Raw genomic sequence first — 109,134 nt, forward strand, 5'->3', positions numbered from 1 at the left:
TTATCAATATAAGTATAACTAATATCAATTACATACTACATAAATATCATTCAAAAATAACAAGCTCAAACTGATTTGACTACAATTCAAAGTTTATTATTTAAATTCTAATGAATAAAAAGCTCTATTAATGCAAACTTGTCTTCCTAACAACCAATAACTATTAAACAAGTTTGATTATCTAAATCAGTATGAACGTATGATAAGTTCTGAGCCATTCTCAAGAAATGCTTCACAAGCATGCCAAGCAAGGCTTACTGCGGAAAGTGAAGAATGAAGTGCTTTCATATTGTTTTTTTATGGGCAAAAAATACTTTCATGTTATCATTGCCCAGGTCAAAAAGTAACAAAAAAAAAAGCCCTTTCTTGAATAAAAAAATATTAATAAAATACGATTAACACTAGTAATAAGATTAAAACTAAAATAATAAAAGAAACATTATGTAATCATTAGGATAAAATATGTAACATGGAATAACAAAATAAAATTCATGGTTGATTATCATTAAATCTTATTAAGTATTTTGATTCTTCTTATCAGTATCAATGTAGGAGGTTTGTACCTGGTCTAGTACAATTTATTTCATAGGATGCGCTAAATGTCCCTCGGTAATTTAAATTTGTGACATAAGACCAAATATGCACTTACATATGCAGTCCACAAGGATGTGGTGCACAGTCACATTATATGCATAGTGGTCATTTTCTGCCAACATCAAGGTATCTGTGAGTAGCTCTGGTATGTCCTAATTGCAATCGGCACAGGACCACTTCCTCTCGGCAAATTTTTCTGCATGAAGAGACCCATGGTAACCCGTGGCTAAAGGCTTTCCTATTGTAGCATTTACTGAGGCAATAAACTGTTTTATAATCAGCATGCCAACCAAAATGCAGGTGGTATTCAGCCCTACAAGTAACACCTTCATTCTGCCACCAGAGGTAGCAACAGTATAATGAACATCATTATTATCAAGAGAACATTATGACGATATGTATCTTTGTAACTTAGCTGCTTCAACATGCCATAAGAAACAGTGGGGCAGGTAGTGTAAAAGAAGAAATTAATGTTTTTTTCTATTACTTTTCACTAAAATAATTTTACAAAATCAGGAAAAATTATATAAATTAAAAATATATCAAGTATATTTTAATAAAAAACTTGAAATGTACAAGCGTAACATATTTATTTATTTAATTGACAGTAAACTGAGCAATATATTCTTCTTCAAGAGGGTGAAGATGTCCAACAACAACTAATGAATGAAGTGGAGGTCCTAAATCCAAAGTACTCAGTTTTTGCAATGAAGCTGCAACAATCTGTTGAGTACTACTACCAACTCTACAAACACCAGCACATTTACTATCTCCACTCAAACCTATAAAAAAAAATTACAGAAATTAGGTATGATTAGTTTACTTGTTGCATAAGTTTCATTTTTTTAATACATTCATTAAAATTTAATATCACATTATTACAAAATAAATTTGTTTTTTTCCCTTTTTTATTCGCTATGTTGTCTGAAGAAGTTACTATTAACATCCATCCACTGTAGCCAATGATCTTTACACAATCAGATTTGAATGAAATTAATCAATCTAAGGATCTTTATATTCATATATAAAGTTATTGATGTTCCATATTTAGATAATGAATTAAATGAAGATTTATAACATAATTGCATTGTGACTGAAACAAAAAAAAAATAAAATCTAGTTGAAATAACAAAAAGTTACTTTTTCTGCAATGACTTTTTTAAAAAAGTTTTGTTAAATGGCGCTCTTTTTTTGCTTACTTGCTCCAAGTACTTAGAACCAACATGAAAACACATCTAATATAAATAAGATGAATAATTGTAATGATTGTATGGTACTGCTGTTAACATTCATTACACGTATTTTACGTGTAATGAATGTTAACATGCAACTTAGGTAATACAATTTTCAACCAACATGTCATCTAGCTGGTGTAGCTGAATGGATTAAGGCGACAAACAGCCGCATCCCATAGTCAACTGATTCAAACGCCAGCCAGTTGTTTTTTTTTCATTCTTTATTGTACACAAAATGCAGAAAAGTAATAATTTCTTATAAACATCCATACCGTTAATAATTTTAGTTGTTTCATCTTTATTATCACCTTTAACCTCATTAAAAGCAGAGATGCAGATTCTCACGTCGGCTTTATTATTGTAAAATTCAATTAATTGTTTTTATTCTTTCCTTTATTACATACAATACCATACTTTAAACACTTTCCCAGCATCTTGACATAACTTTGTAGTGTTAAAAAACCTGTATTTGTATTGATAATTAGCTTAAAATCGGTGAAAATAACATATGAATAGTTATCTTTTATTTGTTCGTAACATGCATCGATTAATATGCTACTGCGCATGCATAGAAAAACTGTAATTTACATTAAGTAAAGATTAAAGATCAATGCTATTGTAGTATCTATCTAAACCATAATATAAAAAAAAACAACTAATTATGAATGATTGACAGCTGCTGTAGGGAATCCCCTGACGTCATAGACAGTCTATAGTATGTTATAATAAAATACATTTATAACAAACTAAGAATTGTGATGTAGAAGCTGTTTTATCGATAAATTTACTGTATTTTGTGGCTTTATATGAAATTATTTTAGTTTTGCAAATCTGAAGGAACATATACAATAAAGAATCAGATGTTTGTACCCCGTTTTCATTAAAAGTAATAATGACCGACTGACGCAGAATCTCATCATAGTTTTTCTTAAATTTACAAGATGAAGGAGTAGATTTATTGAAAAATTCATAATGAAAAGTGGATTTGAGGTGAATTGACATAAGAAAATTTTTTTTCAGTTTGGCCTTTCAAAATCGGATGAGAATTGGCCTAGGACGCACTGTTTTTGAGATAAGCCCTTTCTTTATATTTATTATATAAATTTACTTTATATTCAGTCTTAGAACAATTTTCATCTTCTGATTTTAAAGCTTTATTGATTATTTTTCTCAAATAAGTTGCTGTCTAATGAATCATAAGCAACTAATTCAATTTCTTCAGATGAGATGCGTCTTAACATTTCAGTATTTAATGTTTCACATATGTAATGGGTTGGTAGAAGACATAACGTATCTATTGGTAGTTTATTGATGTAATTGGACAATTCAAGCAAATTGTTATAGTAATCAGTATTTGTAAAAAGAAATTTTCTAGAATTTAGTTGTTTTAGATTGTCATTGTTCAAATAACCGATTCTAATTCAAGATAGCATTTTTGAATATTCTAAATCGTTTTTTTGTCGCATATTGATAGTCAATTTATTGTAATGGAAAAGATTTTTCCATAAATCAAAGGCACAAAATGATCCTAAGTATCTATTGGTTTCATCTGAAGTAATTTTGATGTAAGTTGGATGATCACGCACTGGTTGAAGTTGCAAAAAATCTCAAAATAATAAAAGTATTGTTGTTTTGTATTAATATTGTTAAGAATGAAAGCTATTATAATTCAAATTATCTATGAAACTAATACCATGTACCTGATGGTCTAGTTGAAAAGATTTTACCAAATGCACTGAAAAAAATTTAACTAAAGTTAAAAAGCAAGACTCAACTCAAGCAGAACAGCAAGAATATACTCAATCTGAAATCATGCGATTGGTTGATTGGATGATGTATCAAGTATAGTCAATAATTAGTCATCTGTTAATAATATTCTTATTTGTATGAAAAGACAACTTCAAAATTCTCATCATCTTCTCACTCAATCTTCATGAATAAAAATCTTTTTTTTTTAATTTTTTTGTAAAAATGTCTTTTCATGTAAGAATACATATTCCAAATATGAACTAAATCGGACCATAAATACAATTTTTCGAAATATCACTACCCTAGCCCCTTAAAGTAGTTCTAATTGTAGAATAAAAATTTATTTCTGTATGAATAAATATTTATTTCTGTTTTATTTATTACTTTTTTAATAAAACTAGTATATCTCTTTTAAATTTTATTATTTCAAGTACGCATTATCAAGTTCTTGTTTGCTACCTAGTACTATCAAGTACTGCTATCTAGCAACACAATTCATAAACAGGTTAGGAGAAAATATCAGGGTTAGACGAACAAAAATTTCACATTTTTAAATTAAAAACAATTATTTCTGCGATGATATGTAGCTTTATTTCATCAAAATTATTATTTTTTTATATTTTAAACAATTTAAAAAATTTTTAAATGTAGATTTGCAAGTTGATCAGAGTAAATAAATAAGTCTTTGGTGTTTCTGGCATCATTCTACCGAACGACTTGATCTGTGCAATCTATTACAGGCATAACTTATTTCTTACCATAAAAATTATTAATAATGTATTAAAGTCAAATTTACTTTAGAATTTTTGAAAAAAACTACAAAATTTCTAACATTTCCATGGCAGTGATTAGAATAAAATCCATACTGCTCTGCATAGAGCAGAACTTCCTCTTAATAATAACTTTTGAATCATTTTAAAATATGCTATATGTAAAAAGTTATAATGTTTATCATGAAACTCATACTTTCCGGCCCATTCCTGTTATGGGAGGAGGGGTTTGAATACGTTATAATTTCTAAAAGATTTGCTTGATATATAAGTAACATTACTTTTGTGTGAAAATGTTAACTTTATAATCTCAAAAGGAATAAAGGTTTTTTTTTTGAAAGGTAGACTCCCTCCTTAAACTTAAATCCATCTCACAAGTTACACATTGCATTTAAAATGTAAAAATTATAATTTTTTGATAGTCCTACTCTTTAGTAGTCTTGAAAAAATAAAAATTAGCCAAAAATGTTGAATTATGACTGTACCTTTATATTTTGTAGACAACTTTAAAAGGTTTTTATTTTTCTTAATTATTACAACCACTTGGGAGACAATTTTGTAAAATATTAATTTTACCAGAATGCTTTCTCTGAATGTGGGAGGGAGGCCCCAAAAAAATATTTATCATACCTTCAAATTTTTAATGTTTAAAATGTTTATTAAACAATAAGTTACTAAAATGTTAAAATGTTTATCCCACTACTACTGAGGAGAACCCAAATTAAAAAAAAAATTAAATTTGGATTTTAATTTACTTAAAATCAATTTTAGTGAATATTATTTTAAAAAAAGCCTGCTGATGTATGAGCTCCCAAATTTTCAAAAAGTCAAAAACATATTTTTTTGAAATTGTAGCTTTATTTTTTGGCTTCAAAAATTAAAAGATTTATATATAATCAAACAAGTAATTTTATATATAATTTTTTGTTTAATCAATAACATTAAAAGTTATTACAAAACATGTGTTTTTTTTTTTTTAAATATTTTAATGAAAAAATAACTGAAGCAGGCTAACTGAACATTTTTGGTTTTTTGCTCAATATTTTGTAAGAATTCATACATTGTATTTTTTCTTTCTCTAGGCTATTGAAATTTTAAACTGTTACTTTCACTGCAGACTCTACGAAGAAGAGATATTGGATCTATTCAGGAAAATAACCACAGCCGCTACTATTCATCAGAAAAATGCATAATCATAGGTTAAAAAAAATTACCATTTACTATAGTAGAATCAGATTCAATTCTCTTTTTTGATATTTCTAAAAGTTGGATTGCTGCTTCTTGAACACTCATAAAACGAGGAGGTTCATAGTCTTTTTTCTTTTTCATTAGACTTTCCAGACTTGGTTCTTTAACTTTTATATCTAAAAAAAAAATATAATTTTAGAATAATGTAAACTAAAAAAAAAAAATCACAATCTCACTGATCTGTTTAAGTAGCTGTCCACCAACCACATCCAGTATTCCAGATTCTAGCAGTTTCTAGAGGAAAAAGTAAGGATGTCCAACTCGCTGAACGAAGTCTCGTAACTAGGATACCAGAAGATCAATAATAATCAATCATTTGAAGTTAACATAGTTAAACAAGCATAACAATTAATTTGGGCTACTAGAATCTGTACATACCTAGAATATTACACAGCTGTTCTGGGCCAAGTACTACAATTAATAACTAATAACTTCACCAAATTCAGGTTCATGACAGAACAATTCCTTTACTAAACCTAAACTGAAGAACAAGAAAATTGTAATTTTGTCATGCATCAATCTTATCATACTCCATATACTATAAAAAGAATCTTAAAATATGATTGGATATAAACAGAAGTTATTTTTTTTAATAAGTTGCAACACACTGTGGAAGAATGAATATAATGCAAATTCATGACGTACAAAGAAAAATACAACACATAATTTGATTTTTTTTAAGTTATGATAATACAAACAAATTGTATGAGACTCGGCTGGTAAATTTTGCACACTAGCATGCTACATGGAGACAAAAGGTACTATCGAGTGGGCACACACAGTTATAACAGTGCACGTTGATTGAATTTTTAACAGCAGAAAATTTGAATCCTACGAATATTTTTCGTTGTTTAAAAGTACTGTTGACAGGAGTACTGTGAATAGGTGGGCATTGAAATTTCGCAAATGTGAAGCTGATAAAGTGACAATTGAGGATGCACCTCACAGCGGACAACCAGTTTCTGTGACTGATGAGAAAAATCGAAAGGAGGTGGACTATTTGTTTCTAAGTGAGCGGCAAATGTAACAAATTCATATTTAGTTAAAGCTGAACATGAGTCTGCATTTAACCAAGATGGGTCACATTTAATTTTCTGTACAATTATTAATTTTTTGTTAAATGTATTTTGTCTGAGCAAAATTTATTCTTCTCTAAGAAAGGGTGGCGATTATTAAATATTTCAAGTGAAGAGATAGCATGAGTGCTAAGATTTCAATGAATAAAATTGCTATTTAATTAAAATAAGTCATAACAAAACAAATCCCACACAATTTTTTATAAGTTAGATTGATGTTTAGGGTCTATATAGCAAATTGTTTTTTTAATTATCTTGCCAAAAAGTGACAGTGAATGTTGCTGTAGTCTTTTATATTTGATAATCTATCCTTGGTATAATATTACAAGAGTTCTTACAACAGTTTATTTATATAAAGTTTTAAATTAATAATTTTATTCTACTTCTTACAATCTGAAGTGTCCAGTGTTCTTCTATATCTGTGGTTCTTAATTATTAACCAGAAGAATATCTTCAATCAAAATAAAAAAAATAAAAAATTATACTAATTGTTTTTAAAGTTTGAAAATTTTATTTGCATTAATTTTTGTCCGTCTGAAATCTTTAACCAAAAATCATCTAAATGAGTGAAACAAAAAACTGTAGCTACAAGATGAAGAATTTAACTAAATTTTTTGAAACATTTTAATCAAAATTGCTAACAATACATTTTAAAATGTATCCTTACCTAATAAAGTATGATAAACATTAAAGTAGTTATGCTATTGTGAGAAAGGAAGTGGAACTTCCTTTGTTCATTAAAATAAAAGAAAATATCTTAAAAAAGATAATAGTCAAAATATTTTCAAATGCATCGTAAAGTTAAAAAAATAAAATTTACTAAAAGGACAGGTAAATTATCTGTTTGCTTCAATTTTGTACAAAATGCAAAAACATGAAAAAAACATACCAAAATATTCATCAACCTACTAAAATTACAATTAAAGTTTCTATAAATCACTGACTTTTTAGGCGTGGTTTACCTGATAAGTAAAATGCTAAAAGAGTAAAATTCAGTCAGTTATCAGAGTGAAATTTTAAAAATTTCACTCATGGGAATCACAATTCTCACACAAGATTTCATCAATACAAAAAAAAAATACATCACGAAAATGACACATCTTCTTTATTTAAACACTAATGTCACTCAATAATGGCCTTATCAAGGATAAATTTATAAGTACAATCATCCTTAATTTCAATTTAAAAAAAATGTGGTAAAAATCAATCACATTGGTCCAGCAGTTCTTAAATCTTAAGGTTATATACAAAACTTATATACAGACATTCTGGTTTATGTATTACGATATTTATAAAAAAACTAATGTTTAAGATATGACTTAGCAACTTTTCTCCAAAATAACAAATTAACAAAAGTTAGATTGAGCCTCCACAAGGTGCATCTAGCTATATCTGGGAAAAATAGGATAGATTTATCCAGTGAACTGAATCCAAACAAACTTAACAGCTTCATTTATCATCAAATCACACCTCACTTAGATCACATCTAGAGTTGTAACTGGCAATCTAGTCCCAGCACAGGTGACCCTGTTGACAGTCAATCATAAAAGATCTTTTAAGGAATACTTTTCCAGCTGAACCAAGCAACACCAGAGTTCAGAGAAGGCAGCATTCGGATACGGTGGGCTGCCACTTAGAAGATAACATGCGATCGGAAGCATTGAAATGCCCTAATGCTACATATATGAACAAGAAAAATACAATGTCCAAAATCAAACCAAAGCAAATCGCCTACATTTCCACATCCAATGTTAACTCACTCATGCAGAACGGTAAACTAAATATAATAACTGGCCTAATGGACCAACAGAAAATTCTCATCATGGGTCTGCAGGAAATAAGAAACACTGACAAGGATGCCATGGAATCTCAAGTATATAGGTTCCACAAAGATATACATGGGAAGAATGATGAAAAATGTTCTACAGTTTGGAACAGGCTTTTTAGTCAGCCAATAATAAACTCCTTACAAAACTTCAAGTCATAAACCTCAAGAATCTCAACACCCACCCTAAAAGCATCTAATAAAAATCTACACTACAATAAATGCTCATGCACCCATTAATAAGAAAAATAACTCTCCAAAAGTCCGTAAAGAAACAGAAAGGTTCTGGGATCTACTCGACATGACTATAAATACCACCTTCAAAAACCATGTTAAACAATTAATTGGAGGCTTCAATAATCAACTGGGCAGAGAAAGAAGATACCACCACATCATTGGAAAATGGCCAGCCCAAAAGAAAACAAACAAAAATGGACAGACTCAATCTCTGCAGAAACCACAACTAATCTTGAAATCCACATACTTCAAGAGGAAACCTCAAAATTCAAATCTGGAAACCCCTCGACTACACTAAAGGAGAATGGCAAGTAGACCAAATCTTCATGGACAAACGCCAACACAAGGAGATCTACAACATAAAAGTCCTCTGAGGAGTAGACACAGGCTGAGATCACTATGAAGCCAGATTAAAATTAAATTTACTCCCCAAAGACAGCAACAAAACCAAGTCTCTAAAACTATGAAAAATGGACCCTACCAACAAATCAAGAATGAAAATTATCAAAACACAACCAAAAAAATAACAATCGTGTATAAACCTGAAGATACAGTAAACAACCTTAAACAAATCACAAAAGAATTAGTGCCAGTAAAATCCTGTAAAAAAATCAATGGTGGAACAACAAATGTGATGAAATAGTGGAGAAAAGACATCAAGCATGGCTATTTGACCAATTCCAAAAATCAGAAACAACCTTCTGAAAAAAAAGAATCACTTGAACCCAAGTAAGTAAAAACACAATACCATAAAGACACACTGAAGTCAATAGAAGAATTCAATAAAACAAAGTCGAGATACTACTACAAAACCATAAAAAAAAAATCAGCTCCAAAAATACCAACCCCCAAACATATTAATAAAGAATGAAAATGATAAGGTGGCCCATAACAATAAAAACAATGTGGAAATCCTAGCTAAATATTTCAACAAAATCCTAAATTGTGAAGAGCTGACAGAACTCCTAAACAACACCACCAGGAAACATCAACCCACCCACCGTCATCAACGATAATTCCCATTAGGGGACTTTCATAGGCCTCAAACGGACATCTTCACATCCATCCTAACATGATTCCCTCAAACTAACCGAAACGGCGAACCCGGCGCCTAGTACAGATTTGACAACACCATTAGTCACTATGAATGCCTCAGAAAACGAACGAGTTTAAAGTTAAATCAGTGTGATACATTCATACCGTCCAAATTATGTTTTATGCAACATAGAAATTCAGATACCCAAATAAGTCGACCAGTTTAAGTCACCCAACAAGGGTAACGCAACCTCATTCTGGTCCGCGCAAAAGCCGGGGACAAACCTTGCATCATCACCCGGTCCCATCATGGTGTCTTGGATATCCAAAAAAGTGTTATAACGAACGTCAAGGCACCTGTACAGTTGATTGACCTCGCGACTAAAGGATATGTCGATATAATGAGGGATGAATTGAAGGAAGAGTTGGCGGAAGAGTACGTAATGCATAGCGATCTAAATAGTGTATCCTTAGCCAAAGTTTTACCATCAGATGTCAATGCAGTCAGTTTCAAAATAAGCGAATATGAGGTGTCGGTGATCCTGTCGAAAAGACGGACGTCGTTATTCTGAACTATTTACGAACAAACCTTTTCGATGAAAAGAAAATAGTCGACGCTAGAGAATCTGTTATCACTAACGCTGGTATACCTAAGAATAACACCGATCTCGCAACAAACTCCTATGTGGATAATATGGAATTACATATACAAAAATTGCTTACTACGACTAAGGGATATATCGATGACACACTATTTAGGTTTTACAAATTTCTATTAAACATTAACGACAACGCTAACAGAAACGTAAATCAACAAACGCTTATGAATGTATTAACCGCTGACAAACATCACCAAAGTGATTCTGCAATCACAGATCTAAGTAGTAAAGATACAAAGGATGTGACAAAAAATATGGTGCATCCTCCAATCACTGATAAGACATTGAAGAATGAGGATGTGAATAAAAATATGATACGTCCTCCGGTCTCGGATACAAAAACAGATAGGATGACAACGAAAGAGGATGATGTGAATAAGAATATGGTACGATTGCCGAACACGGATCCAGTGTAAGATGGTGGAATGTTGTAAACAAGTTCATTGTCTGTCCGACATGGCAAGAGTGAGGAGGTCAAAACGTTCTTCTTCTTCTGTTCGAAAGGGTAAGCTGAGAAGATCTAAACGAATAGCCAGTCTTAAACGAGGCGGTGGACTGTTAACAACTCTAACAGCAGGGGCTGCAGGAGCGTTGGGATCTTATATTGACGATAAAGCATTAAAAGGTGTCAAAAAGGTGGTGAGTACGGTTGTAAACAAAGGGATCGATTTATTACCGATAGAGTTACATATTCCGGGATATCAGTATTGCGGACCGGGAACGAATTTAAAAAAACGATTAAAAAGAGGCGATCCCGGTGTAAACAAGTTGGACGCCGCTTGTAAAGAACACGATATCGCATACGCAACGTACAGCGATATCGAAAGAAGAGCGGCAGCACATCGTAAATTAGCTGATAGCGCTTGGGAAAGAGTTAAAGCTAAGGATTCGAGTATCGCGGAAAAGGCTACGGCATTCGCGGTTACAAACGCGATGAAGTTAAAAGCAAAATTCGGTGGTGGAAGAGTAAGAAGACAGACAAAAAGGAATAATATAAATCGTCTTGTTGAAATGATGAAACGAAAAGCGGGCACTGCAGGGCGGGGATTATACCTTAAGCCCTACCCTTTGACTGGATCGGGGATGGGTGGTAAAAAAAATCGTCGCCGTCGTCGCCTCCAATAAAGGGAATACCAGTGCGACCGCTATCGAATATAGAACTCACGTTGTACGCGAGAAAACTATAGAAGAAAGAAAACGATATTTAGTTACGTTTATTGAATGCAGTGGTTGCCGCTGCAGCCGAGTGGTCTAAGGCGTCAGTCAGTAAGTCGTGTCCCGCCGTGTCTAGGTTCGATCCCTAGCCGACCTGGTTTTTTTTCACTTTAAATATTATTTATTTATTTAATTCAAACCGACCGGTACACAACAGCTGATCAACAGCAGTACCAACCTTTGAATTAATTATTATAAATAATATTCAAAGCGAACACACATTACCAAAGTTGGCTACCCTGCAGAATTTCAAACATGCAGCTCAGGGAAAAGGTTAATTCCCACAGGAAAAAACCAACATGGCGGACGGGACACTAGCGCTCCCCGCGGAAGGGGAGGGCAAAACTGACGCCGCTCTCCTATTTATACAGTACTTATAGATCGCCCGGCTAGGTCGTGCAACCTGCATTGTTTGCCCTTGACCCGGTGTCTGGCATTAAAGCCTTTCACCAAAGCACAAAGAGCACACTTTGCAGGCCTGGTTTTACTAGGACAATTAACTGCTCTGTGACCTGGTCTCTTTTCACGAGCAGAGGTTTGCGTTATATGAAGTCTTTTTCAGTGCTATTTTTGAGCCGGTGGTCGTTTGTGTACCTTCCCCAGTTTCACTACCTTAATGTCTACGAACTGTTACAATGGTTTTGCGCCCTTATTGTTAAGATGATTCATAACCTTTTCACGGAGATTTAGAGTATTTTGGAGCATGATTTGTTCGAGCACCTGCATCATCGCGGCGAAAAGAGTGGCAACAACTCCTGGTCGCAAGTCCCTATTACAAGCAAGGGGGAATGAATTTACCCTTAGTCCTGCTCACGCTTTAAGAACGGGGGCTGTAATCTGAAAAATCAAAACAAACTGTCTTGGTTTTGCTGACTGTTATTAATGAATATAAATCACAAATATTAGAATTTCAAAACATTGCAAATAAAATTGGCCTCAAAATATCATTTGAAAAAAACAGAAATTATGCCCAAAAATCCAATACGATTAGTAAATGTAAACAGTAATTAAATGAAAATAGTAACCCTATTTAAATACCTAGGAAAAATAATAACAAACAACCAAAATAAAAAACCTTGATCCAAATAAGAGGTTAATTTTTGAGCTTTAGCTCAAAAATTAACCTTGTGCACTTACAATAAAAAATGCTCATCAATAAATGCAAAAATAAGATTACAACACAGAAGCCACTTATGCAACACAAACATTCTTCCACTTGAATGAACAATCAAAAACTCCTAATAATTGAAAGAAGTGGCAGAACATGCATCAGTAAAAAGTACCAGAAAGACGGGTAGTGGAGGATTGTGCCCACCAAAGTCATGTACATAGGGCTAGAACCCATCACTGATACGATGGTTAAGAGGAAACTGGGATTCTTTGAAAATATCACGAGGATGCAAGATTCACGACTTCTGAAAGAGCTAATACAGTATAACCTCGACTCAAAAAACACCAAGACAGGATGCAGATGGATCAGAGAAATAGGAGAGGATTTACAGGAGATTAGCCTCACATCAGAAAACATCACAGATAAGATAAAATTAAACAAGAAAATCAAGAACAAAAATACTCGCTTCACACTCATAAGAAAAAACTCACAACACAAACATTTTCAACACTAGAAAGAGCACAAAGTTTGGAACATATGAAAAAGTACTTGGAGGAACACAAGGCCCAAACAGTCCCATCAAAGAGACTTGGATAACGGACTGAGTAAAGTGATCCTATGTGGTCATAAAAGATAATAATATTAATAATAATTAGTTATTACTAACTACTCTTTTCTCCTTTACATGCATTTATTTTTTTGTGTAAAACAATCACCCCAATACATAAACTAATAAAGCGACGATAAGGAATAACCAGTTCAATAAGTAAAAGCAGATAAATATCACTATGGGAGCAGAGAATTAGGTTTACATGAAGAAAGATATCTTAGTACAAAATATCTTATTTAAAAAAAATTTATACATTTAAAAAAAATTTAAATATAATACTAGACTCAGTTTGGTATAACATATAAATAAATTACCAACATCATCAGATAAGAGAAGAAATACACAACTTAGTTTTTTTATTACTGTTTTTCGTTTTTTCTAAATCATTTCTGCATGTAAAGTTTCTTCTTAATTTATATTATTTAAATCACAATCTTTTAATTTTCTAGTAGGTTATGGATTAAATACAAAAGTAGAACTGGACTTCAATTCAGATACAAATTTTTCAAAATGTTCTTGGTGAAAAAGTAAAACTGCACTTGGTGTAGAGTAAGTAGAACTGCATACCATCTATTGTAGTTTGACAAATGTATCCATTAAAAGTTTCATATTGTTCTTAATATAAGATTCATTTACAGAGTATAACATCTAAACAAGTAATAAACCTATATTAAAACTAATTAAGTTAAACAAATACAGATTATTGTTCCCTTCTCCTAAAATTCACATACTAATAAAAAAACAATTATACTCTAAATTGTAAGTGATAACCTACTCTAAAAACAAAATCAAATTCTGAAAGAAAATCACTAGCTAAATAATAAACAGAAAAATGAAGGATTTAACATTTAAAACTTATTTATTTAATGGTTAACTTACCTAACAAACAAAGTGTATGAAGTCCTCTATTTAAATTGCCCAAAATTTTATCATAAAAGCTATCCGGCTGCCACGTGTCAGTCCAGTAAGGAATGGATACAGTTTCACCAAAATTATATAACTGGAATTTAAATAAAGATATGGAGAAGTCAATTATATAATAAAAAAATTAGAGTCAATACATACACTAAGAACAGTAATATAAGATGAAATAAAATATATTTATTTCTCAATTACATTCAAAAAATATATAATAAAATATAAATACATGAGATTAGTACATCAAAAATGCAAAGCCTGGGTATGGGTAAATATATATTTTTTTAAATTTCGTAATAAAAAAACTTAAAAAGATTGCAAGCAACATACAATAAAAAACTATTATCTAGATATATACTCAAATTTATTCATTTGCATCAAACTATGCTTACATTAGTCTACATAACTTAATATAGACATTTTATGTACATTCAAGTGAAAACCATTAATAATAAACCAACTTGCCATAGTTTTAACCAAATAAATTTATACTTCTTCCTAGTTATTGTTAAAAGTTAAGGCTGCTGTGTCACTTACAACAAAATGAAAACCTCTTCAAGTACAATTTTTGGTACATTAATAATCTTTGTCAAAACAGCACACCAAGAACTGACTGAACCAATCATTCCCCATATCCTAACAACTATTTTGAATTTTTACAGATATAATATTTATCTCCTTCATAATACAATGTGTACAGAAAGAATATAAGGGTTTAAAGTTATTTAACATTTCTGAACTTGACTTACAGTAACGAATCACAAATATAATGAAAGAGTTACTCTTATAGTTTTTACTTACATGTATTCAATGTGAGCACCTTTTGTCACACATCCAACCGATATGCGAGTTCATTCCATACTTTACCCAGCATGTGGAGTAATGGAATCTTCAACCATACTATGCCTATTTACAAAATGTAACTAATACTCAATGATATTAGGTTTCAATTTGCAAATATACACAGGCATTGTTGAAAATTTAATAAATTTTTATTTATTAAAATCATAAAATCATTAAAATCTAAAAAAACAATATACTACTTACTTGCAATCCAGTACAGCCCACAGCATTCATGATAGATGCATTATGTATAATTTCACAAGGAATACCGGCTTCTCGAGCACGCAGTGAAAGATCAGTATGAGTGGTTGCACTGAATGGATCTCCAACAACAAGAAATGCAACATCATCTTTATCAGCATTCTGAAGGATTTCATGGGCACTTTGTTCAACAAGTTCTCTATCCGCTAAAATTAACTCACAACCATAATATCTCTCCTGAAATTCATGCCAATAGTATCAAAATATTATAACTTACACTTTAAAATAATCCTAATATATTCTGCACATATTCAGCAAGACAAGAAACTATATAAAAAGAAAATTTCTGAATACAATGAAACCTACTCTGTGGAAATTTTGGTACAGAATTTCTTCCTCATCTGTACAATTTTCGTAGAATATAAATTGGCCTGCAATTGAACTAAAACTAAACCTCACAGAAGGGTGGTTATAGCATACAATTATGGATTCAGCTCCAATACGTTTCACGTTAAGATAAATTAATCAAAAGGATTATGGGCATAAAATAGAAGCAGATAATAAAAGTCGAAAATGTGAACAGCGGCCCAATAATCAACCAATTTAATAGTTAAGACAAGGTTAGTGAGTAGGTTAGCAAAATTTTTACTTTTTAACAATTTATTTTTTTTCTAGTCATAAAATCAATTTTTGATTAATATGTTTTTTTAGACAAGACAATTTGCTATCTCCATTCTCCACTCATAACTTGACAAACCTGCCTAAATCATTTTCCAAATGAAAAATAAATCAATATACCATTTCCTAAAACTTTAAACTTCCAGCAGGACAGGTTAATTTTGAAAGTCTAATCCAAACTTTCCACAAAGTTATACAAATTTACTTATTTTAAATTTAAATGACAAAGTAACCTAATTTTTAATTGAAAGGAAAGTCTGGATTTACTGTCATTTTGGGTAACACCTAATATTTATATGCTGACAACTAATTCTTTACATCTTGAATGTAATATATTTTGAATTAGAAGGTAATCAATCATTAGCTATGATTTTTACTATATAATTTATTAATTATTACGTGAATTATAATAAATGACTCTCATTTGAAATTATGAAGTTATTCATCATATAGAAAAGTAATGTGGTAAGCATGAAAGATTTGTACAAAACTGGGTACTTACGTATTAACGCCACCGCAGCTACAGCTTTATTTAAATACAAAGTAATCAATCGGATTTCGATGGAAAATGGGCTGATATAGAGTTTAACATAGATTCAAAACAGTCTCTTTATTAATTTTAATAAATGGTTATTTATTTTATAAATATAATTTAACCAAACTTAACCTATGCTCGCTAACCTTGACTAATTAACAGGAATGTTTTGATTATTTAAATAATAAATAATTGCTGAATTCATTAAATAAATACTCAAAAAATTATGGTGTTAATTAGTCAAGGTTTATGACATAACAATGTGTTGTTATGGTCATGTTAATCATCAATAAACAAGAAAAAACAGTTACCCTACAGAAGTTTTTAAATTTTAACATTTTTTTTGTTTTAATAATGATGAAATTTTATCCTTTTTCTTAATGATTGAGAGGGGAAAAGTCAATTATGACACAAACGGTAGTATTCAAATAACTAACTGTATATTTCTCTATTCTAATGAAAATGACTAAGATACAGCATCAAAAAAGGCGCCAGTAAAATGCCTTTCATCCAAGCTAGATCCCTTAAGTTACACACAGAACCCTCACCAAATGTTTTGTATTTCAGTACTGTAAAAATGGATTTTATTTTTAGACTAAATGATTGGCTATTATATACAATTACTGATTCAGTCTAAAAATTGACCAATTTAATATTTAAGGTTAATTAGACAAGGTTAGTGAACAAAGTAAGCATTAGGTTATGTTTGCTGGTATTGTACGAAGTTCAGAAACTCATATAAAAGATTTCATTATAGTAATTTAATAGTGGTAATTTAATTTTATAGTAATTTAATTTCTTCATAATCGACACCTGAAATCGGCTGACCAAATTTCAATGAAGTATACTTAATAATGAATAGTAAATGTTAGATACAGATTACATGAAAATGGAAAAATTAAAACACAAAGAGTATTGATATAAATTCAAAGCATTACTCCTCTCCACTACAGGAATATGTACTCTTCTGATTTTTCATTTTAAAATCTTTGTAAGTCAAAAATTACAATAGTGATACTTTTTATATATTTCCAATCAATCTTGGTGAAAACAACATATGCCAAGATTATTATTGACTTTTGATATGAATCACCTTTCTAAATAATTACAAAAAGTATATCCTCATATGCTATACCTCAATATATATAAACAATAATAAAATTATAAAATCAAGTCCACTAAATGCAGTACAATAAAATGTAAAAGACACTTAACAATTGCAGCATTTTCAAAGTCAATTATTTGTTAGCAGTTAAAATTATTTTCTACACAAAAAATATCTTAATACAGTGCTTTCATTTACTACTAAAACCTCTATCTCACAGCACGGTACAACACTGAGTCTCAATGATATGCCATGGTATTGGATACAGGTTTTAATATTGAGTGACAAAGCAACTATATGCAGATATTTTTTATGTGTAATATATAATTTTAACTGCTTAAGATAAAGTATTGACTTTGAAAACGCTACAATTGGTGTTTCTTACTTTTTAATGTATTTTATTTGGTTTTGATTTTACAATTGTTTAAATTATAATTTAATGTGGCGGCAGTGAAACAAATAAATATATATTTTTTATTTATTTTATTAGATCAACCAAAGTACAAAATAAATAAAGTAGGATAACTTACCTTATTTCACTATATATACAGGCACGCTTTCATGATTTACTTGCATCATTAGCTGCATTATATATTCATATAAAATTACTTGACAAACTTTGTAAAATATAACATATGAATTTATTTATTTTATTTAAAACCTTTAATCTTTTAATTTTAAACTTTTAGTCAGTTAAATTAAAAATTAAACAAAATTTAAAAATATGAAAAATTAATTAAAATTATCATTAAACATTAAATTGCAAATTATAAGAATGATATTGTTAAGCATATTATGGTAGATACCGAAATAAATGTAATAAATCAAATCCTAATGATAAAGAAGTTTTATGTTTTAAGTTTAATTGTAAACCTTTTATTAATTATAATAAAAAAATAATTTACAATCTTAAAAATTAAATTAAATATAATAATATCATTTTGAAATCAGATAAAACTAATATGTCGGTCATCATGTATTCCGATAAATATAAAAATTTGATGGAACAATATATAATGGAGAATGATTTCAAGGGAATAAAGGACCCTACTAAAAAATTTCTAAGAATCAATAAAAGTTTAATAATAAAATAACGTAACATTTTCAATTATAAAAATAATTCAACATACCACACTAGGATGTACCCTTATAAACCAATTGCACCTATATTAATTGGATTACCAAAAATACACAAACTGAGTATATACCTATGCAACCTTTAATTTACTTCAAAACTGCTCCTTCTTAACTGTCTCTAAAATAATTGATAAAATACTTAGAAACAAAATAAATTTAGGTAACGAATATAATATAAAAATGAATACGAATTAGTAAATAAATTAAAAGACTTAAAAATTGGTGATAAAACTGGGATGGTTAGCTATAATATTTACCTGTGGTCACACAAAATTAGTACTTACATGGTAAATAAAGCAATTAATTATACAAAGTATAATGAAAATAAAAGTAAATTAAACAAAGAAATAGGTATTGTAAAACAAATTGCCTTATATAATGGTTATGACAGTTCTTTAGTAGATAATATATATAATAAACAATGTCAAAAATGAAAAAAAATACACATTTAATAACATTAAAAAGCACACAAAAAGCTGACAATGTATATTTAAAATACGTATATACTGATAAAATAGTTAAACATATTAAAAAGGTTTATGATGATAAACCTTAAAGGTTAATGATGATAATAAATTTAAACCTGCGTACCAGTCAAATAACCACATAAAAAGTAATTAACATAATGATTCATCTGATTTATGTAATTAGAGTGGTATTTATAAAATTTAATGTAATGATTGCGATCATATTTATATAGGAAAGACCATTAGATCATTTAAGGCTAGATTCTTGGAACAGTTTAGAAATCATAAAAAAGGTAAATTAAGTTTTTCTAATGTACCTGATCATCTGATTAAGAATAAACATACATACAAATCTGATATTAGGAAAATTTTTAAATATTAGATATTAAAAAATATAATATGAATACAAATAGTAAGGGATTAGACATTTTAGAAAGATACTATATATATAAATAAACATAAAAATAAATTTAATATGATCAACCTTCAGACAAAATATGAGGATGACTGTATTTTGAAAGCTGCAGTAGATGGTGGTACCATATACTGCATTACTTTTATAATGATGTATAATTTAATATATTTCAATCAGTACAGTAAAATAAGTTCAGTTAAATGGGTAACATGCATAACTGCTTTACTTAAAATTATTTTTATTTGATTTTGATTTTAATTTTATTTTATGCCTTGACGTCATATTTTTACATAAAAAAAAAGGTTTTGCAATTTAATTTTTAATGTTAATTTCAATTATTCTTTCATGTTTTTAAATTTAACTTAATAAAAGTTTAAAATAGAAAGATTAAGAGTTTCAAATTTTAAATAAAATAAATAAATGCATTAATACATTTTACAGTTTGTAATGTAATTTGAGATGAATGTATAATGCAGCTGATTAAGCTAGTAAATCGTGAAAACAATCCTGCATATATAGTATAATAAGTTAAGCCATCCTACTTTTATTCTGTACTTTGGGTGATCTAATAAAATAGATATATTTGCATATAGTAGAGAGAAATATGAAATCATTTCTTAAAAGAAACGATTTAAAAAAAAAAAAAAAAATATATATGTATATATATATATCGGCATTTGAAGCTTTGAGTTCAAGGAATAAGTCTTTGAAGAAGAAAGGGTTATACAGTTGGAAAGACGATCTTGAAAGAGATCAATGCAATCAAATATCGATAAAGAGCAATATCAAAGTCAAGAAAGAAAGACAAAAACGTTAGTAAGGAAAGCTAAACAGGAATCTTGTGATGGGTATATTGCCAGCACAGAACATGATCTTCATGGTACTTATAATTTTATGAAGCATTTCAATACAGATGTATGAGATTCGGCAGGAATTCACACTATTGATGTTGAGAAATGGTTGGAATATTGTCAGCAATATTGGTCAACAGACATAGAGGTTCATCCAATTGATGATCCATGGATACTCATACCTGTCATAGACAATATAGGCCTTAAGGAATTGCAAACGGCTCTTGCTTGTAGTCATAAGAAAGCGCCAGGGATGGACAACTTGAACATGAAATTTTTTAAATATGCACCACAGGAATTACATGTCTGGTTACAAAGTTTCTTTAGCTTATACTGGAAACAGAGAAGGAAGCAATGGAGGGACACCCACCGGCTTGGTCTAGTGGTGAACGCGTCTGCCCAAATCAGCTGATTTGGTAGTCGAGAGTTCCAGTGTTCTAGTCTTAGTAAAGTCAGTTATTTTACACAGATTTGAATACTAGATCGTGGATACCGGTGGTGTTCTTTGGTGGTTGGGTTTCAATTAACCACACATCTCAGGAGTGGTCGAACTGATACTGTGCACATCTGCAGTATTTATATAATCCTTATTAATTGTGAAAAGGCCTTCGACAAAGTATTGAGAGGTAAATTATGGAATACAATGGTGGAAAGAGCCATTATATTCATTCTATTTATTATAACAAATTATTGAAAACTTTATACTGGGATGCAAGAGTAGCAGTTAGATTGTAAAATGGAAAGGTTGAACATGGCCATAAGACAAGGATGTGGAATTTCACCTATATTGTTTGATATTTATTTAGATGAAACCATCAGAGAATGTAAAAATAAGTTAAGAATTTTAAAATTTGACAATGATATTTATCAGAATAACTTTGTAATGACACTTTTGTTTGCTGATGATCAAGTTATTATATCCAACAGAGAAGATTATCTACAGCGTGCTTTGTTTGAATTCAATGACAGTCAAAGAATATAATTTTAATATCTCGCTGGGTAAAATGGTTTCCATGGCCTTTTCTGTATTAAATTTGCTGCAATGTAAATTAGTAATGGAGGATAAAATCATTGACCAAGTGAATGAATTTAAATTTCTGGGTTGCAGTATATCACCTTTTGTAGAAACAGATGAAAAAAAATAAGATAGAAAAGTTTAATAAAATGTGTGGTATTATTAGAACATTGTATGGCAGAGTGAGAAATGATAAAACTTTATAAAATCACAGCTGTTCCAGCAGGTCAGTACGGTAGTGAAACATGGGTTTTGACATCAGATAAAAGCACATTTCAGGCTGCTGAAATGCGTTTTCTTAGATCTGTATATGAATTACCCAAAGGGATAGAAAGCAAAATGGTGAAGTGCGACAAGCAAGAGCTGAATATTTTCAACTCGAATGATAAAATTATTGAATATAGAAATGATTGGAAACAACATGTGGATGAAATGGATAATTGTTGTTTTCCCAAGAAGATAATTCAATGCAGACCAGTGGGATATAGGAATATTGGAAGACCCAAGAAGAGATGAGAAAAAAATTGACAAAGTTTGCAACAGATCAAACGGCCTATGACTTAAAGTGGATGATGATGATATGTGCCTTAATATATAAAAATATATCTTCAATATCCAATATACATACACACACACACATCAATATATATAACTTTTGTATATCCTCAATGTAGTAAAATAACAAATTAAGCTACATATTATAAAGAGTTAAAATAATGCTATATTACAACTGTACACGACGCAATTTTTTTTCTAATCATCTAGTGACTCAGAAGTGGAATTTAAATCTGTACATTTCTCAATGAAATCTTGTCTTACATTCGAACACCGATGTTCGGTAGACTTCAACAAACATTTGTTCAATTTTTTGCCATTATAATACAAACAAGTAGGGTTAACTAGTACATTACTATGTATATGTCAATACAATGTAAAGTTAAATATAATTAAATAATTCAGTTACAAAACGGATAATATTTCCTGAAAGGAATTTAACTACTCCCATCCTCAAAAACATTAAAGAATTACTCACTTCCTTACCAGAGCTTCTTTGCCCACTGTTAGTATCGAGGTGTATGCTTCTAAATAAACCCGTTTTGATTTCCTAACGGTTTCTAAACCTTTCACAGTAATATCTTTTACATCCCCCAATCCTAAACCAATAATATAAAACATTATTGTAAAACAAAAATATAGTTCTAAATTGTTAAAAACTCAACTTAATCTCAAACTAGTTAACATTTGTCTCTCATCACAAACTTAAAAGGAAGCTCCTTATGAGGAAAACGAGCGATTCAATTTTTTCCCGTTAGAGGGCACAATGCCTCTAAAAGTTTTACAAACATCTATATTTTTTAATAGTATTTAATAACTTTCTGTAACAACTGAAATAAAAATTGTACGTCGAATAAAATTTAGTGATCTCACTAATCTCATATTCTTCTTTTAAATTTCTAATCTTAGGATATCAAGGAATACTATGTTTTCATGTACAAAAGTAGTGTACTGCAAAGCAAATAAAATCTTGTTACTTTTTAGCACGTAAAATAGATTTAACAGTCACATTTCCTTTCCAGAAGAAAAAAATTCTCAGAACCAACGAATTTAAGTGTAAAAACAATAAACCATATTTCGTTGTAATCTATGTTATCTTAAACCGGTTAATACGATCGAATTAAAGAAAAATTAAATACCACTTCTCCACAACCTAAATGCAAAGAAAACGTTTACCTTAGCGTTTTTTACTATAGAAATATTCAATTCTCTTAGTCAATATAACAAGAGGAACGAATAACATTTCCTCTCTTTCAAACGGCTATTTCGTATCGGTAGCATATTTATTAGAGCTATTCATATTTTAAATAAAAACGTTTAAAAGTGTATTGTGTACACTTAAAAAAAAAACAACTTAAAAAAATTGACACAAAAAATAATAGTAATTGTTCAATTCATTTTAAACTTATCTAAGTCAATAGTTGGTAAGTTTTTGGTAGTTTTCAAATTGGCATTGACTTATAAAAGTCAAAATCATATTTCATTAAAAATGAAAATTAAGTATTATTTATATGTATGTAAATACACTTTTGCAGATAATCGAATTTAAATTAAAAAATAGTTTAATTGATATCTTTCTTTATTCTACATTATGCGTGATATTGATCTATTAACAAAGTAATGACGTAATATATTGTTAATATTTATTGTTGGCAAAGTTTTGTGACAATTTTATGAAAACATCAAATGTTTACATCATCACAGATTAATTTATTACGGTCTAAAATTTTTAGACGTTTTCTCTGCGAATCATCTGAACTTAAGTCATAGAGGCTGTGGTTGTTTATTAACGGTTTTAAAAACTTTCAAACTTCGTAACGTTCCAGCTTACGTACGTGTCCGTGATTTTCTTATTAAACAAACCAAATAGTTTTACATCTCTGTATAAGCGTGTATCTCGTAACTGAAAATGTATTTTTGGTAAGTATATTGAAAAGTTGGCCCTTCGTAATTAAACGTTTGTTTGTATATCATAACCTCTTTTCCAAACATGGTAGAACTTGATGGCGGTAATGATACTGATGAGTTAATTTCTTTCTTTGTGGTGTTTTGTTTAAAAAAATGTGTAATGTTTAAAATCGTTGAATTTAATTTTATAAAATAAGTGAAAAAAGTTTTTGATTTCTGCTGCAGTTAATTCGGTTGTGGATTATTACCTGTTAGTATATGCCCTTTTGTGTTTGGCTACTTTTCTTTAATTTAGTAAATTGAATTTCTGTTGTGTAAATGTTGACGTGCTTCAAATTAGTTTCGTCATATGGTTTCTTTATATGGTGTGGAGCCACACATAACTACTGAAGTATGGTTATAGTTTTGATGGAACTAAATTCCTTATTAGATATGTGTATTATAGTCATCGTTGCCTGTAGCTGTTAATCTTTATTGGATATTAAAACATTAACATGTGGTGACAAGCAGTGAACTTTGTGTGTCGTTTATTAATAATATGTGAATGATGACCCCTGTAAAAAGAACCAAACAAGCTGAACAAAACTATTCATGAAACTTAACACTAAAAGGCAATTTTATTTCTATATCCAGATGATATTAAATGTGTTGGGTTATTTTATTTTTATTTATATATAAATAAAATGTAATTCAATCTTAGCAACGATTTGTCCGCATTCTCTTTTCTAGCACTTTTATTCTTCAATTTGAGATCATTAAAGTTAAATTAGAGTGTAAATTTATAAAATTTAAATAAAAAAAAAAAATTATAAATTTTTATTCTATTTTAATTTGAATGATCTCAAATTGAAGAATAACTTTTCCTGAGAATGATCGAATGACCAAAAGTGGTAGGAAAGAGAATGCGGATGAATTGTTGTTTAGGTTGAATTTAATTTTATTTATTTATAAATATTATATAACATGCCATGCTTAAAAAAATTATTTTATTTTTGTTACACAGTTAAAACTTTTTGCCTACATCCATTGAAGGTTAATTTCTTTGGACAGAGACAAGTACCACCATTAATAACACTGGGGAACAAAGAAGAATTTTTTTTTGTCTTGGGAAGAAAAATATGTGGTTCTGATAGTATTTTTTCTCCTGAATTCAAATATGATATCAGTTTTTCCCCATCATGCAAGATTTAGATAGATTGGCATATATAATTTCAAACATTTTAATACTTTCTGCAATCTTGACTACACAATCTCCAAACATTTGACACATAGAAAGTAAGAAACGATGATTTTCTGCTATATTTCGCCTGTGGAGCATCCCTCTTGATGGTCCAACAATAATCGGCCAGCATATTAGGATTCCATTTGCCTTGATACCTCTTTTCCATAGCTCAAATCTCCTAATGAAAGTATTCCATGTGCTCACCAAGATTTTCTGGGAAGAAATCTAGGTGCGAGAGCAGGAAGGACATTTTAAGGACATATTACAATCCAAATTTTTATAAGATCGTTGACAGTATCACTGTAATTTTCCACCTTTTGATTTCCCAAACAAATTGAGTAATATTTTTGAATGCTTGCCAAGCTGCTTTCTCCAGTGGATTCAATAGTTCCTCAAACTTCATTAAAAAATCAAACTGCATTAGTGATTGTACTTGTGGATCCACAAATATTCCCTCTTTAATTTTTACATCACTAATTTTAGGAAACTTCTGTTTTAAGTACATGAAACCAGGAATATTGTCCATGGCCTTTGCAAAATTCTTCATTAATCGTAGTTTGATGTGTAACGAAGATGGATACACATTTTTAGGATTACACAATGGGTCATGTCTCACAGTTTTCTGTTCAGGAATGAGTGATTCGCATTTAGGCTATTCTTTTCTAATGAAATGATTTCTCTGCCTCTACTATCCCATTCACACAAAAAAACAACAATACTTTGTGTAACCAAGCTGCAGATCAAAAATAAATGCAATTACCTGTAAATCACCACATATAGTCCATTCATACACTGCATATTGAAGCTTTTCCAATATAAATTTGTAGTTTTAATATTAGCAGAGTTTTAATACATACTACTTTGTTTTTTCATACTAGCAGAGTGAGCTACACGTACTGATGGGAATTTATTGCCATTATGCAGAAGCACAGCTTTTAAACTGACTTTAGAGGAATCAATGAACAAGCACCATTCTGTTTGGTTATGTTCATTAGAATGTGTTTCCATAAGAGAAGAAATGTCATTACAAAACACTAACCCATTTTCTTCAGAAAAGTGGTCTTTAAATTCAAAATGACGATTATGATAAGTACATATCTTTGTATTCTTTTGAAGAAGATTCCATCCTTTTAACCAAGAAGCAATCATTTCAGATTGTTTTTTTAGATAACTTTAACTCTTGTTTAAGATCATTAAGATTTTCTCGAGTCAGTAAATGAGGCTCAGATGAACTGCTTTGTTCAAAAGTTCTGTTTTTTTTCTTCCTTACCTCAATCAGACTTTGAGCTCTCTTCATCTAATGTTACTGTTTTGGAGACTTTGGTATGGGCAGTTCTTCACAGTGTGGAACTGGTCTCATTGCAGAGTGCAAGTTAGTGTACATCACTGGATGTTTTGATTTTGATATTATCCCTTTAATATTTGTAAGCAGAAATAACAGTCAGAAGAGTGATCTTTGGGCTCCCTCCAAATCACAGGGATAGCAAATGTCAAGTGCCATTTTTCTATGTAGTGAGAAGCCTAGAACACGATAAACAACAGATATGTGGGATCCAGGCCCTTATTTGGTCCCTGACTTTATTCCCAAAATAAATTTCTTATCATTTTTACTAATGGAGTAAGGTTTCACCTTTGGGACTAGAGCGTCACTTCACCACATACCTAACAAAAATTGTTAGGATGATTTAAACAAACTAGGCATTTTGTAACTGACTAATTAAAAGAAATAAAGTTGTAAATATGTAATACACAATAATTCAGACATACAAAGCATTCACAATGATGTGTTTACTGGTTCACTACTACACCTCACAACTGGTATCATTCTGATGAATGTGTGTGCTACACTAAATCATGTTTATACATGTCTGAATTTTTTTTTTTTTTTTTAACCTCTGGGACCACCGTTAGGTACTACTTCAGAGGATGAGATGAATGAGAATTTTTGTAGCATATGAAAATGCCATGCCTGACCAGGATTCGAACCTGAGACCTCTGGATGAGGTGAGGGACTGAGACGCTACCGCTCTCGCCACAGAGGTCAGCACATGCCTGAACCTGCACAACAGTAGCAGTGCTACCCTTTGAGTTAGCTCATTTGGTTCCATCATATTTACAATGCTCTAGGAGCTTTTAGTTGACAGTGGACAAATGGATGAAAAAAATGTTTTAAAAAATTGAAATAACAAAAAAAAACTGTGGGTAATGGAGAAATTCTGAATTTATATTTGAAAACAGGATAAAAAAATTGCATTAAGTACACCTATTGGTACTCGTGAGACAAAAATCATGTTGGCCAGTATAATTGTACAATTATAGTGTATGTAATATCGAAAGGTGGGTCTGTGGAGATGGCTTCCCTCCACTGCTCTGAACATCGCTCAGCAACTTCTTACTCCAGCAACCAGAGTAGTGTATTTCAAAAGTCACGTTAGTTAATTTGCAGTGACTTGCACCATATCTAATTATCATGTCTCTATTATAGTAATGAAATGTTTGGTAATTTGTTATTACAAATAAAATTATTATCTTGTTCAAGATGTATATGAAGTAGAGTTTATTTATTATAGGCTGTAATGTTATGATTTTCTTTGACGGTGCGTAGTTATTTACGAAAATTATTTCTAAATAATTTTTGGTATGTATGTACCAATCTTTGAAGCTTTGTAGGCCTACAAAACTATAAAATAAAAACATTAAATTGTACCAAAAAAGGTGTAAAAGTAATATAATTATAATCATTATTAATTAAAACGTTAATTCGTACTACAGTTTTAAATGTAAAAATTTAAAATGATTTCAAACAAAATAACTTATATGGTAGCTCAAATAAATCAATAGAGTAGAATAAAGGTTTCAGATGACAAGTAGGGAAAAGAGAAGCAATTTTAGGCCTCAGATTAATAATAGAAGGAAGATTAAAGACAAGCAAACCAACATACTTGGCATTTATAGACTTAGAAAAGACATTCGATAACGTAGACTAGCATTTTAAAAAAATTAGGGATCAAATACACAGATAGAAGAATTGCTAATATTTACAAGAACCAAACAGCAACAGTAATAACTGAAGAACATAAGAAAGGGAGTCCGACAAGGATGTTCCCTATCCCTGTTTCTTTTTAATATTTACATGGAACTAGCAGTTAATGACGTTAAAGAACCATTTAGATTCGGAGTAACAGTACAAGGTGAAAAGATAAAGATGCTACGATTTGCTGATGATATAGTAATTTTAACTGAGAGTAAAAGGATTTAGAAGAAACAATGAATGGCATGGATGAAGTCCTACGCAAGAACTATCGCATGAAAATAAACAAGAACAAAAGTAATGAAATGTAATAGAAATAACAAAGATGGACCACTGAATGTGAAAATAGGAGTAGAAAAGATTATGGAGGTAGAAGAATTTTGTTATTTGGGAAGTAGAATTACCAAAGATGGACAAAGCAGGAGAAATATAAAATGCTGAATAGCACAGGCGAAACAAGCCTTCAGTCAGAAATATAATTTGTTTACATCAAAAATTAATTTAAATGTCAGGAAAAGATTTTTGGAAGTATATATTTGGAGTGTCGCTTTATATGGAAGTGAAACTTGGACAATTGGAGTATCTGAGAAGAAAAGATTAGAAGCTTTTGAAATGCGGTGCTATAGGAGAATGTTAAAAATCAGATGGGTGGATAAAGTGACAAATGAACAGGTGTTGCGGCAAATAGATTAAGAAAGAAGCATTTGGAAAATATAGCTAAACGAAAAGACAGACTTATAGGCCACATATTAAGGGCATCGTGGAATAGTCGCTTTAATATTGGAAGGACAGGTAGAAGGAAAAAATTGTGTAGGCAGGCCACGTTTGGAATATGTAAAACAAATTGTTAGGGATATAGGATGTAGGGGGTATACTGAAATGAAACTACTAGCGCTAGATAGGGAATCTTGGAGAGCTGTATCAAACCAGTCAAATGACTGAAGACAAAAAAAAAGTAGAATAAATAAATAACAGATGAAATAAATGAATATAATATAATAGAATAAACAATTATAAAAAATAAAAATCATAAATACAAGTCTGTATCATTTTGAGGTCTTACTTTTGTCACAACCAGTAGCACGTGTTCTGCATGCCGGGTCATAGGAAGGGCGTATAGGAGGCAAGTAGAGGCAGTTTGTAAGGCGGACCCCCCTTTAAATTTTACATACACTATAGTTTTTTTGTGATGGCTTAAACCTGTAAATTCCTGATAATATTACTGCTTAATTGAATTTTTTTGGTTACATAAAAAATTAAATAAAAATCAACCTTACCAAAATATTTATATTAATCCTCCAAGTATTTTGTCATTCGACCATCATTAGGAGAGAATTTTTCTAATTTAAAACATTAAATTAAAATATGTAAAATAAAATTATAGTGTATTAAAGTCATAGCAATTGATCGTCAATGTATATAATTAATTATGTCTGTTACGTAAGAATGTCTCAGTTGTTATAAATAGTAATGGTTGGAGGGAGATGATCAGGCTAGGTAACTTGATAATTATTAATTAGTTGTTTAAATAGAATATCATCCTCAAATTTGGTTTGTTCATTGATTAATTTATTGTTATAATAATATATATGAAATTTTTCAAGAATGCTGATTTTATAAAAATCAATGGAAAAATCTAATATTTTAATAAAATGATCAGGGTTGTAATGATGTTTATTTTGTTATATGTGTTTAGCATAATTGCATTTATCAAAACACCCTGTCATTATAACATTAATATGTTCTTTAACTCTGTTGTAAAAAGAACAGAGTCATACCAATATATTCTAGATGGCAGTCTTCACATTTTAAACTACAGATTCCATGTCTATAATTATTATTATTATTATGCTTTTACGGCCAACATGGGACCACTTAAGTCAATTTTAGTTGGATCTTTTCTGAGAAAAGCGTGTTATTTTACTCTTTCAAGCTGCCCAGTATTTCTTCATCCGTTCAGATCTTGCTTTCTTTTCTTCATCCGTAAACACCCTCTTCGTTGTATTTTGTCGTTTGTCTGTCTTTTGTTTAAATCTAATGCTTTTATCTTTTAGCTTTGTAATTTTTCCAGTTTTATTCTGTAGGTCAGTCAGGGAAATTCCCAATTCTTTCATATCTTCTCTAATTTCTTTGATCCATCCTACTTCTAGCTTTTGGAACCAGAGCTTTTCAATGATATTTCTTGACAGTCTTGTTTCCGGTGTCCTTATGAGATGACCGAAGAAAGAGATTCTTTTTTTCCGCATAGTATCAGTAACAGGCTCTATTTCTCGATACACCACCTCATTTGGCACAATCCACCATTGGCCTTCTTTTTGGTGTTTTTTATTGATACACGTTCTGACAATTCTCCTCTCTATTTTCAGAATTTTTTCAATTCGGTTTTTCTGAGTGATTTTGAAAAGGGTCTCGCTTCCGTAGGTGACTTCTGGCTGTACTACAGTTTTATAATGTTTAAGTTTTGTTTTAGCAGAAAGGCATTTTTTGTTATATGTTGACCAAGTTAATTTTTGGGATTTAATCATTTTATTTGTCCTGTTTTGCCATGTCACTTTTTCATTTAAATTATAAGTTATTATTTCCCCTAGATATTTAAATTGTTTTACTATTTTAATTTTCTGATTGTTTACCGTAATGTGCTCTATTACCAGAGGATCTATGGCCATTAGTTCAGTTTTTTCGAAAGAGATATGAAGCCCTATCTTTTGTGCTAGGTTTTGAAGGCTCATGATTTGTGTTTTGGCTTCTTGAATATTATTTGCTAAAAGAGCGAGGTCATCTGCAAATCCTAGGCAATTTAGTGTGATGGAGTTTTTCTTAGTACCCATTTTTATATTTTTGGGATTTATTTCATACCATTTTCTCATGACAAATTCGAGGGCGCAGTTAAAAAGGAGTGGTGAGAGGCCGTCTCCTTGCCTCAATCCAGTTTTTATGTAGAAGGGTTGAGAGAGTTCACCTCTGAATTTCACTCTGGACTGGGTATTGGTTAAAGTTAATTTTATCATGTTTACGAGTTTAGGGTGAAGGCCCAGGTTTCTCAGAATATTCAGCATGGATGGTCGGTGTATACAATCATAGGCCCTTTTAAAGTCGACGAAGGTGATTATTAGTTGTTTTTTCCGTCTTTTATATAAGTCCATCATAAGTTTTAGGGATATTATTTGTTCCGGGCAACCTCTCCATGGCCTAAATCCCCCTTGGTATTCCCCAAGTTCCAGTTCAAGTTGGTCTTTGCATCGGTTGTATATGATTCTCGATAGGATTTTGTATGTGCAATCCAGGAGAGATATGCCTCTGTAGTTTTCCGGATTAGTTTTATCCCCTTTTTTATGTAATGGATGGATGAGGGCTGTGGTCCAGTGTTCTGGAAGTTTTTCTTCGTTCCATATTTTCACGAGGCATAGATGTAGGGAAGTTTTGACTGAATAAACTGATGAGTGTTTCCAGAGTTCTGCGAAAAGCTGGTCTTCTCCGCTTGCTTTGTAGTTTTTTATTTCATTTAAGGCTGCGAGAACTTCTTGAATTGTTGGCGGGTTGATATTTACCGGTGAAGTTTTAACTGGAGTTTCAGTGTCAATCTCAAAAAGCTCTGGGGGGTCGTCACAGTTGAGGAGTCTATTGAAGGTTTCTGCCAAAATTTCAGCATTTTCTTTATTGGTGTGGGCCATATTTCCTTTTTTTCCTCTCAGCATAAGGGTGGGTGGTTCATATCTTTGAAGAGCCTGACCAAAAATTTTATAATAGTCTCGGAAATTAGTTTTCTTGGAACTTTCTTCTATTTGCTGAATCAAGTTTTTTTGGGCTTGTCGTTTGGTTCCTCTTATAATTTTCTGAGTTATTTTCCTTTGTTTGGTGAATTCATGGTTAGATTCTTCAGTTTTCTGGGTTTGGTGGTTGATCCAAGCCCGGTGTCGGTCTTTGACTGCTTTGTCACATTCTTCATTCCACCATTGGTGTTTTTTTCTTGGGTTTATAGGGGCTAGTTCTTCAGCTATTTCTTTCAGTTGGGATGTCAGTTCTTTTAAATTATTAGTTAATTTGATTTTTTTTTTTGTTTCTTCAAAGATGGCATTGTTTATTAATTTATGTGGATCATAAGCTCTTTTGTTTTTAGGTTGGGATTTTTTCTTTTTATGCGGGGTGAATTTTATTTTAACTTTAATTAAGTAATGGTCCGATCCAGTATCTGTTCCTCTCAAGACTTTTACATTATAAATCTCCTTGTGATAATTCCGGTCCATGCAAACATGATCCAGTTGCCATTCTCCTTTTTTCCAATCTGGGTGTTTCCAAGTCTTCAATTTGTTTGGTTTTCTCATAAAATAGGTGGATTTTGAGATCATATTATGGTTTCTGCAAAATTCGACAAGTCTTTGGCCGTTCTTGTTAGTTTTCTTTTGGGCAGGCCATTTTCCGATAATATCACGATATCTTCGTTCTTTACCAAGTTGGGCATTAAAGTCCCCTATTAAAATCTTTGTGTGGGTCTTATTTATGTTGTTTGCAGTTTGGTCAAGAAGTTCCCAGAATTTGTCCATCTCTTCTCTATCTTTTTTAAGATTGTTCCATGTCTATAATATTTATATATTTTTAGTTGATTATTTTAGTAGGATCATTGTTTATAAATTTTATTGTTAGTAGTGTATGTTGTTAGATTATAGGTTTTATATATTTTATCAAAGTATCCATAAAATGGGTTAAATTCTATTTTTACATAAGATTTTTCAGAATCATTATGTAATAGTTGTATGTTGTCATATATATATATATATTTTACTTTTAATTTTAAACTATATTTGTTAATCAGTTCTTTATTGTAACCATTTAATATTGCTATATTCTTTATAATGTTTAATTCATAGTTTAGTTTTAAATTGTAATGTTTGAGATATTTAGTGGCTCTATAAATCAAAGTATTAAAAGCTGCCATTTTTTGATTCCATTGATGAGGTGAATTAGTATGTGTTATAGTGTTATGCAGAGTTGGTTTTCTATATATGTCAATTTCTAGATTATTATTATTAAAATTTTTTTCAATATTCAGGTCTAAATAATTAATACTATTATTATTGGTTTCATGATTTATCGTGAAATCCTTTTATATAAAAGATACGTTGATGACATTATAGTTATTTTTAACCAAAATATTGATGATGACACTTGTAATTTTTAATAAAATGAATACATTAAATCCTAAAAATTATATTCTTGTCATCAATATTTTGGTTAAAAATAACTATAATGTCATCAACGTATCTTTTTTATAAAATGATTTGATGATTGTTGAGAGTGCTCGGCAATAGTGAGTTTTCAAACTTATTCATATAAACATCTGCCATAACAGCCGATAGGGGTGAACCCATAGTAAGTCCTTTTTGTTGTTGGTAATATTTATTGTTAAATTTAAAATAGTTGTATTTGAAGCATAATTTAAGCAATTTGATTATTTCATCTATCCATTTATTATGTAAATTTAATTCAGGTAAGTGGTTATATAATTATAATATTTATAGGTTTGTTTGTATTAATATTGTTAACATATCCTTTATATCCAAGGCTATGAGTCTAGTTGAATTTTTATTCCAATTTTATTAATAATTTCTATTAATTAATTCATAACCATTTTTTAAATTGTATTTGTTATTTAATTTGATGTTTTCCTTCAATGTGGGTGAATTAATAAAATTTATAAGTAGGTGTATTGGAAAACCACCTTTATAAATCTTGGGTAAGGCTTTAAATATGGTGGCAAGAGTATTGGTAAAATTAAATTTTTTTTATTATAAGCATCCTTGAATACATATTTAAATTTATTAATTTTGGAAGGTATCTCTTTTTTAGTTTTCGAAGTAGAATCCTTTATTTCTTAAAAATTATTACTTATATATTGATTTGCTTTTTCCATACATACATACATACATACACACACACACACACACACATGTATATATATATATATATACACACACACACACACACATTATTATAAATAATAACAGGAGTAATTATTTTATCAGATTTTATTATGAAAACATTGTTATTTTTTAGTTTAATTTTTATACTTTAATAAATATTCAAATTATTATTGTATTTGTGTTCTTTCCTGAATATTTATTATTTTTAATATTATCTATAATGTACACAAATTGGTTTCTAAGTTTATTTTTATCATCCATATTGTTGATTTTGAAAATATTATTTTATTAGTTTGTTTGATGATTTTATTTTTGTTTATAATTAGTTGATTAAATTTTTATGCAATTTTTATAATGTGAAGTTCCTCTTCATTAAATTTAATCTTTGTTGTATTAACAACGTTACCTCCGAAAGTATGTATTTGATTACTGTGTAATTGTTTATTGTTAGTTCATATCTGTTTATAAAATTACAAAATTTCTTTTTCATTTTTGTGTATTGTTCATTATGTTATTAATATTTATTTTGTAATTTTAATTTTAAACTGAAAAATTGCATTTTTTGCTTTTAATTTACATTTTAATTAATTTTCAGACCAAAATAGCAGAGTTAGAAATGGATACTAATAATCCTGATATAATTAAGGCATTTATTGCAACTGTGAAAGAATATAACACTCAAAGATCAGAAGGAGTGTCTCAGAAGTTACAGAGATGTTTGCAGGTAAATTATGTTATGTTATTTATAATTATAATGGATAATATGATTTATGCCACCTATTCTCTCTTTTTCTGTTTAGCCTCTGGAACCATTGTAAGGTATTATTAAGAGAATGATTGAGGACGATATGTATGAATGTAAATGAAGTGTAATGTTGTATAGTCTTAGGTCGATCATCCCTAAGAATGATCTATGGTCTATGCCACCTAGGAAGAATTACCATTTTTTGTGGTGATAACAAACCATCAGCAACCAATTTGATATTACCATTTGTTATACTATTTAATGTAAAAAAAAAAAAAAACAAGATATAAACATACCAAATTTGTGTCTTTGTAAAATGTTTTAATTTTATGGAGAAATCTTGTTACTTTGTGATGTTCCTAATCCTACTAAGAAATAAATTACATCTTACTTGCGCAGAATATAATTATTTTATTAAAAAGTAATATTCTTATCACTCATTGATTTTATTTAAAGGTTTGAAATAATCAGATTATTCATATTGTAATATTAAACATGTTAAAAAATGACATTTTTAAAAGTAACTTCTCTTTAATTTTTGTGATAATTTTTTTTTTTTAATTTAACTTGATTTTACCAACTTATAATATTAACATTTCTTGATTTTAGACAGTTATAAAACTACCTCTGGAAGAACATAAAACTAACATTATGAAACAGATGTGCTGAGCACTGTGCCATAATTTCTGGTAGAAGTGGCTACAGTTTGTAATAAAAATATTACTTGACAACATGTGTTTCTTAATACTAGCTGCAGTCTTTTCATAGCAATACCTGCACAGTTTGGGTTATGTTCAACTGGAGATGTATAAGATTAACTCTCTTAGATATCTGCTCTTTAGATATCTCTGCAGAAAAATGTTAAGTGGATATGTCTAGTGAGTAGGGAACCCTGAAATTTTGATCTTCTGCTTAGGAAGCCTCATAGCACTGTTTCAGTGGCGATTGTCACATTGCCTCATTTGATGGAACAAACATTACCATTTTCTAATAAGTGAACAAACAGTATCATTCCTTCTTCTTTGACAAGGACACTGTTTTTTAATTTTACATGGTTTTTGGAATAACAGAATCTTCATATGGCAACAATCTGCAGGTTCAGATGTTTGTGTAAAGATTCTCAGCAAACCATGTATGGATCATTTCATCAAAGGTGGTTCCATGATTATTTTTGATTTCTGTAATATTTGTACGAGGTCTTTTCAGAAAATAACCAAACTTTATTTTTTTAATTTTTATTATTAATTTTACAGATTATTGGTCCTTGTGCCTTTCAAAGTACTCCCCTCCCCTATTAACACACTTTTCCCAGCGGTGTTTCCACTTTGTGAAGCAGTCCTGGATAGCTTCATTTGAAATGGTCTTTAAGGTCCGTGATGAGTTTGTTTTAATGTCATCAGTAGACGGAAAATTGCATCCATTCACTGGTTTTAATTTCAGAAATACTGAAGGATTCGAGTATGGATCAAAGGATTCAGAAGTAATAACAAAAGGAATTTCCCCCTTATAATTCACCTTTTACAGTTAGAAAATTTTCTTCTACTCACAAAAATTTTATAAGTCACAACTCTTAGATGTAAACAACTGACATCATTGACCTGGCTCAACAAGACAAATAACTTAGATAAATTCTTACCAAACTACCACATTATGTTGTCCTCTTATACACTGTTCCTTATGGATGAATCAATTTTAGAAAAATCACAATAACTAATCAATCCATCAACCAAAATTCTTAAAATTTACACACTTGTCCAGTAACAGTCCGCCAACAATTCCGTAATACACAAACCAGTAAAAACAACCAAAATTAACCAAGAACGCAGAGCAGTACTCAATGCGTGTTTACCACAGTATATCCACAAACTCGACTCAGTACGTAAACCTGGTAAAGACAAAGCCAAAGCAAACCCCTCAAGCTACCGCCCTATCTCCTTGACAAGTGTTTTATGCAAAGAAATGGAGAGAATGGTGAAATGCAGGCTTACATGGTACTTAGAGGACATGACTTTTTATCTCCAGAGCAGTGTGGTTTCTGACAAGAATGATCTTCCATTGATCATTTAATATCATTGGAAACTGCCATTCAAAACAATTTCCGTACTCCACCAGTGCCTTGTCCGCTATCTTCTTTGATATCAAAAAGACGTATGACACAGCCAGGTGACATGGTATTCTAAACACCCTCAAAGAATGGGGAGTCAAGGGCAATATGTTTGCTTTTATTTGGGGTTTCTTAAATCTCCGAACATTTCATGTTCGTGTGGAAGATTCTTTCTCAGGTAGTGTCATCTTGGAGAATGGAGTCCCAAGGTAGTTTATTAAGTGCCACCTTATTTTCTCTAGCCAGCAACAGTATTACTAAATGTGTGCAGCCACCTGTCACATGTTTATTTGTTGATGATTTTGCTATATACATTGGATCCCATTGAACACCCACAGCAGAGAGACTACTACACAACACTATGTCTTGCCTTGAAGCTTGAATCCAGGTTTACTGGCTTCACCTTTTCACCTGAAAAAACAAAATGTATAGTCATTTCTCGGCTGCAGGACCCTTCCATTCCACAAGTTTTTCTGAATGGAGAATTTATTGCTATCTCTCCTGAAGTAAAATTTTTAAGTTTATTTTTTGATAGTTGCCTTACTTGGATCAAACACATCAAAGAATTAAGAACAAAATGTTCCAAACTTTTAGATATGATGCGAATACTTAGCAACACCAATTGGGGAGCCGATCGGTCATGTTTGATACATTCTTATTATAATTTAGTTCGTTCCCGTTAGGATTATGGTTTGTCACCTACTCTTCAGCTCGTCATACCATGCTTAAAATACTGGATGCTGTACATCATGTTTTTCTTTGTTTTTCCATAGGTGCATTTAGATCAAGCCTCTCACAAGCTTACTTGTTGACTGTGGTGAGCCATCACTTTGGAATAGATGGGACCGGCTTTTAGCATCTTATTTTGTTATCTCAGGACAGCCATATCAACCGGCTTTTAACTCAGTCCTTAGAAATCCTAATTTATGAAGGTGTGGGGACCATCCATGTTGTGCTGCACCTATAGGTGTTTGTACCTGACATCTACTGCACCTTATAAATGTCGACACACCTATTTTTTTCAACATATCCTCCACGGGGAATCAACCATTTAACTTTTATGTTTGACCTTACAGTATACAAAAAAGGATCAACACTACCTACTCTTCCAGGAAATGTTTCACTATATTCTCTCCAAGATAAATCCAGACGCATTAGTATACACTGATAGATTGAAACAGAATAATACCGTTGCTTGTACATTTGTTGTCAATGATAGAACTTATATGTTTGGTCTACCTGGTATTACGAGTGTGTTTACTGCTGAACTATATGGTATAAATAAGTTTGTGAATATCATTAACCCTAAGTACCGAAATATCCTTATTTGTAGCGACTTGTGTAGTGCACTCCAAGCTTTAGATGATTTTTACTTTACACATCCTTTGGTCGTTGAATTCCGTAATGCAGTCGCTGAGTTGAACCATCACAACATACGAGTGAGTTTCTGTTGGATTCCTAGCCACATGGGAATTCCAGGTAATGAACATGGAGATTCTGCTACTAAAGATATATAATCAACCTCCTTTCACCACTCATGTTGCTGCTTCTGACTTTATTAATTGTATAAAACAGTCTCTTCGAGCAAAGTGGCAAATTGACTGGATGGCTGCCATTGATAATAAACTCTGACAAATTAAAGATTCCGTATTGCCATGGGACTCCTCATGTAGAAAAACTCGTCATGAGGAAGTGGTCCTTTGCTGATTGTGGTTAGGACATACCAATGTCACACACGAGTACCTTATGTCAGCAGGACCCACACCACTATGTGAACGATGCAACTGCCGCTTGACTGTGCGCTATATACTTGTGGATTGAATATTGCGGCATTACCCTGTAAATTTAAATTACAGAGAAACATTCGTCAAATTTTGGGCAATAATAAGGAACGTTTAGACCGGGTTTTGCTATTTTTACGAAGTGTTAATAGTTTACACAAAATTTATTATTGTAATATATCTTTTTGTTGAAGAATTTTTTTTTTTTTTTGGTAATTAAGAAGGGACCTTTTTCACCCCTCTCAGACTATATTGATGTTTTATTTAAATTTTTTACTTACATTTTATTTATTTTTTTCATTATGTCTTAAATTTTATCTTGTTAAGTTTCCCATTGTGATATTGTACATTTTTTAATAATTTTAGTTTTATTTCACTTTTAATATTTTAGTTTTTAACCTAGTTTTAGTTTTATGTTAATTATAGTTTTTTTGTACACCCCCCCCCCCCCCCTCTTGGGCTTTGTTAAAGTCTATTTATTATTAGTAAAATTTTAGTTTTTAGCTGTATATTAATTGTAAGATTTTTTTGTTTTAAATTTAAAACTAGTTTTAGTTTTTTAAACTAGTTTTAGTTTCTTTTATTGTGTTATAAAACACATTTTATACCGGGTGATGATAATGCGAAAGCCGTAAACCCAGCTTTTGTCTTCCATTTGAACCTTTGCATGAATGTTTTATTGTCATTGGCTTGTGCAAGAAATTTCTGACAAACGTCCACTGATGTTCTTTCTGCTGTTTGGTCATCAAATGAGAAACAAACTATGCAGGTTTAATTTTTCATTCAAAATGTCATGGCATGATCCAATTGAGATGTTAACATCTTCTGCAAGTTCTCTGACAGTCAGTCTGCAATTTGATTGCACCAGATCGTTGATTTTCTGAATGTGTGTGTCATCAGTTAAAGTCAAATGCCTTCCTGGTTGGGAGTCATCTTCAGTTGACTGACGACCACTTTTAAATTGTGAAAACCATTTATAAAATTGTGTACGACCCAAATCATTATCTCTGTAAGCTTGTTTAAAAGGTTTCTGTGAAATTTTTTCCCAGTTTCACGCAAGATTTTATATTCTATTGTTGCTCCTAAAAATCGCTACTGACACTTAAACATGTTGCACTCATATAACAATATTACAAAAACTAAATGAGATATCAATAGTCCAAGAACATGTGGTCACAGAGGAGGTTATGCAGGACACAATGCTGCCAACCGCACTTCTCTAAATATCTCCGTTGGCGCATAATTAAAAATGTTCACTTTTTTCTGAACAGACCTTGTATACTCATTGTCTCTTATTTCAAGAGTTCAAAACCAACTTTTTTTTATTTTTTAAAGAATTGTATGTTTGCACTAGGTTAAATTTTACAATGTCCTGCTCACCAATTTTTGCATTTTTTGGCTTTTGCGGTTTTTCCATACCTCAGAAATTAATTGACTTAGAGACTTGACACAAATGTTCTACACAAAGATCAATGTGTAGATCAATTTTCTATCTTGTTTATTTATGTCCTGAAATCAGCTTTAATTTATAGCATTTAGAATTGGGCACAATTTCAATTTTTGTATTGGTATTTCACTGTGAAAGGAAGCAACATCAATTCTGATGTCTGTTCGGAATATGAGTTCTGTAGAATAATGGTCTTGGTATCTTCAGTGCCATTACCAACATTTTTGCCATGAGATGACACAATAAAATTACATTTTGTTTCAACTCCAGAGTCATTTAAATGATGATCAATACTGAGCATTATTATTACTCTGAAAGTTTATACAATGAGATTTCATAGCTGATGTAATAATAGATTGTGCTGATCACATCAAAGAGTATCTTATACATTTTTTGTATGTAATGTTAAATATTTATCAAGATTATTTGGGATTTACATTTTCATCGCCGTGTAACAGTATTGCTTACATTATCTTATCAGTTAACTTTGGCCTAAATTATTTTTTAACAATGCAGGAACTTTTATCAAATTAATTTTACCCTATTGCTAAACAAAAATATAATTCATGGAATTTTAATTGTTTGTTAAGTACAAGATTTAGCTCCTAAAAGAAGAAATGGTACTCCTGTTTTATAATTTTTCAGGCAGATTGTAATTATAGTATTATACTTATCAGCTGAATATCAGTGTTGTAATTTTTACTGCTTATTCCACTCCTATGGGCTTCAAACCAAATAATTTCTGAATTTTTATTATCTTCTCCATTTGAGATGTAAGGCATAAAAAATTATACATTTTGAAAAATCCTGCACTTCCGATCTTTTATAAAAAATAAATGAAGAGGACATCAGACTTAATTCATAAATAGGCTTTCTAAAACTATGTTAAGTATAAGTATTAGAGCTGATGTTTCTTCCCTTCACAGTGAAATAATTGTACAAAAATTGAAGTTTTTGCATTTAATGCTCCGATTTATAGCTGATTTTATGGAATACAAGATTGGTAAATGATGTACGCAACATAATATGTAGAAAATGGATGACATGTATCGACTGCTGTACGAATGTGCACTTCTCAAGCTGTACTCACAACACATTCGTACAGCAGTCGATACATGTCCTCCATTTTCTGCATATTAAATTAAAAATTACTGCATATTATGTTGCGTACATCATTTTCCAATCTTGTATTCCATAAAATCAGCTATAAATCAGAGCATTAAATGCAAAAACTTCAATGTGGGTACAGCTTGAGAAGTAAATATCCATATACATCCTAGAACTATCATAATGGTTTTTAAGGTGGCAAATATAATGCAAATTTTTCCAAATACCAACAAAGGGTTGCTTACTCCATTGGTCTCAATCGATCTGTTGTCAAATTCAGTCAGTGGGATTAGCGGTAGAATATAACACCATAGGGAGTGAAATAGAGGAGCAAATTTCATTGCTGCTGGGATTACCATTTGTTGCCATGGAAGATGCCCTTGATGTCTTTGATGATATTGTTGAAATAATGTCAGAGGATCTGGTCGGTCTGGTGGAATATGTCGAGGGGGTATGTGTAAGAGGAAGACGAGTTCAAGGCCGATGAAGCGCTGAAAATGCAAGATTCCCTGTCAAAATCTGGAATGTGTATGACCTTGTGATAAGTGGCCAGAGAAGAACAAACAGTGCCGTCAAGGGATGGCATAATAAATCTCAGAAGCTGATGATAGTTCACCAACCCTCCCTATGGAGACTCATAGATATAATGATAGATGAAGAGCAACAAAATCTGCAAGATATCACCCAGCTGCTAGGAGGCCACAGACCCACCTGTGAACTAAACATATTTAGCAACCAAATGCACATTGCTAAAGTTGTGCACGATATCAACAATATAAGGACGAACAACATAATGACAACTTACCTGAGGACCGTTGCATATAGACTAAAGGTGAACGCTGCAGAATTGATTGATGAATGAAATCTGTACAACTAATTAATAGATAATGTCATAATTATTTCTAGGATACGTACACAATAAATAAATTTAAAAAATTATATTTCTCCTTTTTTTTATTTATCTCTGTAAATGGACTAGACAAATATGCAATGAACTTTATTTAAAGGTCTTCTACTGGACAATATGGTAAATGGGTAAATGCACATTACCTGGAGTGGACATAAGTATGATGAACGAAATTGGAATATGGACTAAATAGTTAATGGACATTGGACTTCAGATGGACCTTACAGTATGGACCAAACATCCTGGGAGTTGTTTAATTGTTCCATATAATAAGGAAAAAATATAAAAATTTGTTACAAAAATCTTACTGGCCCAATTTCATTGTTTAATAAATGAAATCGGGCCGATAAGAGTTTTGTAAAAAGATTTCTATTTTTTTCTTATTATATGGAACGCTTAAACATAGTTTGTTATCTATTATTGTATATCTATTGTCTATTACATATATTTGTAATTTTTTTTAACAAAGTTCTAAATTAATAATAGATTTTAATAATATAAGTGTAGTGTCGTACCTTTTTTTGATATCAGTATCATTTTGTTAAAAACAGTTTTATTTGTATTACAGAATGATTGTTTTTTGAACGGAAGAAATGATATCTGCTAGACTCTTACTGTACAGTTTACAATTTCATTGTAGTTCTTTTAGATATGCATTTAGCAATATCATTTTAATTTCCATACAACTCATAAATTATTTTAGTTGTATCTATAAACAGAACATCTATACTTTTGTTAATATTTTGTATCTACTTTGTAATGAACTATGTCTTAACAACAGATTGAAAATTTTAATCTATGGATTAATTTATTTATGTTTTTTTTTAATATCTTGTTTACAGATTTTAAGTACAACATCAGATAGAAATATATTTGATCCTAATAATGCAGACGGGGCAGAATTTTATGTTAGTTTGTATGATCTTATGTCTACATTGGATTCAAGAACAGGACTCATGTGGTGTGCTGTAAGTGTTCTTGAAGAGGCATGTAAAAATCCATCTGCTCAACCAGCACTTGTACATAAATATAAATTTGCTCCTATACTTACACAACTTCTAAGCGGTCATTTAATTCATGATAAACAGTTAAAAGTACTAAGATTGTTGCAGGTAAAAAGAAGACTAACCATATTTTTTTTCTAATAAGCAATTGTTAAAGTATTTATGCAAGTTATGTTGTTTATTTTTTTTAACTTGTACCAGTAAATTTTTATGCAAATATTCAGTTTTATATATCATAATCTCAGCATATTTTAGAACCTGAAATGTAATTCTAAAGTCAGGGATCAACTTAAAAACACTGGGGACATAGATTAAAGTATTCTAATTTTTCTGGATTATGTATTATAAAATTAGTGTAAATACTATAATAAATGTATATTTTTGTAAATAAATGAAAAGGTGAATAATATAGCAATTTATTTTACTTAATTGTGATTAATAAATACTAAAAAATAAATTTGTTCAAAATTACCATACTGTTGTGCTATCCCTTGTTCATTTTAGTGTACTTAAATATTACAAAATTTATATGCATTTTATTTATTTGTTTTTGCAGTTGCAGAATTGAATCACAAACAGTTTATATTCTGTCTTGATTGAAAGTAATCTGTGAATCCACAGATGGAGGAGTATTATACTTGTGGATAATAACTCCATAAGTCTATCTTATGGAGTATTACACAAGATTACATCGAGTATTACTCCATGTAATCTGTACACATGGAGGATACATAATAATAATAATGTACTCTGGTTAACAAAGTACTAGAAACAATAAATCTTACTATAACATGTATAAAGGTGTTACATGATAAAGGTGTTTTGTTCTATACATTTGGCAATACTAGTTCCCTGATTCTGGTCAATATGCATTACCTGATCACAGCATATCTTGAGCGGGAGGTTATTGCATTTTAATTTAATAAATTTTCAAAAATTTTATTGCATTATTATTTTTGATTTTCATTATGTTTGGTATATGATAACTACCCCAACTTGTAGTGGCCAAAAAATATTTTTTTATATTTAAAAAAAATATTTTCTTGAGTAATAGGCTATTTTCTAACTCGCCAATAGGTAAAAACAGCCATTTTCATCACTTTTTCCAAGAGCTGTAGCATTCTTATTTTACATCATACAGAGGTTAGAAAGTGCTTTTTGGAAAGAGTAAAGATGGAACCAAATCTTATAATGTTTACTGGAATTACATTTACAAATTGTTGTTGTTTTCTCAAATTTTGGGCCCAAAATAAATAATGAAAGGCTTAATTAAACAGGTCTGTTTGTTACCTTTTAAATCTTAGGTATTAGTTCTACTTAAAAAAGAAAAACTGAACTGTTACTGAGTGTATCATTAAAAGAAAAATAAAAATAAAAAATGGCTGGCAGATTGTAAAAGTTTGAAAGTGTCTCATTTTTGGGGCCCAAAATCCTCATGTGGGACAGTTGGCAAAAATCTTAAATTTTTACACCAGTAAGTGCTTTTTATGTACTTTAAAACCATGTAAAATTATTTTTTTACTCAAAGGGGTTGACAAGTAATGAAGCCATCAAAGCCGCTAAAAACACTGTTCCTTCTAACCATGAACAATATATCCAAAACATTCACAGCATATATTTTTGCAAATAATTATTTAGGCCTACTATACATAATATTTTGATATGTCTATTATGAGATAGCTTATATTCTAGATAGTTTGTTACTTAAAGTATGACTATGACTCATACACACACACTCAAGTTTAAACACGAAAGTGAATGCATGGACATGAATGTTTGCCTAATCCGAATGTAAACATTGTAGAAGGCTCAGTTACTGTTTTGATTTTAATGTGATATGTTGTATTGTTGCTAGTGTTAATACTGTGGTCAGGTATGTACACTTGTTTATAAAGTAATTTTATTAGCCGTTAACTTCTCTTTTATGTGATAACTTTTTTTTAAATTTTATTAATTAGAGAAATTCTTATTTTACCTGTAGAGAAACTGGGATAAGACGAAGTGACGTCCAGTTGGTAGTTTCATAATTTATAATAACTGTATTGTTATTGTAAGAACCCTTGCATTATAAAAAACAAATTATGAAGTGTTCAATTGGCATTCACACTGAAACAGTATGTCACAAATTGACTTACAATAAATCTTCAGTGTTACACAATATGTTAAGAGTTTACTGAACAGCAAATAACATTGATATCTTTAAGAAGTGGACGTACCGAAACAAAAAATATCTGTACTTTTTATAAAATTGAATATTTAGATAAATATTTTCATATTAATGGGAAGAGTTGTTCTGACCCATTTAGCTGTCACACTAAACTGCTTAAGAAATATCTTTGAGACTTTCATCAAGCAATCCAAGTTTAAAATTAATTCCAGGCAGAGCACTGTACAAAATACAAAAACCACAAGGTGATCAAACCGGAATGTCAAGATATATTTGAGGCTCAATGTGTTATAGTCGAGTCAGTGCATAAAGCTTGTTCAGCAACTGGCATTTCCACCTGTTAAGGTTAAAAAATTATCGAGCATCGCAAAGAAACCAATTTTAAAAACTAAAGTTGTGAAAGTAGCCTAATCAGTTGCCAGTAACGATTCCTTTGATTTAAATATTTCTACAGAAGAAACCAGTTTAGTACCACAAAATTATATTGATTTAGGTAGGGAATATGAAGAATTAATTATTAAATTAAAGGATAAAATGAAAACAGTTACATTAATCCAGGAAAAAATTAATATTTTAAGTTTATTAACAAGCAGTTGGATCATACTACACAGCGTTCTTCTGCTTCCAAAAGCAAATTATAAATAAAGTAAAAACACTAACCACAAGTTAAACAATTTTTTTTATTTTTCTGATGACTCCTCTGATGGTTTTTAACGGTTTTGATAGCTTCATTACTCGTCAACCCCTTTGAAGTACACGTTTTAAAGTACATAAAAAGTACATATTGCTGTAAAAATTTCAGAATTTTGCCACCTGTCCCACATGTGGTTTTTGGGCCCCAAAAACGAGACATTTTCAAAATCTAACAATTTGGCAACCACTTTTTTTAATGAAGGATTCTTGGTAACACTCCAATTTTTCTTTTAAAAGTACTACTAGTACCTAAGAGTTAAAAGGTAAAAAACAGACCTGTTAGATTAAGCCCTTTATTATTTATTTTGGGCCCAAAATTTGAAAAAACAACAATTTTTAAATGTAATTTCAGTAAATGTTATAAGATTTGGTTATGTAACAAAATAAATTGTGAGTAAACTAAGATGAAATTCCATCTTTACTCTTTCCAAAAAGCTCTTTTTGACCTCTGTATGATGTAAAATAAGAATGCTACATACAGCTCATGGAAAAAGTGATGAAACTGCCTGTTTTTACCTATCGGCGAGTTAGAAAATAGTCTATTTCTCAAGAAAAAAAATTTTTTTAAATATAAAAATATATTTTTTGGCCTTGACAAGGTTGGTAGTTATTATTTACCAAATATCATCAAAATCAAAAATAGTGATGCACTGATCATTTTTTGAATTAAAATGGAATACCCCCGGGGAATTTTTAAGATGTTTTCATTATTCGTATTTTTTTCAAAACTTGAACAACTTCTTAATCCATAATGAAGTTCACAAGCACTTACCATTAAAAATATTCCTAGAAAAAATTAAAAAGAAAATATGATGAGGGATGTTCAATAATTAATGAGACATTGATGTAGAAAAAAATCATATATATTCAATGACAGTGAACTTTACATTTCTTTTGAATTTAATCTTTAGCAACATTTAGACACTTGTCCTACCATTCTGTGAGCTTTCTGATTCCCACAAAGTAGAAGTCCTTTACCTTGCTGTTTGAACTATTTGTGTACCACTTTTTTGACTGCTTCATTATCATCAAACTTCTTGCCATGTAAAAAGTATTTCAGCGGCCCAAACAAATGAAAATAGACAGGGTGAGGTCTGGGCTGTAAGGAGGATGTTGCAACACCTCCCAACTCAACTTCTCGAGTGTTTCTCTTGTTCTCTAAACAATGTGTAGGTGCGCGTTTTTATGAAAGAGAATCCCACCTTTTGAGTGAGCATTCTGATGTTTTCACCTTATTGTGGGTCTCACTTTTCATGGTACTCATTGTTCATGGTACATTTTTCTTCTAAATATTCACAAAAAATTGGGCTTTGTGAGTCCCAGAAGACTGTCAACATCACTTTACCGGCTGACACATAAGTTTTGAATTTTTTTTTTGTGGGCAAATCCAGATTTTTTTCACTCAAGACTTTGCCATTTGGATTTGGGTTTGAAGTTGTGTATCCATGTTTCTTACATAGAAAGTCATTCCTTCTGTTTCAAACTGTTTGTTGAGCCCAGAACAAATGCGAATCCTGATGTCTTTATGGGCTTGAGTCAATTATCTTGGAACCCATCTCGAACATGTTTTGCGATAATTCAGTATGTCATGAATGATTGAATGTATGGTTCCAATATTAATACTACACAAACTAGCAATTTGGGAACCTTTGACTTGCCTGTCTTCACAAATAAGATATTTTATGTGGTTTTGCAGCACAGGTAGTTAAAACTTCAACTGGTCTTCCTGAGCGATGGAAATCAGTCACATTTGTTCTGCTCAAATTAAACTGTTACCTACATGTTACTTATACCCACTTATACATGTTACTTCAGTTTAAACACCTTTTCACCATACTGTTTCAACATTCTTGAGTAAATTTCCGCTGGTTTCACGCCTGTTAGCAAAAATCTTATCACTGAACATTGCTCTTCCAATGTACACATTTCAAGCGGAGCTGACATTCTATAATCAACAAAAAAGGTTATGTTTAGATTAATTATGATCGAACAGCTGAGTAAATGTGTTCCCAAGGTTGCCAGCTTGACCTTCAAAAAGTTTAATTGTCATTGAATGAACTGTTTTTTCTCTACATCAGTTTGTCTCATTAATTATTGAATGTCTCTCATATTAAATAAAATTAAAAACATTGTTTTAGGAAATAGCCAAACAATGGGTACACTCGCAGGAGTGTAAACTGTAACTCTGAAGTTATGAGTCACGTCTGTGTTGTTACTATTTTAAAAATATACTGAAAAGAATTCTATTTAATTGTAATTCATTAATCTGTTGATTTGCATTAAATGTTATTGTTCAGTTAATAACTGAACAATAATCTGTGGGTTTTTATAGTTTTTAAAAAGGTAGAATTGAATTTATATACTGTTGTGAAGCAACAAAATTACATAATTCATTATCTCTTACAGGAATTTACATATGGTGTTAAAATATTGTGGCAAGATAGCCATTTACCATTACTAATATCAGTACTGACGAAATGGATTAAGGATAATGATAAGAGCAGTGAATTAGTTTCATTATCGCTTGGCGTCTTAATAAATGTTTGTTATAAAAATTTACCTGCTGTTTATGTATTACGAAGAGTTATTGATATTAAAGAATTTATCAGATCAATTTTAAATCATGCTAAAGATATACTCGATATTAGAGTTCAGGTATGTATCCCTTCTTAACCTTACTTCTGAATGGTAATAAATTTTTAATAGAAAGGGATTTTTAGTATAGTTCTTTCTATCAATTCATAAGAATGATCATGGTGTAAAGACTTCTCATCTCTTTTTGATGTCTTCGAGTATGTTAATTGATAGTTCAGCTGATATTAGCTTCTACAGGATGTTAGTTTTAAATGTTACTAACATGTAACATGCACATTACAGATTTTTTTTATAGTGTACAGACTTTTATTACAGTAGTATGTGTATTATTGGCTACTTTGTAATCAAAATTAAAAACATTTTGCCATTTTTGCAAGTTTTTTTTTTTTAGTCAACTGATTGTGTTTTATATGTGTACTTGTATTTTCATTTTGAATTTCTCATAATTTCAGAAGCTTACTGAAAAACTAGTGATATTTTAACCCATATTTTCTATGCTGTGATGCACTGGTTGTAAAATGATTTCTTAGGTTTATATATGCTTATGATTTTTGACCTGCAGATTTGTTTATTTATCGACTTATGAAATATGAAAATGCAACTTCAACCGGAAAGGGGGTCCAAATTAACACAAACCGATTTAGTTTAATATTTTTACGAATCTAAATAAAAACTAAACAGAACAGAAATTATGATACAATATAAATAAATTTTTACAATTTGTTTCAGTATACAATGAATATAACAAGTTTATTTTTGGTAATCAATAAAACATTTTGCGTGAAGCCCAACTTCACTCTTATTACACAAAAATACCCCATTGTACTTTTACATTGTCGGCAACAGATTCTTCTGTTATTTACATTTTTATTCAGGATCATGCTTGTCAACTGAAAGTCATTGAGTTGTTGCAGTTAAAAACAGTGTTGATCATCCAAGTCTCTGCATTTGTGGAATAGTAATTTCTTCCATGTTATTTGCCTTTAATGATAATAATATATGATAACTACAAGTCATTGAAATTTGAGTTGCATGACTTGTTCTTTGTGGATGTACTGATAAAGCATTCACGAATTTTCTTACTAAAGCAACATCAAGAAAGTTTGAATTCAAAGGCCACCACTATTTTTTCCTTTCATTATTAGTTGCATATAGTTGGTTGTAGATAGTTGCTGACACCATTGCCCAGTGAATCAACCCCACCCATATAGCGATTGTATTGATTGATGAGATGTGGGTGTTAGATTTGATTCTTTTTTTTTTACCTTAGAATACTTTTTGATATTCAGAGGTTCAATGGACTGAAAATTTGTAATTAGGGTAACAGGAGAGTTGTTCCATTATGTAATAAAAATTGAATTGGTGGTATCAAATTGATAATCATACATCCCACGAGGTTCCTTACACAAAGAACGAGAATCTTCCAATGCGCAATCAATTTTGAACAACTGAAGGATCTAAACAGAGGTTAGAATACACTTCTGCTTCTTTGTTTGAAAAAGAGAAAATTTGAAAATGTATCCTTGTGAAGAACATTAACACCACACCTTGTAGCTAAAGTGTACAGGTATTCCTTTCATAAACATTTTACAAGAATGGTGACCAAAGTATGGTATCATGTGTTCGTCTACTGAAAGGTGGTGAACAAAAATACCATATTTGCCAAAGGTTTTATTCAGAAGATCAGTGTAAGACTGCAATATGTTTATGTGATGAATAAACATGTCAAATCTGAATTCATTACTGCTGAAGTTGCAAAAACAAACCATTAATTTTTTCTGTCTTGATACAAACAATAAATAATTGATGATGTATTTTTGAGTACCTAATAATCAGTTAAAATAATATTTTACATCAGAGTTTATTCTTATATAAATTATTGATAGATCATCTCAAAAGAAGCATAAAATGATTAAATTTAGTGAATAATAACAAAATACTTATTACCAATGAAAATGTTTTTTCTATTACTTAATAATATGAAAGATTGTTATTAAAACAGGCTACATAAACAAAGGAAAGAAATATTATTTCATGTAATGATGCAAAACAAATTACATTGCATTATTGCAACTTCAGCTGTATACATATGAGTTAATGATAATGACTGTCACAATGGATCAGTAAGTAGCATGACACTGCTAAACTGAAGTTCCTGGGTTCAATTTGTGGCAAAGGTAGAACAAAGCAAGGTATTTATAGCAAGGTAGAACTTCTTTCAAGTTCTCTTACCTCAGTAATCTATGTTCTGGTCTGTTAAAAACTTTTAATTCTCATGTTAAACTTTAGTTTGAGTTTAATTTTCAGAAATATATTTGTAATAAATCAGCTCTAATTTCAAGATGCAGTATATTAGTTAGTGCTTCTGGCATAAAAAATACATTTATTTAAAAAAAAAAATCACTGGATTTGCCTTAATTTGTCTGAACTCTTATATTCTTCCACTTACACCTCAAATCCACTAATCAATCCACTTAATAAATTAAAGATTTTTCATTTGCCTGTGATAGGAACCTTATCCTTAATGATAAAATGATTCCATACACTATTTACTGTGAATTTTTTGCCATTATTTTGTCTGAATGGTGCTTAGAAAATGATAAAACTGCTGTACATGTAAATCTTAAATATAACTACTCGCTATTTCAACTGATTTCGTAGAGTATTTCTGCCATTTCAGTTTATTCTATTTATTCACCTTTAGAATATTATCTGTAATTGTTCTAGATGTAATCTTTAAATACTATTTTTGACAGTAGCTTGTTAGATTATTGATCATAAGCTCCAGCATGTGAAGTTCTGTTGCGAGGAAAACAACTTCATCCATATACATAAGTATTGATTTATTATACATTTTTCTTAGCAACAGGGAAAAATATAGATTTTGGACTTTTTTAATAATTTATTTCTTGAGATTAAACATATATATATTAACTTTTGTTAATGTATTTAAATCCATTCTTAATGAAAGAAAAACTATTCAATTTTTTTATAATAAAAAATTGTAATTTTACTTTTTGTATTAATGATAAAAATTAATATTTTTAATCAGTCTGTCTATTCCACATTGTCCTTTAAGAGGAGGATCATGTACATGCTTATGAAAATCCTGGATTTACAGCTACTTAGTAAAATTTGTAGAGATCATCCTTTTAAAAAGGGCTGTGGGCTATATAATCGGATCATAAAATGGGCACAGCCCTTTTTAACCAGATTGTAGATGTAAATATCTTATTTTCATTGTGTTAGAAGTTTTTAATGTGAAAGGAATGATAATGGAGAAAACAGTTTTTATTATATTCCTCACAAGAAAGAGATGGAGAAGGTTCTCGAGCAGCAATTCATATATTCAGAGATATAATGTTATAGGTATTGCATGAAATAATTTCCATAAAATTCTTTGAATTTATAATTGTGATTATGCAAATTTGTGAATGAAACATTTTTACTTAAATTTTATTTGTATGTAGAACATTTGTCACAATAGTTTTACTGATGTTTAATAATTTAACAAAATATTGTCATTTTGTAATTGTTTTAACATAATTCATTTATATTTATAACTTTTAGGCTTATAAAATGTTAATTATATTAGAAGAGATCACAGGTGAAGTGTCAGATAGTGAAATACTTGCCTGTGTGACATGGACATTTAAAAGGATACGTGAAGCTTTTGAATGTGGAAGTGTAAATACAATGAGACATCTTGTTGATTTTTTCAAGGATATTAAAGAGAGTAGTAATTTTAAGACTGTTCTGCTGAAGTACCCTAGGTAAAAAAAATTATTGTTACTGTTTTATTGTGATTTATTTATGTAAGATTTGATTGAGTTTGTTCTTAACAACTTGTGAATACAACTGTGTGGTGATTATTCTTGAAAAATACTTAATCACATTTTTCCATCGTATTTTTATTTTACATATTCGAACAGTTAACTGTTATTTGTTGTAGGCATACTCTGAAGGCGAGTCAAAATTATTTACACTTTTGCCTTAACACACCTTAAAGGTAGTGTACTGCGCATGAGTGCTTAAAGTTGGTGCAACTGCAGTCATATGTGCAAAACTTGATCTTGATTGTGTCACTTGCCATCTGGCTATTACAGTGTAAACATGTTCACTTAGCTAGCAGTTTGCATTGAGGAGGAACAACGAACAGGATCCGATTTCTCTGGTTGAAGGGTGTGAACAAGGGGATAAAATTCATTGCAGACTTTTATTACAATATGAGGACAGTGCTTTGTCACGTAAAAGTGTTTTTTATGGATCGAAAAGTTTAAAAGTGCGGATGAGTATGATGCATGAAGAGGGAGCAGGACATCCTTCAACCTTCCCCATGGACAAGTTTCAGCAAGCTCTACAGATTGTTCTGGCAAGCAGGTGAGTTAACATCGATTAGGTAGAATCTTTGAACATCAGACGTGGTTCTGCCTGTCAAATCATCCACAACGAGCTCGGCTTCCATAAAGTCATTACTGTTGCTCCATGTTATTACCCTCCATGGCTCTCTTTAATTACTGCTTTATCTTTGTCAGTACAATAAAAAGAACACAAATCTGGTTATCTTGCAAAACAGATTTTATTGTATTTTAAATAGCATCAATCCTGATATTACAGTTTATACGGACTGCTCTAGATATGTTAATTCTGTTGGTTGTGGTTTTGTGGTTGACAACAGAACATACATATTTGGCCTTTGCAGAATCACCAGTATTTTCATTGCAGAACTGTATGTCATTAATAAGGCCTTACATTTGTTTAGCTCAAAATTTTAACTTGTTCATGTTTGCTCAGATTCCATGAGTGTCCATGAGCAATTAGTGATGTATACTCCAGACATCCTTTTCTTTGTGAGATTAAGTGTTTAATTTGTAGATTCAGTTTACAACAGTGAGCTTCTGCTGGATCCCCAGCCGTGCAGGAATTTCAGGCAATGTGTGTACAGATAGTGTGGCAAAAGAGGCTTGTTTTCAGCCTCCTTTTACCAGTTGCGTTGCTTCTAATGATCTTGTCTGTTGCCTGAAGAGGGTGGTTCATGATAAGTGGGAAAGTGAGTGGGATGCTACTACTAACAATAAACTTCACCCAATTAAGAACAGTGTTTCACCGTGGAGCTCCTATGCAGAACTAACCATCAGGAGGAGGTTTATCTGTTTGTGAATGGGGCTTCACTCATGAACTCAAACAGATGCACCAGTTTGTGCTTGCTGTGACTGCCAACTAACAGTGCACCACATCCTTGTGGATTGTATCTTATGTGGTATTGTGTCACAAATTTAAACTAGGAGCTAACATAGTGTAACAAGACCAGTATAGCAGGCCTGACATTACTCAGGCCTGCTGGATTGGTAGGAATCCATTGATTCCTACCAATTATCATGAAAGTAATATAAAGTATAATAATTGGAGGAATCCAGAAAGGGAAAAGAAGAATCCTTTTTGTAAAGAATAGGTCCGTTTTACAATTGTCTTTTGTTATACTGCATGATGTCACACAATGAACATCTGTTGTATGGTGAGAAGAGACCAGGTTTGAAATTCATGGGAACAAAAGCCTCGGTCGACTGTTCTCATACTACGAGTTGGGTCTGGTCCGCAGGTTAAGAGGCTAGCAGTGTAAATAGCCCAGTAAGACCAACTTAAGAGGAGTTCTATTAGAACCAGTCTGTGAGGCGTTATGACGTCAGTCCTGCAAGGGCAGTTCTGGGAGGAGGCTGCGAGTTGTGTGGGCTCGGAGTTCTGCGAACCAGTCCAACGACACATTACGACGACGATCCAGTAAGGAGAGTCAGATGTGAGTCTGTGAGATGAGAGTGCGAGACATCAGTCCAGCGAGGAGAGTCCTGAATCCAGTGATACGAGTAAGATGACGCCACAAGTAATGCCAGTAAACAAGAAATACTACTGGTGAGTTACAGTAAAACTATATGTGTATATGTGAAAGAAATAATCCAACAGACTTCATTCATAAACTGTTAGGGTAGATGGCAAAGGTATTTGCAAGTGAACACTATACAATTGTTTGTTAATGCAGGACTAGTTGTTAGAAAGGGTTAAGACTAGCAGTCTCTTTTGTTAATGGGTCTGAATTCTAGTTTTCTATTTATCTACCTGGAATAAATTCCGAACAATTATTTATCTTTAACTCTGTCTTGTGTTTAATCTGTATTTATTATTTACTAATGATTTTAATTGTTATTCTTTGTTGATTATGCTCTGTTTTTATGTCATGCTAACTGTTTTGATTATGCTATGTTTTATGTCATATACTAATTGTTTGTTTTGTTGTTATTAACACGTAATATTATCGTTTACTACTATTATCCTAATTATTATTGTAGTTGTAATTACTATATTAATATTTGTGTTGATGTGTAATATTTTGATTGTTATTCTTTGTTGAGTACGCTCTGTTTTTATGTAATATTTACTGTTTTATGTAATATGTCATGTACTAATATATCAATTATTTGATTTGTTATTATTGACATGTAATATTATTATTGTTTACTACTATTATCCTGATTATTATTGTGGTTACTGTATTAATACTTGTGTTCATTAATTGTCACTTATTATTATTATCATCATTATTGTTATTATTATTAATTTGTCGGGTTGTAATTATGAACATTTTAAATCAATAAATTGTAATTATATAAACATTCTAAATTTTCAACCTCTCAGTATCCTGATCAAGCCGTGAAACATGTGATATGAACTATTCTAGCGGATAATGAAATGAAGTTATCGTAGGTTTTACGATTCCTTAGGGCCATCTGTTTATATTCCAATATTTGAATTACTGTATTTCAGCTATTTTTGCCATTTACGGTAACGCAAATGGTAATTTTATTATCTTAATCAGAGATATATAGCATGATATATTTTCATGTTTTTATTTTAATCTTAGCATACACTATAGATTTTCTCATTTTAATATGTATTTCAATTGTTTTTAAAGATGTTTTTGTTTTTATTTAATTTTTAATTGTGAATTATTATTTAATTTTTTAAAACACATATATTGTGTTCAGGTGATGGTAACTCAAAGCTTTTTTCGCCTAGAAAAAACCAACAAAAAAAAAATCCAATAATAAGTTGAATTTTGAGGTACTGGAACACCTACCCTACAGCCCAAATCTTACTCCCTCTGACTTTCATCTGTTTGGGCTGCTCAAGGATGCTTTGTAAGGTCATTGATTTTCCATAGACTTAGATGTACGTAAGCGGTGCAAAAGTGGTTTTGCGATCAACCAAAAACCTTCTGCTTGGAGGGAATATGCAAGCTTCTGGACCGCTAGATCAAGTGCCTTGACAAGGGTGGATTATATAGAAAAATTATGTATATGCTAAACCCCTACCTTTGTGTAAATAAGTTGTAAATGAAAAGTGTGGATAATTTTTGACTCGCCCTCATGTAACATAATTTATATATATATATACACTGATGACATTCTAATACCTTTGTTTTTCTTGTGAGTAATTGTACCCATTACTTTTTTTATTACTGTGTAACTTAATTTATTTAATTCAATGTTTATCTATAAGGATATGTTTTTTGCAAGCTATATGTTTAGTTCTACCTTAGTTATGGTTTATATTTTTATTATTGTATATGTGTAGAAGAGTTTTTATTATTTATCATCAATGAAGAACTGATTAAGGCTCTTGATAGAAGAATGGCAACATATCTGCATTTCATCCAATAAGCTTTGGGTTTAAGTCTCAGTCAGAATTTGCATTTCTCATAACGAAAAGTGACTAATTGAACGTCAGCCTTAAGTTACTTAGTAACATAAGAGAATAAATTTAATACTCTTTGTTATTATGGCTTTTAAATTTAAATTTTACATAAAATTATTACACTGCTTTTAATTGAGGTAGCTGTAGAGACATGCAGTTAGGTGTGTGTAGTGATAGTTGTCAACAGTTAATGGTTTATTTATAAATGTTTGTTTATAAATGTCCATACGTTTCATTTGTTATACATAAAAATGTCAGTTGAGGAGACAGATTATTGTTGAGTGCAGTTTTTTTTTTATTAACACTAAAAAACAAGACATAAAACAAAAGTTACTTAAGTAACACAATATTTTATTAATTTGTGCACAATCGGTGATGCTGATAGTTAAAGGAAAAATCTGGAAACACTGGTGTTTTGATTTCTTATTCAGTCAGAGATGTGGGTTCTCTTGAGCTTAGGTTTAAATAATTTTAATTCATTACATTAATTCATTAAATTACATTTAATTCATTATTTTAGGAAAATAACTATATCAGTAATTACTATTTGTTGCAGTTATTCAGTCGATACAGAAAATTTACTGAGATTGCTTGAAAGTAAACTAGAATATGTAATTGAAATAAGTGAATGTACAGCTTTATTATTAGAATTTGTTCGATGCATTGTATTATTAGATGTACCTGATAAGAATAAATTATTTGAACCGATAGTAAAATTATCACTTACATTACATGGAATAAACCCTCTACTTAATCAAAACGCTTTACAACTTATTTGTACTGTTATGATTGAAAGTAGAAGAAGTGGAAATCAGAACCATTTATCAGTTATTAATCTCCTTGAGAAAGATTTATCAGTAAGTACTAAATTTTAATAGTTTTACAGAAACCTAGTGGATTGAGATATTCAAGATAATCTCTTTTTATCAAAATTGTAAAATGTGGAATGTATTTAAGAAAAGTAATTTCTCAATATTTGCACTTATTTTCTTTCTTAAAATAATTACTATTCCTATGTGAATAAATATTTCTATAAAAAATTAACAGTGAGGAGAGTTGGTTGTTTCTGCAAAATTCTAAATATTGGATGAATTGTTTACTGTTATTTTAACAATGATAATTATTAAGATTATTGTAACTGTCTAAGATTGTACTGTAAATACATTTGTTGCTAGTTTAAGAATTCATCACTTAAAAGTTTTATTAAAAAGTATGAATAAATACTATTACAATGTTAAATCACTTTTCTTTTTATTGTATACAAGAAATATTGTCGTTACTTCAGCAGTACCCAAAAGTATTGAGATTATCACACATCCTAATGAATGGAGTACCATGTGAAAGATTCTTATATTTAAGCTTGCTCCAACCAACATAAATAAATTAATTAATTTTCTACTGAGACTAGTTTTTTTCAAGTATTCTAGCAATGTTTTTTATAATATTTAATTTAATATAAAATTACTTACCAACATAGAACTGAACTGTTGATGCCATATAAACCACTGAAATTATTTAGAACCATAAAATAATCTTTAAAAAGGAAACCTACACTTCAAAAAATCTGTACCGTAACTAAAAAAAAAATATTTCCATAAATTTTTAAATTTCAACTTTTAAAAAGTACTGTAAATCAAAAACCGCCATCAACTGCTATTTCTTAATGTCAGGCACACCCAAAAAGTCAAACTTGAAGAAATAATAACTTTTTTTTCAGCGTGATTTTTATTTAAATAAGGGTTGTCTGAAGAAAAGCCATTTGCAAGAAACATGTTTTTTAAGTTAAGGATGCAAAATAATGATGTAAAGAAATTGCTGCTGGTTGTTATTTTTTACCTGTTCTATTCTAATTTTATTGAGCTTTTGTATGGATGTACTTTAAAATCAGAATGACTTTGATCATAATGTATAACATTAAGCTATATATCACTACAATCTAATGCTATCCAGTAAAGATAAATAAAATATCTTAAGTCATTTATATAAATAATATATTTTTTATTTAAAAAATTTTCTACTTAAACTATTTGGAAAACACAATTTACAAAAGGATTACTGGAACTTCCTCTAAAAACTACAAAAAAGAATCATCAAAATTGGTTCGTTTTTTAAAGAGTAAGACTTGACATTTAAACTAAGAAACTGCCTTTTTTTAATTTGATTATATTATTAAAAAACCTTTCAAGTGTCCATAAAATCTTAGAACAGTGCAAAATCCATAGAATTAGTAGGACATAGTTGACCAAAGTTTCAGTATAGTAATAGCTTCTCAGATTTTAATACAAAGTAATGTGATTTTATTCAAGTTGTTTTGAGATGAAACATCAGCTCATTCACTATTTCTTAACTCTATTCAATAGATTATTTTAGTTTACATTAATGAGAACTTTAAATTATTAGAAGTTATACTTAAAAAAAAGAACTATTTTCTTTTCACTAAAAAAAAATTAAGTGAAATTTCTAAGATCATCATAAATTTCTTATCAATTTTTATCTCGTTTTTTTTTTTACAGTTCCTGTATTTTGTAACTTTGTCCAGTTAGTCTGTAATTAATGGGGACTTTGCATTCAACAACTTTAAAAAAGTTCCATGAAAAAACTAACACATTTAAAACAAGATTTGAATCAATAAGGGAATACCTTAAAATGGAATTTACTTTAAAAATGCTTTTAAAAGCAGCCTAGCAGAAAAAAATTCTATGATTGGATTGGATAATCCTTTACTTTCATAAATCAATAACAGTATGTCAATCTGACTGTCAAGAATGTTTGCGCTATTAATTTATTAATATTATTTGTGTACTGCGTGGATTTAATGAACATTTCTTTTCCATTTCAGATGTTGTTATCCTCTTTTAACTTCAATGATTCTACAGAGCTAGAAAATAAAAGTTCAATAACTGCTCTTCTTAGTTTATTACTAGAATTAAGTCAAGAACCATCTTTCTGCAAGAGGATTTTATCAACTTTGCAACCATCAGTTAGTTAATAACTTTTTATTTGATTTGCTTATTTGCATGCTTTTCACATTTAATAGAAATTAAGTATGAATTTTTTCATTAACCTTAAAAATTAAGTTGGTACTTTTGTAGATTAATCTCATTTTATTATTAAAATAAGATATTTAATTTAAGTATCATTTTAAATAATGAAATCATAATTTTATTTTAAATATTAAATTTTTGTGTTATATCTAAAACATTTTAGATATATTTCTTAATAAAAAGTTCAGCAATCTGATAAACTTTTTTCAACAGTTTTTTTTTATAAACCTTTTTTAATAACATTCTTGAATTAGGCATGAAAGAAATTGATTTTTATAATTAATGATAGATGAATTTTCAGTTGTTTTGAGATTAATCTGTAATATTCATCTTTGAGTTCCTAAATAATTGTGTAATTAATCCTGATTTGTTCTTTTTTTATATATAAAAAAATAAAATAAAATTCAAAATATTCTAATTAACTTTGCATATGAGGTCTGTTCAGAAAATAACTGAACATTTTTAATTATGCACCAACGGAGAAATTTAGTGACTTACGGTTAGCAGCATTGCATTCTGCATAACCTCCTCTGTAACCATATGTTCTTGGACTGTTGATATCTCATTTAATTTTCATGTTATTGTTATTTGAGTGCAATGTGTTAGTAGCGATTTTTGTAATATGTAGTTTTTTGGGAGCAACAATAAAATGTAAAATTTTGCATGAACCTGGAGAAAACTTTCACAGAAACGTTTCAACTTTTGAAACAAGGTTACGGAAAAGATGGTCTGGGTTCTATGTAATGTTACAAATGGTTTTCATTAAAAGTGGTCGTCAGTCCATTGAAGATGACTTTTGACCAGGAAGGGCTTCGCCTTCAACTGATGACTACCAGATACAGAAAATCAGTGATCTGTTGCATGTAAATTGCCAATTATCTGTCAGAGAACTTGCAGAAGAGGTTAGCATCTTGATTGGATCATACCATGACATTTTGACTGAAAAATTGAACATGCATAAAGTTGCAGCAAATTTTGTTCCTCGTTTGATGACTGCAGAAAGAAAAACAAGTGAATATTTGTCGGCAACTTCTTGAACAAGTCAATGACGATGAAATATTCATGCAAAGGATTATAATAGGAGATGAAAGTTGGGTTTACGGCTATGACATTGAGACAAAAGTTCAACACCATTTTGAGACTATTGATGACATTAAAGCAAATTCGTCACGTACCTTAAAGGCTATTTCAAATGAAACTATCCAGGACTGTTTCATGAAGTGGAAACACTACTGGGAAAGTGTTTGAATAGGAGAGGAGAGTACTTTGAAGGGAACAAGGACCAGTAATCTGTAAAATTAATAATACTTAACTGATCACCAGTCAATGAAATGATCAGAATGCTGATCATCTTGTTCAACTGATCCTGGGTTTGAAACCTAGAAATGTTGTTGAATTTTTTATCACTTCATCATCATAATATAAAGTATTTTTCTTTAATTAAGCCCTGTATAATTTGATATGTAGAGAATAGATAGAAAAACAATAACTGTAGTATCTAAATCAGGCTTAGCATTTTTTACATTTCAAAGTTTACCAAACATAAAGAAATTGTGATTTGGGCATTGACCTATTATTTTTGGAATAAATGAAATATAATATTCGTCACAAAAGGAAAAGTTTGTCTCAAAGAGTTTTATCTAATGACTTCTTGATAGAAAAAATTAAGTGTCGTGACATTTTTGTTCCTTTCTGATTTATTATTAAGCATTGGGATTTATTTTATAAAATTCAGTAGAAATGATATATAATTAATTATCAATAAAAAGTATCATGCTTTTTCTTACTTTTGTGTTAGTTGAATTACAATATTCCAAACTTTAGAGATTATTCAGGTAGACCAGGAAAATGAGAAATTTCCAAACACATAGTGGCAGAGCCATGTAAAAGTGGCAGGATTTCATGACTGTGCTATTGAGGTAGAGACAACTTTGTAATTTAGTTACAATGGATCAGTGGACTGATTCACAACATGTGCTTGTTGTGAAGGCATATTACAGAAAACAGTAATAGTTGAGCTTGCAGGGAATTTTGATGTTACTACAATTTAGGATGTCATGATCATGTTCCATTGTGTCATGGGGTAAAAACATGAGTTGATAATTTTGAGGAGATAGGTTTATCTTTAAAGAATAATCTGTTAGGAGCTCCACAAACTCAGTGAATCCCAGAGAATAAAGTTGTTCAGGCTTCATTTACAGGAAGCTATCAACATTCTGCTTGTAAATACACATCAGCTTTGTGCCTCAGCCAAACAACTTTTCAACAAATATTCCACCAGGAGTTACAATTCCATCTGCATAAAGTGCAAATTGTGGAGTAGTTATAACCAGCAGATCATTTGATGCAGTGGCAGTTCTGTGGAAAAAATAAACAACTACTCTGGTTTCATTGAAAACTTGTGGATGCCTGACATGGAACTTTTCCGTGTCAATGGAAATGCAGTTAAAGAAAATTGGTATGTGAACCATTAATGACATGTAGTGTGGTTTTAATTTTCAAAAATAAAACTTATAAAAACGTTTTTTAACATTGGTGACAGTTACTTTAAAATTCCCTGTTTCCCTGGTAAACCTTATTCTTAAGAAAGTTACAATAAGTATAAGAACAGTTTTTTATCTGTTTTAATTTGTCTAATGGTTGGTTTCAATAGAATAGTTATTTTTTTAAATTGCTATTTTAGTGCTTAGTAAGGCTAGGTAATTTGTTTTCTTTGAACTATATTTTAATAGTTATGGTATGTATATTTTATCATAGTTTCAATAACAAAGGAGATTTTCCATTAAAACTAGCCATAGTAATGACATCTAATGTGTTAAAAAAGAACAGTTACTTCAATAGAGATCTGTACAGACAATTGCAAAATTGATATTTTGTTTTACACCTATGTGAAGCAATTTTACTTAACACATGATCAAGATTGATATCAATTTTCTTTACTTCACTACCGTTTTTCCTATCATTTGTTTATTGAGATTATAAGAATAAGTACACACTGTGACAGTTTTGCCAAAAAAACAGTTCAGTGAAAAAAGTTGCTGACTTTACTGAGAACCAAAATAGCATTAATTTGTAAAGAGTATCTTTATTAAAACTCGAATCAGAAGAACCTAAATGACATAAAATTTTGTTCTTTAACATACTTAAACACCACTTCTTTACACAATCTGTTAACAAAGTTATGAAACATTAAAGTTGCACTACCAGAGAAACGGGTGAAGAATAGCTTTTTTACATAATTTTAGGTTTTTCATAAATAAATCTCAATTTATAACACTATTGGAGAAAAGAACAAGGTTTAATGTGGTATAAAACTTTTTCAATCTGGTGACTTGTAAGATATAACACTGGTTTCTAAGAATGATAAGAGTTTTTTATTGCTGATAAATCATTTTTTTTTTATTGAAAATCAGCTGATAAACATCTGAATTGAATTAGTTGTATGTGTGTATTCTGGCTTGGCTCAATTAGCTTCAGGTTGGGCTTTTTGTACAGCTATTATAGGATCTTTAATTAAAAGATTCTTATAGGAACCATAATCAAAGCCTACAGACCTAAGGCTGAAACAGAGCATGGGAACATCCATCAAAACTCAGCAATATAAAGAAAAACAGTATCTCTGTAGGTTTCCCCGATTCTTGAGCAGACCCACTGGAAGTATAGTCAAAACCCATAAAATATCTTAGGAATGGTGGGAATAAGAATAAAACAAATGATCGGATAGTAAAAAAAAGGTCAATCCATCCACTATCGACTGCAAAATGTGATCTTACAGCTATACCCCCATAGGTTGTGGGCATTTATTCCACTCGCCGTTCCTTGGAAGATTAGGATATCTTTATTGAGGGACTGCTCATTAATTTCGCTTAAATATGTGCTACAACAAATTGTTTTTCTTCTAGATGCTAAAGTTATCTAAGCTTTGCTCCCCAAATTAAAACCCTCACCCATCTCCCCATATTTGTATTGTGTGTGGTAGTAGCCAATTGAGCTACATTATAGGAATAAAATTTTTAAAGCAAGTAAATTTTATAGTTAAATTTAAGTTTTATTAAAGTTTTGTTATAGTTATTTAAGTCTTTTATTAATAAATAGTTTTATACTTCTCACTTAATGAACAAAACCTTGAAATTGCTACTTGATGCAGCTTGTTATTAAATTAAATCAGTTAAAAAATAGTAAACATGTAATTAAATGTTTTTTTTGCATTATTAAAAAGTTTTTTTTTTATTGAACTTTTATTATTTTAGATGATGAAAAATTATTTTTTGCAAATGCTTTCACCTAATTCACCAGAAAATGACAATCTGTTTGATGAATCAAGCTCAGCACTTCATCTTCACGTAAGTTTTATTTATATTATTGTAATAAAATAACACTGATAGACAAAAAAAAATTGTTTAATGTTTCTCTAAGTATGATACCATTTCTTGAATTGCTTTTTTGCGTACATTACATATCTGTAAATACAATTTTTCTATCACCCTTAGTTTTTAATAAATTACGCTTAAAAAAAATTAAGGGAAAATATAGTTAAAATATGTAAAATTTATAATTTTGCATGGTCATACCTGTGTTAGAATGATTTTGCTGATGCTTTTTTTTATAAATAGCCTCAGGTACATCCCAAATTAATGTCCAACAGTAATCAGTTGGTATGTTAGTATTCCATTTCCTATTATAGCAGCTTTCCATCACTGAAATGTCTTGGTGGAAACGTTCACTGTGTTCGTTACTTACTTCTCTGAGGTTGTCCGGAAAAAATCCAGATATGAGTGGAAGAAATGTATTTTCAAAGACTTATTATATTCCATAGCTCTGTATGAAGTAAGAAGTTGATTTACAATATTATGGTAATTTTCAGATTTTTGTTCGCAGAGAAAACTTTTGGAAACATCGTTAGATGAAGCCCAAGCTGCACTTTCTGCATTATTTAACATAGAGTTAAATACGTCATCTTTGACCAACTCTCTTATTTGAGGACCAACAAATATTTCTTGTTTAATTTTTCCTTCACTTACATTCGGGAATTGCAAAAATCCAGGACTATCCTTCATTGCTTTTACAGAATTTTTCATTAGTCATAGCTTGTTATGGAGAGGGGGTAAAAATATTTTTTTGAGTTCAACTCATGAATAAATATTTTTCGCATTTGGAGTTAACTTGTCTCATTTCTTCCACTCTTTGGTAACATAATGTTTATCCCTAGCTCGGCTGTCTCATTTACAAAGAAAACACATGTAGTTAGTATAGCCTAACTGCAAGTCTAACAAAATAGCTATAACTTTCAAATCACCATATATGTTCCAGATATGTTTTTTATCATTTATTTTTTCAAGAACATCTTTCATCACATCGTATGTCTCTTCAAATTAATACCAAAAGTGATTGGTATCGAAGGATATTTGTTACCATTGTGTAGTAGAAACCACTTTTAAACTATACTTGGACGAATATATGAAAAGGCGCCAGTCTTCAGATTTATAAACTTGTTCCAAGTGCAACATAAGCTCATCAATATTTGTGCAATAAACCAAATTATTTTCATTAATAAAGAATCATTTTACCCATAAGTACTAAACATAATTTAGTACATAAAAATACTGATTCCTTTCAATTATTACTTATCAGTAGTAAATAGTAAAATATTATTTTCCTAATTCTAAGTAATTGTTACAATTAATCAGTATTTATCATATTTGAAACAGTAATTACTGACTTTTATTCACTTCCTTCGTTGACTTTGATGGACTTTCAGCCATAGCACCTGAAATCTCAAGCAGCTTCTGTTAGTTTAGTTTAGGTGGTCTTCTACTTCAATCAACATCTTCAGCATAGCCTATTACCTGAAATTTTTCAGTAAGAGTTCAAACTGCATTGCAGTGAGGAACAGGAGTATCATGCTTATGCTTAAAACTTATGCTTCATTAAATCAGTATACTTGTCACCTTCATGAAAGATATGTTCAACAAAAAAAATGTGTTCCTCTACTAAAAGAGCCATTATGTTTTTCACAACTATTGATTTCATGAATAAAACAACATGAAATGAAATGAAGCATGTTCAAACACAACTCAATAACTGATGTCTTGGTTTACTACTGAGCAACATCCAATAAATCCACAGGGCAACCAACCTAGTGCTGGAAGAGTAAAGTACACCGCATAATTCTAAAGCATACTGCACAGTGAATTTCTGATTACTCTGTATTTTCAATGCATAAATAATTTTTATAATTGTATTAATAATATCTTAATTTAAGAAAAAAAATAAAAGTTTTGTATATATTTTAATTGGTTGATCTTACGCATAAAAAAGGTATAAAATTCTGAATAGGAAAATTAGAATTTAGTCATGATGTTGATTTTTATCCACTAGAAAGATCCAAAATGTTGTGTGGGTGTATACATAATGACTGACTATAAACATTTCAAATGAATAAGCCTGAAATTACAAATTTCAGTAGTAATTAATATCAGTAAAAAAAGATTTGATTTTAATTTAACACAAAATATTTCTTTTACAGCTGTTCTTGAGAATAAATATATATATATATATATATATACAAATTAGTTATTGTATTTAAATAAATTTGAATATGCAAAAATTAGTAGACTTAGAAATGATTACAGGAAGACTTTTTTGTATCATAGAACTGGTGTTAGCTTCATATATTAGTTCTTTTCTACTATGAGGATCATTCAGTAATTAAAAAAACGTTTTTAGTGAAGGAAATGCTTAATGCAGGCAATTGAAACTTTTATAGTGTTAGTTGGCAATCTTGTGCGTAGTCAGCTGTTCGATTAATATTTACATAAACATAATCTTTAAAGTCTTAGTTATGAAGGCTTGTCCACTTCAAGAAAGTTCTTTTGAAGAACAGTGTTCTGTGATCCAATGAAGTGCTCATGGTTGATTTTCTGTGATTATTTAGAGGAGCAACGCTCTGTCAACAGCCTATACTAGTCAGTCATGATTGAGAACAAAGTCAAGCTCGCATTGAAGAGGAAATGTCTGGGATGGCAGAGGAAAGGCATGCTTCTTCAGAGAAAAGAAAAAACTACAAAACTGACTTTGAGATCAATGTAAAGAATTCTTTACTGAGGGTATAAGAAGACTTATAAAAAGATGGGACAAGAGCAGATAAGTTGTTGGGGAACAGGGAAAAGTAGACAAAAAAGTTGTATTTATTTAATAAACCATTTTTTCTATTCCTATATCTGTCTGTTAAACTGTTGAATAACTCTCGTGTATGCAGAAATCATTAGTAAATACTTTTAATGGGACCTTCCAAATATTAAAGTAAATGGTTTTCAATGATGTTTAAATGTAGCATACGAAAGAATATCTATCTTTTAGATCTGTTGAATATCTCTTAACTTTGATATAGTTACAAATCATAAATAAAATATAAGAGTAACTGTTTTACAGATTTTCCCTACAAGTGTTCATTGTGAGCACCTTTCATCTTGTGGCACATATCCAACTGATAGGAGAGTTCATCCATAATCTTCCTGAGCAATGAAAGCAACAATTGTTTCAGTCCTATTCCATGAATCAAGTAATAGTGGAGACATATACAAAAGGTCTTTTACTCCAAAGGAAAAAATCACATTTCAGAAGGTGATCTTTGAGATAATAGCAAACAAGCCCTGTCATTCATACAGTAGTGAGAAAGTGGGCTCGTTACTAAATATGATCAAGAAAATCATCATCTTCATGTTCACAATCAAAAAGTCAGCATACACAGTGTAATCAGTAGGCTTCATAGCCTGTAACAGCTCTAAACTGTATGTGTGTGTGTATGTAAATAATTCCTTAATACATTCCACATTGGCATTGTTAATTTGCAGCCAACCTTCGTAACAGATTTTTTAGGTACAAGTTCAATATTTTCTTCAGACACCCTCGGCCATCCCGTACTCTATCAGATGTTTCAATCTGATTATGCCATCAACAAATATTAATGTCACTGAGAGAATCAGAATCAAACCCTCAGCAGAATGTTCATTGAACTTTAGCTACAGATTCACATTTACCAAACTGCAAAACACAGACGTTTTTCTGTTTAGTAGTGTCACTGTCAAGAGGAAAGATAGGAAATTAATCTATAGCCATGCATCCCAAATAAAACTCTCCATTTTCTCTTTGATACTTACCTTTAATCAACACAGTACACCTCATCAAAGAGATATTCTAACAAATTAAAACTCAGATATTCTTTTTTGTTCACCTGGTACATTTTTGAAAGTGGCATTTTAGTCTGTTGTTATAGTGATAGCATTTCTGAATTTTCCATTCAAGAAAACTAATAAAATGTTAATGGAGATCAGCATACGTATACTTTTTATTGATAAGAATACTGGCTTTATTCCAGTAAATCAAAGATCTGATAGAGCATTGTTTATTCGCAAAAATTTTGATTGTTTATCATTATTTGAAATTTGTATTATTTTAATTAAATACATATATATATTTTTTTCTTTTTAGGGTTTATCATTAATCTCAACATTATCACTGATTGATGATAATTGGAGTGCATTATTTTGTGAAATTTTACAACATAAGAAATTGAAATTAAGACTTGCAGCTACTCTTTTTACTGCATCTGCTGAAGTAAAACTGCAAGTACTTCGGTTGATTAGTCGTCTTGGTAGTGATCACAGGTGATTTATATATTTCATTTGATATTAACAGATTTATAAGTAACCTAATAAATGAATGGGATGTATAGTGTATCTATGATAAAATGAGTGTATTTCATTACTTTCAACAGCGTATGTCTGATTTATATTTATCTGTGTTAATCCAAAATCTTTTTATTCTGATAGTAGGTTTTCTATTTCTTTGTAATGGTAAGATCTAGGGTTTTTGACTTGTGAATGTGATTATTTACTTCATTTGATTCTAAGTTGAGATTGTAACAACTCAAGATGTCCATAATATTAATATTATTTTATTATTAATGTAAAGAACTTTGTTGTGAAGCTTAAGGTTTTATGCAGTTTTTTTATTTAGAAATTTCTAGAACCCAGTATATTGTTGCATTGAGACTATTTTATATATATAAATATATATATCACATGTTTTATTTATATGTATATATACCATACAAACACACATACACACACATACTGAAGTCTCAATAGAAGAAGAATTCAATAAAACACAGTTGAAGACCACTACAAAACCTTTAAAAATTAACTCCAAAAATCCCTATTAATAAAGAGTGAAAACTGTAAACTGGCCCATAACAATAAAGACAATGCGAAAATCCTAGCTAAATATTTCAGCAAACTCCTAAATTGCAAAAAATCGACAGAACTCCTAAACTTTAACACCAACACCCCAGTAATAACACCACCAGAAAACATCAACCCTCCCACAATAAAAGAAGTATACCAAGCACTGGGTGAGATGAAGAATTACAAAGCAGCAAGAGAAGATCAAACTTCTGTAGAGATCTGGAAAAATGCAGGAAGAGCAACAAAAATTGCCCTTTATTAACATCTGAATCAAAGAAGAACTACCAAAACACTGGACGACAGCCCTCATCCATCCTGCTCCACAAAAAAGGAGACAAAACAGACCCTAAAAATTACAGGGGAATCTCACTCCTAGACACAATATAAAAATTCTTTCAAGAATCATCTTAGACAGGATCAGTTCACAACTCAAGAAAGAACTAGGTGGATACCAAGGAGGTTTCAGACCCTGGAGTAGCTATTCAGACCAGATCATGAGTCTCAAGCTAATAATGAATTACAGGGACATGATGATAACATCTGTAGATTTCAAGAAAGCATATGACTACAGCCACAGAAAATCCTTACTAAAAATTCTAAGACACATCGAACCATATACCAAATTAACAAATGTGATAACACTGAGCCGAAGGTAAAATTCAGAGGGAAGCTCTTGGAACCATTTGAGATCAAAACAGGACTGTACCAAGGCGATAAGCTCTCACCACTATTATTCAACTGTACTGTAGAAATGGTAATGAGGGAATGGCTCAAAAAATGCCCCCCAAAAGTAAAAATAGGCCGAAAAATCAAAACAAACTGTTGTGGTTTTGCTGACAACTTGACACTGCTAGCAAATGACATTGATGAAGCTAAATCACAGATATTAGAACTTCAAAGGATTGCAAATAAAATTGGTGTCAAAATATAATTTAAAAAAAAAAAACAGAAATTATGTCCAAAAAACCAGCAAGATTAAAAGAAGTAATTGTAAACGGTAATAAAATCAAAATAGTAGCCCTATTTAAATACCTCTGAGAAATAATAACAAACAACTAAATGAAAAACCTTGATCCAAATAAGAGGAAACAAACTAGCTAAAGCTCAGAAATTAACCTTGTACACTTACAATAAAAAATATCTATCAATAAATACAAAAATAAGACTACAACACAGTTATAAAACCAGAAGCCACTTGTGCAACAGAAGTACTCTTCCACTTGAATAAACAATCAAAAACAGACTCCTGAAAATCAAAAGAAGTGGCAGAACATGCATCAATAAAAATTACCAAAAAGATGGGCAGTGGTGGATTGTGCCCACCATAGTCATGTACAAAGGGTTAGAACCCATCACTGATATCATGGGTAAGAGGAGACTAGGATTCTTTGAAAATATCATGAGGATGCAAGATTCAAGACTTGCTAATACAATGTAATCTCTTCTCAAAAGCACCAAGACAGGATGCAGATGGATCAGAGAAATAAGAGAGGATCTAAAGGAGATTAGCCTTACACCAGAAAACACCACAAATAAAATAAACAAGAAAATCAAGAAAAAAATACTTGCTTCACACTCATTAAAAAAAAACATAACAAGAACACTTTCAACACTAGAAAGAGCACAAAGATCAGAATGTATGAAAAAGTACTGGGAGGACCACAAGGCCCAAACAATCCTATCGAACAGACATGGATAATGGACTAACTAAAGTGATCCTGTGTGGACATAATAATAATAATACACATGCACACATACACACACATACACAAACACACAGGGTGTATATAAAGTAAATTATCTCTTAATCTTTTTTCTATAATTGTTAATTATGGGAATCCTGACCATGTCATATCCATTTTGGCCGTAATTTTTTTTTTTAACCTATTCTAAAATTTTAGCTGCAATTGGATTTAACTTCAATTTTTCAAATGGTGCCATGGTTTTGTGACAAATCATTTCAGAGTAAAATTTAACATAGAAATATACAGAAGAAACTGCGCACTGATGTCTGTCAGTTTACAAGATATTAGCCATTAAAAAGGCCATTGACTGATAGTGCTATTTATTCATTTTCATTACCTAGATTTTGACTTAACAATAATTAGGTAAAAATAAAAATTACTTTTTTTCTGAAATGAATACCATTTTATCCATTTTAAAGCTAATGTTAAAAAGATTGAAAGTTTTTCTTAGTTTGTTAGAAATAATACTATTAGGAACACAGGTGCTCAAAATAAAATTCTCTAACCTGTAGGCAGTAGTATGTTCTACATTGAAGTGCTTTCCTTAAATTTGCAAGCATATCAAGAGTAAGGGATTGATATTCATGCAATGATATCTTGTGATTCAGATCTTCAGTATCTTGTTATATAAGGGTTTTGTAAACAATGGACTTTAACAATCTCACAATAAAAAGTCTGTGGCCAATAAAAGGTCCGGAGATCGTACTGGCCATTCCACTGATCTTTGACTAAACAATTTTTCTGAAAATTGAGCATTTAAGAATTCTCTTTTTTCTCTGTTGAAGTGATGTAATGCACCATCTTATTTTTAATGTAATATTTAAGTGAAACAAATGGCAGACTTTAATATGAAATATCTGAACTGTTACTTGAATCTATGTGAATCTAGTTCTGATGAAAACATTTACATACTTGTTACCTGTAAACTCTACATTTCCATATTTCTTTCTTAGTTTTTATGTTTTTCATGACATAAGTATAATAAAAATTTTAACATTTTATATTTGGAAAGAATTTTTACTTGTGCTATAAAATCAGAAATAAAGTTAAATTGTTATGCTTTATAGTGTAGAAAGTCTTAATTATTGGAAGTAGTGATTTTCAAATTAATTGTACTGAAACTGATTTTAAAAATTATGGCTAATCATTGACATCAAGGCTTTCAATAAAAAATAAGATTCATAAGAAACTAATGTGTTGAAGTACACTGTTACGACTGATTTTTCAAGTAAAATGTACCAGATGATTCACACTGATTTATAAACTCAACCAGTATCTTTTTTTTTGTCATTTTAGACTTAGATTTTGCTGATAATTATGTTTGTTACTATATAGATTTTCTGATATAAGTAAGTGATTAATTGATGTAGATTAAAATTCCCAGTAATAAGGACTAAGGATTAGTTAAAACTATATCTACATATATAAAGGCAAGAAATGGAGAAATACTCTGATAAGCCAATAGGCCATGTGGAGGAGGTTGAGTTACTTATTTACATAGTTCTGTGATAAATCGTGGTAATCATATAGATGTACAAAGTAGAATGAGAAGGCTAATACCAGATTTGTTCAATTAATAAATGAAATTGTGTAAGCATGTGGTACTAAAACAAGTTGAACATTTTCAGTTCCAGTGTCATATGGGGGTTGAAGACAGTATAAAAGTACCAGGTACATATTGAGACGTTAAAAAGATATAGAAAGATCTTGACAGTTAGATGGTTAAAAAAGAGATACTGATTATGGCAAATAAAAAGATTGAGATGCAAATTTGATAACAAACAGAATTCGATGGGTATACCCTTTGAAAGACCATAGATAAGCAAAATCAAGCTCAAATTAAGTCAGGGACTAAAAAATGTATACCACAGGCTGCATCATGTCATTTTGTAATAATGGTTAAATCATTATATGTTGAGAACTGCACAAATAACCTTGATAGGTCAAATTCAGCTAATGGGCCACTTGTTTGACACTCTTGACATACGAGGTCTGTTCAGAAAATAACCGAACATTTCTAATTACATGCCAACAGAGATATTTAGTAAAGTGTAGTTTACAGCATTGTGTTCTGCATAATCTCCTCAGTAACCATATGTTCTTTGTTTGTTGATTTCTCGTTTAGTTTTTGTGTTGTTATTTGAGTGCAATGTGTCTAAGTGTTAGTAGCGATTTTTGTAATTGCGATTTTTTGATGATTCTACTGTTGTCTCAATATCATAGCCATAAATCCAACTTTTGTCTCCTGTTATGATCATTTGCATGATTGTTTCATCATCATCGGCTTGTTTAAGAAATTGCCAACAAACATCCACTTGATGTTCTTTCTGCTGTTCGGTTATCAAACGAGGAACAAACTTTGGTGCAACTCGATGCACGTTCAGTTTTTCAGTCAAAATATCATGGCATGATCCAATTGAGATGCTAACCCCTTCTACAAGTTCTGTGACAACCAATTGGCGATTTGTACACAGGCAGATCGTTGATCTTCTGAATGTGGATGTAATCAGTTGAAGTCAAATGCCTTCCTGGTTGAGGGTCATCTTCAATTGACTGATGACCATTTTTAAATCGTGAAAACCATCTGTAACATTGCGTACGATACAGAGTATCATCTCCATAAGCTTGTTTCAAATGTTGAAGTATTTCTGTGAAAGTTTTCTCGTTTCATGCAAAATTTTATGTTATATCGTTGCTCCTGAAAATCACACATTACAAAAATCACTACTAACACTTTATCATGTTACATTCAAATAACAATTACTTGAAAACTAAATGAGATATCAAAAATCCAAGAACATACAGACAAGGTTATGCTGAACCCAGTGCTGCCAACTGCATGCCACTAAATATCTCTGTTGGTGCATAATTAAAAATGTTCATTTAATTTCTGAACAGACCTCGTAGATGTTAAAAAGAAGAGTATGAATTGGAATCCATATGATATGAAAGAAAGAGGCAGACCATGAGCAATATGGAAGACAATAAAAGAGATACATAAATAAGTTTAATTTTGGAGGTAGTTGAAACGGTATACTCATATTTTACAGTTAGGAGTATAATAAATAAGTGAAACACAGTAGCATAGCAGGAAGTAAGTCAAATTACAAAGTTACTAGCAGAATTTTAAAAGGGTTCGTGAATAAAAGTTATAAGAATTACTATGAATGAATTTACAGGAGTTTCTTTGAATACTGTGATAACAAAATTACACTTGATAAACAAAGTGAGTTATATGATGCAGAAGTCTTTAGGATGTCGGACACCTCTTTTATTTGTCGGACACAGTTGTTATCATAATAGCTATTGCCCTGGTATAGGAAAGATGTGTTAATGTAGTTGTGTTACCATCAAGTTCCACCTGTCTGGAATGTGTAGTTAATTAGAATCTTCAACAACTGTGTTGGCTTAATGATGCCAGTGATTCTCCTACACAACTACAAAGTTAAAATTTGATTATTATATATATATATATATATATATATAGGCCTTGTCTGTTGACATTCTATATGAAATAACAGCATCTTAATTACTCTACTCTTCTGACACTTAATATAAAGAGTAAGATGTATCTTTAATATTGCACCTTCCACAAAGTATTCATATTTATGATACTAGTATTGATTGTTGCTTTCGTTTATATTTTTAATTTCCCCTGTATTTTCAAAAAGTGTTTCCCTTGTGAAGGACTGAATGTATTTATTGAAAATATAAATAAAACTTTAAAATTTTGTAAAATATTTCAATGAACTTCCCTTGTCAATTTCCAAAAGATCTTACCAAAAATGTCAGAATAAATTAAAATAAAAAAGAACAGCACAAGAGAATACTTTAAACAAAAATAATTTTTTTGTCATATAATAATTTTAAGTAATACATTTGCTTTCTTCTACTTCTTGTACTGTTATTTTTATTGCTAGTTAATACATTTTGATTTATGAAAATACTGAAGTATTATGCGTAGCAATAACATATGTTTATTGTAACTAAATTTTCAGATTACTAGTAGAGTTATCACAGTGCATGACTGAGTTTGACAAAGTAATGTCACCAATAATCAATACCAGTAAAACTAATGGGCTGTTGTTACAGCAGAATAATATGTCTACTAATTCTGGTCAGTACTACTCATCACCGCTCTTAACTTTAGCCCAGCAAAACAGATTAGATCAATGTATTGCAACTGTGCAACAAGCATTAGCCAATAACCAGGTACTTTTGTAGTAACATTTTGATTAAATTAATATTATGTATTTATTTTTAATGAAATATTTTATCTTCATATTTTTAAATTCAAAACATTACAATTTATATAACTACCTCTTGTACATTTTTTTTTGTCTTCAGCCATTTGACTGGTTTGATGCAGCTCTCCAAGATTCCCTATCTAATACCAGTCGTTTCATTACGATATATCTCCTACATCCTATATCCCTAAAAATTTGTTTTACATATTCCAAATGTTGCCTGCCTGCACAATATTTCCCATCTACATGTCCCTCCAACATCAAAGTGATTATTCCAGGATGCCTTAACATGTAGCCTATAAGTCTGTCTCTTCTTTTAAATATATTTTTCCAAATGCTTCTTTCTTCATCAGTTTGCTGCCACACCTCTTTATTTGTCACTTTATCCACCCATTTGATTTTTAACATTCTCCTGTACCACACATTTCAAATGCGTTTAATCTTTTCTTCTCAGATACTCTGATCATCCAGGTTTCACTTCCATACAAAGCTACACTCCAAACATATACTTTCAAAAATGTAAGCTGAAATGTTATATTTCTGACTGAAAGCTCGTTTCACCTGTACTATTTGGCATTTTATATCACTCCTGCTTTCTCCATCTTTAGTAATTCTGCTTCACAAATAACAAAATTCTTCTGCCCCCGTAATGTTTTCCCTTCCTATTCAGTACTCCAGCTACATTATTTCTACTACATTTCATTACTTTTGTTTTGTTCTTATTTATTTTCATGTGATAGTTCTTGCATAGGACTTCATCCATGCCATTCATTGTTTTTTCTAAATCTTTTTTACTTAGGCAAGAATTACTACATTTTCAGCAAATCATAGCATCTTTATCTTTTCATCTTGCACTGTTACTCCAGATCTAAATTGTTCTTTAACATTAACTGCTAGTTCTATGTAAAGATTTAAAAGCAATGGAGATAGAGAACATCCTTGTCGGACACCCTTTTTTTATTACAGCTTTCTTATGTTCTTCATTATTACGTTGCAGTTTGATTCCTGTAAATGTTAGCAATTGTTCTTCCATCTCTGTATTTGAACCCTAATTTTTTTATGCTGCTGAACATTTTTATCCAGTCTACGTTATCAAATGCCTTTTCTAAGTCTATAAATACCAAGTATGTTGGTGTGTTTTTCTTTAATCTTCCTTCTACTATTAATCTCAGTGCTAAAATTGCTTCCCTTGTCCCTGTACTTTTCCTGAAACCAAATTGGTCTCCTATCATTTCTTCCATTCTCCTCTCAATTCTTCTGTACAGAATTCTAGTTAGGATTTTGATGCATGACTAGTTAAGTTAATTGTTCTGTATTCTTCACATTTATTTGATCCTGCTTTCTTTGGTATCATGACAGTAATACTCTTTTTGAAGTCTGATGGAACTTCCTCTTTTTCATAAATATTACACACCAGTTTGTTTAGTCTATCTATTGCCTCCTCAGCTGCACTGTACAGTAATTCTGCAGGTATCCTGTCTGCCCTGGGAGCATTTCTGCCATTCAAATCTTTTAATGCTCTCTTAAATTCAGATCTCCCTTTTCATCCACTTTGACTTACTTCATGTATAACACCAGTTTTTAATTCATTTTCCCCATATAACTAACTCTTCAATAAATTTCACCCACCTGCTGTCATTTTCTTTCATATTATTAATCTATATACCATCTTTGTTTAGTGCATTAGATTTTAATTTATGTACCACAAAATTCTCCTTAACTTCCTTTATGCTCTGTCTATTTTACCAATGATCATTACTCTTTCCACTTATGAACACCTTTCTTTAATCCACTCCTCTTTTGCTAATATTCCCTTCCTATTTATAGTATTACTTAATTGTCGATAGTTCCTTTTACTTTTTTCATCACTAGCACTCTTGTATATTCTACGTTCTTCCATCAGCTGCAATATATCCTCTGATATCCAAGGGTTTTTACTATTTCTCCTTGTTCCGCCTAAGTTTGCTTCTGCTGATTTAAGAATTTCTTTTTTAACATTCTCCCGTTCTTCTTTTATATTTTCTACCTTACCTTTTTTATTCTGACCTCTTGCAATGTTCTCCTCAAAAATCTTCTTTACCACCTCTTCCTCAAGCTTCTCTAAATTCCAGTGATTCATCTGACACCTTTTTCTCAGGTTTTTAAACCCCAATCTACGTTTCATTATCACTAAATTATGGTCACTACCAATGTCTGCTCCAAGATAAGCTTTGCAATCGACAAGTTGATTTCTAAATCTTTGTTTAACCATGATATAATCTATCTGATACCTTGCAGTATCGCCTGGCTTTTTTCAGGTGTATATTCTTCTATTATGATTTTTAAACTGGGTGTTTGCAATTACTAAATTATACTTTGTGCAAAACTAAATAAGTCTGTCCCCTCTTTCATTCCTTTTGCTCAGCTCGTACTCACCCAAAATATTTCTTCCTTGCATTTTCCAATGCTTGCATTCCAATCTCCAACTATTATTAAATTTTCATCTCCTTTTATGTGTTTAATTGCTTCGTCAATTTCTTCATATATTCACTCTACCTTATTATCATCATGGGTACTTGTAGGTATATAATTAACAATAGTTGGCATAGGTTTAGATTTTAACCTAAAATTTAAATTTTAACCTAGATTATTACAATGATTCTATTGCTATGCATTTTGAAATACTTTGCTCTCTTCCCTATCTTCTTGTTCATTATGAAACCTACTCCTGCCTGCCCTTTATTTGAAGCTGAGTTAATTATTCTAAAATCACTTGACCAATAGTCGTTTTCCTCTTCCCACTGAACCTTGCTAATTCCTACTACATCTACATTTAACTTATCCATTTCTCTCTTTAAATTTTTTAACCTACTAACCTTTTTTAGACTTCTAATGTTCTACTCGTAGAATATTATATTTTAATTTTCTGAAGACCCCTTCCTTAGCAGTCTTCACTCTGAGATCCAAACAGTCATCTAGTTTATCTCCAGAATATTTTACCAAGGAAGGCACTTTCATTGTTATATGAAAATGCAAAGAGCTACATTTTCTTGGAAAAAAACAGCTGCAGTTTTCCATTGCTTTCAGCAACGCAGTACTCAGAAGTTGTGTGATTCCTGTTATTTGTCATTTATTTAGAGCAGAATATTTATGTTTGCATGATTGAGATAATGTACTATGGTGGTTGTTGTAAGCCAATATCGAAGTTTGAATCAAAGTGTGGCCTACTTGACAAGTGAATGCTTTCTACTTGAAAATCTGTTACATAAATATGCAGTAAGTTGTAAGATTGATAACATATATGAAAGAACAGAAGATTAATCTCTGACATATCAAGATTATTATATAATACAGTTTTGATTACTTCCAATTCTGTGATGTGATATGTCTTCTCCTTTTCCATTTTTTTTATACAACAGCCATTCAAATTAGTAAACATTGTAGTTTTGAATAATGTCCCTTTCTTTCACTCTATTATTTTCTAGCAGTATTTATTAAGTATTTCTTTTGTTCCATTTCTAATAAATTATTTAGATGATTATTATCACTTATTTAGATGATTATTCACTAGATTATGACCTATTTGGTAATTTTAAGAAGTATCAGCTGTTAATTAGTCATTAATAAATGCTAACAGTGAAAGTACACCTAGCTTTATGCAATGTTAGTGATTACTTGAACCACTTTATTAATTTGCCTTCAGCTAAAGGCATTTTATCTTTAATTCACTCTGTTCATTTGTTAGGTTCATTTGCTAGCGGGGTATCAAAAAATCGATTGGGTTGATTTTTCTTTAATTCATATCCTTAAGACCTTTATCAATGCCAATATTTGTTGCTTTTTAATTTAGTAATGCTTTTTTGGCCAGAAATCGACAAAATATTTAAGATGCCACAGTGACGTCGCCCACCACAGAATACAGACCTAATACATGTTTTAACCAAATATCACACGTTCTTCCACCATACACTCTGCTATTATTTATAAATAAGGAAATATTTATCTCATTTATCAAAAATAGGCTTGTTTATTTATATATATATATGTAAATTTTCATGATATGGATTACGTAGAAGTAATAACATGTAACGTCTATTACATAGAGGTTTTCATAGGGTTGGTACATGACAAGTAGCAAACAAAATAATTGTTGTTTTATCTTTTCATTAATTTTATTTATACCATACAATCTACAGTAATAGAAGCGTATTAGATATTATGAACTTTATAGACAAAACATAGTGTAAATTGTTATACTGGGTAACACATAAAATAAAAACACAATTAACAGAATCAGTAATTATTAATTATAATAATCAAACAAAACATTTTGTTTTATAATTACAATATAATCAAATATATTATAGTTAAACAAAATTGATTGTCTTCTTCCTCTTCTTTGCTGTCAGAGGAAAATTTGTCTTCAGAATCTTCAATATTTGGATTCATCAGGAAATTAAACACTTTTTCCGATAAAGATTCTTTCTTTTGTAGTAACGGACAGGCTTCTTTTATTTATTCCTGAAGGCCCTGGCAGCTTAGAATTATCTTCATATTTCTAAACAAAGAAGTTGAAATAATCAGTAATGTTGCCATGAAAATGTTAGACGTAAAATAAGATCTATTATGCGACTGATTTTTTATAAATTACTAGTGATTATATATAGTTATGTATTAAAAACAAAGTTATGTATTAAAATTGTTTTCTACTAAAAGCAGTAATCAAACAAAGATTTTGCTATTAATACTAAAATAATCATAGGAAAAATACAATCAAAAGATGAACTTACTCTTTTTGATGTCACAACTGGGCTGAGTTTTCAATGAAGAACTTTACTCAGTATTCTTACATTCAACTTATATTCAATTCTAGTAGAAAAAAATTGAAAAAAAAAACTAAAATAGAATAAAAAATTTAACAAAAATAGATAGAAAATTTGAGTAGCATAGAAAAAACTTAAAAAATTAGAAAAAAAAATAATTTAAGAAAAGAATGTGAACTAAACCGTAAAAATGTAATTCAATCCTTCGTTGAGACATTAGTGCATAACCCATTGCTTCTCAGTATTGCTGCCTGTGTTCCTGTGACTTAAGAAAAGCATAAACAAGGTATGTCACAATGACGTCAGCCCCACGGCTGAAGCCATTTCAACGTCAAAGTAACATTGTCCGCATTGAGCATGTTAATCACAGAGATTTTCAAGGATTGTGAAATTATCAGTTGTAAGGAATACTGTAATTGTCTTACTTAAGATTGAATAATGCCAGGCGGCCTGCAATGTTATTGCTCTCTCACTCACTTTCTCTTTCTCCTCCATTCACTCTCTCTCTCTCTCTTTGCTATATTATTATTTCTACTCTATGCCTATATGAGGGCCACCCACTATAAATGTAATATTTCATCCTGACTGCAGAATTGTGAAACCTGTTCTTTCTATATATTGCATATGTTCTTCCTATATTCCTGTTATATGTACTGCATAGATGTTCAACCTCCATCATTCAGAGGGAGCTGCACCCAATCTGTTATTTAACTTTGTTAATATTGAATGTGACTTCTGTTATAGGTATTTTAATCTTTTTTCACATCTTTTTATTTGTAATGATACTACTCCGTTAGATGTTTCAACTGTTGTAGAAGTATAAAAATCACAAGAAAAGGGTGTAATTCTTACAAAGGGTCATCTTAGTATCCTATCTATAATTCATTTAAATAAAATAAGTACTTCAAAAATGTCTACTTATTTTGTAATTCTGATCTTTAAACTTAGAATGGAATTCAGAATATAATTATAAGATAACTGTCATACTTTTTTATATTCGCACATATTTCAAGTAAAGTGTATACTGTATTCACATGTAAATGTGCTTTCTGAATTCACATGTAAATACATCTGAAAGGACTTTTCAAACATTATAACCGTTGAATGAATATTTTTTTTTACAACTAATGATACTTATTAGAACAAGCTGTTGTTGTGTACTATTAACATGCATTGATTCTAATAAAAATAATTAGTTATTCATATAATCAAAGACTTTTCTTAATTTTTTTTTAAAATTGTTTTAAAAATGTTCAGCTATAACAAAATAGTAGAGTGTACGTAATATTATATAGAATTAATCATCCATTCTATTGGTTTTAGACCCGTGCTAATCATGTTTAAATATATCTGTGCAAAAAAGTGAAATTGCTCTATCTGCCAAGAAAGCTTCTATTTACTTATCTTCAAAGAATGTGTGATCAGTTCTGATCCTGTTTACTTTGTAAAATGTCAGTTGAAGGCTGTTGAGCAGAATGAACAATTTGCCTCTGTCAACGATAATCTGTGAAAAAAAATACAATTGCCATGAAAATTATTATCAATTGTGTGAAGTTGTTTAAGCTTGGAGCACACCAGTATGACATGATCTTTTCATGTTATCCATTGACTTGTCCTTTGAATAACTACAATGGCATTATTGTGTATGTTATTCAGCATCATGTCAAGAAACATACTACCGACAGTTAATTACTGGTAGACTAGACAATAATGTTGGCAAAATTAACAAGCATGTAAATTTTTTTTTATGTTAGGTCCTTGTTTGAATTTTATTTAATACATTTGCAATGGTTGCAGCTTGAACTACATCAATTAATTTCATTTTATACATATAAGTAATACATAAAGGGTGTTTCATTTTAATCGCCCCAGGCAATTTTCTCATAAACTACACACAATACAAAAAAATTACCTTAACAAACGTTACTCAAATTGGAGGGGAACACCTCATGATGGCCTTGGATTTGACATTAAACTTTACTTTATTTCAAGGTTAACATGATTATTTCAAATGAAATGACCCATTTTTGACTCTACCATTGAAATGAGCAGAAAATTTTACATTGGAATATGTGGTCACACTTATGACCTTGGAACTTTTTTGAAGGTCATACTGCTACTCATCAGAGATAGTGTTATACGATAGTGTAAAGTCATTTTTTATAACCCCTTTTTTTTTTTAAACTTTTTCCATAGTTTGGGGGATAAATGGCCTAGAATATAAATATCCCTGAATATTGTATGACCTTCAAAAATCTGTAACTCGTAATAAAACTATCTCTGTATAATAATATTCCCTGTACAACACTATCTCTGATGGTTAGCCATATGACCTACAAAAAGGTCTAAGGTCATATGTGTGACCACATATTTCAATGTAAAATTTTCTACTCTTTTCATTGGTGGAGTCAAAATCGGTCATTCCATTTGAAAAAAATGTTAACCTTGAAGTAAGGTCAAGGTCAAATCCAAGGTCACGATGATTTGTTCCTCTCCAATCTGAATAACTTTTTTGTAGTTAATTTTTTTGTGCTGTGTGTAGTTTATGAGAAAATCACCTGGGCTAATTAAAATGAAATACACTGAAAAAAGTTTCTAGGTTATATTATGACCACATATTTCAATATAAAATTTTTTGCTATTTTCATTGGTGGAGTCAAAAGCAAGTCATTCCATTTGAAAAAATTGTGTTAACCTTGAAATAACAGTCAACTTCAAGGTCAAAATCTAAGGGCACCATGACGTGTCCCTCTACAATCTGAGTATTTTTTGTTTAGATCATTTTTTTGTATTGTGCATAGTTTACGGGAAAATCTTTTCATCCACATTGGTTTGATTTTATTTATTTGTAGTGTCCCCTTGTTATTGTTTTTGTTTGTTTGAGAATTTTTCTTTATATAATGTTATGCTTATCACTTGCTTGTAGCTTTTTTCAAAATTTGTTTTTTTAAATGTGATATTTTATTCTGTAATTTTTTTGGGTGGAAATAACCTTTCTGATTATTTACTTATAAAAAGAATACTCTAGGTTTTTCTTTTTTAAATTGTAGCTTCCAATGGAAGAGATCACAGGATTAAGCAGTCATCCTGAAAGAAGTAATATTATGAACACATAAATTAAATTTTAAGTAATTTTAAAGTTTATTACGTTAAGGTTTTTTTTTTCAGTTAGGTAGCATTGGAACAGCTGCAGTACTAGAATTATATGAGTATAGAGTAGCTGCTATGAGTCATACAGAAAGTGTGTTACAAGGTAATTTACAAGCTGTTGATAATTATTGCACACAGTTAAGACATAGGTTGTCGATCATGACATCTGAAATGAACAAATTATTATCTGAATTACATAATAAAGAGCAAAGCCTTGAAGCATCTCAGTCTGCTGTTACCAGCTTACAACGGAATCTAGTTTCAGTGGAATCATTATTACAAGCCACGCAGAACAAATATACCCAGGTACATATTTACTCTGTATGTAAACATTATTAATGAAAACTGTATGTGAAATCAAATTATAAATCGTATTATTTTAATGTAGTTTATGCATACTTATTTCATGTATTCACAAACAGCAAACAAAGCTCAACTCCCAAACAATAAATACACCTACATTATGAACTGGCACAGGTGTGTTGATGAGTCTTATTCTACCAAGCTAATACAAGACAGTGTTAACAGTTCTTTATTTATATATATATATATATATATAATGCAGAATTATATATATTATTGTTTTATTAGATAAGTACAAAGTCTAAAATTTTTTACTTATTTATGTAACTGAATATGAGCAGTGTTTATAGCCTGTAAACATCAAACTGATTATCTACCTTATCCCTTACTCTGGATAGCTGTCTACTAGAATCACTTCCACTACTGCTGTTATTTTTTGGCACAGGTGGTAAAGTGACTAGATTTTCTTTAGTATACCTAATCTTCTATGTAGCCCCAAAAGAAGAAATGCATTGGCATCAAAGGGGTATCCTGGTGGACTGATAAAATTCAGATTATAATAATAGAATGTTAAATTATTTAGATGTCGATATTGAAATAAAGAAGGAAAACCAAAATTAAATATCCACATATAGAAAACCTATATCTAATGATATAACTATTCATAAAAAACTAAATCACCTTGGTCTCATAAAATTAAACTCTTCTACAAATATGATGATAAATAGAACAATAAAATATATACATAATAGAGCAAAGAAAAGTTAAATGATGAAATAAAAGTCATAAAACATATAGTGCTTGAAAATGGATATGATACTACTTTAATTAATATTATTTATAAAAAAACAACTATCAAAACAAAATAACTACCTTTCCAAATAATCATAATAAGACAAAAAAAAAGAGTGAAAAAATATACATAAAGCTTTTATACACTAATAATGTCATTGAAAACATTACTAAAACAACAATATTTAAACCAGCACACAAACCTAATAACCACATAGTAAAATACTAGCTGCAGAGGCGTGCTGTAGGCAAGCTCTCCAGGTGGGAGGCGTCTCAAAATGTGATTATTAAGTGTCCAAAATTGATTACCTCTTGTGTAAATTTTTTTTTTTTTTTTAATACTGAAAATTGATATAATGAAAGTTAAATTAGAAATTGTTATTAACGAATCGGGATTTTCTGCTAGTGTTTGGTACATTCCATTGCCTACTTTTTGGTTTTAGTTAAACCCAGAAAAATAAAAAAATATATTAATATATATTTTGCATATATATGGAATATATCAATATATAATAATATAACAAGTAATACCTGACCACCATGAGACATGTACTAACAAATCAGGATTTTCTGCTAGTGATCAGTACATTCCAGTGCTAAGCTACCGGGGATGGACACACACACAGAAAGACACATACAAATGTCCTTTAGTAGGGTAGGATTTAAGATATATAAATAGTAATAATAAAATAAACAGTTTGAGTGGAATTTATAAAATTAGATGTAATGATTGTGATACTATTTATGTAGGTAAAATAAATCCTATAAAACTAGATTTCTTAAACATTATAAAAATTACAGAAATAATAAATTAGATTTATCCAATATAGCAGACAATTTAATAAATAATAAACATTCTATTTTTGATATTAACATAAATTTTTATTAATTTTCTGAAATTAATAAAGATGACTTAAATAAATAAAATTAAATATGTTAGAAAAATATTATATATATAAATACAAACAAAATTTCAATTTGATAAATCATCAGACAGTGTTTGAGGGAGAGACATTCTTATAAAAACTGTAACACATAGCAGTACTCATGTGAATTAATACACAATTATCAGGATTTTAGTATTTTTATATTTTTATTATGTGATAATGGAATTATTTCAATCATGACAGAATGTGGGATCCCACGAAAGTACTTTCAATTTAATTGACATGAAATGCTATTGAATTTATATGAAACAATCCAAGATGATATGGAAATTCACTCGAGGTATTTTACATCGGGCAGAGTGCTGTTTTCATTGTGAAGGAGGTAATTTCGAACAGTAACTCTGAGGCTTGTTATTCTGTTACCATTTATCATTTCATGTATTTTACTTATCTTTTTTTTTTGTTTTGCTATATTAAGAATAATGTTTATTAGGTGTAGAAACAATAATACAATTTTCTGTCTATTTTCCATAAAACTAAAGAGTAAAGTTGGCAGTTTCTTATGTAATTTGAGCTTGGAAATAGGATAAAACAGGTCCCAAAACTGTAACTCAAGTAGTTTTTAAGATATCCAATGTAAAACACAAAATTTGGTGTCAAATAACAATTTTTTTTAGGTTTGTAGTAGAATAGGTTTGTTAAACAACTGATAAATGCAAAAGATTTAGTATCAAAATTTGAAGAGAATTTAATTCTGAAAAAATTAATGTAAAATTAAAAACTTTTATCAATCATTTTTTTATCAAAGCAAAACGGACAAAAAATAGAGAGAAAATCATATTATTCTTTCTGTATATCATAAACATTCATATATTGTGTGATTCAGCATTTACCATGTAGCTCAGGTCAATGTAGTAACAGGCAAATTTCATGTCGCACTGGTTTGCCAAAAACAAAAAGCGTCACGAATTCTATGGAAAGAAAATTTTTATCCTTTCCGCTTGCAGAAGGTTCAAAATTTGCAGCTAACAGGTTACTTCCAACAGTTAAACTTGTGTCCTTGGCTTCTAGACAACGGCTTTGCTTCTACTCATTTTGTATTTTCAATATAAAAATTTATTTCTCAGGAATGGTAGTTGTATTGAGCTGAAATTTTGTGTAATGCTAAGGTACCTAGAGGTTTACTCGTGTTGTAGTAATAAACTTGATTTCTCAATCCATTTCAAAATGGCGACCATGTAAACTTTTCAATTGTTAATATTTTTGCAATCATTGGTTTATTTAAATGTAATTACAAAAACTGTTTAGCATTTTATGTCGAAGAAAGTGACCTTATTTATTCAAATCCATATAAATAATAAAGTTATGGCAAACATTCTTGAAATGAGTTGCTCTATTTTCCTGAATCTCATCCCTTCAGTTCTTGAAATGAACTTTATAAACACTTATATATATATGCACTGGGTGGGTGATAGAATAGACTTTGATATTTATACATGCACTGGATATATATATATATATATATATATATATATATATATGGGTTAGTTGACTAGAATAATTAGCCTATCGGTTAATCTTTTCTGCACAAATAGCAGTTCATTATCATTGCATGATTTAAAATATTATATACGAAGAAATTTATAGTGTTTATTTTTTCTGTCAACTTTAAAAAACAAATTCTGCATTTTCTATTTATTGATATTTAGAGATATGATCATATATTTTAAAAAATTATACCAATTCTGTCTGTAACTGTTCTGTGACCACAATACTAAACATACATTAACCAAACTTCACAGGGCCCATATCTACACCTTCAGGATCATTCTAAAACAAAAATTCAAAAGTTGCAACTAAAAAAACGGTCAAATTTGCCCCTTTCACCATTTTACAACATTAATATATATGCATATTAAATTATCCTCCTGCATGTTTGTCGTCGCCTAACAGTCGCATTATTAACAGATAAAATCCAAATTTTAATTGGTCAATATTCAGGGCTACAAGATGTATATAAGTTGAAATAAGTTCTAATTAATTTGATTATATTTATGGCTCAAAAAATAAAAATAATCTACGCTTAGAAATTAAATTAAATCTGTAAATTAATTGACAACGGACTACTTTTAGCGAGAGCTGTGTGCAGTGGATGGAGCCATGTGCAGCCACCCGCCGCAACACCATTGGTCCATAATCTCAAGCCATGAAAACTTTGCATTGGCACTTGATTATACATCAAAATTTTATCAAGAAATATAGAAGTAACATTTCTTACTGGAAAGATGTTTTCATACCTAGGATTCTAATAATTTCAACCAATTTTCCATTCCAATTTAAACATTTGCAATTCCCTGTAAGAATATCATACGCTATGATTATCAACAAATCACAGAGACAATCCCTAAACACTGCTGGATTTCTGTTGGAAGATAGTTATTTTGATCAGTCAATTATATGTGGCGCGCTCAAGAGTTGGTTCACCAAGAAATTTATTCATTCAACCTGAGAATCGACAGAAAAACATAATTTACAAACTACCTTATTAACTATATGGGATAATAATCTTTTTATTTTTTTTTCAACTTTAATGTATTGTAATATATTTTGATTTTACTATAGGTGTGTATTTTACTTAATTTTTATTGTTCGACGACATTATTCAACATCCACTTGGTGTTGCTTATAGCTGTAGCTGGTAACGTGTATGTAAGTCAAAATAAGTTTTAATTAATTTGATTATATTCATGGCTAATAAATAGAATATCAATTAAAAAAATCTTACAGAAATTGTGGTTTAAATTTTCCCTTTAAAAATATGACTCTTTCTCTCATTGAAGGGCTAGCTGCTGGGCCTGCAGAGCTGGTCCAGGTAGCTAGTGTTACATAAATGATAAACATATATTAGATGTATGAGAAAAGTAATGAGATTGGTAACACTACAAGTGATCTGGCAATGTTGTGTCTAGATCAGTGGTCAGTGCTAGACCAGTTTGTTCATCCCTTCCAAATGCTCAGTACGAGTTTCAACTCCATTCAGCCAACACATAATTTTTTAAAGTGCCATCAGTGAAGTTGTGTTTTTGTTGTGTGTTACGAAAATGGAGCATCGGAATTTAGTGACATTGTGCAATCAAGTTTTGTGTTTAACTTGGGGAATCCCCGAGTGTGACCTTTGAAAAGTTGAAACAGACCTATGGGAAACATTGCTTATCAAGAGCACAAGCATTCTGCTGGCACAAATAATTTTTGGAAGGCCGAGAACACGTTGAAGATCAACCTCGCTCAGGGAGACCTTCAACTTCAAAATCTGATGAAAACGTTGAGCGTGTGAGGGTTCTTGTGAAATCAGACCATTGTTTAACAATAAGGATGATGAGTGAAGAGTTAAATTTAAAAAATTTCACTGTACATCAAATTTTGACAGACAATTTGGACATGCGAAAGATTTGTGTGAAATCGGTGCCGAATTTTTGACCTCAAAACGCATTCCTACGGCCCCTCAACCCCCACTATTCACTTGATTTGAGTCCTTGTGACTTCCTTTTCCCAAAATTGAAACATGTCTTAAAAGGAAGTTATTTTGGAACTCTGGAGAGCATTCAAAAGACTGTGACCGACCAGTTAAAAGCCCTACCAGTTGAAGCCTTCCAGCGCTGCTACCAGGAGTGGGAACAATGACTTCGCCGGTGTATAGCTGCCCAAGGGTACTACTTTGAAGGGGATAATATTGTTATTTGAAAAAAATAAAAACTTTGGTAAGAAAAAAGTCAGTCTCATTACTTTTCTCACACACCTTGTATTTTAACTTATAATAAGGTCTTAAAAAAAAAAGTACTAAATATTTTTTAAAATGATGCAATAATAGGTGATATTATTGGTATTGTAGAAATAAATATATATAAATTGATTTTAAAGAAATTTTATAGAATTATTTTTTTATAAAGCAGTTTGTGCAATTTTATTTTTACTGTTAATTAATCAATTAATTCACCACAGAATGCAGAAGCTTGATGAGTGACGGTTTTTTTTTGTAGGTTGATAATAAAAATCTTTTTAATTAAATTTTGTGAAGTTACTTTTTATGTTTTTAATGTGTTGATTTTTATCAATTTTTTTTTTTTTTACCAAATTAACAGGTGACAGAAGATTTAAAAGCCAGTAAAAATGTTGTTGAAGAACTGTTAAAAGAACTCAATAATGTTAAACAAAATCTTAGAGAGTCTCAACAGCAGAATGTACTCTTAAAGGAAAAGATTGAAGAAATGGAAAATGATCATCAGCGTGATCTTGAAAAGCAAGAAGGTAATGAATTTAATTATATTCTGTATTGAATAGTACATGTATATATATATATATATGTTCAGATGATTTCTTGTTCATTAATAGAGAATAATTTTAAATTAGATTTTTAATAAATAAAGAATTTTTCAAACCTTGTGTTGAGATAGATCAGTTTTACATAACTATAATTGAAATTGTGCACTTAACACTGTTGCATAACTTGTAGAAGGTGACCGTTAAAGATTATTTTAAAATAATTCACCTCTATAAAGACTACATACACATAAGGAATGATACCTGATATTATAAAGTAATGAGTTTTTTTTAAATAGGATAACATATCATTATGGAAAAAAAGTAGGATTAATAATAATTGATGTTAGTTTGTGACAGTACCAATTAAAATATTCTATCTATAGAAGACCCAATCTATAATTTATTCTAGAATAACAAAGTTTACTTAATTTATTTTTCATACTTGCTCGCTTCATCACTTCTGAGTCAAAGTGCAGACCAACAGCCTTATCATCTACTGTTCTTTCACATTTCTTCATTAGAAACCTTATGTAAAATCTTATTTAAAAACCTTAATTAAAACATTCTTTTAAGTGTATCTTTCATTACTTATTACAATATTATTATTTTATATTTACAGTATAGTTAGTTTATAAAAACAATATATTTTGAAATTTTGTGTTTTTAGATTGCATTAATATCATTATTTTTTTTTAAATAAAAAAGCAAACAATAGATATACAAATGTAGGCCAACCTAAAATTCAAGCAATATAAACATTGTCCACAATATTCTGTTAACAATAGAGTATTGTATTGGTGAAATGCTTCCTTAAACATTTTTCAACAAAAAAATTCTAGCAAGATTCAAGAGTCCTCAAAAATTAAAAAGACGTGCAAAAAGGGAAACTATTTAGTAGAATAAACTGAAACTATGTGATGTTCAGCTTGGTACTTCAGATGTAGAAAATATCTGCCATTGAAAAAGTTTTTTATTATAACTACTTTTGTTTATTTCAAAATGTTGGTTTCGCTTGAAATTTGTACCATGGAAGACAACATGGTGTGATAAGATCTTTTGTTTTCTGTTGGTTTAAAACCAACTGAAATTCACTTGCGGATTTTAAAACAGTATGGTAAAAGTATGTTAACTGTGTAAACTTTTATTAGCGAATTAAAAGTTAATCTTAGGGATTTGAATCATTTTAATGATGTTATTCCACAAGGGCAGATGGATAAAAATTTGGAAAGTTGCTGAAATTTGTACTGAGTATTGGTACTATTCATTGTGTTATCACCCTGACAGGTAATCTTACTCTTTAAGACTGAGGGTTGGCTTCCCCATGGCCCTAGCCTCTGCAGCCTTTCTTCCGACCACCCAGAACTGCAGAACACTACACTATACACATACAAATGAACACTACACAAATTACAACATATACCCTTACACAACTACACAGCATCCTACACTTTTTTCTTACATTTACACTCGATGGTGTTGCGATATCTTACAAAACGCAACTGTAACCCAAGGTGGAAATTATCGTGCTGGTGGGTGAATGGCTCTATGTAGTGAGTCTTGAACGATGTCCTCTGGACACCAGAGCAAACCCAGTTACATTTAGCTGTAGCTGCAGTACACATGCACTCTGCTGGAGTGGTTCGTTATATCACCGGTACTTGTGGGACCAAAATGACAAATCCTATGATGGCTGGTGATCCATCTGAAAAAGCCACCATCATATGTCTTGTTAAAGACCTCAATCAGCTTTGTCCGCTGATGACAGCTGTCCCAAGGTAAATAATTTAAATGGTGACAAATCACCTTTAAAATACACAAATGTAAGATTTGTAGTTTTATGCAGTAATCAGGAAGGTTGGCACCCTTCATAAGATTTCATGATCAATAAAATAGTAACTGGCTCAAGCAGTTCCTCCAGGAACATAAGAAAACTGAGAGCCACATCAATTCTAATAGAGACTTTCAGTGATGAGCAAGGTCGATCGCTGTTACATCATTACAAATATGGGCGATATAAGTGTGGTATATCTTAAAACCTTGAATACCTAGCCGAGGAGTAATTTTTGGCTAGGATCTTCTTGAGATGGACATTAAAGAAATTACCAAAGAGCTTTGTTCCCAAGATGTGACAGAGGTGAAGAAAATAATGAGGCGTCAGAGTGGGATGGAAGAACCTACTCCCTCCCTCATTTTTATCTTCAACTTCCCCACACTACCGGAGAAAATTAAAGTGTGATACCTAGTGGTTAGAGTATGACCGTTCATCCCTAACTGACGACCGAGTTTCCATTGTCAAAGATAACAGTCATACCACAACTTCTTGTCTGAACACCGCAATATGTGCTAGATGTGCAAAAGAAGACCACAAGGACACTGACTGTCAGGAGGAAGAAAGATGTGCAAACTGCGGAGGAAAACATTGAGCTCAATCTTGCTCAAAGATTGCCCAAGTTTCAAAGAAGAGAAAGCTATCCTAAAAATCTGTACTGAACAAAAGCTTTCTTTCCCAGCCACCCAAAGAGAATATAAAAAAACTGTTAGCTCTCGAAACCTGATTAAACCGGATGTCTCTCTCGCTGCCGCGACAAGTAAAGCTCTTATAAATATAGAAAACAAACAGTATGGATCCTGCAGTGAGCTGAAGAAGGTTGTTCAGGTGTTATTTGATCAGGTTACTTCTCTTACTGCAACTATTTCTCAGTTAACAAAGATGAATAAGAAGTCAGTAGTTACAACTACTAAAACTAACACTAATGGGATCCCTCTCAAAGTTCTTGTCTCTAACGTTTCATTTTTGCAGACAGGCGTAAATACAACTGGTGGTAAGCCACTAAATAAACTCCCTATTAAGGGAGTCCACACAACCACCTCCTCTGGGATGGATGTTGTCTGTAACACTTTCAAATATCGACATCTCCTTTTGCTCACCAAATTTACGTTTTAATTGGTCTGCTTGTGACAACCTTCACGGCAGTGACCACAGGCCAATTACTTTAAATTTTGGTGTCGACTGCAAGGTGAATAAAAGGCCACAGAGATGGATTGTTGAAAAGGTGAATTGGAACAGTTACCGTGAAGCTTTCCCATCAGAGTATGATGATGGTGAAGATGCCCTTGACAAACTTACCTCTTTTACATCTCTGATACTTGAAAATGCTAATAGGTATATCCCACAAACATCAGGAAACCCAAGACGTCCTTCCATTTCTTGGTAGAATGCTGATTGCCAAAATACTATTAGCAATCGACAACAAGCACTGTGCAAATTTAACTGTAGGCCTACAAATGAACACCTAGATTTGTACCATAAGGCTAGAGCAGTATGTCGTCGGGTATTCGTAGACGCTAGGAGGAATTTCATGGACACCATCTTTCATAGACGTGGAAAAAGATCCATACAATCTGCGGATACCAAAACAATCCATTCTCAAACTGATTTATGAAGGAGAACTCCTTACATCACCTTCTACAGTGCCAAGTACTGTGGCAGATTCTTTTCGTTTGTTATCCCTCACCTCATCATACAGTAATGAATTTCAGAAGTACAAATCACAGTTGGAAGTACTATCATTGAACGTTGGTTATTCGGTCAGTGAATTATACACTCCAATTTCATTCAACAAGTTGTCACATGCACTTAAAACTCATGTGCCAACTTCCCTGGATTTTATAACATTCGTCTCAGTATGCTCTCACACCCTCCTAGTTCGGCACTACAACACCTATTGTGTATTTTATAGTCTATTCTCCTCAAAAGTTTTCCCTTTGGTCTGGTCAGATTCCATTGTCGTACCAGGACTTAAACCTGGTAAAGACAAAGGAAGCCCCTCAAGCTACTGTCCTCTCTCTTTAACAAGCTTTCTATGCAAAGTGATGGGGAAAATGGTGAATCACAGGCTCACATGGTACTTGGAGAGACATGGCCTTATATGTCTATAACAGTGTGGTTTCCACCAAGGTCATTCTTCCATTGACCATTTTGTGTTACTGGAGGAAGTAGCTATTTAAAACGTTTCATAGCTATCTTCTTTAATATCAAAAGGGCGTACAACACGGCATGGCAATGTGGTATTCTTAACACCCTTAAAGAATAGGAAGTCAAGGGCTGTGTGCTTGCATATCAGGGGTTTCTTAAATTACCAAACTTTTCTTGTTCGTGTTGGAGATTCCTTATTGGGTAGAGTCACCTTGGAGAATGGAATACCTCAAGGAATGTTTTAAATACCACCTTATTTTCTATACCCATCAATAGTATTACTAAATGTGTGCAGCCATCTGTTTCATGTTCATTATTTATTGATAACTTTGCTATATATATTACATCCCGTTCAACAGCCACAGCAGATAAATTGCTGCAGAACACTACATCTCACCTTGAAACTTGGTCCAGGGTTACCGGCTTTACCTTTTCACCTGAGGAAACAAAATGTGTATTCTTTTCTCAGCTGCGAGACCCTTCCACTCTGCAAGTTTTTCTCAACTAGCTAATTACTATATCTCCCTATATTAGGTTTATTTTCTGTTAGCTGCCTTACTTGGGTCAAACCATCAATGAATTAAAAATAAAATGTTCCAAACTTTTAGATATGCTGCAAGTCCTTAGCAACACCAATTGGAGAGCCATTGAGGTCATGTATGGTGAGATTTTATTATTCCTTTGTTCGTTCTTGCTTAGAAAATGGTTGTATCGCCTAGATACAACCATATTAGATGCTCTACATCATGCTTTTCTCTGTCTTGCTGCAGGTGCTTTTAGATCAAGCCCTGCCACTAGCATACTTGTTGAGTGCAATGAACCATCACTTTGGAATAGACGTGATCAACTTCTAGCATCTTACTTTGCCCGTCTAAAAGGGAAACTGAATCACTCGGCTTTAACCACACTTCTTGCAAATCCTAATTTAAAAAGAAATGAAGACCATCTACATTATACTGCACCTATGGGTCTATGTACCCGGTAGTTACTACAGTTTTTAAATGTTGACATTCCTTCTATTTTTCCAATGTATCCCTGTTCATATCCTCTGTGGAGAATCAATTGTATAAATTTTATTTTTATCTCACCATACACAAAAAACAATCAACACCACCTGTTGTCTTTCAACAAAGTTTTCACCATATACTCTTCAAGATAAACCCAGATGTAATAGTATATACAGATGGATCAAAACAGAATGATGCCATTGGATGCGCATTTATTCTTAATAGCAGATTCTATATGTTTGGTCTGCCTAATATTAAAGGTATATTTACTGCTGAACTGTATACTCAAGAAGGCATTGAATATCGTTAACCCAGAATACCGTCATTTCCTTATTTGTAGTAACTCATGTAGTATACTCCAAGGTTTCTACTCTAGACATCCTTTGGTCACTAAAATCTATAATGCAGTCGCTGAGTTGAACCATTGTAACACAGCTGAGTTTCTGTTGGATTCCTAGCCATGTGCGAATTCCAGGTAATGAACATGCAGATTCCGTTGCTAAAGACGCATATAATCAACCTCCTTTCACCATTTGTGTTGCTACTTCTGACTATATTAATTGTATAAAACAGTCTCTTCGTGCAAAGTGACAAGGTGACTGGATGGCTACTGTTAATAACAAACTTCAGCCCGTTAAAGATTCTGTGTTGCCATGGGACTCCTCATACAAAAAAATTCGTCGTGAGGAACTGGTCCTCTGTCAATTGCGATTAGGACTTACCAGAGTTACACACAAGTACCTGATGTTAGCAGGACACACACCCCTATGCGCACAATGTAACTGCCTCATGACTGTACGCCACATACTAGGGAATTGCATATGTTATGCAGCTTTGCGTCGTAAATTTAAATTACATGAAACTTTTCGGCAAATTTTGGGTAATAATAAGGGAATTTTAGATCGGGTGTTGCTATTTTTATGAGGTGTTAATATTTTACACAAAATTAAAAATTGTGGTATATATTTTTTATTCTAGTGCTAAAGAATTATTTTAATATTTTTGTTTTTCTGTTCATTTAATTGTTATAATTTTTATTTTATTTTTTTTGTATTCTATATCTGAGATGGAACCTCTTACACCCCCTCTCAGACTTCATTAAATTGATTGAGCTTTATTTAAATTTTATAATTTTTTGTTTCCTTTTAAATAAATGTTTCCTTATTAAGTTTCCCACTGTCATATTAGTTATACTTTTTTAGCGATATTAGTTTTAATTTTTTTTGTGATATTTTATTTGTGTTATTAGTTGTAAGTTTTAGTTTTTTAAATATTTTAGTTTTTAACCTAGGTTTTGTTTTTGATCGATTTCTAGTCTTCCCGTTATCCGAGTTGGGGCCCTTCACACCCCTCATGGACATTTTTAAACTCTTTTTATTTTTAGTTTAATTTTACGTTTTTAGTTTTAAACTTATTTTTAATTTTATTTTTTCATCTGTGATTAGTTTTAAATGTTTTTTAAAAATAAATTTTTAGCTTTGATATTAGTTGTAAGTTTTTGTTTAATTTTTTATTTTTTAAGACTTTTTTTTACTATTTATTTTCTTTTATAAAATTTTATTCCAGGTGATGATAATGCTGAAGCATTTTTCACCCACCAAAAACACAAAAAAAAAATTATCCATAACCTAAGTTACCACAATATATGTTCAAGATGGGTTCCCAGACATTTGACTCATAAAGACACCCGATTTCACATTTTACAGAACTTTATAAGTTTTTAGCAGAAGATAATGTTTCATTTTAACTATAATAACGTGTTCAGCTACAATGTGTGGTTCAACAATGTGGTGCAAGAATGGCCCAGAAACAGAAGAAAACTGGAATAAGAAAACTCACAGAAAGATGGAACAAGTGCCTAAATGTAGCCAGGGATTATGTTCAAAAGTGCTTTAATTTAAATGTCATTGAATATTTTTTCTATAGTCATTTGTCTCTTTAATTATTGGATGACCCTCATATCTAATATTATTAGACTCTATTTTGTCTAGTATTCTCCAGTCTGTCATCATTATATAAAAATTAACCATTGTTGTTTACCATATTACTATTCTAAAAAGTAATCTGTATGTATTTGCAGAACTGAAGTTGTGCATTTTAAATCTGAAAAAGGAATTAGAGGCTAATGAAGAAATCACGAGACAGAAGTGTAAAGAATTGAAAGACATGGGTTTGGTCATTCAAAACAGAGAAAAGGTAACCATTTATTTTATATATACGTATATATTTCATAAGGTTTCTATATATTTGTTCTTTCAGGTTATTTTAATACCTGTTGGTAAGCTAGATGGCTGTTAAACAAAAAAACTGCATATTGGTTTTCATTAAGATTTTATTAAAAATCTGACCACACTTCCTTGTACTATTAAATTACATATACACATTTTTTAAAATGAAAAGTACATAAAAGTTTATTTCATTAATAACTTCTGATAATTTTTCATTATTATTATTTTTTTTATTGATATTGAATTATTTATTGTAATTTTTTCACAATCAGAGGAATTATTAATAAATCAATATATATAAATTAAAGAAAAAAGAGATGAAGTCGGATTTGAACCGATGTGCCTTCCCCTTGTAAGATCCAAATATTTCATTAATTCAAATTTTATTTGACAATAACTCTGGAATCAAATAAGTAATAATATGAAAATAAGTACCACTTATGATATATCATTGAAAAGCTCTCAATTAGGGCTTATTACTGCAGTCTGGATTTTGGACACTTTTTTGGTCCAGTCGATTGCTATCAAAAGGGGAGGTGCACAATTAGATGTTACAACAGTCCTAAGTCCAAAAATTTCAACATCCTCTGGCTAATCGTTTTTGAGTTATTCGAGATAGATACGTACATATGTGCAGATGTCACACTGAAATTAGTCAAAATGAATTCAGGGATGGTCAAAATGGATATTTCCGTTGAAGTCTAAAAATCAAAATTTTTGCTAACATTAGTACTTCATACAAGAAAGCAAAAATATCATTATCTTAAAAGGTTTTACATTCTATTACTCTTATAATAGATATAGTCTTGTAGCTCTATAACCATTTTTACATAATAACTAATCATTTTATATTTTATGAAACCTTCTATATCAATAAGGTTTCCGTTTTGACAACCAAAAAAATATTAAGGCATCAAGTATCCATTGAGGTAAAATACATTATAATTACTATTTTATTATAAAAGTGAGTACATTTTAGAACTTTGTTATTCCAACTGTGCAAATTATATGTGTATAAATAATTATGAATGATTTGATTCATCATTACCTAATATGTAGATGTTAATTTTTTTAATATTGTTATCATTCATTGAATACCTTTTGGCTTTATTTTTGTATTACAATGTACAAAATGCACTATATTGAAAAATCAGTGTCGCTAAGTATAGCATAAATAAATCATCAGGAACTAATTTCTAAATTTAAAATGATTTTTAAATTAAAATATACTGCTATTATTTCTGTTTAGGAATTCAGTTAAATAAATGCTGTTTCTTGTAATATATTTCTTTAAAAATTTTAATAGTAATACATTACTTTTTTAGTATTTTATATTAATAATTTATTAATGATTATTAGCATAGTAGCATATATACCTGTTTTTATAGCCTATTTTTAAATATCACATGGAATGTAGTGAAAATCTTTGGTCCAAAGGCACATGCAAATATTTATTTTCTGTCTACTTTACATTGAGGCCTGAAGTAAACAGTCTGCATGTGTGTGATGCATGTAATGCACAACACACATACATATAACAACTTTCATCCAGTTGATGCAATTCACCAGGTGGACAAAAATGACATAACTTTTAAAATAGCTACCGCACGATAAATATGTTAATCATTACTTACTGTCTGTTATTAATCTCAGATTGTCACACATTATTAGTTATTATTGTGTAATTATAGATATGTTAGGTTTATAGCAATGTAAACAATGCATTATTGAAAAATGTATACTAATTTCAGTTTTCTAATTTTATAATATTCATATTTTTTACTACTAGAGAGGCATAGAATAAACAAACATTCCACGTGCTAGTGCAAGTATTTGAACTGCAATTCTGTACATATCATGTATGATTAAATAAACAATACCAATACTTCATAGTTATTTATAGTTGTATGGCAAAGTTAAATTATATTTATGAGACTATTTTAAAAACGATTACTTGGTCTTGTCAAACTTCACTGTTATTTTAACTGTGGTGTTATTAACTGCTCTTGATAAAAGTTACTTTGAGTGAAGGTGCTTTTGTTATTAATTTGGTTTAAATGAGTATCGTACTGGAATTGATGACTTATTTGCTTTATTACATTGCTAAAAGTTAAGTTTTTGTTTGTAAGTGTTTTTAAATGTTGTGAAGTTTTTCAAGTATTGAGAGCGAGCTGAAAAGAAAAAGTATAGGATATTGTACTCGCCAAAAAGAAAAGAATACGTTTCCATTTTAGGCCAATTTAATGATTTCAATAAAATGCTGTCAAAGTTGTGAACTTCGACAGCTTTGCTACCAAAATCCACAGTTTCTTTTTTAAAAATGAATTGCCCACACTCAGTAAGATATTTTCAGCTGTCGAAAGTGATCCGGGCTTACTGAAAATTAGTCAGGCTAGTTGACACAAATTTCTTTTATTGGTGGATTTCAAATTTGTAGGATAAAGTAGAAATAGTTTTATCATTGATAGAGATTGCATAAAGATTTGGCAAAGGAAATATTTGAAACAAATTAAAGAGTTTAGCAAAATGGGAAAAAAGATTTTTTACCTGAATGAAATTGGGTGAACAAACGTCATTCAGTCATAAAGTTTGGTGTGACACTTCTGTTAAGACATCTGAACAGGCTTTTCTGTCTGATTTAAGTACTAGTATAAAATCTGTAAGTAAGGTATAAATCTGTAAGTGGTTGTAGGTCATGTAAGGAATGAAAATGGATTTATTAAAGGGTGCATTAGTTTTCAAATCCAATAAAAAGGTTGATTACCACAAAGATATGATTGGTAATTTTTTTTTTAAATTGGTTTAATACTATTATGAAATAATTTCTGCTGAATAGTGTTATTGTTATGGATAATGCATCATACCATAGTGTAAAATTAGAAAAAATCCTGAATACATCACGGCAAAAGCGAATATAATATCGTGGCTGAGAGAAAAACAAATCCCATTTGATTCTACATTTTTAAAGTTAAATGTTGAACTCCTAGAAGAAGTTAAAAAAAAAAAATAAGCAAAAATTTAACAAACATCTAATTGATGATATAGCTAAAACAAATGAACATACTGTATTACTGCTTTCACCATACCACTGCAGTCTGAATTCAGTAGAACTAGTATGGAGTAAGATAAAAGGATCTGTAGCTCAGAATAACAAAACTTATAAAATAATGAATGTAAAGGTTTTATTTGAAAATAGTATCACTGAGGTAACTGGCGGAGCTGTGTTAAACATGTGCTGCAAGAAGAAAAAAATGTGGAAGATGGATTATTTTGTTGATATCAAGGTGAATAAACTTGTTAATTTTGAAAATGACTCCTCATAATCTAATATTAATGAAGGTGAAGGTATTGTATTGAGTGGTTGTGATTATTCTCAAATGCTGCACCTTAAAAATTGAGGAATTTTTAAATTTATTTTACACATGTAAATAGTACTTCAGGGTTTGTGTAAAGCACTTAACAAATTATTTACAAACCTATTTATATTTATCATTTCATTAAACCATTATTATTTTGTATAGCTACTAACTGCATATGACAATTACTACTGTAACGGTAAAACAAAATTACCATCAAAGAAAACTAGTATGTTTAACAATTAATAACCTTTTCTTAATTTAATAAACATTAAATGTTTTAGAATATACCAAACAATAGACAATTATTTCTGTATTATTATTATTATTATTACAATAGAATCTAAATCAGGTGCGAAGTAGCTGTCGCACAGTTTTGTACACCTGGTTCATACGCCTCGCTCAGCATCTTTTTGTTTACTTCGGGCCTCGATGTAAAGTAGACAGATATTGGTATACATAACGGCACTTAGGTTGGACTGAAAGACTATATACTAGCATTTTGCATGCATTGCCTCTGTTACAAGCAAACTATAAAAACATTGGCATTTTCTATATATTTCGTGTATGGTATATATAAAAAACAGGTTTCATAAACTTGCTGTAGCATATGTAATTGTTGAGTTTTATTCTAAATTATATATTGATGTTGTGATCTAGGCCTACCTCCAGTTGTGTAACTACTAATAATAGTAGAATCATAAATGACTAATGTGCTATTTACGAATTGTTGTAAACACAACACAATTCTAAGCATTTCATTTACTATTTTTAATCTACTCTTATCATTGCTCTGTGAAGATGCATATGTCACACATCACTAATAATTATATTCTAAAATCAGTTATTATGGGAACATTTATTGTGATGTATATTTTAATTAATGAAGTGAATAGCTGTTAGTGATTTATTTTTACTATTTGTTGTGTTGTTTTCATTTAAGGCTTGTAAATGAAATTTAGTCGTATATCAGTCATAAATTCAGTCATGTAAATCTTTAATATTTCAGTATAGCTATTTTCTTTTAAAATGCCCAAGTTAAGAGGAAAAGGTACAGTAGTTCATAGTCAGGCAACGGAAATTATATTCAGTGTTTACAATTTCATTTTACAAAACAAAGCCGGAACCGGAATAGTGAGGAAAACTGATGTCCTGAATATGGTTGTTCAAGCGACAAAAGTATCAAAACAAACAGTCCAAAGAATTTTAGCAGAAGGGAAATCAAATGAAACTGAGAAGCCATCCATGTTCGTTTTACTGAGAAAATGTGTAAATTGCCCCAGTACTGTGTGCATTTTGACATGGATGCTGTGAGGCGTTTCATAAATAAATTTTATGTAACTGAAAAATGCGTTCCTACTGTGAAGATAATTATACAGAAAGCCTGCGATAATGAAATTAATTTCAAAGGGAGTGAAAGATCTTTAAGGAGAAGATTACGTAAAATTGGATTTAGATGGAAAAAAAGAAGACGACCAGAAAATACAATAGAACGGGTTGACTATTTCTTTCGTGAAGAAGAAAAACCGATTGTATACACAAAGAAACCTACATTCACAGTAGTCATGCAACATCAAAATTGTGGGTAGACACAACCTTCATGAGGGACTGAAAACACCAGTATCCAAGGGCTCATTATTAATAATTGTTCATGCCCGCTGTAATAATGGATTCAGTAACAATGCTTTACTTATGTATGAGTCAAATATGAAAGGAGATTATCACAAATCGATGGATTCCATAAAGTACACGAAATGGTTACAGAAGAATTGTATTCCCAACTTGCCAGTTTGGTCGGTCATTATACTAGATAATGCATTGTATCACAATGTTCTGCTATAAAAGCAGCCAAATTCTAACTTTTTAAAAGCGATATGATGAAATGGTTAGCTGAACAACGAATTAACTGTTCTGCTATGATGAAGACTGAATTATGTAATATTATAAAATTAAACAAAGGAATTCAAAAGAAATTTCTAATTAGATGAAATTTTCGAGAATTATGCTCACACTGTTCTATGTTGTACCTTATAACCCTGATTTAAATGCCATTGGAATAATTTGGAGTCAAGTGAAAGGGCAAATAGCTAAAAGAAATATAACTTTTAATATGTCAGATGTTCTTAAGTTAGCTTAAGTTAAGAGGAATTTTATAAAGTGTCTGAAGTTGAGTGGAGCAGTGTCTGCAAGCATGTTGTCTACATTGAATATGCACATTTATATGATGTGCACTTCGACAGTTTTGTGATGTGTGAGTTCAAAATCGGACACGAGCTCTTCAGAATCTACTGACAACAGCGACTTTGGAATTTGCGAGCTACAACATTAAAGTGGGTAGAAAAAATAATTGTTTAAAGTAATTTAAAATAATAATATTAATTGGGATAGTAAACTAATTTCAATTAAATAGCATCGTATGTATTTTTGGTTATAAATATCATCCATATTAAAATGATAATTTATTCAGTCGGCCCAGTACCGTGCTAATTGTTTGCTAAATGCTAGTAGTTTTTTGCACCATCTTATATGCCGATAGTTCTAACAACTGTGCTTGTTCAGAACAGCACTCTTAGCTATTCAGCTGATTCAGATACATTTATAGATTTTTAGTGTAAATCATTTATTTGTTTGCTGCATTTTCAATGCAGTACAGATCGATAACACATCACTCAGGAAGTTATTGTTATCATCGGAGTAAAAATTGAAATTAGATCACAGCTGACATTCATATGGTGCTCCTTCACATAGGAGTTAACAGCTAATAAATGATAGTTACTTGAGACATTTTCATATCATATGATGAATTCTGAGCTGCCGTATAAGAAATTTCATCCTTGTCAACTCTGACTGGTGAATGTTGTACTGCAGTTGGCAGTCAGCTTCAGAATAATTTGTCAGAAAATATTTTATATATTATGTGCTGGTATGTAACGACTCCAATATCTTATTCCTATTACATTATATTTGCTTGCTTGAATTATGACTGGCATTCAAAACACTGGGTTCAGTCCATATCTATGTCACCAAAGCCTGTAAAACACTTCAAACTTTGATTATTAAAACTTTGAAGGTTGATTGCAAAGTGGTCAACATAAAATTTCATATTGGGTCTTTTTTCTAATTTTGAGTCCATGATAATAGTCTAGAATAAAAATATATTTAACACTTGTGTGAATATAGCAAATTTTGTGAGGTAGTATGGAGCAAGACTACCTCACAAGAGCTGAGAAATTGATGCAGTTAATTTTTGTTTTGATAGCATTATATAAATAATAGATCCAGTTAATAAATTGTGGTTGCTTTTGGAATCAGTTTAGACCAAAGAAAATGTTTGTTGGAGCCATATTTTAAACTACTACATTTACTCTTACAGAGTTTATTACTTTTTTTTTACATTTGTGTGGTGTTTCCATTTTGCATATGTAAAAATATGTATAAAACTGTTATATTTTTCAGAAAATAGAACAACAAGAAACTCTCATTAAAGGTTTGGAAAAATCTGTCTGTGATAAAGATAACGAGATTGTGCAACAACAGGCTGAGATTGCAGAACTTGAAGCAATGAGAGATGTTATTATGAAGCTTACAATGGAAAAAGAAAAAAAGCAAGGAAAGAAAAAGTGAAATATGATACTGTTACTTATTTGTAAAACGGAGCAGATTATGTTATAATATTTGTTTAGAACTTGCTAAATTAGTAATTTTTTTACTTTAGTGTAAAGTTATATTAGTAGTATTAGCATATTTTATTCTTTGTTTTACGAATGTGTGTTTTTAATTTAATGTTGTATCAATTTTAATACATAAAAGAACATGATTTTATTTGTAAGGTTATTACTTTTTATATTTATTTATAAATAACTTTTTTTATACTGTAGTGTATGCAAGTGTGTAAAGTAATATTTTATAAAAGAATAATAGTGTTTAAAATAGTTATAAAGAAAGATATAAGTATGAAATTATTTATTTAGTTTATATGTTTATATTTTTCAATTTTAATTAATTGTAATTTATTTTTTGTTAATGAAATAAAACTAGAAAACTTAAGCTTTAAATCTTAACATCAAGAATTTGGGTTGAAAACTGTGGTTAATGTAGATAAAGAAGTAAAAATCAGCATATGGAATTGATGTTGGGGATTAAAATATAATAGAAATATAACTGTCAACTGGTAATTCATTTGTGCAATGATTATTTAAATAGCTGCAGTAATTTGACTGTACTAAGGTAATAATAATTAGTATTTTAAAAGTAAAAAAGCTTACTTGTTGAATTATATTCCATATCCAAGTGTTAGCAGAAGTGAATGAGAGGAAGTCCTTGCTAAATGTTATAAAAAGAAGAAGAGCGAAATTGATAGGATATGTAATATGACATGACCAGTTCTTGACGAATATATATCAGGGCAAGGTTTTTGGTAAAAAACCTGAAGGTAGATCAAAAGCAACCATCATCAATAATGTTAAAAAAGAGATGGGCATATAATGACTTGAAGAGAGAAGCGCAGATAAGAGTGACATGGGTAAATCGACAAAGCCTTTAGTATTACCATCCATTACCTTACATTTAGAGTAAATGTTGGAAGTGGCCGCCATCTTCCTGAATACAAGCTTCAATTCTTTTTACAGCGTTTCTTGCAACTTTTTTCAAAGTTTGTGGCTGGATATTTAATACTGCTTGTTCAATATTGACTTTCAAGTGTTCGTGGTTTGTTGCTGTAGGCTTTTTCTTTGAGTTAACCCCATAGAAAAAAAATCCGCCGCAGTCAAATCTGGAGATCTTGGTGGCCACAAGCCTCGACCGATAACACGATTACCAAACAATTCCTCAACAAAATCAGAAGTTGAACCTGCGTAGTACGATGTCGCACTGTCATGTTGTAGCCAGCAGTGTCTGTCTTCCTCTTCCAAGAGTGCAATGAACTGAAATAAAATATCCTGATATCGCTCTGCATTCATGGTGTACTCAAAAAAAATAGGACCAATTATTTTCTTCCGCGATATCGCGCACTCGTTTTTCATGATAAACGTGGTGATTTTCAGCACTCTAAATTCTACTGTTGTTGGCTGTTTACGTAGCCATTCATATGAAACCAGGCTTCATCTGTGAAAAATAACGAATCCATAACATTAATTCCCTCACGCAGAAATTGACGGAACCATTGGCTGGCAATATTATAGCCGTTTTTCTTTGTCGGGCTCAAGAAGTTGATGAACCGTTTGAATGTGATAAGGTCATAATTGTAATTGTTTTGTCACCCGATGAACAGTTGGTTTAGACAAATTAATTTCAGTAGACAAACGTCTGATCGAGATATTTGGCGAGGCGAGTAATCGGTCTTTGATTTCAGTGACTGTATCTGTATTCAACACTGACACAGATCTTTTGTGTTCCTTGTTATTAACAGAACCGGTCTCTCTAAATTTTGCAACTAACCTTAATACTGATGTTTTGTTAGGAGAGCTGGTTTATCTGGGTACTTATGGCGAAACAAATCTTGCACTGCAACCACTGATTTCGTACTGAAGTACAACTCAATAATGAAAACACCATCTTGTCTCTAGCAATACACTGAACGTTATGATTGCATTGTTGTTACTATCGGTAGTGTTCTACTGCGTCGCCGCGATGTTCAGATGTTGGAGGAGTCCATTTCAATAACGAGTAGGGGAGTAAGCTTGACTTTTGAAATTTCATGGATGAGTGATTGATGGTTTGCGTTTTATATGGGACACCCTGTACAATAGTAATCCATTTGGACTAGCTTTCTTTCTTTTTCTGTTTAGCCTCCGGGAATTACCGTTCAGATAATACTTCAGAAGATGAATGAGGATGATATGTATTAGTGTAAATGAAGTGGTCTTGTAGAGTCTCAGTTTGACCACTCCTGAGATGTGTGGTTAATTGAAACCCAACCACCAAAGAATACCGGTACCCACGATCTAATATTCAAATCCGTATAAAAGTAACTGTCTTTACTAGGACTTGAACACTGGAACTCTCCACTTCCAAATCAGCTGATTTGGGAAGACACGTTCACCACTAGACCAACCTGGTGGGTTCATGTGTACCATGTCTTAATACAGTCACATAACTTTGGCTAGCTAATCCACATGGATTTCTATTTTATTTTATTTTGTTTTGACTTCATATTTATAATATATATATGCAATTTTTAGATTTTAATTTCTGTTTTGATTTTAATTTGGTAAAGGATCTTTTAACAATTTTAAATCTTATGTATAGTATAAGATTTTTAATTTCAATTTTAATGTGTAATTTGGTATGGATGATTAGAAAAATTATATAGAGCATCTGATAATGTGAGGGACTCGCAAAAGCGCTCTTGCTTGAATTATGGAATAAAGTAGAGGTGTGTTATCCTATTTTATTTTATTATTCTGTACTTAGGTTGATTGGGTTAATATATATATATATATATATGCATTAATTATGTCACATGATATGATATAAGTTAATAGTATAATGTTTTTTCAATTTTTTACTTTTGTTTGGCTAACTTACTGAAAGTGCTGTTGTTAATTTGAGGGTTAAATGTTGTGTTCATATAAATGAAAAGCAAAACTTCAGACAGTGCAGTTATAAATATTATATGTATGTTATACAGGATGAGTAAACCTCAACTTTTAGTAGTTAAAACTGAACCGCTATATACTAAACACAGTTATGACATGAAATATTTTATAAATGAAAATGTAAATTAAATTAAATTTTGTATTTACATTAGCAAAAGTTTACATATTTTTACAAAAGATGTTCAAAGCCCCCTGCTAGAGTAATACTGAAAGTTGATGCAAAACATTGTTGTCAATGCCATCAATTTCTTGTTGAATGTTCACCTTCATAGTGTGGGGAACTCTGTCTTTCAAATAACCCTGAAGTAAAAAATCACAAATAGACAAATCTGAGGAATGTGGAGGCCACCGTCCTTTGCTGACAGTTTGTTCGTCTATAAAAGCCACATAAATGCATGTAGTGAATTGTATGGTATGTGACAGGTTTCTACAAATGACTACAGATTCTTTCAACAAGACTCTGTTGGAAGAATCTGTAGTCTTTTTCATGATCTGTTAACTGAGCATAGGATTATTTGAAAATTGTATGGTACACTTTGTACTGATGTCCAGTCAAAAAGTATCAGCTCCACTATACAATTACCAGAAACAGCACACCATTCACCAATTTTCTCATCGTAAAGTAAGCACTCAAAGATATAGTGAAAAATTTCAGTCTTCAAATATCTGGTGTGCACATTAACAAGTTCAGATAAATGAAATCACTGTTCATCTTACATAAAATTCAACATCGGGTCTTATCTGTCCATCAATAATGTTTTTGAGAAACCAGTCACAATAATTAAGATGTTTTGGTTTATCTAGTCTATTAAATTGTGCACAGTCATGATAAGGTTTCAAATTTAAATTATGAAGAATTTTATGGCAAGATGTGTATTTTACACCACTTTGTTGTGGTAACTTATGTACAGATTCTTTCGAAGTCGCAGAAATTCTTATTTGAATATCAGCTATAGCCTCTGGAATCCTAACAGAAGTTTGTTTTTCATTTTGCATGTCAAAGCAACCCTGTTTTACATCATTTTTTAACCAAATCATGCATGCTACTGTTTGCTGGGAAACTGGCATTTGGAGATTTTACCACGATTATTTGACATTTTTTCTTGAAAGAATCAAGAATAAACATAGGCTTCCATTATATTAACTTTTTCCTTGATCTAATAGGGCACTTTAAAAAACACAGCTACAAAGAACAAAAGAAACTATATTGCACTGAAGTATGATAAGTTTACAATTGACAACAGCCCAGAGTAGTAACATAGACAACCAGTGTAATATTTTCAGTGATGTAAAGGAATGAGATAGGTTACATTTTGTGAATGGTGGGACATGAAGTAAATATCATTAAATCCAGTAATGAGATTTCCCCTTTAGAAAAGAGCAGAGCTGTCACAATTATGTTACTAATAAACTAGTTTTCTGTTTTTAGTAGATTTTTTCATAAATTTTAATATCCATATTTTGTAATGTTAGTGTATTAAGTTAAAATTAATAATATTTGTACTAAAGCAATTATCTATTTCATTAAACAGATTAAAGAAATGTAATAGTTCATACTTGACAATTTTTAAAAGTTTTTAGATATAAGTTACTGATTTATTGTTTTCATTTTAATCTTCATCTGTCTGTTACAGTAGAATATATCCTAAATCATAGAACTGAAAAAACATGGGGAGAGAAGATGCTCCAAATATTGTGTTACGCTTTTGAAGTAAGGGCACACTCACACTCCAACAGTAAACATCATTTATTCTCATTGAATTGCTGACAAATTTACAAATTGAGTCTTTTCTAAAAAGACTCAGATTTTTAATAATTAAGCATATTCAATCGATAAAGGTAAGATTTTACTGGTGCGTTCTTTATCATATTGGTATGAATTATCATTTAAAATATCTGAGAAAAAATTTAGCAAGATCTTTTCTGGATATTTTAAACTAGAAGCCTACAAAGTACACCATATGTTTGAATGAGGAAAAATGTTTTTAGTCTACTTTGACTTTGTATGTTGTAAATCGTATGTTTTGTACGTAAGTATATCACAAAGTGGTGATACCAACTTGTTTACAGTTTGAATAAAGACAAAATCAGATCGGGTCCTAGGGAGGGTTGTCACTCCTTGTAGTCTCAAAATTTGAAGTTCCTAAAGCATATAGAGGAAGATTTCCTGCCACATCTTCTTCAAGTCTAGTAGGCTCAATCTCATTAAAAAATGCTTTAACTGTATATTTAATAATGAACCTTCTGCACATCACTAATTATTAGTGATCCATGGAGCTAAATCTGGGATGATCATGTAATCTTCTTTTCTTCTCCTATAGCTCTTTTAATATTTTACTTTCTAATTGTCTCCTAAATTGACTAACCTGTTAATTGGTTATACATACCTTATATTTGGTTTGTTACACATTTCTTGAATTTCTTTAGTCATCTGTATTTTCTGTATGGCCGAGCAGTAGATGTAACAGTTAGCATTGTAATTTCTAGATTAGTAGTTCTGACAGTTAATTCTGGTGAACATCTGGCATTTTTTTGGAAATCATTTTATACATCTCATCTTCCTCATTAAAATGTGTGAGTAGAATGTCCAAAGTTGGAATATTGTAATAAAAATTCATGTATATCTAAATTTTCTGAATTGTATAATGTATTTTTTTAATTGTAATAAAAATTAAGATAAAAATATTATATGTGAATAGGTAGAAAGTATATAGAAGTAAATTTGAAGATTTCCAAGTTATAAATCATTAATTGTGAAGTAAGAAAAATTCAAATATCTTATTGGAAAAAGTAATGAGAAAGAAAGAGTGAAATACCAAATAGATGGCAACATGAAATAGGTTATTAGTAAACTCTAAGTAAAATTCTTTAACTGTTTGCTAATAGAAAAGCTAAAAATATATAAAAAAATCAATCTGTTTCATTCTGAAATCTTTATGGCATTGAATTTTAAACCCTTCATAAACTTAAAGAGAAA

General features: G+C 30.6%; 2 protein-coding genes across 3 annotated transcripts; one reads left to right on the forward strand and one right to left on the reverse strand.

Annotated features, from left to right (window-relative positions):
* Positions 1 to 1,165: 1,165 nt before the first annotated feature.
* On the reverse strand, positions 1,166 to 22,818 carry Dph5 (diphthine methyl ester synthase). 2 transcript variants are annotated; one of them, XM_075365639.1, is made up of 5 exons: positions 22,571 to 22,815; positions 15,330 to 15,563; positions 14,244 to 14,364; positions 5,563 to 5,712; positions 1,166 to 1,376 (listed from the first exon to the last, which is right to left on the reverse strand). In XM_075365639.1, the coding sequence occupies exons 1-5, from the start codon at positions 22,703 to 22,705 to the stop codon at positions 1,192 to 1,194; spliced, it is 825 nt and encodes a 274-aa protein (XP_075221754.1). In that variant the 5' UTR covers positions 22,706 to 22,815; the 3' UTR covers positions 1,166 to 1,191. The 2 variants fall into 2 exon arrangements, with proteins under 2 accessions (XP_075221754.1, XP_075221755.1); XM_075365640.1 differs by lacking the exon at positions 5,563 to 5,712 and having other exon boundaries at positions 22,571 to 22,818.
* Positions 22,819 to 23,779: 961 nt separating this feature from the next.
* Positions 23,780 to 103,722, forward strand: LOC142324723 (uncharacterized). Its single transcript, XM_075365641.1, has 14 exons — positions 23,780 to 24,004; positions 34,759 to 34,887; positions 43,097 to 43,366; positions 48,525 to 48,773; positions 52,284 to 52,486; positions 57,016 to 57,316; positions 59,299 to 59,439; positions 63,754 to 63,846; positions 67,994 to 68,169; positions 74,492 to 74,705; positions 82,711 to 82,998; positions 88,814 to 88,979; positions 96,058 to 96,173; positions 103,018 to 103,722. The coding sequence occupies exons 2-14, from the start codon at positions 34,780 to 34,782 to the stop codon at positions 103,183 to 103,185; spliced, it is 2,493 nt and encodes an 830-aa protein (XP_075221756.1). The 5' UTR covers positions 23,780 to 24,004; positions 34,759 to 34,779; the 3' UTR covers positions 103,186 to 103,722.
* The last annotated feature ends 5,412 nt before the right edge of the window (positions 103,723 to 109,134 follow it).

This window comes from Lycorma delicatula, chromosome 5 (genome assembly GCF_047948215.1).
Source record: "Lycorma delicatula isolate Av1 chromosome 5, ASM4794821v1, whole genome shotgun sequence".
NCBI lineage: Eukaryota > Metazoa > Arthropoda > Insecta > Hemiptera > Fulgoridae > Lycorma > Lycorma delicatula.

Excerpts from the sequence above, each read along its gene's own strand:
- Dph5 (XM_075365639.1), bottom strand. The coding sequence starts at position 22,705 with ATGTTTTATATTATTGGTTTAGGATTGGGGGATGTAAAAGATATTACT. Across the intron at positions 5,713-14,243 it reads TCATACACTTTGTTTGTTAG|ATATAAAAGTTAAAGAACCA; the intron begins GTAAGTTAACCA and ends TTTTTTTTTTAG. Across the intron at positions 1,377-5,562 it reads TGATTCTACTATAGTAAATG|GTTTGAGTGGAGATAGTAAA; the intron begins GTAATTTTTTTT and ends TTTTTTTTATAG.
- LOC142324723 (XM_075365641.1), top strand. The coding sequence starts at position 34,780 with ATGGATACTAATAATCCTGATATAATTAAGGCATTTATTGCAACTGTG. Across the intron at positions 43,367-48,524 it reads AAGTACTAAGATTGTTGCAG|GAATTTACATATGGTGTTAA; the intron begins GTAAAAAGAAGA and ends TATCTCTTACAG. Across the intron at positions 96,174-103,017 it reads TCATTCAAAACAGAGAAAAG|AAAATAGAACAACAAGAAAC; the intron begins GTAACCATTTAT and ends TATATTTTTCAG.